Source organism: Triturus cristatus, chromosome 3_1, assembly GCF_964204655.1.
Source record: "Triturus cristatus chromosome 3_1, aTriCri1.1, whole genome shotgun sequence".
NCBI lineage: Eukaryota > Metazoa > Chordata > Amphibia > Caudata > Salamandridae > Triturus > Triturus cristatus.
The window spans coordinates 37752205-37896383 of NC_140583.1; positions in this window are offsets into that span (position 1 = coordinate 37752205).

Genomic DNA, 144179 nt, shown 5'->3' on the forward strand with positions numbered 1-144179 from the left:
TCACGCCAAGGTGCCAGGTCTAACACATATTATCAAGAAACGGCGTTAAAATTATCGCCGCTTTAGCAGCAGAAAACTGCCGCTAAAGCGGCGATAATGGGCTTGATAAAATGCCGCAGAGAATTCCCATAGAAGCCCATGTTCTGGTGTCAACATGGGCTTCTATTGGAAATCTCTGCGTCATATTATCAAGCCCATTATCGCCGCTCTAGCGGCAGTTTTCTGCCGCTAAAGCGGCGTTAATTATAACGCCGTGCTTGATAATATGCCCGTAAGTGATTTAGCCAGAATCACAGGATATAGAGCTGATGCCCCGACTCGAACCTGGGTCCCCACCTCCAAACTGCGCACTCATTGCATTCCTCCATTCCGTCGTATGTCCGAGTTTACTACCCCCCACCCTGTCTCTCCCCCGCCCCGCCTCACTGCCCTGCTGCACGCCCTATGCGAGCCGCCGCTGCCTGAAGGTAGCCCTGCCTCAGTCACCCTCATGTCAGTGACTGGGTCTCTACCCTCCAGCACCAAAAATGCAGACAATACATAATCGACAATGCAGACAATACAGACAATGCAGACAATACACAATACTAAATCGACAATGCAGACAACTCACCACTATCTGGGGCACTAGCCCCGCCTGATGTCTTGTGCAATGCTACACCAGGGGAATCCAAGTTGGATCCCACTGGCTTCAGTGCTTAGACATATACACACAGACACCCACACAACACACACCCACACTACTGCTATACAAACGTCTCACACTCACTTGACATGCACACAGGATGTCAGTGTCAGGTTCTTTGTTTCACAAAACAGCAGAAGTTTACTCAAGAAGGGTCGATAAACTGCATTCTTTTGGACACCGGAGTCTGATATTTAACGAGAGTGGCTAGAAGTAGTCTAGGAGTGCCCGGGCCACTTCTGAGTGTCTGTAGAGCCTACACATGCACATAACGCCATTCCTCTCTACGGTTTTGCATCCTGACATTGCAAACTATCTCAAAAGGCCTCTTCTATATTCCTAAACTCCAGCATGAAAAAATGACTCACACTTAAAATCGTCTGTGACTGTTGCCTCTTCCTGTTTTCTTTCAAATCCCCTCTCTTTACGCTCCATCCTCTGTATTCCTCCTTTCTTGGAGTGCACCCGACTCTATGTTGAATGCATGTTTTCCTTAATCTCTAAATTATATTTTCCAAAACACCCACGCCTCACTTCATAGTTCACAACCTCTTCTTTAAATCAAACCCCTGCAATCTAACAACAATAACTAATCTTCTCTAAACTGTCTGTTAATCCCACCAATCACCTGCATGAATTCACATAACCTTAATAATCACATTTCACCCCATCACTTTAACCTGCCACAAAGCAACGGGAGCAAATGCATGCAAAGCTTTTCTTGGGTTCTCAAGACGAATCCTAATCCTAATCACCATCAACATCCATCACTCATCCTGGGTTCTGGGGCTAAGTGGGGCCTGGTGTAAGGCACGTCAGCGCCTAGTCGGGGCAGCCACGGTGAGCCAGAGATACATCAAACTATTCCCTGGGCAAGGGCAGCTGTAAATGCTATGGTTCTGAAGTACATAGGGCAGGGAGAAGACAGGCCTCCACCTGGGTTATCTACTTTATATCTGAAAGTCCTACAAGATACCAGCTACATCTGGCATCTCTTCAGCCATTGGCTAACTGTCCCCTTGATGCACCAAGGGATTGTTGAAGTGGATTCTGGGAGTCCTATGGCACCTCTGGTGTACAAACATAATAGCCAGCTGGGCAGGAGGTTTGTAGTCACTCAGCTTTTACTGCTCACAGTCAGCATTGGGAGAGTCCATTTGTGGTTCTTCTTGTTCCATTTGGCAGCAGGGCCATCAAGTCTGCCCAGTGGTTAATTTGTAAAAAAAAAAATAAGTACTGGGCCTCTCGTCAGTAGGCAGCTTGCACCAGCCGATTTTTCCTGTTAGCACCGCCTAAAACAGAACCAACTAATAGCCATGGAAGTGGGGAGAGGATGTGGCGTAATGGCCAGAGCTATGATAATTAAAGCCAGTGTGAGCAAGCACTTGTAACCTGGCCGCACAGCTTAAAGATCTTTCAACAAAATTAACAAATTTATGATGGGCGAAGTGATGGGGAGAGGAGGGAGAAGGGGGAGGAAACTTCAAAGTGGAACGCAGACACCCTACTATGTTCGCGGCAAATGTACAGATTGAAATATGGTTCAATACAGTGATTTCCTTACCACCGCTGCCCGGCCTCAGGGATGTGGGCTCACCAGCTGTGTACGACTGCCTAAATAGCCACGTATGATATGGCACTGGCAATAGCGGTGCAAGAATGTTATGGCTGTACACTGCTTATTACATTACATTGTTCTGCAATAAAAACGGTTTAAAAAAAAAAAAAAATAACAAATTTATACTACAATGTACATTCAATAAAAGTGTATTCAATACAATTACATTATTGTTTTTACTGTGGATCACTCCCCACTTATTTTGTATCCATTTCACATAGAACTATGTTCAGTAAATCACACTCTAAGAAGAATGACTACACAGTAATTCTTCTGAAAGTAACAATTCTAATTTTTTGTTTAACAAACTTGACATTCCTTCAAGTACATTCTTGTGAATGCCCAATGCATTTCGGGATGGAGAACCCTTCTTCAGGGGCCTTCGAAAGAAACTGAGTGATAACAACTGTTGAAAAAGGTCTTCACAGATGTGAGAACATGTCCTTAAGCTCTTGTTCCGCTGTGGGAAACCAATATGTGCCGAAGCGGCTAAAGCCGCATAAGTTACTGTTCGCCGTATCCGAAGAGTAATGATGAGCACCTAAACGGGAAGCGTCCCAGGAGAAGTAACGGCCAAAGCTGCCAACTACAAAGATGGGGAACCAGGTTTGAGTCTCAGCGCTGGATCGGCAACCAGTGATTCTGGATAAATCACCTAATCTCCCTGTGCCTACCAGAAATGATGCATCCTTAACTGATGCTCGTGAAAAGCGCCAGTGTTGATGATTAAGTGCTGGTGCTGAGCATCGGAAACCACCGGCTCAAATTAAGCCCTGAGACTTCCCTGATTACACCCGGCCATAGACGAGTCTTTTTGTTGTGTTCTTGTGACTTTTGAGCACTCTTAAGCACTGTTTTAAATTCTGACCATGAATGGTGTTCAGTATTTCAGGTTTCCCAATCTTTCTGGAGTTCCATCTCAGGAGTTGCCAGGATTTGACTTCCTTCCTGAGTTTTAGATGGTCTGGTGTATTTTGTGTCTTGGCTAGGGTGAAGGTTGGAGGTTTTGGTGCCATTACAGAGGCTACTGTTCCACCGATGGTCTTTTTCCTTTTAGGTCGGGATGTTGAGTCAAGGTGCTATGCACGGCTGTGCTCTATGAGTATTCGTTGAATGTTACTTGTCATTGTATGATGTCAATGAATTGGGTAATAGGCAATATCTCTGTAAGAATGTATTTCTTGGAAGTACAGAATCTGAATCTGCAAAGACTTGTAGGTACCGCAGGCCTTCCTCTTGGATGGCTCTAAGGTCATGCTGAGTGCCTCATAGGCACAGTGTCTGGCTGCTAGCAGTCAGAGTCACACTTGTAGCACCGGTGTCATGTCTTCCCTTGAGTGCAGGTGTGGTGTAGTCTGGCTGCAGTGCTTTGCATCCATTGTAGTTTTCCATCTGAAGATCTGACTCCGATATTTCAGCTCTGCTGGCTTCCAGTAGAGAAGCAAATCCTGTTTAGGACACTTTGCACAGTACATCAACCCCTCACAGCAGCGTTCTACCCAGCAGTTGATGCTACAGTGCCTGCTGAAGAGGCAGGGGCGGAGCTTGGCCAGCAAGATTTGGGTTACTGTGAGCTTCAGATCTTCCAACTATATATTATTAAAATACATTATGCCACAAGCAGGGCTCATGAGAGGGGCTTAATGGGAAGTGAAAAAGGAGAGGATTGTGGATGGCTAGGGTCGCTAAGTGATCGGAACAAATATCTCAATATTTTGTAAAATAACCAACACTTTTGAAGACTTTCAAAACAGAGAGATGGAGAGAGTGTGTACTCAACTATTTATTAGACAAGTGCATTTATTAGGGGTGTACACCACCCCAAACCCCTCCCCCCAGCTACGCCCATGTGAAGAAGTCTCTTCTGGAATGTAGAACCTTCTCGTACTCTGCTGTCCAGCATTGGAATGCTCTCCCCGTTGATTAAAGATATCACCCCTCACGCTCAACTTCACAAGGGGCAGAAAAGCCATAATAATGTATATAAAGTGCCTGGTTACTTTGAACCAAAGTGTCCCCGCGCTAAGATCTCACTCTCAGGCACAGCACTTATTAAGCACACTCCAGAAATAGCTTTTAAGTCTATCAAAATAGCCAGGTTTTTAGTTTCTTTCGTAAGCCAATTCATTGCTTCCCAGTCTAAGTGCCAGAGGCAGGGCATTCCACTTTTTGAGACAAACAAACCATCACTTCACCTAATGTGCCTAGTCACCTCGAATTCTGCCCACTTCCTTGTAAGCGCCAGGACGTCGCTTGGGGGTAACAGATGCACTCTACAAAGCTGTTGATGATAATGATACTTGTGGATCTATATATGTATCACTTTTGTCTAATTTTGCATTTCCAATGCACCACCCTATTTTCACCCTATACCTCTCTCAATATATCTTCTAGCCCAACTTTCTGACTCATCTCAAACTTCTTTCTACTACCCTTTCCAATGCACTACCCTATCTCTCACCCTATACACCTATCAATATATCCTTTACATCCACTCTCTTATTTATCCCAAACCCCATACCACTACTATGATCGCCAAAATAACCCTTGCTAGACTCTCCACTACTCTACCCCACTTTGCATCATCTGGTACCTCTTTTACTATACCGATCCCCCAAAACAAACCCTTCTAAACTCTCCCCTCTGACTCTTCCCCTCCAAACCCCTTTTTTACTCATCCAAAAGCCTCCTCCTACTGCAATGACCTAACAAAAAAATCAAAAAATTATCCAAATCCTTCAGTCTTCTATTCCTTCACTATCCTTTTCAATCAAAGTAACAGACTAACATGTTCACTTCCCAAATTTCATATTGCAGTAAACTAATTCACCACTACTCCTTTATGGGTTCCAGAGTAGCGTGCTACTCCCCAATAAAGCGTTTCAACACCCCATCAGGGTTACAGGCGCTATATAAATGCACACATTTTTCACTTTCTACCCCTCCCCAATCCTCCTCAATCCAAATAACTGACTAACATATCCACCACTCAAATTATTTTCATGTTTCACCATGCTAATTCAACACTAATCCTTCTGGGTTCCAGAGTAGTGTGCTACTTGGAAAAAAAGAGTTTCAAAACCCCATCGGGGTAGCAAGCGCTATATGAATACAAACCTCTTTCCCTCTTCTATCCCGCTGTCTACCCTTCTCTATTCAAATAACTGAATAACATATCCACCACTTAAACTACTTCATATTTCACTATACTAATTTTCAACACTAATCCTTTATGGGTTCCGGAGTAGCGTGCTGCTCGCCAGAAAAGCGCTTCGACACCCATTAGGGGTAACAGGTGCTATATGATGGAAAACTTTCTTCCCCCTTCTATCTCTCCGCTATCCTTCTCACTCCAAATAACTGACTAATATCCACCAATGAAATTACTTTCATATTTCACCATACTAATTCACCACTAATCCTCTATGGGTTTGCGGAGCAGCATGCTACTCGCCAAAAAAAGTGCTTCAAGACCCCATCTGGGGTAACAAGCGCTATATAAATGCAAACCTTTTTTCCTCCTATATCCTTCTGCTATCCATCCGAAACCAAATAACTGACTAACCTGTCCACCACTTAAAATTACTTTCATATTTCATTATACTAATTCAACACTAATCCTTTATGGGTCCCGGAGTAGCGTGCTACTCGCCGAAAAAGCTCTTCAAAGCCTCGTCAGGGGTTGTAAGCTCTATATAAATGCAATTACAATACAATACAATACAATATTATGTTGACATGTATTTTCTAATTTTACATCAGTAAGGGAACATGTGCCTTAGCATCTGCACAGTGTAGAAGGTACTCCTTGGGATTTCAATAATAGGTGAGGTCAAGAAAGGTCCATGATCGCTCCAAAGCTTCTTACCTCCTCTGACCTCGCTGGTGGTGCCTGCGGGGCATTGGGCCATATCGTCGAGGGTGTCGTTCCTCCATTGTTCATAGTGCATGATCTCAGTTTTTGTGAAGTTAAGGTAAGGTGGTTGGTCATTATCAAGCCATCAACAGCTCACAGGCACTGGTTACATTTAGTTGTTTCTTTGTCCTTGGGGCTTATCAGTTTTAGGACAACCTGTGTGCCATCTGTACAGATGTAGTATGCGTATGATATGATTCGGTGCAGTAAGGGGGTGACGTAGAGGTGCAACAGGATTAATCTTTGAGGGGTGTCTCATGATCTGTGGAGCAGAGTTGAATAGTGGCATAGTAACCAGGGATTTCCCATCATTCTCTGCATCCCCTGATCAGCTATCTAGTGCAAGACCAGGTCCCTATTTCTGCTGCCTAAACCAAATATAAATTATTCTCTGCCAGCGTCTCCAACAAGCTCACTATTCCAACTCACATCATGTTACCAAGACCACACGATGCACCAGTCACTGATTGAACGTGGCTACAGAGCCTTAGCTCTTGAGCCTCAATCCATACACTGTTCCAGGTGGGCTACCCGTTGCCACAACCATCCGCAGCCGTGCATGTAAGAGCGGTGGGGCCGCAGGGCTGGGTAGGGGGGATATCGACAGACGACGATGAGGGAAAATTAAATATTTATTTAATTTTCCCACGTGGTCGTTTGTCGAATCTCACCCCCCCAACCCGGCCCCAACGCCACATCACTCTTACCTGCATGGGCCGCTACTGGCCACAACCACACCGTAGTCTACTGCTAGTTCTTGCTTGTCACATGTTTGAACATTTCTTGGTCAGTGCATCAATTCCTTCATGATTTGCTGACTAGGATCAGACGCAGTCTGTGAGTAAATGCATATTTTATAAACACGTTTATCAAGTGCAAAATAGGATTTTGTCATACTTTTAATTATAGGAATTAGGAAGTCTATTTAAGCCAAGTGCAAAAACAAGTCGTTCAAGCGGAAACATGGTGGTGGCTAATGCATAGTTTGTGCAAAATCTGCATAAAAATATGGACAAAGCAAAAACAAGCATTAATGATGCCAATACATTTCGCTTTTTTCTGAATATGCAATAGCAAAGGTAATAGATCTGTTTTTTAGGGGAGGTGTTTCATATAATTTGGCGGAGACTGTGTGTGTTGTTCCTAACTACATAGGAATCACTGAACTCCTCCTGAAGAAACTACAGACAATACAAAACTCAGCAGCAAGACTCATCCTGAACCTTCCCATACAATGCCCTGCACAACGGACCACAATACATCAACAAATGCATGACCTTCCACCAACCGACCAGACACCAATTATCCCCCACCCTCTTCCTTGCAGACACCACACGTATCTGCTGTACCAACAGCGGAGGACGCTTTTTCTCACACCAGGCAACCATAATTTGGAACTACCTTCCCCTGCACGTAAGGACCGCCTCATCGCTCTGGCAGGAAAGGACTCGAGACCTGGCTGTTCGAATGAATAGATCACCAGGCAGCAGCTAGCAACTGCAGCGCCTTGAGTCTAGGCCTGTGGACAGCTCACTGAGTTCTGCTACATGGAATTCAGCGGAGCACCCCAAAAACACCACGAAACTCCGTGGAATTCCACGAGTGGGCAGAGCTGCTCAACACGCCTGCTTGTGCTACGTTTTTGACACTCTGCAACGCAACACATGTGACCTCTAGCTTCACTAGCGTTTGGCAAGTCTCGTGAGCGCTCATGGCCGGTTGGCAAGTCTAGCTGGTTCTTATGCGAGACTGGCATATCTCACCAGTACTCGCGAGTGGTTATCAAGAATTGTCGCGCTTGCCAGAGCACGCCAAACCCAGCTTGCGCGCGCCAACTGAAAATAAGTTCCGTAACGAGGCGGAATGCGGAGTTTATCGGGAATCCTGTGTTCTCAGTGAAACGAGGAGTTCCCGAATTGCACATATTCTGCTAGCAGAGCGGAATTGTATCCCCATGCCTACTTGAGACCCTCACAGGTGATTTTCCAAACTTTATAAATGAATGATTGACTGAGTGATTGAAATAGATGGATGGCCATTTTGTAATAGTTTCAAAAGGCATTTACACGATGAATTCATGTTGAAGTGCCCCTGTGGGATGAAGCACACTGGAAGCAGCAGTGAGGGCTTGGTACCAGTGCCTGGGAAACAGACAAGCCATAGCAAAGTTAAAAAAAACTATAAAACAAAAACAATAATTAGAAAAAACAGGGGTTTGGGAGCAGATGAAGAAGGAGTTTCTGTTGTGTGATCCTGGGACTGCTGAAAAGTCATTGGTTGGGTGATAGGGGCAGGCAGGGCTGTCAGAGGTGGGGAGTCAAGGGAGTAAGGGGTAGTCCTCTTTGTAGGCTAGCTGACACATCAGTCGCCTTAGGAGGCAATAATCAGCAGGGGGGTTTGGCGCTCCAGGCAGAAAAGACTTCCTGAAGCCTGGCAGGTTTCGGTGCGAAGGAGGGGGCACCCAGTGAGGAGATCTCTGGAGGGGGAGGCAGTGGCCTCCTCCACCTCTCGAAGTAAGTTGAGGTGCAAGGTGGCCAGGGCAGGAGGAATAGGTGTGGGGAAATTGGGAGAGAGACCTGAGGACGTGGGGGAATATTCCTGAAGGAACATAGCGAGGGGATACTGCATGGTGGGAAGATTTGGAAAAGGCTTGGGAAGACCTGGTAAAGACCTGGGCAGCTGAGGTGAAGAGGGGGGTGGAGGAGGGACTGAAATACTCAGGGTAGAAGGACAGGAAGTAAGTCAGTGAGGGTTTGGAAGCAAGGAACGGTAGCTTATGGGCTAGTGGGTAGCGGTGCTCAGAGGGGGCCGGGAGGAGGTAGGGATGCAGTCCCAGCAGAGGATGCATGTGGGACCTGTAGAGTCCAGTATGGCTCAGGTGCACTGGCAGGAAGGAAGGGCAGGGCTCCATGGCTGGTCCAGAGGCTGTGTTAGATCAGACAGAGGGCAATAAGGGAAGGTTTTATGCTGCCTCTATGAGAAGCGCAGTTTGGTGATGGTGGCGTGGGACATGGGGAATTACCGGTACCAGTGGTTTTCAATGAGTGGGTAGCCGGGGATGGAGGGCGTCGACAAGCTGGATTATAAGGACTGCGAGGATGAAGTGGAGGAAGGCGAGATTGTGGAGGAGCGCTTGCAGGAGTCTGCAGAAAAGGACGATTGCCATTGGCGGTCAGATGATTGGAGGGCCTGGGGGGCGGGGTTACAACTAACAAGGAGGGAGCTGGTGTCCTGCAGGACAAGAGAATGGAGCTCCCTGTTTCACCTAAGAAGACAGAGTTGGCGAGTAGGAAGCCCTCGCCGCTGGTCCCCAGGCTCAGGTGCGGACCTGGATTCTACCTGCTGGTAATTCTGATATGAAGTTGGTTCTGTCAGTGGGCAGTGGGGGCAGTGAGGGCAGTGGGGGCAAGGGTGTTCAGGATGCTGAAGGAGCTCAGGTGTGGAAAGGCAAACATGTCATTGATCAGGTGATGGGAATGGCGGCAGAGGTTAGTCAAAGGACAAGGTGATGCACAAGGGGATTTCAACAAAGGGCACAGATGGGGAAGGGGAGGTCAAAGAGAGTGAGGTGATTAAACATTAGAAGTTGCCTTACCTGGGTATTATGAAACCTCCTAGGTGCACTCAATGAGCGCTACTAGAGATAGGATGTGGAAGGGAGCACACGCGCACGCGTGTTTAAACGGTTGCATAAGAGGTGTGAGGCAAAGAGGGTTCAAGGGATGAGGTATACGAGCTGTCCTACAGGCCGGGGTGCTAGTAACGATTGAAAACCGAGCAGAGGCTTTCCTAATTCACGCTAGTGTGTATTGTGAAAAGTTCCCGAAACGCTCAGTGGCCTTCCATAACTATATGGAGGTTATTCGCGTGGCCAGGTATTAATTGGGGGTTCAGACTGGCTATGGGGGGGGAGTGTGGGGCATGTTTGATGGAGGATGCAGAAGGTAAGTGGGGAACTAGGTAATGAGCTATGGCTTTGGGTAACGCTTTACTCGTAGCCTGCATCTACCACCTTCATGGAGAGAGGGTTACCCCTTTTCTATAAGCCCTTTCGAGGAAAGCCCACCCAAGGAGGGGGTGGGGGCTGCAGGTAGAGGACAGGCAGTTCCGATGGGGTCCATGTTTGTAATTTCACAGATACCTTTTCCCTTAAGAGTACTGCCATTTTCAGCATCACTGCTCACAAAGCAGTAGAAAACACCTCCCTTCCCCAATGCATGGACAGAGTGGAGGAGGACAGAGTGGTCAGAATAGCTCATGGCTAGGTCAGGGAACGGGGGGGGGCCAAGGACCAAGATTGGACCGGCCATACCGGGTATGTACATTTCCCCTGGATGTCTGGAAGGCTGGGGTGCGATTTTGTTACTGGAGGCCGTTCTTTTAGCACTGCAGCCATTTTGAAAGCACCTGCTGCAGAGTTCCTTGTGTACCCAGTAGTATCCAGGCCACTGTAAAAGTGCCAGGGTAACTCTGGTGATTAATGCACCTGCTGGAAAGAGATGTGAGTTCTGTCTAGTGACAGTTTTGACTCATCTAAGGTAGCGCAGAGGGTTAATATGCCTGCTGCAAAGGACATGTACCATGCAGATCACAGAGCAGTATTTTATGTGCATAGCTCAGTGGGTTACTTCTTTTGCCACAGAGACACTTTGTTACGCTGGAGTTCATGAGTTACAATCGTAATCTGGAACAGCGAGCTATGAAGTGTCATCAAAAAGCTGCATACAAACTACATGGTACAGGTTAGAAAATTGTGTTTTTTTTGTGAGTGTTTCATCATTCTTTTTTGTGTGTGTTTGAAAAGCTTTATTAGCAAACAATGACATATGTAATATACCAGCAGTACCAATTCAAAAACAGGAATGAAAACATCAGGATGGGCTGGTATCTAAATGAGAAGAATAAAAGCGATTTTGGGATTTTATATAAAGGGGGAGGGAGGAGGGGAGGAGAGGGAGCAGAGGAAGGAGGGGTAAGGAAAGAAGGAGGAGTAACAACATTATGATATAAAGAGATAAGAACAGGAAGAAGGCATATTATGTTGCATCATTACAGAGAAGTAAATATGATATATCCAATGTATACGTATATATATTAAGTGAACAGGGTAAGAACAAAAAGAACAGAGATAAGTTTATTCAAGGAGGTTTAAAATGTTCCGCAGTTCGATACGAGATATTATGTAAAACAATATGATCCAAATAGGTGGTGAGGGGTAACCAGAAGAGATCTCTATTTAAAAATGGTTTACAAGAGGAGGCGAAAGCAACATCAAGTCTATGAAAGTGACAAAGGGCATTCCACCAGTGTTATATGGAAAGCTTTGTGAGAGTTTTCCAGTTGAAGGGGATGTGCTGAAAGGCTAGAGCAAGCATAAGATCAAAAAGACCATGCTCTTGAGAGGGAAGATCTAAAGAATCAGAGAGGCTACCAGCAAAGAGGAGGGGACTAGAATAAGGAATGGAAATTGTGAATAGTCGAGAGATGTATGACCAAACCTTACCCCAAAAGTCTGAAAAAGTAGGGCAAAGAAAGAGAAGGTGAAAAAGGCCAGCATTAGAGGAGCCACAAGTCCAACAGTTAGAGTCAGCAGAGGAAGAAAAATGAGCTAAAGATGAAGGGAAAAGATAAAGTCTGTGATAAAGGAAAAACATAGACAGAGTAAGAGAGGCAGAATGAGAATTTTTAGGGATCTAGACCAGAGTTTATCCCAGAAGATGGTGGACCATTCACAGTTCAGATCCAACTCCAAGAAAGCTCCAATTTAGATTTAGCACGATCAGGATTGGGGGCTAAAAAAATGTATATATAAGAGAGGCCTTGGGTAGATTGAGAAGTATATTTAGAAGGGGTTTTTTTTATTATCGGATGAGGATTGAGAGGGAAGACGCAAGGATAATAGACATAAGAGTAGTAAACTTCTGCAAAACTGAGCGAGGACAATGAAATATGGATTGAAATTGAGGAAAGGAACAGGGTGAAACTCCATTAAAAAGATGTTTAACCCAAATGATACCCTTTAATCTCCACGTTTTCCCAAAAATGGGTCTATTCTTGAAGAGGATAAGTGAATTATGCCAACTAGGGGAATCTAAAAAAGATTCCCGAGAAGTAGTAGGAGGGTGGATCAGAGTTTTCAAGAGGGAGCAAGTGTGTCTAAATAAGGGAAGAGAAGTATGAGAAGAATTGGCAGAAAAGCACATAACTTCCTTGAAAGAGAAGGGAAATAACAAAATGTGTTCAATGGAGAGCCAAAGGGGAGTAAAGGGAGAGGGGTCTGCTATGAACCATTTGGAGGCCAGGCAAAGGGAGATGGATTTATGATGAAGGCGAAAATCCGGGAAGTTTACCCCACCATTTGATTTTGGCTTGCGAAGAGAAGATAAAGCAATTCTGGCTTTTTTATTCTTCCAAATAAATCGAGAGAGACATGAATCAATACGCTTGAAATAGACAGCAGGAATGTGAACGGGAAGCATAGAGAGAATATAAATTAAGATTGGTGCAGTCATCATCTTAACCGAATCCAACCGACCCCACCAAGAAAGAAAAAGAGGGTTCCAAGAAGAAAGTATTTTCTCAATATGAGATAAGGCTGCAGACATATTTAATTTGATTGAAGAGACAATTAGAGTTGGAAAACCAAATGCCGAGGTATTTGATTTTTGAACCATTCCAAGCAAATCCAGTGGAAGAGAAGGAGTGAGGACAACAGAATTTGGTAAGGGGGAGAATTTCAGTCTTGTCTGAATTATTTTGTAGCTGGATACTTGCGAAAAGGATTCAAATTCACGTAATAAAGGAGGAATAGAAGTTTCAGGAGCAGAAATAAATAAAAGATTATCGTCTGCATATGCCGAAAGTTTCAGCTGACACTCACCATAAGAAAAACTGGAAATTGAATTGTTATTACGGATAGAAGATAAAAAGGGCTCAAGAGCTAGAACGAAAAGAAGAGGGGATAAGGGACAGCCTTGATGAACACCACGTTGGAGAGGAAAATAAGGAGAGACACGACTATTGACTAAGACCGAGGCTTTAGGAGCAGAGTATAGTAAGGAAATAAGAGATATGAATTTAGAACCAAAACCATGCCATTGTAGCGATGCAAACAAAAAGGACCAATCTACTCTGTCAAAAGCTTTTTCTGCGTCGACAGAGATAGCGGCCAGAGATGTAGATAAGGAGGGAACTTTATTTAAAACATTGAGAAAGAGACGAGAGTTATCGGAAGTGTGAGACCGGCCTCGTGGCGTGGGCCCTCCCGACCAGCAAGTTACCCTACAACCACGCCGAACCTCGTGGACACGGCCTTCCAGCTCCCGTGGGCCAACATCCTGAGGGCCGACCAGATCCCCAACACGCATGCCCGGCTGAGGGAGAACGAAACCCCCACCCCAAACCAGACCGAGAGGCGCCGAGCCTGTCACACCTCTGGTCTCTCTCCCGAGGGAGGTTTCGATCGACCACCAGGCCCCCGGTGAGCAGGCGCCTCGCCTGCTGGTTGTCTGGAGTCCCTCCCAGACCCACCTGAACAGATCAAAGGGCCGAGCGACAGGAAACCCCGACACACCGCCCCCCAGGCACCAGACCCCTCTCCGCGAGGACTCCGGACTTCAAAGAGGAGGGGGAGTATAACAAGGGGTGCGGAAAGGACAGGGGCAGAGAAGACCTGGACTGATGAGAGCCTGCTGACCTGGTCGCGGCTTGATCGCTCACCGAACAGAAGAACGCTACCCGAACTCTGAACCACCTGAGCCCTGCTGACGCTGTCGCGGCTCCCCGAACTCTGAACCATCTGAGCCCTGCTGACGCCGTCGCGGCTCCCCGAATTCTGAACCATCTGAGCCCTGCTGACGCCGTCGCGGCTCCCCGAATTCTGAACCATCTGAGCCTTGCTGACGCCGTCGCGGCTCCCTGAACTACGACCCTCCGGTGCCTGCTGAGTGACTCGCGGCCCGCTCCTCCAAGAGAATCGGCAGAGATTGCCGAGAGAAGCAACATCCCCTCAGCTCGAGGATTGAGAGCTGTGCGCCGGATACCTCGCAGAGACACTAGTTCAAAGACTGTCCCGCTACCCCTTTCCGTCCTCACGAGATCGCTGCCGCTTGTGGCATTAATTCTGCACCTGCCTGCCGGATCATAAAGATCCCTGACAACTACCGATAAAAGTATATTGTCTTATAACGACTTACTGTGTGGTGTCCCTCTATCCGAAGAGAGAGTAAGCGCAGCGTGTGCGATCCTAGGTGCGAGACCCTTCCAGGAAGGGCCTCCCTGCTCTTGCTCGGCCTAACTCTGGGTAAGGTGGGCCTCCGGGTGGTCGGGAACACATTCTGCAGCCTCCCCGGGGAACGCCTTCCAACATTTGGTGGCAGCGGTGGGATACGAGCCAACACCTAGAGATCGCGCAGTAGACGGCTTACGCACTACCAAGAAGAAATGGAAGGAGAAACTTCCCTAGGTGCCGCAGGCACCAACCCGAGCACGGCATTTCAAAAGGACCAGTTAGAATCTTATACGCACCGAGAACTGAAACAATTTTGCAAAGACTTTGGAATCGCTACCACCGGACTAAGCACAAAAGAGGACTTCCAGGGGGCATTAAAAACCTGGATCAAGGCGGGAACTCCCCGGACACAAACAGAAGGAGAGCCTCCCAACGAACCACGAAGCACCCCGGGGAGGAACGGCGCCCCCGAGGGGGGCCTATCCCCAGAGGAACTAGCGGACCGAGAAAGAGGTCGCAACCACGAACTGGAACTAGCGAAATTAAAAATCGAAGGAGAGATAAAACTAGCTGAAAAAAAACTGGCGGTGGAACAGTTGCGCCTACAAGGAGAACTAGAGGAAAAGAAACGACAGAGAGAACACGAAGAAAAGAAACTCCAACTAGAGCACGAACGTAGCCTAAAAGAAATCGAGCTCAAGGCTAAGAGGGCGGAGGCCCGACCCTCGGAAACCCAACCCATCTCCTCCACCGTGGAACCAAAGGTCCACATCCCCAAAGATGTGGTGAAAGAATACTATAAGAACGACGACATTCAGCAATGGTTCAAGGCCCACGAAGTTGTCATGACCTCCCACCGAGTCCCGCAGAAAGACTGGGGGGCTGGGCTGTGGGGCCGGTTCCTGAGCGAGGGGAGAGATACCCTGCTGGACCTGCCCTCCACGGTGATGAACTCCTACAGTCACATGAAAGAGGCCCTGGTAGCCAGATATGGGCTCACCCCTGAAATGTACCGGCAACGGTTTAGAGACTGCAAAAAGATACCCGGTACCACCTGGGTGGAGTACGTGAACTTGTCCGCTAATTGCTTCGTAGAGCTGCGCCAGCACCTCCTGGACAGCAAACTCACAGACCCTCGAAAACTGGCCGTCGAGGCTGACCGGTGGGTGAACACCTGGGCCTCCCGGGGCCCCGTGGGAGACTACGGTCGCCACAGTCAGGGACCCCCCCGCCAGAGGGGCGGAGGGAATCAAGGCCGGCAAAGGGAGCTCCCGGGGGGATCCCCGCTCAGCCCTCCCAGAGGACAATCTCCGCCCTTTCCAGCTCCACCTCCGGCCAGCACCGGGCCACCAGGGAGGCCGGGGCCCCGAGTGAGGATCACCTGTTTCCGCTGCCAACAGACTGGACACTATGCCAGTGACCCTCAATGTCCCCTGTACCAGCGGACCGCCACAACAACCCCGCCGGCTCGACAGATGGCCTCCGTAGCCCTGGGGGAAGAGATGGAAGACTCCGAAGAGTGGGAACCAGCCGCCATGGCCTTGGTCTCCCTAGGGGACCGGGAGATGGTCCCCGGAACGTCCCTGCCCGCCAACACGAAGAAGTACCGACAGCAGGTAATGGTCAACGGTCACCGCATCGAGGGCCTCCGGGACACGGGGGCGAGTGTCACGGCGGTTCATTGTCTCCTGATTTCCGAAGATCAGATCCTGCCTGACGCCTTTTGCCCCGTCATATCCTCAGACAATTCCGAGAGCCTCTACCGGATGGCCCTAGTCCCCTTTGAATGGGGGGGAGTCACCGGCAAGTTAAAGGTAGCGGTCCGAACCTCCCAGCCCGTGGACTGCCTCCTGGGCAACGACCTTGAGAACTCCCCGTGGGGACAAGTGGAATGAAGGGCCCACCTCGAGATGATGGGCCTACCCGAGTGGGTATGCGCCACCACGCGCTCGATGACTCTCAGGGCGCCTTCCTCCGAGGGGGGAGAGGCCATGCCGCTGAGCACCGCCACCATCCCCGAGATCCAGAATACACCACCAGAGGCCAACGACCCCCTTCTGGACGAACCAACCGCTCCCGACGAAGGATCGGTGCCTTCCGACCCAAAAACCCTGACCAAACTCGGGGACTTGCCAGAACTGGCCCCGTGGCCCTGCGAAGGGGGCCCCTCCCGTGAAGAGTTCTGCCAAGAACAATCCACCTGCCCGTCCCTCATTGGACCCCGACAACAGGCCAAGGCCCAAGCAGCAGGTGACCGGACTGGCACCCACTGGGTATACTGGGAGAACGGACTGCTGTACAGCGAACAGAAGTCGGCCGAGTTGGGATCGGCCCGAGTACTAGTGGTACCCCTACGCTTCCGAAGTCTTCTCCTGGGCCTGGCCCATGATGTACCCCTGGCCGGACACTTAGGCCAAGATAAGACCTACCAACGACTCGTCACCCACTTCTATTGGCCCAAGATGCGAGTAAATGTGGAGGCCCACTGCAAGTCCTGCCCCACGTGCCTGGCCTGCGGAAAGAGTGGGGGCAAGCGCAAGGCTCCGCTACAACCCTTCCCCGTCGTCAGTACCCCTTTTGAGCGGGTAGGAATCGACATTGTAGGACCGCTGGACCCCAAGACCGCCCAGGGCCACCGGTTCATCCTCGTCCTGGTGGATCATGCCACCCGTTACCCCGAAACCATCCCTCTCCGCACCGTGACAGCCCCCGTGGTGGGCCGGGCCCTGATGGGGATCTTCTCCCGCATGGGGTTCCCCCGCGAAGTCGTGAGTGACCGGGGTACGAACTTTATCTCCCGATATATGAAGTCCCTCTGGCAGCAGTGCGGAGTATCGTACAAATTCACCACCCCGTACCACCCCCAAGGAAACGGCCTAGTCGAGCGCTTTAACAAAACCCTGAAAGGGTTGATCATGGGCCTCGAGGAACCTCTACGCCGGAGGTGGGACGTCCTCCTCCCCTGCCTCCTGTTCGCCTACCGGGAGGTTCCCCAAAAATCCCTGGGATTCAGCCCATTTGAACTACTATATGAACACCCCGTCCGGGGACCCCTGAGCCTGGTCAAGGAGGGGTGGGAAACAACCCCCCGGGGGACCCCTCCGGATGTGTTCCGATACATCTTGGCGCTCCGCAACCAGACCCGGAAATTCAGAGCACTCGCAGAAGCGAACCTCGAGGCTAGTCAGGAAGAAATGAAGCGCTGGTATGACCAGAATGCTACGCTGGTCGAGTTTCAGCCGGGCCAGCAAGTCTGGGTCATGGCCCCGGTGAAACCCTGCGCCCTCCAAGACAAATGGACTGGACCCTTCAAGGTGGTCGAGCGGAAAAGCCAAGTCACCTATCTCGTCGATGTACAGTCCCCGCGGAACCCCCTCCGGGTCCTCCACGTGAACCGCCTCAAACCTCACTTTGTACGGACAGAATTGAGCTTACTCCTGGCCACCGACGATGGGGCCGAAGAAGACACCGAGCCCCTTCCAGACCCCCTGGGCGCGAAAGAGACCGATGGGTCCGTGGGGGGAGTGAAACTGTCAACCGCCCTCACAGCCCAACAGTCCGATGACTGCCGCCAGCTACTAGGGCAGTTCGCGGACCTCTTCTCCCTGACCCCTGGGGTCACCAACTGGTGTGTCCACGACGTGAACACCGGCGACAGCCCGCCAGTGAGACATCGGGCCTACCGGGTCCCTGATCGGGTCCGAACCTGCATCCAGACCGAGGTGGCGAAGATGCTAGCCCTCGGGTGATTGAACCCTCCGACAGCCCCTGGGCCAGCCCGGTAGTCCTGGTTCCGAAAGCAACTACCCCGGGTGTTGCCCCAGAGCTGAGGTTTTGCGTGGACTACCGAGGACTCAATGCGGTCACCCGAGCGGACGCTCACCCTATCCCCCGTGCCGACGAGCTCATTGACCGCCTTGGGGCCGCTCGCTACCTCAGCACCTTCGACCTGACTAGTGGATACTGGCAGATTGCCCTCACCGAGGGAGCCAAGGAGCGCTCCGCCTTCTCCACCCCGGATGGGCACTACCGCTTTAGAGTGATGCCGTTTGGAATGAAGAATGCCCCGGCCACCTTCCAGCGGCTGGTGAACAGGGTCCTGTCCGGACTAGAGGGGTTCAGCACAGCATACCTCGACGACATAGCAGTCTTCAGCTCCCAATGGACCGAGCACCTCCAGCACCTCCGTCAAGTCCTGCTTGCTCTGCGCCGGGCCGGCCTCACCATCAAAGCAAGCAAATGTCAAATTGGGCACGGCTCCGTAACCTATCTGGGGCACCAGGTGGGAAGTGGGCAGGTCGCCCCCCTCCAGCCGAAGATCGACGCCATCCTGTCCTGGGAACCCCCCACAACCCAAACGGAAGTCCGGGCCTTCCTGGGCCTCACCGGCTACTACCGAAGGTTTATTAAGAACTATGGCAGCATCGCAGGCCCCCTCACAGAACTAACCTCCAAAAAACACCCCAAGAAAGTACACTGGACTCCCTCCTGCCAGAAGGCGTTCGACACCCTCAAGGCCGCCATGTGCACAGCTCCAGTGCTCAAAGCACCCGACTACGCCCAGGAGTTTGTGGTCCAGACGGACGCCTCGGAACACGGCATCGGGGCAGTCCTCTCCCAGTTCGACGACAAGGGCATAGATCGGCCCATAGCCTTCATCAGCCGAAGGTTGCTGCCCCGGGAACAACGGTGGAGCACCATTGAGAGAGAGACCTTCGCAGTAGTCTGGGCCCTCAAAAAGCTACGACCCTACCTGTTCGGAACCCACTTCCGAGTACAAACAGATCACCGGCCCTTGCGGTGGCTGTTGCAGATGCGAGGGGAAAACCCCAAGTTGCTACGCTGGTCCATCTCCCTCCAAGGGATGGATTTCACGGTGGAACATCGCCCCGGGACGGACCACGCCAACGCGGACGGTCTGTCCCGATTCTTCCGCTTCAGCGAGGAGAACCCCCAAGTGGATGGGTAGTTCTCCCCGCCTTTCAGCTGGGGGGGGCACGTGTGAGACCGGCCTCGTGGCGTGGGCCCTCCCGACCAGCAAGTTACCCTACAACCACGCCGAACCTCGTGGACACGGCCTTCCGGCTCCCATGGGCCAACATCCCGAGGGCCGACCAGATCCCCAACACGCATGCCCAGCCGAGGGAGAACGAAACCCCCACTCCAAACCAGACCGAGAGGCGCCGACCCTGTCACACCTCTGGTCTCTCTCCCGAGGGAGGTTTCGATCGACCACCAGGCCCCCGGTGAGCAGGCGCCTCGCCTGCTGGTTGTCTGGAGTCCCTCCCAGACCCACCTGAACAGATCAAAGGGCCGAGCGACAGGAAACCCCGACACACCGCCCCCCAGGCACCAGACCCCTCTCCGCGAGGACTCCGGACTTCAAAGAGGAGGGGGAGTATAACAAGGGGTGCGGAAAGGACAGGGGCAGAGAAGACCTGGACTGACGAGAGCCTGCTGACCTGGTCGCGGCTCGATCACTCACCGAACAGAAGAACGCTACCCGAACTCTGAACCACCTGAGCCCTGCTGACGCTGTCGCGGCTCCCCGAACTCTGAACCATCTGAGCCCTGCTGATGCCGTCGCGGCTCCCCGAATTCTGAACCATCTGAGCCTTGCTGACGCCGTCGCGGCTCCCTGAACTACGACCCTCCGGTGCCTGCTGAGTGACTCGTGGCCCGCTCCTCCAAGAGAATCGGCAGAGATTGCCGAGAGAAGCAACATCCCCTCAGCTCGAGGATTGAGAGCTGTGCGCCGGATACCTCGCAGAGACACTAGTTCAAAGACTGTCCCGCTACCCCTTTCCCTCCTCACGAGATCGCTGCCGCTTGTGGCATTAATTCTGCACCTGCCTGCCGGATCATAAAGATCCCTGACAACTACCGATAAAAGTATATTGTCTTATAACGACTTACTGTGTGGTGTCCCTCTATCCGAAGAGAGAGTAAGCGCAACGTGTGCGATCCTAGGTGCGAGACCCTTCCAGGAAGGGCCTCCCTGCTCTTGCTCGGCCTAACTCTGAGTAAGGTGGGCCTCCGGGTGGTCGGGAACACATTCCGCAGCCTCCCCGGGGAACGCCTTCCAACAGGAAGTTAGTCTTTCTTTCACAAAACCACATTGCTCTTTACCGATAAGCTGAGGCATGAGGGGATCTAAACGTAAAGCTAGCAACTTAGCAAACAATTTATAATCAACATTGACAAGAGAGATTGGCCGATAATTTTTACAAAATTTTGGATCACGACCTTCTTTAGGAATGAGGCAAATAGTGGCCTCCCGGAAGGTGCCCTCTGTCTTACCAGCTAGATAAAATGAGTGAAAAAGCGTTAAAAGTTTTGGGAGTAGTAAATCAGAAAAATGCAAATAAAATTCAACAGAAAAACCATCTGGACCAGGCGTTTTCCCCTTAGTGAGAGTATTCAAAGCGGTGGAGAGTTCATGAAGGGAAAGATCATTATCAAGACCAAGAAGGTTAAGATGGGAAGTAGCGGGAGAGGGAATTTTATCAAGATAAGACTGGATGAGAGAAGGGGAGGGAGGAGATTCTGGTGTAAAGAGATATTGATCAAAAAAGTCTAAAGTCATTGAGAATCTCCTGATCTTTATGCAGAAGGGAATTATTTGAAGAGTAAACGGAATCTATAAGAGTACGTTCTTTACGTGTTTTGAGGTAATTTGCTAAAAGTTTTCCTGCTTTATTACGACCACCATATTAACGGGCGCTACTCCCCAGGAGCATAGATGAAGCATTGTCTGTAGTGGTTTTGTTATAAGCAAACTTCGCTCGAATCAGTTCTGGTGATATGGAATTTTTAGATGAGGTATAGAATTCATGTTCCAAAAGTTTGATATGTGCTAGGGTAGTCGTCCGCTGTTGAAGAAAGCGTTTCTTTTTCTTTGAAACAAAGTCTATAATGTGACCTCTAGCTGTGGCTTTAAAAGAGTCACAGATTACATGGGGGGAGGAGCTGGGGTTACAATTAATTTAAAAGAATTCATTAGCAAAAGAGCGAAAGGAGGAAGAGAAGAGAGGGTCGGTAAGAACGGAATTATTAAAACGCCATCAAGAGGATTTCAGGTTTGGAGGGAGCAAGTCAAGATCTGTTACAATTGGGGTATGATCGGAGATAACTATGGGCTCAATAGAGGAAGACACAAGATTTTGAGACAAAGACTGAGAGAGAGAAAGATAGTCTAAACGAGAAAGAGATGCATGAGGAGGAGAAAAAAAAGAGTAACCAAGAGTGTCAGGGTGAGAAAGTCTCCAAGAGTCAATGAGATGTGCCTGAGAGATAGTGTCAAGAAATTGTTTGTGAGACTTATGGGAAATGAAACGGACTGTGGACTTGCGATCTAGAAATGGATCTACAATTTGGTTGCAATCGCCACCTAATATAAATAAATCATCACAAAACTGAATACATTTTTGAGTAATCATCGGCCAAAAGGAAAAACCAGGCAGAGTGGTACCATAAACATTAAAAACAGTTAAATGAACAGAATTAATTGATAATTTGGCAAGTATCCATCTACCTTCTGCGTCATTTCCTTGTGATATAACTTTACATTTCAATTTCTTATGACAGAGGATAGCAACACCATTTTTTTTATTAGTAGATGGAGAGAATAAAACCGTACCTACCCAGCCTCTTTTCAACTTAAGTGAGTCAATGTCTGTGAGATGTGTCTCTTGTAAAAAGACTATGTCTGGGTTATAAGAGGCAAGGTGGGAAAGGATTCTCTGTCTTTTAATAGGATTGTTAAAACCCTTTACATTCCATGAGATAACTCTGAAAGTAAAAGCAGGAAAAAATTTATAGAAACAAAATGCACAATGATAGGAGGATGAGAGAGGATGCCAATGAATAAAGGGAAAAAGGGATGAAGAGGGGGGGAGAGGGAAAAAGTGAAGTAGGAGCATGTGAGGAAATAGAGTAAAAACTTATACAATACCAAATATATAATGGATAAGAGGAGAGAAAAGAAAATGCAGAATCTAGGGAAGTAGTGAGGAGGGGGAATAGGAAAGGATGAAATAAAAGGAGAACAACAAGAAGAGACAGTACAAATCCAAAGGACGACTGAAGAAACATACCTGAGGGGCATGAAGACAACATAAGAAGGATGGGGCAGTGGCGACGAACGGAAGACGATACGCCTGAACCAGGAAGCCCGGTAGCACCAGAACAACATATAAGAAAATACACAAACGGTCCAATCAACTGTAAGGATGACAGGCGAAACCTGCATAAATATAAGAGGGAAATGAGAAAGCAAAAAATGTCAAAAAATTGGTAAAGAGTGAAAAGAGGATATAAGTCAAACACAACTTTTAGAATTAAGAATGAGATAAGAAGATGGTAAATAAAAAAGATAATGAAGAGAAAGAGAGTTAGGCAAAGAGGAGGTGATAAAGAAAAGAGGAAGAGCGCAGATAATATATTATGAGACAAACGTAAGAGATGAAGAAGAACAGCAATATTGAAAGGAAAGAGAGAAAAAACAAATGATTTGATACATACATGCACCAATAAAGACATGAGAAGCCGAATACTTATAAAATATGAGAAATTCATACATTAATAAGAAGGCAACAATGAGAATCGACAAACTCTACATTTAACAAATCAGCAGTTAAAAAGTCAACCCGTAGAAGGAGAAGCAGTGTCCATATTTGTTGAAGTGTGAGAATGGATAAACTTCTGAAGTTCTGCAGGATCTTCAAAGGACAAAGTACGATTTTGGAAGGTAACCTTGAAAATGCAGGGGTGAAAGAGGCCATATCGAGCTCCCATTATACGAAGAGGTGGACGAAGGTTAAGAAATTCTTTCTGTCTGCTTGCTGTAACATTAGAGACATCTTGAGAGAGATAGACTCTTTGACCTAGCCAAGAGATTTGACGTTCAGCTCTGGCGGCAGAGAGAACAGAAAGCAAATTGGTATATTTGAGAAAAAGAATGATAACTCCCCGGGGTCTGACCGGAGATGAAGAGAGTGAAGGACGCGGACCAAGTCTGTGAGCTCTTTGGATATTGAGTGAAGTAGATGGAGGCATGTCCAAAAATTTCGGCAAAAAAGATAAGAAAAAAATGACGGGATTCTCTCCTTCCAAAGATTCGGGTAATCCGTAAATGCGTAGATTGTTCCGTCTATTACGATTTTCCAAATCTTCTGTGTGCTGTTGAATTTTTTGAACCTCTTTCTCTAGTGAGGAAAGTCTGTGGGAGTCATTTTGAACCGTTGAAAGTTGCTGTTCCATTGCAGAGACTCTATTCTCCATTGACGAACATTTATCCTCTAGAAATTGCATTTTGTTACTTGTTTCCTCCACAAATGGGCGTAAAGCGCGAATTTCTTCCAGCAACAGTTCCATGGAGATAACAGGTGATGGTTGGACAGGAGGTGGAGGGTCTTGCTTCAGACGTTTAGGAGTGGATGGAGGCGGAGAAGTTTTATTTGGTGTAGAATGCGACAATTGAGCACGAGCAGAAGGAACACTAGCCAGGTCTGCAGAGGAAGAGAGAGTAGTCGCTGGAGAAGGCAAGGAAGGTGCAGGCAGCGTCGAGGAGGAAGCTTTGGGGACAAAGACAAATTGTGGTTTGCGTAGCCTGCCCATAAACCAGTCACAATCTAGTACCATAAAAAAAATGCTGAGGCGACTGAAAATGCCACAGAAGAAATGACTATTCCAATGTAAACTTGGATAGAAACACCACTCCAAAATAAGACACCACTCCAGAATAAAATAAAACAGGCGCATTAAATTCACAAAAGTAGTGCAGACAGTAGATAGAGGCTCATAGTTGAAGTCAGCGGTATTCAGTCAGAAGGGCAGTATTGAAGAACATTCCAGAAGGAGATATGTAACATCCAGAAAAAGGAACATTCCATACCTAACGCCATTTTGTAGGGAAGCATTTTTTTCCAATATAAGTGTGCAGCGGTATGTGTTCCATTCCATAGCGATGCCAACAATGCAAACTGGTGCTCTGTAATAAATATGCTGAGCAGACTTGCTGTGGAGAGTGCACACTTGAAGGTAAAGCTAAGCACGCTATATTTCAGGAACTCGCAACAGATGAATACGGTTTCAGCCACAAGTAGACCAGTACCTTAATAAAAGATAAAGAGTCCTTCTTGTTTGATTAATTCCTGTGGAGAAACCCGATGCGACGCTGCGGCATTGAAAATGGCAGCCGCGCTACTGAGGAGAGCCTGCTGGTGACGGAAACGGCATAAAGCGCTGAGAATATTAAAGCTCAAATTCCATTATTGTATTCTCTGTGTCCTCCGGTTGCGGTAGCAGCTAAAACCGCATTGGAAAAGTGCCAAATAACACACTTGCGGTCCGTGAATAGCTCTGGTACGTCGGAGATAGAGACTCAGGCGGCCATCCTGGACCGGCGCCGAAACCATGCCCCAGTGTTTCATCATTCTAATGTCACTAAAAAGGTTTTTTTCTCGATAGAAATACATTTCTATTAGTGAATCCAAACCTAAGCACAGTGTTAAGTTCTGAATCCTAGGTTTGAGCATCTCTAGACCAAGCACTCTAATAAAATGCCTACCAGTACTGATGACGTGAATCAAACACCTTGTAGTCCCCTTTGTCTTATGTAACTTTTTCTATACACTGATTTACACACGTATGATTCATTGCCTCTGTTTTTGTGTGTGATGTAAAAATGCTCCAACACCCTACACTTGTATGGGGGCATTATAAAACAAAAGAAATACATGTCAGAGATGGGCTATGGAGAGATGCGGGGCACCGTTGGAGGGTGCTAGTGAGTGACTCGTTGAAGAGCCCCAAGAAAGATTGTTGAGTCCTGGAGCACTGTAAGGCCATCATTTACTGCTTTAAAAGCTACTACAATTGAATATATCAAGTAAATGTATTGCAGAATGTGCCATTTTTGCCCAGATTTTCTTAGGGATAATCCCCCCAAACCCTCCTTGAAGTGTCCAGGCTCACTTGCTGCACTCACTATACACCGTACGGCAAAGACATTTGGTAAGAGCCTCTTACGCCAATCAAACATGATCGATAACATTAGTGGCCACAATTTTATGACAATCAGGAAGAGTCTTACTTACTGACAAGCGGTTTTGATTTGGTTGTAGACTAAACTCCGAAGGCCCCTGGGTAAGTAGGTGGGCTAAAAGCTGTGTTTGGTTAATCATCACAAAGAGATGGTGCAGGGCAGGATGATGAATAAGGTCAAAGGGGAGATTGGCGGGCCTTTCTCAAAATTGCCATTGGCTCCTTTGAACAAATTACGCAATTTGGGATGTGCCTAAAAAATGAGCCAGGTGAGTTTTGCTTGATATAGCATCTGTCATGGCCCGAAGGGAGCTCAGCGAGTGACTTAACAGCAGATGAGGCGTCATCGGGTAAGGACTCAACAATGGATGAGGCCATACAGTTAGTGAGGTTATTGGGGCCCAGTGCATTGACGGACAAAGGCAACATCAATTGTGCGTGTCGCTTACTTCCGGTGGACCCGCATGATGTTGAACTGCTTGGAATACAGTTTAACTGGTATTTGTTGACAAAGCGCTGCCCATGGGATGCTCAATGCCGTGTTCATTACTTGAAACATTCTGCTCCTGTTCGCATCCGCTGGTAATATGTGCGAGTCGTGTGGACTCAGTCCTTCACCATTCAGATGACTTCTGTTTTTGTCGGGCTCTGGGGCTATAACAAGTGCCAAGTGGAGTTTGATCTTTTCTACCAACTAATGAGAGACGTTGACGCCCCTTCGTCTGCAGAGAAGACCATTGGCCCAGCCTCAGTTCTGACTTTCTTAGGAATGGACATTTAGTTTGTTGCTTTGCCAGCATGGTTGCCAGAGGAGAAGAGCAAAGTGATGGATTTGCATTTGGAGATGTCGGAGCAGAGGAAAGTGAGGGTGAGGGAAGTGCAGAATTGGCGTGGGCATTCAGATTCTGCATGGAGAGGGGTGAGCGCAGGGCAGACTGTTTGTGGGCACCTGAGCCTAGCACTGGCAGGATTGTCATGTCGTGTCATAGAATTCACCAGTTGGCATGGATACGGGCTGATGTGAGGATGTGGACTGCATTTCTGCAGAGGTTCGACGGTGTTTCCCACGCTGAGCCTCGGATATGAGTGGTCTGTGCACATTTTTCAGACGCTGCTGGCAGTGGTGGCCTCGGTTTGTACTGGCACGGGAGGTGGTGCGTGGAGCAGTGTCCCACAAGTTGGAAGGCCGATGGAAGTGTAGCATTTCTTGAGTTTTTTCCCTTTGTGGTGGCCTTGGTATTTTGGGGTGGTTGCTTCAGTAACAAAAAGGTTGCATTCAACAGTTGAACAACATGGCTGTTAATAAAGCTGTCAAGAGGCAATCAGCAAGAAGTGCTGCGACTGTTGAGGATGTTTGTGTTCCTTAAACTATAATATAGTTTTTCGGGCTTGGCTTGTCCTGGTACAGCCAAAGACATTATGGATGCGTTGTCTTGTTCACTGTGGCAGAGGTTCCGTGGACTTGCACCAGAAGCAGAGAGGAGGAAGGCTGATGCCGGAGGAATTGTGGAAGCCAGGAGCGTTTGCTGACTTTACTAGATGGTTCCTTGGTGAGTCTACTAGCAAGGAAAAGGTTAGAGGGTGAAAGGGTAGGGGTGATGAGTCAGGAGGATGTGCTGAACTTTATCATGACGTCAAATGTTTGTCCCCAGAAGAAATTTCACGCAAGTTGGTGGGAGTGGTGTTTTTTGTCAAATTTGGGGGGGGGGGGTTGTGAGCCCACGCTGGGAGAGTTGAGTTCAAGAATTCATGATGGATTGGCCCAGGCAAAGGGGAAGGAGACAAGGCTTAAGGAGGCCCATGACATTGCCTTTGCTGAAGAGGATAGGGCGTAAGTTGAGAGAAGTTTGCGTGAGCGACAAGGAAGCAGGTTTGGTGTTTTTTGGATCATTATAGGTTTCAGAAATGGTTGGGATTGGCAGGACAGAGGGGTTTGTGGAGATAAGATGTCAAAGAGGTGGGTTTGGGGACTGAGATGTATTTGAGGAAATCAAAGACACATCAAGGCGGTGTAGTGAGAGAGAATGAGGTGTGGCCAATGCAGTGATGGACGGAATCTGTGAGAGGGGATTGGAGGGGAAGGAGTGGGTCTGCATGCATGAAGTGGGCAGTGTGTGCTGAGCTCGCAGTCTTTGTTCATGTGGTGCAGAATGTTGTGTGAATTGACTCCACAACTAAGGATTATTGGACACACTCTTTCCGAATAGTGGCTGCCACGGAAGTGAGTTGGGTGGGAGTTGTGAGGAAAGCGTCAAAGCTTCAACTTTGAGGAGGTAGCGAACTAACACGCACAGGAAGTGTGGACGTCTGGACCTGGCTTGCTGCAGCATGCTTTACTAACCTGTGGTTGTTACTGGTTTGTTACAGGCTGTGCTCCTGACCCAGCCCCCCACCCCCACAATATTTGGTTAAGATTTTAGGGGCATATCTACAACGCGGCAATAGAAAATTATAGTCGCTTTTGCGGCCATTTTCGGCCGAAAAGCGGCAATAATGTTATCTCCTAATTAGCAAGGTCATGCTAACGTGTGAAACCTTGCATTGCGCACAAATTCCTAACGTCCAGCTTTGCATCTCTAATGATATGCAAAAGTGCGCGTTCCTGACCTGACATGACAGGAGAAATGTCGCTAAGCGACATTTCACCTATCATCAAGCCCCACGCTATGAAGCATAGCGGCAAGAAAAGTAGCGATAACCCCTGTTATCGCTACTTTCCTTATGCCTGCTTCCGGACTGATTTAGCCATGATATCCTATGGAAGGTGGATACCATGGCTAAGCTTGTGAGGCCCTATCAACAAGCTAACGCCACATTTCGTGAGATTATCGCTGGGTTTCCAGCGATAATCTCACGTTAGGCAGTTAGTGCTAGGATTTTTATCGCTTTTGAAATAAGCGTTGCTAATAGCACGCTATCTCAGCGATAAAAATCCACGCTAGCCGGCGATAATTATCCTAGCGCTAAGTGCGCTTAGCGATAATTATCGCCAGTTGTTGCTGATATGCCCCTTATTTCTAAGGGGGGAGGCCCGCCAATCAGGACAGAGGGCTTCTGGTGGACTGATGGGACCTGATGGTGTCAAGGGTCAAAATACGCGCTGGGGCGATAGGAGGATGGGGCGGGTAGAGCTGCGACCGCACTTGGTCATCTTCCTGGAGGGCAGGAGATGTCCTGATCTCTCCCTGATTCACCCTAGTGGAAACGGTTCAGTGCAAGTGAAGGGCTTCCGCTGATGAAGATCACGAAGCGAGATTTAAAAGAAATGAAGAGAGTGCAATGTGGCACAGTGTTGGTTTGAAGGGCTGTTCTTACCAGCAGGGACCGGAGAAGGGCCAGGGACCCAGCGGCTCTAGGCAGAGCTGCAGAAAGGTGAACGAGAGGTGCCAATCTGTTGTACCAGGAGGAATGTGAGTGTGGATTTCCGTTTGAGGATCATCTTGGGGTGGCAGAGTTCATCTTTCTTTCATGGGGATGGAGCTGTATTTGTTGCAGATAAGACACACCTTGGAACAGACTCTGGGTGTCCAGTGAGAGTGAGTCTGGATGTTGGGGGGCAGAAAAACACCCTTTATAAAGGGCTCTTCTGAGCGGCAGGTCTGGGATTGTTTACAGACCCCGAGGAGGTTTGGGGAGCTGCTGGGCTGGAGATCGGCTCTGGGAGTTTAGGGGTGAGGGGTTGGGAGTTTGTCATAAATTGAGGTGCACGCGGAATGCAGGTTGTTGGAGTGACGGGGGGGAGATTTGAAGACAAAGGTTTGAGTGAGACCTGTTGGGGAGCTGTTCGAACTGTTCACGGGTGGTCTTTAGAGGAGGGGGTGCATTGTTTGGGATGAAATCTGTTTGCTGGGGGGTGATGCCAGTCTGTAAAGCCATGGCTGGGTAGTATTATCTGTCTCCTGTGGAGCACATCTGCCTCATTAAAGCACCTTTCCCATACACACCAGTGTAGGGCATTTCTTGGGGTGCGCGCAGTGGTCGAAGTGGGGGGGGGAACGGAAGGGCACGACGTGCCCCTACTTTTAAAATTTATTACAGTCCGTTCCCCTACTTCTTTTTATTAAGAACGCGTCCCAGGACTGCAGGAATGGTCCATACTAAAATGAAAGCTTAATCATTTAGCCATGTCCCCTGTGTGGTGCATATCGAAGAAGGCCTCTGCAGTGCCCACGACCTCCCACCCTTCCCCTCTGTATCTGGGGACAGGGGCCTGTAGAACTACACTGAAAGGGCCGTCAGTGGCAAAACTGCTCCCTCTGATGGCTCTAATTGCAGTGATTTACAGCTCATTTACTGCCGATGCTACCTGCCTGCCCCCACTGTGACCGATACAATGGTCACATCAAGAAGGTTTGGTGCCCCGCCCCTGACCTCGTGTGCCCTTTATTTTCGGGCTCACCCAGCTTGACGGACACCTTACTGAAAAGAAGTAAGGGGGATTCAGTGAGGAATCCCTGGCTGGCTGCGAATCTGCTCTCCAACCAGCCAGAACTCGAAAATAGGAGGAAGGCGGTTGCTGTGGAAGAGGCCCCCAGCTGATCCAGCCCCACCAGCCTCTCCTGGAAATTGTTCTACGTGCCTGCCCCAGAGGTCCCCAGCCCCTCCTTTACAGACCTGCTCTTTTCTGCGCACTGGGGCCTGGAAGAGGAGCCTGGACTGCCTCAACTCCACGCTTGCTCGTATATAAAAATCAAGTAAGTTGGGAAATTTTATAGAATACCTTGATGCATTTTTTTTTTACAAACGTTTAATGTCTTAGTCAGCTGTTTTTCTTATATTATTTTATTTAATGTGTCTTATGTTATTTTATTTAATGTGTGAATGGCTGCTCTGTATCTGTTAAGAGATGTGGCGTTTTAAAAACATACTGTTCACCTTTAAAAAAAAATAATATTGCATTTAAGCGGCACAAGTTCTGTGAAAATGTACTTCTTTTGAAAAGCATTTACAATTGTAATTTCTTTCATGTTTACACAAGATCACACAGTGCTTTCGTGTTTTAATACATCACAAAGTTACCAACTCAAGGTGAGAAGACGGAAACAAAACTCTGTTACAAGAATGTAGCAGCCAGGCTGCTTGGCGCTTTAATCTCAAATATGTTATTTTGTGCAATAAAGAATTCTGAAGTCGACAAAGTTAATAGACCCTAAGCACTGTAAACTGCCCCAGATCACCATATGTGAAAGTGAATCCAAGACTCAAATGGTTGTTTTGTACATTGAAATCGCCGCGGTCTGTGAAAAGAAAAAAAAAAAGAATTCTTATCGAACTGAATTTGTACAAAGCTGTTCTAATGTACTCCAAGTTAAATATGAAGTCGTGCTTGCACAGCTACACACAATTTCTCAAAAAGAGTGTAAGTAATTGAAGTTTACAACAGTATACACTCCATAATAAGAGTTATTTTTTAAGTTCATAAACAAAAATCAAACGACTTTGAAACCATTTTATGCTCACGTGTTTTTGTTACAAAGAAATATGCCCTTAAATAAAGTAACTGGTGACCATGTAACGCGCTCTAAAGCCCTCTGGTTGTGTGTCTGCCACTGTGAGCAGGTCATTGCCATGTGTAAACAGGGCGCAAACTCTTTAATGCAAGCATTTGTAATGCAATAGGTCTTGCATTTACGCGAGACCTTTTGCATTACAAATGGGAGGCATCACGGACAGCGGGAGGGGGAGGAGTGAGGGGGGGCATTACGGACAACGGAAGGGGGGAGGCATCACGGCCAACAGGGGGGCAAGTGGTATTGAAGAGCACAGACAACAGGAGGGGGGTGGGTTGTGGAGTGAAAGGCACGGACAATGGGAGGGAGGGCTTGGGAGTGAAAGACACAGACAACAGGAGGGAGGGCGGGGGATAGTAAAATACAAGGACAACGCACGGACAATGAGAGGAAGGGGGAGTGAAAGGTACGGACAACGGGAGGGGGGTGAAAAGGACGGACAATGGGAGGGAAGGTGGGGCAGGGCAGGGCAGGGGAAAGAATGCAGCAAAGCACGTCCTGCATGCAGTAGGAGAACCTCATTAGCGAAAATAGTGCTCACAGTCTAAAATAACACCTACCGTGTAATACTCAAAGTAAAGGGGACAGTCGCCATGAAAGGTGACAAATGGAGAGGAGGAGGTACTAAGGAGGGACTAACAAGCCTATCGACAAATCTGAAGCCAGCACTTAGGACGGACAATGACACAAGCCAATGGCAAATATGGGCAGAGAGTGGGCGGAGCTTGTACTCCGGAGCTTCTACTCCATACTCTTCTACAATAAGCCTCGCAGAGCAGTGCATGCGCTCTGGTTCTAGGCTCCACCTAACCAGCAGAACTGTGCAGCAAAAAGACTATATCTAAAAAACACATAACTCACTGCAGAGTTCCGTGTAAACCCAGTAGTTTTTCTGCAACTATTAAAGTGTTAAGACTGTTATCTCTGATTGTTTATCTTCTTGCTGGAGATAGATTAGAGATTTGTTTGTTGGCAGTTTTGAGGTTTGACTCATCTAATGTAACGCACAGGGGTAATATGCCTGCTGCAAAGAAGCTGCACCATACAGATGGCAGAAATGTATTTAATGTTCCAAAGTTCTAATTAATTAATGGGAAAGCTGGATCGGTAGTTTGTGGCTGTCATTAATTCATTGATGATTAAACCCATATTTTATAGGGACCTCTAAAAATAGTTAGTTTCTGTGAAAAACACAAAACATTTAGAAAATATTATTTCATGCATAAAGTTAAATTAACCATTGCCGATACTTCTCAGTTTTTGCTACAAAAATGTCAAGCGCCAACCAGAATCGGAATCAATAGCTGAACTGCAGGTTAGTTTGGTGAACAATTGGTCCCTTTGCATATGAGAGATGACTGGTAGAAATTGGGATAGTATTATGGCTTCTCTGCCAAAAAGATTTTGCATAGTGAAGCATAGGCAGGAAATGTACAGGAAGGTCAAAAAGGTAAGTGGTCCTGTGTGAGGGTCCTGAGGAATAACATTAATGTGCTTACCTCAGAGGTCTACCCAGAGGCCTTCTTTTGGGTATAAGTCGTGCAGGAAGCTTTGTACCAAACTGCTCATGTGTATCATTCATGCAGGAACCCAATTCAAAGGATATTCAGAAAGAATCTGTGTCTTACACTAACAGTGATACGTGACGTTTATATCAAATAAGCATACATATCTACAATAGTGCATTGAAAAAGGCTTTACAGTAACTGGGCCGGACTGGCCGGACTGGGCATCAGACGTTTCCCAGGGCATCCGGAAGGGTAGGGGGTCGGTTTAGTTAGTGGGGGCTGGTTTTGTAGCAGTGCAGGAGATTTAAAAACACAGCAAAGTTCCTTGTATATTCAGCAGGTTCCGGGCAACAATAAAAGTGCCAAGATAACTCTGGTGATCAATGTACCTGAAGAGAGAGATGGGATGGAGTTTTGTCTAATGGCTGTTTTGACGCATCTAAGATAGTGCAGAAGATTAATACGCCTGATGAAGAGAACATGTACCATGCATATCAAAAACAATAATTTATGTGCACAGCTCAGTGGGTTACTGCTTTTTATTCACTGCCTGAATGAAAATATAATTTTGCCTTTTACTGTCAATATCTCTTTCAAGTTTTTTGTGAGTAGAAGAATTAGCCAAGCCGGACAGTTCAAAAGGTATCCTTTACAGGACACTTGAATACATAACGCCTACGTTTGAGCAGCTAGCTGGCTGACATGAATGGGGAGGAGTCCTGGTGGGTTTCCGTGAGTCAGATCAGATTCTCCTGAATAGCCCATTTCTCTTCTGAGGCCTGCTTAACCCCTTCCTTGCTGTCCAGGAATGCAAAAAAGGCACACCTGTGTACGGGAGGAGCCTTGTATTCATGTCCTCAAAGTTTGAGACAAAAAATACTCATTGATTTCTGAACAATGAGTGTAAAAGAGTTAAGGTAACATGTCGTTCCTGCTTATATTTTGCATGCTTTTTCCAGGGTGTTATTTTTTTCCGGCAGTGCATAATTTGAATTGGGTCCCATCCAGGTGTTTGTAATGGGGCAGAATTGGGTTGTAGCTGAAGACAGTGCAAGTTTCTTGCAGTGGGGCAGAAGGGTGTTCGGGGGGATAGGATGAGGCACTATGGCAAGTGCTACCGAATTTGGAACTGGGAAACCTGGTTCATCCTTCATGACTAGTCCACTAGATCACTCTCCTGAGGGAGCAGATTTCCCTACTAGACCTTAGAAGGCCCAGCTAGACCTTAGAAGCCCTGGTATCTTAGCACCTTGAAGGACTATCCACCACATGCCATACTGAATTTCACCTCCAGTCTTGCAGGCAGGCCTATAAAGCAGCACACCCTCGAGCAGCAGTGAATTTGTCACTGAGGTCATAGGACCCTTGAGGCTAGACCACCTCATTCATTGGTGCCTCCATTGGCTTTGTTCCAGCAGTACTAATGCAACTCACCAGGGATTGGCATGCACAACGCAAAGCTCTAAGTCATATTTTAAAATCCACGCAAAGCCACTGTGCATGTCTTCAATGGCTTCATAAATATGAAGTAATACAACGCAGCGCAAAGTGCTGCGTTGCCTTACTGTGAGCAAAGGAGGTGTTGCGGTGGGTGTTGGGTGGGAGTCTGGTTTTGTAACTGGGGACTGGTTTTGCAACAATGCTGCAAAATCAGCCCCTAGTAACAAAACCAGCAGAACGGCGCAGCCTAATGACTCACTCTTAAAAACACATAATACACTGGAGAGTTCCTTGTAAACCCAGTAGTTTTCCTGCAACAATAAAAGTTTCCACGCAACTCCCATGGTTTCTGATGTATTCACAGATTTACAAGGACTTCTAAACTTGGGATTGCGTCAAAATCTTGCACCTCCTGAGAGGAAGCATAACGAGAAGAAATATCGTTATTTCTCCTTCTTTTTTCAGCACACATAGAAAGAGGAAAGAGCCTCTTAGGATTGTTTTTGTACAGGAAGGTGCATGCAACAGAGGCATCCTTGCACCATGGTGCGAGTGTGTCTACGTTGGCGCTAGGCTGCCAAAATGGCATCAGCACAGGAGAAAAGGAAAGGAATGCACCATATTGGATAAATACGGTGCATTCCTGCCCTTTCCCTGTGATGCAGGGCAGCGCAGCAAAGTAACTTGCTGTGCTGCCCTACGCCACCATTCCCATAAATATTCCCCTAAATTTGCAAAATTTGCAAACTTCACGGTCTCTCTGCTTCATGCACAAGCACTTTTAGCATGTGTTGCCTGCTTTGATGCCACTGCATTTATGCAGCAATGGAAGACAAAATTATGTTGCAGTGTTGACTAAATCCTGCAGCAAAAAATGCTGGCCGCTGCAGCATAATGTTGTACATTTTCTGATCCTTTATAACTTTTGACATTTTTACACATACTAACAGTCTCTGCAAAGCAGTTTAACAAACAAGTGCAGCACTGAGAACGTGATCGGTCAACCTTTGTAAAGGGCCCTCCACTTCACAGCAACACAAGTCACGTTGTTAATTAATTTGAGCTACAATTTTTTTTTCGTTAAAACCATCAGATTATGCAGCAGATGGTGCAAACACGAGAGAGCTATAATTATGTGGAAAACATTTGCAAACTAGGATATTTTGCCATCCATGTTTGAAGTTCTCTCGTGCAGTCTCTGGTGGGTGGTATTCCTATACACCTACAGTGCTCGTGGAGAGATGAAGGACGAAGGTGCCTAATAGTGATTGCAGCGGATAGTAGTCTGGAGGGGAGGAAATAAGTAATTGAGATAATCCAAGGACCACTACCTATTTCTGACTCTACCACTGTTTGAGTCTCATAATATCAGAATTAATGCATTTGCAATTCTCATTGCTAACTAACTCGAGTAGTAATTACACATACTACTAATAAAAAAGTTGTATTTCATTCGTCTGATACTACTAAAAGCATCTGCAAAACCACCAGGTCTGGGTTGTTTGAGTGCGCTATGTTTAGATACAATAACTGGAAACTAAGAGGTATCTAATGCTGGCTTCATGACGTTGCGTGAATCACGTAAAAACGTAGGAATATAACTTTGCATGGAGGGGGGGGGGCACAGAATGATGTAATCAACAGTGCTCCAAAACTCGTGGGGCCTTCTGTCATAGAATCTAAAGCCAAATTGTATGTTCAGAAATGGTTAGAAAAAGGAAGGAAAAGTGCTGATGAAAGAAACTACATGGCTTGGACACACATGGCTTATGATTCCACTTATATGCGTATTTGGGACATTCTGTGATTGAAAACATATCCCACATTGTAAATGTATTTTAATGTCAATAACTTGTATTAAACCTCAAATAAACGTGTTACTATTGGTAGCATTAAAAAACACTTATAAGCTGTAACTGGTCAGTGAAATGCCAATAAAAATTAGGATGTTTTGCTCTTTCTAGCCACACCTCTGACTCCGCCCACTGACCCAATTCTCGGAATATTCCCGCCCCCTGATGCCCCGCCCACAGTTCCCCTACTTTTTTTTCCCCACTTCGACCACTGGGCGCGGGTATCGCTCGAGGACACATTGCCTCAACTTTCATTGGCAGAACCAAGGGGCATATTATCTAGTAATGGCGATAAAGATCGCCTGCGCAAGGTATCGTCATTTTTTGTATCGCATACTTTCCCGGAAACATATCGCATTGCTATCGACGTATTATCAACACGTCGGTAACATGCGATAGTGGTCGGGAAAGAACGCTATAACTCCCGTGAACATGCTGTACACATTACTGCGGTAGCTTGGGAAAAGCGCGTTAGCGGCGATATCATTTCAGCTAACGGCAATCTGACCCATGGAGTGTCTGCAAATCCCACAGTTAACATGGCCACTCTGCAGAGGGAACACCGGGGGCACTGGGAGAATGACATTGTGAGCCCCTGTGATGTTATGGGGTGTCGTGTTTCTCGGAGTGCAATGTACCCCCTTACAACACAACACAACGGCACCTTAGCAGAAATACGCTGTAGCTGGTTTACACGCACCTACATGCTAAGGGACTAATAATGCCGCATAACCTGTACGTTTTTAGGGGCATATTAACAAGCCAGGCGATAAAATTATCGCCGCTTTCGAGGCAGAAAAACTGCCGCTAAAGCGGCGATAATTTTATCGCCTGGCTTGTTAATATGCCCCTTAGTCCCTGTGGATCCTCAGATGGAGATCAGGGCTAGTCTCCCTTATGTACCTCCATGTAACACCATTGTTAGTAAGGTTTTTATTAGGTGTTAAAATCCTGGCGACTTTTTTTTATCGCGGCACAACTTTGATAATACAGCGATGTAGTCTTAGCGACTTTTAACGTATAATTCTGGTTAGGAACGCCTACCTTGCATGTCATTAGCGATAAATATCGCTGACATGCAAGGAGATAGAAAAAGCGAAAGCTAACGCCTGAAAGCTTGCGCTAACGCATGTTAGCGCAGGCTTGCTAATAGGGCGATGAAAATATCGCCGCTTTATCGGCAAAAAGTGCCGGAAAAGCGGCGATATGGCCCTTGATAATATGCCCCCAATTACTCTTAAGGCTGACTTTTGAAGCTGACGGCTGAAGTAGGCAGACGCATTGCCCCTTGCTATGTGCTGTTGTGGGTGAAAACTAAATGTCCCTGTGTGTAAATGGGTATCAAGGCACATGTATGTATTTTTATGATTTTTGGGAAAGCCAAAGGGTCTTGGATAACTCTCAATCTAAGCACAGGCCTGTTAGAGCTACTTACATCGGACGCTGGACACCTGCAGATGCTGGCACGGATGAATTCTGATACTATTTATGTAAATGAAGCGGTGCCCTCCGGCACAGAATCACCCCTCAATCTTTCCCCACAGCTGCCACCTGCACCCACCTTAGAAGGAGGACACTGCTTTCTGTGCTGCCAGGTTTGTGCCAGGCATTAAGCAGCGGGTGGAGAGGGGGTAGGGGGGTCTCAGCAGGCGGAGGGGGGTCTCAGCAGGAGGAGGGTTCTCAGGAGGGGGAGGGGTCTCCGGTGGGAGGGGGCATCAGGGTGAGCAGAAAACGACTGATATTTGTTGTAGTCTTCACAGAATACATGGGAGAAGCCATTAGTATTTCAAGCAGAAATAAAGCTGCGTTTGGCAGAGGTAAAAGGGCTTTGATGTGCTTGAACAATCAGGAACTTCAGAGAGACGGTGTTACCTGGGCTCCTTGCGATGCAAAACACACACCAAAACTCCCACATATACACCCCCTACATGCACAGCAGGCTCAGACCGAGTACAAGGTATGGGGAAAGTTATACCCCTTTCCACCACAGAGAGGAGTGCACCTGTACACAAGGAGCATGATGTACAGGGCACAAGGGGTACACACACACACCAAAACCCCCCCATATACTACCCCTAAAGGCACAGAGGGCTCAGCCAGAGTACAAGGAATGGGGCAAGTAAAATCATTTCACAGAGAGGACAGCACAGTGCACAAGGAGCATTAGGTGCGTCGCATAAGGGGTAGGCGCAAACACACACATTCCCACACACACACTTACACCCCCCAAAACTCCCCCATATACACCCCTACAGGCACAGAAGGCTCAACCTGAGTACAAGGAATGGTGAAAGTAAAATCACTTCACAGAGAGGACAGCAGAGTGCGCAAGGAGCATGAGGTACAGGGCATAAGAGGTAGGCGCGCGCGCACACACACACACACACACACCAAAACTCCCCCATATACACCCCCTGCAAGAACAGCAGGCTCAGCCTGAGAACAAATGATGTGGAAAGCGTCATGCCTCCCCGTCACAGAGAGGCCAACACTGGTACACATGAGCTACAGGGCACATGGGTGTGTGCACAGATATAATGTGCATACAGACACGCACACACACAGACACACACACATTATCTCGCTCCCTCTCTTTCCCCCTCCCTATTTTTTTTTACAGTGTATGTATGTGGGTAGGTTTGTTCAGGGGCAGTGTGTGGACAGCAGTGACAGTAAAGGTCCGCACTAGAAATACCATAGACACCCTGTACACACACAGTCGTGCCTCACGGTACGTATGTGGGCCCAGGTCAGGGCACTGTGCATTGTTCATGTCTGGTCTCTGAGGACGGAGCGATGAATAATCTGAAACAGTGTTGAAAACTAAAACAGCGATATGATTAAGCATTCACTAAAGACAATAAGTCTCCTGCCTTAGAAAATGTCTGTTGTCTTATGTTGACTAATGTCTGGACTCCATTTTGTATTATCATGTCTCCATGTGCTGTGCACGAGAAGAGTCCTTCCTTCTCGCTAGTTGCTCTTGTAATCTGCCTAGTAACAGTCTATAAATAGCTCCTTTGTCCGTCTGGCGCATGCCCAGACTTGACCACATCTGTTATCAGTTAGTCCTTGCTTGACCATGTTTTCGCGGGCTCAGGAAATTGGTTACTCCGCCCACATATTGGTTCTGTATCGAAAATGTCCTTAAAAGGTAAAGAACTTTGCCTCATGATGTATCCACCCACTTGTGAGCCCCTCTGTTGTGTATAAAAGGGGACCGTGTACGCAAGTTCTTTGTGCTACTCTATGCAATACTGAAGAGTGTTGTATAGGTTGTAGGACCACCCTTAAGGGTTAATAAACTTTGTCTTTGTATTTGCAGCTTCCGTGCCAACTTCCTTCTAACCTTTGTTACAGGAGAGCGAACCCTTGTATTCTGCGGGCCTAGCTGGGGCTTGTATTCTTCAATTGGCGCCCGTCACGTGGGGCTCATCGGCGACTCGGATGCTCGAAGGATTGGTTGTGGTGAAGGTGAGGAATTTGACCGGGGATGTGATCACTGCCAGCGGCGTCTTTTAGCCCTGGCATCCCGAGGTTTTTCTTCCTCCCCTTCTGAACTGACCTTCTGGGTGGCGCCAGTCCTCGACTGAGACCTCTTCTGTCGGTTTGCTGTGATAGCCGTTTGGGTGAATTTTGGAACTTGGCAGTTGGAATCTGGACACTCTTGATTGGTAAGAACCGTTGTACGGTACTTGCTCCGAGTTTTGAAGCCTGAGTTGGCTATTTGAGTTTGATTTGTGATGACCGGTCATATTTTGTATTGATTACTGTGAGAATATATGCGTTGCAACACATATAGGCAGGTAATGAGGATCGTTTGATATGCGCAAGATTGAGTATGTGGAACAGTGTATGTGTAAACGGCGTGCTCGGCAAGACATGTTTGAATGTGTACGGTTATGGGTGAAGGAAGTGCGTGAACGAGAGAAACGTGAGAAAGCGCTGTTTGACAAAGAACAACGGAAAAATGATCATGTGAGAGTACAGGAAGCGAAGCGTCGGGAGGAAAGGGAACTGGCGGAGAGACAAGAGAAAGAGCGTAGGTTGCAAGTCTCGGGTCAATATGCTGTCCGCCAGCCACTTTATCCTGTCCTTACTAATCTTGAAGATGATTTTTATTTATTAGATCGTTCTCCGCCTCCTTATGCTGGCGCGTCCACCCCGAGATCGCAGGATTCTGGAGTGGTTTCGGATAAGGTAGACACGCGGTCCATGTTATCAATTGAGCGTATGGGTGAGCTTCGGAAAATTTCTCTTCGTGCATTTAAGGGCAAGGTATCCCTTGCTGAGTTATTGACTTCTTTGGAACAGTGGCAGGACAGGGAGAAGTTGTATTTTTTGGGTGCCTTTTCTGATGAAGTGATTTCTGCCTTTCGGAAACATTCAGCAGTTTTTTAGCCTGATGATGTAGTATTAGATGCTAAAGCATTGCGTAACGGTGTTTTTTCTCCCTCTAAGGCACCTGAGGCGGTTCGACGGCTGTTTGCATTACGGGACGCGGTGAATGACCTTAAAGAGAGAGCGCGCCTAGAGGCAGGGGAACAGGAGCAGTCGAATCCACGTGTCGGCGATGACCAGTCATCTACCTCCCACTCAGATAAGAGCGAAATAGTGCATGCTAAACCGATGCGAGAGGCAGCAGCTTTGTATGTTCCTCCTAAAGGAGCGGGAACTCGTTCGGATATTACTTCTGCCGATGCTAAGGGATATTTTGTGTATAATTGGGTCTATACTCCCTGGCATAGGGCTGATGTTATGGCATTAAAGAATGCATTGCCTGACCCCCGCAAGAACCCAGCGGCCTTCTATAAAGAGGTCGAAGGGGCCTTGAATTCTTGTACTATGACTTTAGCAGATATAGATTTGTTCTTTGGACTCATATTACCACCTGATATGTGGCGATCTGTGCGAAAGGTGGATGATGTTCCCACTTTTAAGGCTAGGTGGTCTGAGATTGAGGATGAGGATAGGGAAAAAAAACCCGCGCAAAAACCACCGCGGATTATTTTAGATCTTCCTGCTGCTATCTTGACTAAGTTGAAAACGATTATTCCCCCTAAAAAGATTGACTGGAATATGTTAGCGTTTTATAAACAGAAGGTGGATGAATCAGTCTCAGACTTCTTTACGCGCTTTGAGGAGACGTTTCATGATTTCAGTGGTCAGTCACTTACCGATGATACGGGTCGCCATCTTTTTGTGGATAAATATGTGGCAAATTTATTACCGGGAATAGCAGCTCGTTTAAAGGCGAGTGAAAGTGCTTGGTCCACCTCGTCTCCGGCATCCCTCCTGACTATGGCTCAGTATTATGAGCGTCAGGAACAAGAAGCGAAGGGGCAGGAGGAGAAGAAATCGAAAGATTTGAAAACAAAGGTGATGTTAGCACATGTGTATGGTCCGCCTCATCGGGGTGTCGACAGAGGTAGGGGAGGATTTTATGGTCCCCCTTCGGGTCGGTCAGATGTAAATAGGAATCAATGTGCGTATTGTAAACAGTCGGGCCATTGGGCCAGAGATTGTCCGGCGTTGTATGCATCTCGTCAGGGGCGTGGTCAGGGACCACCGAGAGGTAGAGGGGGCTTTTCGAACTTCAGGGGGCATTCCAGTGATCGTGCTCGATTTGAGCGTAGCGTGCAGCAACGGGATAGACCTAACGTATTTGATCGACAAAATCAGTATCAGATGACTGGGAATGACCGCCCGGGGTACTATGATTCACAGCATGCATAGGATTGCGTTGGGTGGGGGTTGGAATCAGTTGAAGTACCGGTTGATCAGCAGGGTCCTTATGTTTCAGCAAGTGTTTTGGGGTCTACTGATCGGTTCCTAGTTGATACCGGAGCTACTCGTAGTGCACTATCTAAACAATTGGTTCCGAGGGCTCCCCCATCTGGCTTAATGGTTACATCGGTAGGGTTTGATGGCACACTCTCTCGAAGCCCTCTTTCTCGACCCCTTCCCTTCCATGTTGATCACTTTTCTGCACCCTGTCCGTTTTTGCTCGCCCCGAACACACCTGATAACATTATGGGTCTCGATATGCTTAAGCACTTCAGAGCTACGATCCGCTGCTCCCCTACTGGAGTACGTGTGATCTTGAACGATAATCACCCCCTGACAGACCGGATGTGTGTGGTTGTGGAGGACACTGCTTTAGCCTCCCTTCCCCATTCTTTGTGGGCCGTTTCAGATACTGATGTGGGACGGATGGTGATCCCGCCTGTCCACGTCCGTGTCCAGGAGGGTGCGGTATTACCGCGCCTTCCTCAGTATCGTATTTCCCAAGAGGGGGAGGAGGCACTGATACAGATTGTGCAGGATTTGATTAAGGTGGGAGTAGTGGAAGAAGTTCCCTATAATGTCTGCAATAGTCCTATTTTGCCCATTTTGAAGAAAGATACTGACCCCAGGGTTTATCGTTTCATCATTGATTTAAGAGAGGTGAATAAGATAGTGATACCTCAGTATCCAGTGGTTTCTGATATCACGACGTTACTCACTTTGGTCCCGCCAACGGCGACTGTGTTTTCAGTCATTGATTTGAAAAATGCCTTCTTTTCGATCCCTATTCACCCTGATAGCCGATATCTCTTCGGTTTCACTTTGAATAATAGGTCTTATAGGTTTTGCAGAGTCCCCCAGGGCTACACAGAAAGCCCTAGCATTTACAGTCAAGCATTGAAAAGGCAATTGGATTCCTTTGTTCTGCCCGAGGGTGTCGCCCTCATACAATATGTCGATGACATCTTGTTGGCGGCTGACACTTCTGAGCTGTGTGAGCAGACTACGTTATCCTTGCTTTCCTTTTTGGCATCTCACAATCACAAAGTGTCGAGGAAGAAATTGCAATTCTGTAGACCAAAGGTGACTTATTTGGGTCACCTTTTGTCTAAGGAGGGGCGTGCACTTACACCAGATCGTATTCAAGCAATTTTGGACACACCAGCACCTTCCACACAGAAGGATGTGCGTGCATTTTTGGGTTTGGCCTCTTTCTGTAGGCAATGGATATTGGGGTTCTCACACACAGCTAAGCCATTGTTAGCACTTTTGACAAAAGACACTCCGATTCCTCTTCCCTGGTCGAATGAGTGTGAAATTGCCTTTCAGCAATTACGGCAAGCCCTTTGTTCAGCACCAGTGTTAGGTACCCCTGATTATACGAAGCCTTTTTCACTGTATGTGCATGAGAAAGATGGATGTGCATTATCAGTTCTAGTACAGATGCACGGCGACAAGCAGCGCCCGTGTGCGTATTTTTCGGCTGTACTTGATCCTGTTGCCCGAGCATTACCTGGGTGTTTTCGCTCGGTTGCGGCGGCAGCTGTGTCAATACGCCAAAGCGAGGGAATTGTGTTATCTCACAAGCTGCTGGTATTAGTTCCCCATGCTGTGGATGCCCTGCTTAATCAGACAAAGACGCAGCATCTGACCAGTGCCCGTTTAACGGGATATGAGTTGACGCTTTTGGCTCCTCATATTACGTTAAAGAGGTGTGTAACGTTAAACCCAGCCACATTGTTGCCATTTCCGGAAACTCAGCCTGAAGCACGAGAAACACATGACTGTATCCTTGTGACTGAGGAACAGACAAAGGGTCGTATTGATCTCCAGGATACGCCCTTTACAGATGTAGATGGAGAACTGTGGGTGGACGGATCATGCCTGAAGCTACCAGATGGTACGACTTCAGCAGCGTATGCAATTACCACATTACAAACAATAGTGGAGACAGCACGCATACCGCAGAAATCAGCTCAAGCAGCGGAACTGATAGCATAAACACGAGCGTGTGAGCTCAGTGCAGGATTGCGTGTGAATGTTTATACAGATAGCCGCTATGCCTTCGGAGTAGCGCACGATTTCGGCTTACTCTGGAAGGAGAGAGGGTTTCTAACGTCACATGGAACCCAGATAATGTATGGGGAGTTAGTTCACAACCTCTTGACTGCACTAACATATCCAAAGAAGATTGCTATAGTTAAATGCAGTGCCCACAAGAAGGTGGTTGATAAAGTTGGAGAAGGGAATGCTTTAGCAGACCGGGTGGCGCGAGAGACTGCAATGCAGCCTGGTGCTACTGCAATGTATGTTGTGAAGTCACAGACAGAAAGATGGCAAGATGCCAGGAGAGAAGTGCTGGAGATACAGAGGACCGCTTCCGATAAAGAACGGGAACAATGGTCCAATGATGGAGAATTAGATGATGAAGGGTGTTGGAGAAGTAAGCAGATGGATAAATGGAAGTTACCCACTGCTTTCGTCCAACCTATGGTCCAGATGGCACATGGACTAGCGCATGTCGGAGCTTCCGCAATTGTCAAATTACTCACACGAGTTTGGGAGCATCCGGAGACCGCTAGTACGGCAAAAAGGGTAGTGCAGACCTGTATGATTTGCCTGAGGTATAACCCAGGAAAGGGTACACGAACTCCAGCAGGAGGGTTTGCAACACCCACTGCACCCTTTGAGGTTCTGCAGATGGATTACATTCAGCTTGAACGCTGTAACAATCTGAAGTATGATCTAGTAGTGGTTTGTGCCTTCAGTAAATGGGTGGAGGCCTACCCTACGAAAGACAATACTGCAATGACTACAGCAAAGATGCTATTGAAGGAGTTTTTCCCTCGATATGGGGTTTGCAGACTGCTGTGGAGTGATAACGGGCCCCATTTTGTAGCAGATGTCATTAAGTATGTCCTGAAAGGACTAGGCATAACGCAGAAGTTCCATGCGGTGTTTCATCCGCAGTCTGCGGGACTGGTTGAGAAATATAACGGTACACTGAAGCTAAAAATTGCTAAGATTCAAGCTTCAACTTCTTTGACTTGGCCAGATGCTTTACCGCTGGCATTATTGTCAATTAGATCGATACCGCATTCTCGGACCGGTCTCACGCCCTATGAGACTGTGTTTGGGCGCCCAATGAATATTTGGGGCCCACCAAAACCACAGTCAATGTATGATGTACCTTGTGTAATGATGAGTGATTACCTGGCACAGTTGACGGATAATTTGGTTTCTATTCATCAATAGGTTCGAGAAGCGCTCCCTGATCGGTCCACAGGTGAAGGACATAACCTCCGACCCGGTGACCTGGTGATGGTGAAAGCTTTCCAAAGGACGAACAGTCTGGAGCCAAGATGGGTCGGCCTTGAGCAAGTTCTGCTCGCAACAAGGACAGCTGTGCGAGTTTCCAATCGGAAGAACTGGATCCACTCCTTGCACTGTCGTAAAGTGCCGTCTGGATTGGTGGATCCTGCTGTGTTGACCGACCATCGAGAAATCCTGACTGCGGAGAAAGGCCGTGCCGTGGAACCAAACGACACTGAGGAGCTCTTCCCGGACCACGTGATCCCCGGAGGAGGGAGATATCATCTTCGACCGAGGAAGTGATTTTTCTTTTCTGTATCCAGATACGTTGTCACAACGGCCCTTAGGTTAGTGAAACGGAGAGCCAATGAGGCAAGGGGGGGGGATCAGCCCTGCATTAGTGTAGCGACACCCGTCTTGGCCCGCTGGTGAAGAAATCATCCGCTGCCTAAGGGGAAGAGTTCTGACAACCTTTTAGTTTCAGGAAGATATTGACTTTTTACTCTAAGATGGAAAAGAAGAAGATTCTTTGCGCAACAGGCTTTATTATTACAGTAGCTATTGTTGGTATAGCTACATGGTTTGTTGAGGATGTGACTCCTGCCCGGGAGTTGCTTGTTTTGACTACTCCAGTGCCTGAGGAGCACTACTTTTATACACTTCCGTATCAAGAACTGAAGCATCGTCAGTCTTATTTGAATAACACTTTCATTCAGATGTTGCATCATACCCACGTTGCCACGAATGCTACGAACTGTTGGATATGTGGTATGATGCCAGCTCATCAGAAGAAAGGAGGAACGCCATTCATACCTCTCCCTTTTTCTCATAATGGCTCCTGTAGAGCATGGTACACTTTGCTTTTTGCCACACGGAAACCTACAGTGGGACGATTACGTTTCAGACTTAATAGGGAATGTCATCAAGATAGGGATGGCTATCCACAAGCGAATGGGACAATATGGGAATGGGAAGAATATCGACCGGACAATGAATCGATTCCCTACATCTTCACGAACACCAGAGACACTACAGGACAAGAGCGCTTTGTGATTCAAGTAGCGCAAGCTCAAGCGGACCTGTGTGTCCAGAGTGTGGGTCATATTCCTGTTGGTGTTAGTGACTGTATCATCATCCTGAATATTGATGGATTGAATAACAGTACTTTCTTGGCATCCCATAACACATACTTTGTATGTGGGAATAAAGGTTATTATCGCTTACCGGCCGGTTGGTCCGGAGTATGTTATGTAGCGTTTTTATTACCTCCTGTATTCTTAGCACCTGCATCTTATCATAAGGATTTAAAGCTGATGAACAATGTAACTGTAAATAGGTATAAACGCACTCTATCTATTGATGATGTTGATCAAACTGATACGAGTTTGCAACAGTATATTGATTTTAACTTAGGATTGTTTTTCTTTGTTGGAGCTGCCCTAAATAGTAGGAAGGTTTGAAGATTGTCAAGAGTCGTAGAGGCTGTGACGAATCAGACCGCTGCTGCTCTTGGGAATCTTACGGAAGAATTGCAAATTACTAGAATTGTCGCATTACAGAATCGCATGGTATTAGATGTTATGTTAGCTGATAGAGGTGGAGCATGTAAAATTATCGGAAGTAGTTGTTGTGTGTTTATTCCTGATCATACGCCATCAGTTTATAGCGCTATTAATAAACTACATAAAATCGCGGCTGAGATCCATACAGAAAATGGCACTTGGTCCTTTTCCGGATGGTTTTGGGCATTGATTACTACATGGGGATGGAAGGTTTTAACTGGTCTCTGTATTATTGTAGCAGTTCTGTTTTCCTGTTGCATCTGTGTCCAATGTGGTCCTTTACTCTGTTCTTAATGTGTGTCATTTTGTATTCCTGATAAGAAAACTATCGCCAATGTCACCCATCAGAAACTTTTAACCAAAGAGGTGGAAGAGATGATGAAAATTGACATATTTGATGATTATCCTAATAGGCCGAATGTCTTCAGTAAATGCTGAAAGGGTCGTCTGTTGAAAACTAAAACAGCGATATGATTAAGCATTCACTAAAGACATTAACTCTCCTGCCTTAGAAAATGTCTGTTGTCTTATGTTGACTAATGTCTGGACTCCATTTTGTATTATCATGTCTCCACGTGCTGTGCACGAGAAGAGTCCTTCCTTCTCGCTAGTTGCTCTTGTAATCTGCCTAGTAACAGTCTATAAATAGCTCCTTTGTCCGTCTGGCGCATGCCCAGACTTGACCACATCTGTTATCAGTTAGTCCTTGCTTGACCATGTTTTCGCGGGCTCAGGAAATTGGTTACTCCGCCCACATATTGGTTCTGTATCGAAAATGTCCTTAAAAGGTAAAGAACTTTGCCTCATGATGTATCCACCCACTTGTGAGCCCCTCTGTTGTGTATAAAAGGGGACCGTGTACGCAAGTTCTTTGTGCTACTCTATGCAATACTGAAGAGTGTTGTATAGGTTGTAGGACCACCCTTAAGGGTTAATAAACTTTGTCTTTGTATTTGCAGCTTCCGTGCCAACTTCCTTCTAACCTTTGTTACAGGAGAGCGAACCCTTGTATTCTGCGGGCCTAGCTGGGGCTTGTATTCTTCAACAGGATTAATATTAATGCTGACAATAATAGTCTGTTTACTTATCTGTATTATATAGCAGCACTTACTGCCCATATTGCACTCAATCCTGTTCTTTTGCACAGACACAGCGCCTTGACTTCAGGAGTCTATAGCGCTTCAAGTGTAGAAATGCACTCAAGTTTTCTTAGGGATGGAAGCACTCTCTGCGGTCTCCTCTTTGACTTGCAGCCCAGGGGCGACTTGTAGGATATAGCACTGCGAATCCTCGCTTTGGAAACGGGTAATCACCCCTGGACCAGGAATGAACTGACCGAGGATGTGGGGTTTGAGAGATAACATAATGCATCTCTTACCTGCCCTCAAACTGGGCTCTAGCTGTTCTTCTCTCTCTGCTGCACCCAGTGACGTCATGGACACAGCCACGCGCTCAAGCATCCCTTCACCCTGCGAACCTGAGGCCCGATTTACAAAAACAGTTCTCGGAATACGTCAAGCCCTTACATCTGTGCTTGGATGTATGTTAACACTTTATTTATTCTAAATTGTTTTCAGGCGTGCACTTCAAAAGCGATACCAGTCAAAGGGTCTGATGTTAAGCTGAACGCCACTCCATTGGTGAGAGTAGTGGAGAACACTGCTGTTTTTAAAAAATTGCTAAAAACCCATCTTTTTGTTTAAAGTCAGGTTATGATTTGTTTTCTCTATGCTCGCGCCAGGACAATCCTAGGAGTAGCTGTGCGCGTTAGAAATTCAAATAACATAACATAACATTACCTGTACTATCCTGATAGAGAAATGTCCATGAACTATAGAAGTGAGCACGGGCCAGCGGTCATCTCTGTACTTCGAAGGGAACCGCCATCACGACGGAGGTATGACAAGTCTGGTGGACCCTGGACACCATCGCGATTGCAGCGGAGCAAGCACCCTGTCCGTCAAACTCTAAATCAGTCCGATCATTTTTAGGGATTCTCCTTTGAAAGTCCTGTGGCTTTTCCAGAGGTCGGTATCTTGCGATGCTGGACAATGCGCCAGCATATGTGAGAGGCGCCACGCGAGTCATATTTCACAAGTTACAAACTGTAAATATGACAAGGATTCTCCAAAATGGAATTTTGCACTTTGGGAACCTTTCCTGGAGTTCCATGGCAGCCGGGGTTACGGACCTCAGACTGTAACACTTAGAGCCCTTTACTACTGATGTACCTTACTACTGAGCCTCAAACTGAGCGCTGTGTACACCCCTTCGGCACTTGAGCCCCTTACTACTGATGTACCTTACTACTGAGCCCCAAACTGAGCGCTGCGTACACCCCTTCGGCACTTGAGCCCTTCACTACTGATGTACCTTACTACTGAGCCCCAAACTGAGCGCTGCGTACACCCCTTCAGCACTTGAGCCCCTTACTATTGATGTACCTTACTACTGAGCCCCAAACTGAGCGCTGCGTACACCCCTTCGGCACTTGAGCCCTTCACTACTGATGTACCTTACAACTGAGCCCCAAACTGAGCGCTGCGTACACCCCTTCGGCACTTGAGCCCTTTACTACTGATGTACCTTACTAAGCCCCAAACTGAGCACTGCGTACACCCCTTCAGCACTTGAGCCCTTTACTACCGATGTATCTTACTACTGAGCCCCAAACTGAGCGCTGCGTACACCCCTTCGGCACTTGAGCCCCTTACTACTGATGTACCTTACTACTGAGCCCCAAACTGAGTGCTGCGTACACCCCTTCGGCACTTGAGCCCTTGACTACTGATGTACCTTACTACTGAGCCCCAAACTGAGCGCTGCGTACACCCCTTCAGCACTTGAGCTCCTTACTACTGATGTACCTTACTACTGAGCCCCAAACTGAGCGCTGCGTACACCCCTTCAGCACTTGAGCCCTTCACTACTGATGTACCTTACTACTGAGCCCCAAACTGAGCGCTGCGTACACCCCTTCAGCACTTGAGCCCTTCCCTACCGATGTACCTTACTACTGAGCCCCAAACTGAGCGCTGCGTACACCCCTTCAGCACTTGAGCCCCGTACTACTGATGTACCTTACTACTGAGCCCCAAACTGAGTGCTGCGTATACCCCTTCGGCACTTGAGCCCTTTACTACTGATGTACCTTACTGAGCCCCAAACTGAGCGCTGCATACACCCCTTCAGCACTTGAGCCCTTTACTACTGATGTACCTTACTACTGAGCCCCAAACTGAGCACTGGGTACACCCCTTCGGCACTTGAGCCCCTTACTACTGATGTACCTTACTACTGAGCCACAAACTGAGCGCTGCGTACACCCCTTCGGCACTTGAGCCCTTTACTACTGATGTACCTTACTGAGCCCCAAACTGAGCGCTGCATACACCCCTTCAGCACTTGAGCCCTTTACTACTGATGTACCTTACTACTGAGCCCCAAACTGAGCACTGGGTACACCCCTTCGGCACTTGAGCCCCTTACTACTGATGTACCTTACTACTGAGCCCCAAACTGAGCGCTGCGTACACCCCTTCAGCACTTGAGCCCCTTACTACTGATGTACCTTACTGAGCCCCAAACTGAGCGCTGCGTACACCCCTTCAGCACTTGAGCCCTTTACTACTGATGTACCTTACTACTGAGCCCCAAACTGAGCACTGGGTACACCCCTTCAACACTTGAGCCCTTTACTACCGATGTACCTTACTACTGAGCCCCAAACTGAGCGCTGCGTACACCCCTTCGGCACTTGAGCCCTTTACTACTGATGTACCTTACTGAGCCCCAAACTGAGCGCTGCGTATTCCCCTTCAGCACTTGAGCCCTTTACTACTGATGTACCTTACTACTGAGCCCCAAACTGAGCGCTGCGTACACCCCTTCAGCACTTGAGCCCTTTACTACTGATGTACCTTACTACTGAGCCCCAAACTGAGCACTGGGTACACCCCTTCGGCACTTGAGCCCCTTACTACTGATGTACCTTACTATTGAGCCCCAAATTGAGCGCTGCGTACACCCCTTCGGCACTTGAGCCCTTTACTAGTGATGTTCCTTACTACTGAGCACCAAATTGAGCGCTGCGTACACCCCTTCGGCACTTGAGCCCCTTACTACTGATGTACCTTACTACTGTTTCCCAAACTGAGCGCTGCACACACCCCTTCGGCACTTGAGCCCTTTACTAGTGATGTACCTTACTACTGAGCACCAAACTGAGCGCTGCGTACACCCCTTCGGCACTTGAGCCCCTTACTACTGATGAACGTTACTACTGAGCCCCAAACTGAGCGCTGCGTACACCCCTTCGGCACTTGAGCCCCGTACTACTGATGTACCTTACTACTGAGCCCCAAACTGAGCGCTGCGTACACCCCTTCGGCACTTGAGCCCTTCCCTACCGATGTACCTTACTACTGAGCCCCAAACTGAGCGCTGCGTACACCCCTTTGGCAGTTGAGCCCTTTACTACTGATGTACCTTACTACTGAGCCCCAAACTGAGCGCTGCGTACACCCCTTCGGCACTTGAGCCCTTTACTACTGATGTACCTTACTAAGCCCCAAACTGAGCGCTGCGTACACCCCTTCAGCACTTGAGCCCTTTACTACCGATGTATCTTACTACTGAGCCCCAAACTGAGCGCTGCGTACATCCCTTCGGCACTTGAGCCCCTTACTACTGATGTACCTTACTATTGAGCCCCAAACTGAGCGCTGCGTGCACCACTTCAGCGCTTGAGCCCTTTACTACTGATGTACCTTACTGAGCCCCAAACTGAGCGCTGCGTACACCCCTTCAGCACTTGAGCCCTTTACTACTGATGTACCTTACTACTGAGCCCCAAACTGAGCGCTGCGTACACCCCTTCGGCACTTGAGCCCTTCACTACTGATGTACCTTACTACTGAGCCCCAAACTGAGCGCTGCGTACACCCCTTCGGCACTTGAGCCCTTTACTACTGATGTACCTTACTAAGCCCCAAACTGAGCGCTGCGTACACCCCTTCAGCACTTGAGCCCTTTACTACCGATGTGTCTTACTACTGAGCCCCAAACTGAGCGCTGCGTACACCCCTTCGGCACTTGAGCCCCTTACTACTGATGTACCTTACTACTGAGCCCCAAACTGAGCGCTGCGTACACCCCTTCGGCACTTGAGCCCTTCACTACTGATGTACCTTACTACTGAGCCCCAAACTGAGCGCTGCGTACACCCCTTCAGCACTTGAGCCCCGTACTACTGATGTACCTTACTACTGAGCCCCAAACTGAGCGCTGCGTACACCCCTTCGGCACTTGAGCCCTTCCCTACCGATGTACCTTACTACTGAGCCCCAAACTGAGCGCTGCGTACACCCCTTCAGCACTTGAGCCCCGTACTACTGATGTACCTTACTACTGAGCCCCAAACTGAGTGCTGCGTACACCCCTTCGGCACTTGAGCCCTTTACTACTGATGTACCTTACTGAGCCCCAAACTGAGCGCTGCGTACACCCCTTCAGCACTTGAGCCCTTTACTACTGATGTACCTTACTACTGAGCCTCAAACTGAGCACTGGGTACACCCCTTCGGCACTTGAGCCCCTTACTACTGATGTACCTTACTACTGAGCCCCAAACTGAGCGCTGCGTACACCCCTTCAGCACTTGAGCCCTTTACTACTGATGTACCTTACTGAGCCCCAAACTGAGCGCTGCGTACACCCCTTCAGCACTTGAGCCCTTTACTACTGATGTACCTTACTACTGAGCCCCAAACTGAGCACTGGGTACACCCCTTCGGCACTTGAGCCCCTTACTACTGATGTACCTTACTACTGAGCCCCAAACTGAGCGCTGCGTACACCCCTTCAGCACTCGAGCCCCTTACTACTGATGTACCTTACTGAGCCCCAAACTGAGCGCTGCGTACACCCCTTCAGCACTTGAGCCCTTTACTACTGATGTACCTTACTACTGAGCCCCAAACTGAGCACTGGGTACACCCCTTCAACACTTGAGCCCTTTACTACCGATGTACCTTACTACTGAGCCCCAAACTGAGCGCTGCGTACACCCCTTCGGCACTTGAGCCCTTTACTACTGATGTACCTTACTGAGCCCCAAACTGAGCGCTGCGTACACCCCTTCAGCACTTGAGCCCTTTACTACTGATGTACCCTACTACTGAGCCCCAAACTGAGCGCTGCGTACACCCCTTCAGCACTTGAGCCCTTTACTACTGATGTACCTTACTACTGAGCCCCAAACTGAGCACTGGGTACACCCCTTCGGCACTTGAGCCTCTTACTACTGATGTACCTTACTATTGAGCCCCAAATTGAGCGCTGCGTACACCCCTTCGGCACTTGAGCCCTTTACTAGTGATGTACCTTACTACTGAGCACCAAATTGAGCGCTGCGTACACCCCTTCGGCACTTGAGAGCCTTACTACTGATGTACCTTACTACTGATCCCCAAACTGAGCGCTGCACACATCCCTTGGGCACTTGAGCCCTTTACTAGTGATGTACCTTACTACTGAGCACCAAACTGAGCACTGCGTACACCCCTTCGGCACTTAAGCCCCTTACTACTGATGTACGTTACTACTGAGCACCAAACTGAGCGCTGCGTACACCCCTTCGGCACTTGAGCCCCTTACTACTGATGTACCTTACTATTGAGCCCCAAACTGAGCGCTGCATGCACCACTTCAGCGCTTGAGCCCTTTACTACTGATGTACCTTACTGAGCCCCAAACTGAGCGCTGCGTACACCCCTTCAGCACTTGAGCCCTTTACTACTGATGTACCTTACTACTGAGCCCCAAACTGAGCACTGCGTACACCCCTTCGGCACTTGAGCCCTTTACTACTGATGTACCTTACTGAGCGCCAAACTGAGCGCTGCGTACACCCCTTCAGCACTTGAGCCCTTTACTACTGATGTACCTTACTACTGAGCCCCAAACTGAGCGCTGTGTACACCCCTTCGGCACTTGAGGCCTTTACTAGTGATGTACCTTACTACTGAGCCCCAAACTGAGCGCTGCGTGCACCCCTTCAGCGCTTGAGCCCTTTACTACTGATGCACCTTACTGAGCCCCAAACTGAGTGCTGCGTACACCCCTTCAGCACTTGAGCCATTTAGTACTGATTTACCTAACTACTGAGCCCCAAACTAAGCGCTGCGTACACCCCTGCGGCACTTGAGCCCTTTACTACTGATGTACCTTACTAAGCCCCAAACTGAGCGCTGCGTACACCCCTTCAGCACTTGAGCACTTTACTACTGATGTACCTTACTACTCAGCGCCAAACTGAGCGCTGCGTACACCCCTTCAGCACTTGAGCCCTTTACTACTGATGTACCTTACTACTGAGCCCCAAACTGAGCACTGGGTACACCCCTTCAACACTTGAGCCCCGTACTACTGATTAGGCCTGGGCAAAAATTTCGTTCCGTTCGCGGAAATTGCGATAATTTGACATTTTTGCGTTCCGCGGAGAGCGCGAAAATGTCAAAAATTCCGGTTTCCGCAGCTTGGCGATAATTTGTTTCTTGCTCGCGCTGTAAAATGATACATTCTCGCGCGTGCGCGATCGCCTTACCTGAATCCCTGCGTTCGCCGACAAGTTTTCTTGATCCGGTCGCGTTCTCCATGAGATGTTGTATTGTTTTTAGCCATTTGCGCTGTCTCGCGACAGTTCGCGCCCGCAGTGACGTCATGCGTCGCGCGATCACGTCTTTCTTCTCGCGATCATGCACCGCGAGAACAACTCAAAACAAGATGGCCGCGCCCGCAAGCAGCCACATGGGTAAGTTGGCGACCCGCAACCATGCAGAAAATCGCGCCAACATGCCGGAAAAAAACTTCCGCATCTTCGCGATATTTCTGCTTGTTTGCGATAATTTTAAACATTCTCGCGATAATTTGCGAAGGTTAATTCCGCAAATTCCGCCCACCCCTACTACTGATGTACCTTACTACTGAGCCCCAAACTGAGCGCTGCGAACACCCCTTCGGCACTTGAGCCCTTTACTACTGATGTACCTTACTGAGCCCCAAACTGAGCGCTGCGTACGCCCCTTCAGCACTTGAGCCCTTTACTACTGATGCACCTTACTACTGAGCCCCAAACCGAGCACTGGGTACACCCCTTCAACACTTGAGCCCTTTACTACCGATGTACCTTACTACTGAGCCCCAAACTGAGCGCTGCGTACACCCCTTCGGCACTTGAGCCCTTTACTACTGATGTACCTTACTGAGCCCCAAACTGAGCGCTGCGTATACCCCTTCAGCACTTGAGCCCTTTACTACTGATGTACCTTACTACTGAGCCCCAAACTGAGCGCTGCGTACACCCCTTCGGCACTTGAGCCCTTTACTACTGATGTACCTTACTGAGCCCCAAACTGAGCGCTGCGTACACCCCTTCAGCACTTGAGCCCTTTACTACTGATGTACCTTACTACTGAGCCCCAAACTGAGCGCTGTGTACACCCCTTCGGCTCTTGAGGCCTTTACTAGTGATGTACCTTACTACTGAGCCCCAAACTGAGCGCTGCGTGCACCCCTTCAGCGCTTGAGCCCTTTACTACTGATGCACCTTACTGAGCCCCAAACTGAGTGCTGTGTACACCCCTTCAGCACTTGAGCCATTTACTACTGATGTACCTAACTACTGAGCCCCAAACTGAGCGCTGCGTACACCCCTTCGGCACTTGAGCCCTTTACTACTGATGTACCTTACTAAGCCCCAAACTGAGCGCTGCGTACACCCCTTCAGCACTTGAGCACTTTACTACTGATGTACCTTACTACTCAGCCCCAAACTGAGCGCTGCATACACCCCTTCGGCACTTGAGCCCCTTACTACTGATGTACCTTACTACTGAGCCCCAAACTGAGCGCTGCATACACCCCTTCGGCACTTGAGCCCCTTACTACTGATGTACGTTACTACTGAGCACCAAACTGAGCGCTGCGTACACCCCTTCGGCACTTGAGCCCCTTACTACTGATGTACCTTACTACTGAGCCCCAAACTGAGCGCTGCGTACACCCCTTCGGCACTTGAGCCCCTTACTACTGATGTACCAAACTACTCAGCCTCAAACTGAACGCTGCGTACACCCCTTCAGCACTTGAGCCCTTTACTACTGATGTACATTACTGAGCTCCAAACTGAGCGCTGCCAACACCCCTTCAGCACTTGAGCCCTTTACTACTGATGTACCTTACTACTGAGCCCCAAACTGAGCGATGCGTACACCCCTTCAGCACTTGAGCCCCGTACTACTGATGTACCTTACTACTGAGCCCCAAACTCACCGCTGCGTACACCCCTTCGGCACTTGAGCCCCTTACTACTGATGTACCTTACTACTGAGCCCCAAACTGAGCGCTGCGTACACCCCTTCGGCACTTGAGCCCCTTACTACTGATGTACCTTACTACTGAGCCCCAAACTGAGCGCTGCGTATACCCCTTCGGCACTTGAGCCCCTTACTACTGATGTACCTTACTACTGAGCCACAAACTGAGCGCTGCGTGCACCCCTTTGGCACTTGAGCCCTTTACTACTGATGTACCTTACTACTGAGCCCCAAACTGAGCGCTGCGTACACCCCTTCGACACTTGAGCCCTTTACTACTGATGTACCTTACTACTGAGCCCCAAACTGAGCGCTGCGTATATCCCTTCGGCACTTGAGCCCTTTACTACTGATGTACCTTACTACTGAGCCACAAACTGAGCGCTGCGTACACCCCTTCGGCACTTGAGCCATTTACTACAGATGTACCTTACTACTGAGCCCCAAACTGAGCGCTGCGTACATCCCTTCGGCACTTGAGCCCTTTACTAGTGATGTACCTTACTATTGAGCCCCAAACTGAGCGCTGCGTGCACCCCTTCGGCACTGTCTGCCAAGATTGTAATCCAGCCCTTAGTCTGCTAGTGCTAACTGGGGCAGGGGCTGCCCTGCTAGCAGTGAGACTGGGAGAACTCGCTACCACCTGGCCCGGCTGGCACTGAGGCAGTCTCTGGTCTGTGTCAGTTGTGCACATGGGCATCAATGGTTCACAAAGATGGGGCTGCAGTTCTGGTTGATGAAGGCAGGGCAGCTGGAGCACCGGGGAAGGAGGAAGTCACATTCAACCGGCTCTCATTGTGGTCAGGTGGAACTTTTCTGGGGGATCTGCCTCTGGCCCAACACAAACCCATCACCCAAGCAAAGTGGAGAACAGACCACGGGTCGCTACAGTGATGCAAACCCATCACCTGAGCAAAGTGAAGAGCTCACCTTGGGTCGCTGCAGTGATGCAAACCCATCACCTAAGCAAAGTGGAGAGCTCACCACGGGTCGCTGCAGTGATGCAAACCCATCACTTAAGCAAAGTAGAGAGCTCACCACAGGTCACTGCAGTGATGCAAACCCATCACCTAAGCAAAGTGGAGAGCTCAACACGGGTCGCTGCAATGATGCAAACCCATCACCTAAGCAAAGTGGAGAGCTCACCACGGGTCGCTGCAGTGATGCAAACCCATCACCTAAGCAATGTGAAGAGTTCACCTTGGGTCGCTGCAGTGATGCAAACCCATTACCTAAGCAAAGTGGAGAGCTCACCACGGGTCGCTGCAGTGATGCAAATCCATCACCTAAGCAAAGTGGAGAGCTCACCTTGGGTCGCTGCAGTGATGGAAATCCATCACCCAAGAAAAGTGGAGAGGTCACCACGGGTCGCTGCAGTGATGCAAACCCATCACCTAAGCAAAGTGGAGATCTCACCACTGGTCGCTGCAGTGATGCAAACCCATCACCTAAGCAAAGTGGAGACCTCACCACGGGTCTCTGCACTGATGCAAACATATCACCTAAGCAAAGTGGAGAGCTCACCACGGGTCGCTGCAGTGATGCAAACCCATCACCTAAGCAAAGTGAAGAGCCCACCCTGGGTCGCTGCAGTGATGCAAACCCATCACCTAAGCAGAGTGCAGAGCTCACCTTGGGTCGCTGCAGTGATGCAAACCCATCACCCAAGCAAAGTGGAGAGCTCACCACGGGTCGCTGCAGTGATGCAAACCCATCACCTAAGCAAAGTGCAGAGCTCACCACGGGTCGCTGCAGTGATGCAAACCCATCACCTAAGCAAAGTGGAGAGCTCACCACGGGTCGCTGCAGGTATGCAAACCCATCACCTAAGCAAAGTGGAGAGCTCACCACAGGTCGTTGCAGTGATGCAAACCCATCACAAAGCAAAGTGAAGAGCTCATCACGGGTCGCTGCAGTGATACAAACCCATCACCTAAGCAAAGTGGAGAGCTCACCACGGGTTGCTGCAGTGATGCAAACCCATCACCTAAGCAAAGTGAAGAGCTAACCTTGGGTCGCTGCAGTGATGCAAACCCATCACCTAAGCAAAGTGGAGAGCTCACCTTGGGTCGCTTTAGTGATGCAAACCCATCACCCAAGCAAAGTTGAGAGCTCACCACGGGTCGCTGCAGTGATGCAAACCCATCACCTAAGCAAAGTGAAGAGCTCACCTTGGGTCGCTGCAGTGATGCAAACCCATCACCTAAGCAAAGTGGAGAGCTCACCACGGGTCGCTGCAGTGATGCAAACCCATCACCTAAGCAAAGTGGAGAGCTCACCTTGGGTCGCTGCAGTGATGTAAACCCATCACCTAAGCAAAGTGGAGAGCTCACCACGGGTCGCTGCAGTGATGCAAACCCATCACCTAAGCAAAGTGGAGAGCTCACCACAGGTCGCTGCAGTGATGCAAACCCATCAACTAAGCAAAGTGGAGAGCTCACCTTGGGGCGCTGCAGTGATGCAAATCCATCACCTAAGCAAAGTGCAGAGCTCACCACGGGTCGCTGCAGTGATGCAAACCCATCACCTAAGCAAAGTGGAGAGCTCACCTTGGGTCGCTGCAGTGATGCAAACCCATCACCCAAGCAAAGTGGAGAGCTCACCACGGGTCGCTGCAGTGATGCAAACCCATCACCTAAGCAAAGTGAAGAGCTCACCACGGGTCGCTGCAGGTATGCAAACCCATCACCTAATCAAAGTGGAGAGCTCACCACAGGCCGCTGCAGTGATGCAAACCCATCACAAAGCAAAGTGAAGAGCTCACCACGGGTCGCTGCAGTGATACAAACCCATCACCTAAGCAAAGTGGAGAGCTCACCACGGGTTGCTGCAGTGATGCAAACCCATCACCTAAGCAAAGTGAAGAGCTAACCTTGGGTCGCTGCAGTGATGCAAACCCATCACCTAAGCAAAGTGGAGAGCTCACCTTGGGTCGCTTTAGTGATGCAAACCCATCACCCAAGCAAAGTAGAGAGCTCACCACGGGTCGCTGCAGTGATGCAAACCCATCATCTAAGCAAAGTGAAGAGCTCACCTTGGGTCGCTGCAGTGATGCAAACCCATCACCTAAGCAAAGTGGAGAGCTCACCACGGGTCGCTGCAGTGATGCAAACCCATCACCTAAGCAAAGTGGAGAGCTCACCTTGGGTCGCTGCAGTGATGTAAACCCATCACCTGAGCAAAGTGGAGAGCTCACCACGGGTCACTGCAGTGATGCAAACCCATCACCTAAGCAAAGTGAAGAGCTTACCTTGGGTGGCTGCAATGATGCAAACCCATCACCTAAGCAAAGTGGAGAGCTCACAACGGGTCGTTGCAGTGATGCAAACCCACCACCTAAGCAAAGTGGAGAGCTCACCTTGGGTCACTGCAGTGATGCAAGCAGAGTTTGAAGTATCCACTGGTTGCAGTGAGCGATCTGGGCCTAGTGCCAAGCTTCTCAAGGTAATTTTGTTTCTCATGAGAAGGCCACCGAAGGAGTTGGAATTTTCCTCGTCCCACACAAGCACTTCATTTTCTTTGAGGGGAAAACCATGGGATGTTGGAAGGTACCACTATCCAATGATCACAAGAGCCAGGCAATCTTTGTTTGTAAAGTTTACTTTAAGCCTTGTACAACACAACCAGCAGGGCAGCCCGAAAGAAACAACTGCCCACATTCAAAGGTATAAATTTCACCCCCGCATTTCAAATTGCGTCCAACCTTCTGCATTCCACCCACGAGCCACCATCCAGTCCCAACAAATGCGTTTAGAGCTTTTATAAGTGGCTAGCTGTGATAGGTGTTCCATTTCTAGGCACATGGCAATAGCCCCTGAGGTCTCAAGTCCTTACCACATGACCTAGGCATGTAGGGTCTGTCCCCAGGTGAAAGCTGGCTAAGGCAGATCAGTTATTCTTGGCTCAGAAGCTCCCTGACCTAATGTTCTAGCTGCCTCTCTCCCTTGTACAAGGTCACTTCCAGCCCGGGGCCGGTGCTAGGCATGGGCAGTGTGGGCAGCTGCCCAGGGCTTCGCACTCAACCCACCAGAATGGTGCCCGCATCAGTTCAACACACCATCAGCCCTCTTGTACTCCTGCCGATTCAAGTGAAAGAAATACATCTCTTTGCAATTGGGCCCATGATAGGGAGGGTCCCTCCCTTTGCCTCTTAGGGAAGGTGTCTCAGTTGCAAGGAGATGCATTTTGCAGGTTTGTCCTGCAATTAGGCCTCCTGCCTGGCTGTCAATTCAGAGACACTGCGGGACGCCCATTGTCAGCACTTTAGCGCCCCCACAGGTTTAACTCTCAGCCCCCAAGCAATTCTGTAAAAGAAGTGCTTGTAGGTGGCTGAGAGGAGCAGCTGCGGCCCTCTAGAAGTCTCTACAAAGCAGCTTCTGGAGCCTGAATATGTCACGTATGCAAATTAGAGGGGCCTCACACATTCCCTTTCGGCCTACGACCCCAAAAATCCTAGAACCGACCCTGCTTCCAGCGCCCCTTCACTTCAAAAGTGAGTCAGCTCTTTCACTAAGAGCAGGCTCATGCCAGCTTTTCTTTGGGCATGCTTCAGAACTTGTTCCCAAATCTGGCAAAGGGGAGTTGGCAGTCAGCAGCCCCAACCCTAGAGCACTGAAGAGTTTCTTGATCTGCTGTGCTTTGGGACCCCAGATTCTGGTTTTTGATATCTTGGCACAATAACTAATGGGTCTGCCCCATATTTCTACTCAGTTTTCAGACAGAGTTTATGGATTCCACGTGCCAAGCTCTGGGACTGGTTTCAGGCAGATCCTCCCAGGCTGGTCAAGCCACAGTCATTGTTTTCTAGTGTCAGCAGAAGGTTACGGTGGGTTCCATGACACGGGAGAGCTAAAACAAAACCACGCAGGAGCGAGAGGCGTCTCTGATTACATACCTCTCTACCTTTAATAGGTCCCATTCTGTTGCAGAGTGGAGCAAGAAGGGGGCAAGTGTTCTCCTTACACTTCAAAGGGACCCAGTGTCTCCTACAGGGTCGGCTCATCAATTTGGGTGGAAGAACGTCTCCCCACTGCTCTCTCCCAGTGCAAGAAGCAGAAACATGAAAATTATATTTTAAATACCATTTTATATTTCTGCTTCTCGCACTGCGAGAAAGCAGAAGAAGGGTTTGGTTGGGGGCGGGTGGGTAGGCGGGTCTGCTAGGGTCCACAGGAGGAGTGCCTAGCCCAGTGATGTGGGCGCTGACTGTTTGTTCGGCCCCAGGGCTGACCAAACCAGTCATGCACCTTCTCCCTTTTCTCCATTTTGGCTGCATTGAGAAAATGGCCTCCCCATAGACGCCTGTGTGGTTGGTGTCCCAGCCAACTCCAACGCTGCCATTGCGGCATTGTGATTGGCTTAGGGGAGAGAGACTGCCTGCAGCTGATGCGACGCGGGACCAGACTGCCAAAGGTACGTTAAAAAAAATATATAAACAAAATACCCCCCAGTGCGACAACTGGGGCCCCCCCACCCGTGGTTCATGTCGGCCACGACTGGTCTCCTATCCCCACTATAAATCCTGTTGTAATTTTCATTTTTTTTGTGTAATATGGCATAATTTTTCAGATTTTGCTTTGGGAAAATTATGTCTAATGCCAGAGATCACATAAACAAGATGTTCGTTCTGGGAAAAATCACAGGAGATCAGGCAGAACGGGATTTAATACAAAGGAACAAGCAATTGGTCTAAATGTGAGCAACAGTTTTTTAAAGTGGGCACTTAATCACTTAACTCAAAAATTCATTTTGAGGTAGCTTTATACCCGAGAGTTCAGGTAGTTTCTGAGCATGAAATACATATTTTCTCTATTTTTTATGTTATTGTTTTTTTTTAGTCTACAGAGGAAGTGTCATAGGATAACTACGTGTTACAACAAACAATTGATGGACGTAATGCTGACAATGCATACATTCTCCCCCAGTCAAGAGATCTGGGTTAAATCCATCGTTCTTTTGCCCACTACACCACCCCAGTTTAGACATGGCCATATGCAAATCAGTCTTGACCCTGTGCCTCATGGGAACAGTCCAGCCCGAACTGCCAAGCCATGTCTTCCCTGGACCGGAATCAAGCATCCTAGGACCGGTTTCTGGCTATCAGCCGTCATCAGCCAGGATAGCTTGACTCCAGTGGCGTAGTGAGCACGGGTCCCACGTCTGGGAATACCCATCCCACTTAGGGCGAAAAGCGTTACAACAAACAATTGATGGACGGAATGCTGACAATGCATACATTCTCCCCCAGTCAAGAGATCTGGGTTAAATCCATCGTTCTTTTGCCCACTACACCACCCCAGTTTAGACATTGCCATATGCAAATCAGTCTTGACCCTGTGCCTCATGGGAACAGTCCAGCCCGAACTGCCAAGCCATGTCTTCCCTGGACCGGAATCAAGCATCCTAGGACCGGTTTCTGGCTATCAGCCGTCATCAGCCAGGATAGCTTGACTCCAGTGGCGTAGTGAGCACGGGTCCCACGTCTGGGAATACCCATCCCACTTAGGGCGAAAAGCGTTACAACAAACAATTGATGGACGGAATGCTGACAATGCATACATTCTCCCCCAGTCAAGAGATCTGGGTTAAATCCATCGTTCTTTTGCCCACTACACCACCCCAGTTTAGACATGGCCATATGCAAATCAGTCTTGACCCTGTGCCTCATGGGAACAGTCCAGCCCGAACTGCCAAGCCATGTCTTCCCTGGACCGGAATCAAGCATCCTAGGACCGGTTTCTGGCTATCAGCCGTCATCAGCCAGGATAGCTTGACTCCAGTGGCGTAGTGAGCACGGGTCCCACGTCTGGGAATACCCATCCCACTTAGGGCGAAAAGCGTTACAACAAACAATTGATGGACGGAATGCTGACAATGCATACATTCTCCCCCAGTCAAGAGATCTGGGTTAAATCCATCGTTCTTTTGCCCACTACACCACCCCAGTTTAGACATGGCCATATGCAAATCAGTCTTGACCCTGTGCCTCATGGGAATAGTCCAGCCCGAACTGCCAAGCCATGTCTTCCCTGGACCGGAATCAAGCATCCTAGGACCGGTTTCTGGCTATCAGCCGTCATCAGCCAGGATAGCTTGACTCCAGTGGCGTAGTGAGCACGGGTCCCACGTCTGGGAATACCCATCCCACTTAGGGCGAAAAGCGTTACAACAAACAATTGATGGACGGAATGCTGACAATGCATACATTCTCCCCCAGTCAAGAGATCTGGGTTAAATCCATCGTTCTTTTGCCCACTACACCACCCCAGTTTAGACATGGCCATATGCAAATCAGTCTTGACCCTGTGCCTCATGGGAACAGTCCAGCCCGAACTGCCAAGCCATGTCTTCCCTGGACCGGAATCAAGCATCCTAGGACCGGTTTCTGGCTATCAGCCGTCATCAGCCAGGATAGCTTGACTCCAGTGGCGTAGTGAGCACGGGTCCCACGTCTGGGAATACCCATCCCACTTAGGGCGAAAAGCGTTACAACAAACAATTGATGGACGGAATGCTGACAATGCATACATTCTCCCCCAGTCAAGAGATCTGGGTTAAATCCATCGTTCTTTTGCCCACTACACCACCCCAGTTTAGACATGGCCATATGCAAATCAGTCTTGACTAAGGGTGGGCGTAGTGGGCGTAGTGGGGCTACGTGAAGCAGCACGTAGTGTGCCCAAATCTACGCACACTACGCGCTTCGCGTAGCCCCACTACGTGCCACCCACCTCCCTCCCGCCCTTCTTTTAAATAATATAAGCAATGAAAAATAAATTAAAGTAAGTCGACTTACCCGTAAGCGCGGCGTCTCCGGGGCTCCCTCTTTCTGTTTCTTATTTCTTCTGGCAAATGCGCATGCGCGGACGCCCGCGCATGCGCATTTCTCGCGAGAAATGCGCATGCGCGGGTGTCCGCGCATGCGCATTTGCCAGAAGAAATTAGAAACAGAAAGAGGGAGCCCCGGAGACGCCGCGCTTACGGGTAAGTCGACTTACTTTAATTTATTTTTCATTGCTTATATTATTAAAAGGAGGGCAGGTGGGAGGTGGGTGGCGGGTGGCAAGCAGCTACGCTTCGCCCTCGGCGTGTGCGTAGCGCTGCCCTGCTTCGCCTACTTCGGAAAGTGCGAAGCAGGCAGCGCTACGTACACTACGTGGGCGAAGCGTAGTGCTACGCCCGGGGTTAGTCTTGACCCTGTGCCTCATGGGAACAGTCCAGCCCGAACTGCCAAGCCATGTCTTCCCTGGACCGGAATCAAGCATCCTAGGACCGGTTTCTGGCTATCAGCCGTCATCAGCCAGGATAGCATGACTCCAGTGGCGTAGTGAGCACGGGTCCCACGTCTGGGAATACCCATCCCACTTAGGGCGAAAAGCGTTACAACAAACAATTGATGGACGGAATGCTGACAATGCATACATTCTCCCCCAGTCAAGAGATCTGGGTTAAATCCATCGTTCTTTTGCCCACTACACCACCCCAGTTTAGACATGGCCATATGCAAATCAGTCTTGACCCTGTGCCTCATGGGAACAGTCCAGCCCGAACTGCCAAGCCATGTCTTCCCTGGACCGGAATCAAGCATCCTAGGACCGGTTTCTGGCTATCAGCCGTCATCAGCCAGGATAGCTTGACTCCAGTGGTGTAGTGAGCACGGGTCCCACGTCTGGGAATACCCATCCCACTTAGGGCGAAAAGCGTTACAACAAACAATTGATGGACGGAATGCTGACAATGCATACATTCTCCCCCAGTCAAGAGATCTGGGTTAAATCCATCGTTCTTTTGCCCACTACACCACCCCAGTTTAGACATGGCCATATGCAAATCAGTCTTGACCCTGTGCCTCATGGGAACAGTCCAGCCCGAACTGCCAAGCCATGTCTTCCCTGGACCGGAATCAAGCATCCTAGGACCGGTTTCTGGCTATCAGCCGTCATCAGCCAGGATAGCTTGACTCCAGTGGCGTAGTGAGCACGGGTCCCACGTCTGGGAATACCCATCCCACTTAGGGCGAAAAGCGTTACAACAAACAATTGATGGACGGAATGCTGACAATGCATACATTCTCCCCCAGTCAAGAGATCTGGGTTAAATCCATCGTTCTTTTGCCCACTACACCACCCCAGTTTAGACATGGCCATATGCAAATCAGTCTTGACCCTGTGCCTCATGGGAACAGTCCAGCCCAAACTGCCAAGCCATGTCTTCCCTGGACCGGAATCAAGCATCCTAGGACCGGTTTCTGGCTATCAGCCGTCATCAGCCAGGATAGCTTGACTCCAGTGGCGTAGTGAGCACGGGTCCCACGTCTGGGAATACCCATCCCACTTAGGGCGAAAAGCGTTACAACAAACAATTGATGGACGGAATGCTGACAATGCATACATTCTCCCCCAGTCAAGAGATCTGGGTTAAATCCATCGTTCTTTTGCCCACTACACCACCCCAGTTTAGACATGGCCATATGCAAATCAGTCTTGACCCTGTGCCTCATGGGAACAGTCCAGCCCGAACTGCCAAGCCATGTCTTCCCTGGACCGGAATCAAGCATCCTAGGACCGGTTTCTGGCTATCAGCCGTCATCAGCCAGGATAGCTTGACTCCAGTGGCGTAGTGAGCACGGGTCCCACGTCTGGGAATACCCATCCCACTTAGGGCGAAAAGCGTTACAACAAACAATTGATGGACGGAATGCTGACAATGCATACATTCTCCCCCAGTCAAGAGATCTGGGTTAAATCCATCGTTCTTTTGCCCACTACACCACCCCAGTTTAGACATGGCCATATGCAAATCAGTCTTGACCCTGTGCCTCATGGGAACAGTCCAGCCCGAACTGCCAAGCCATGTCTTCCCTGGACCGGAATCAAGCATCCTAGGACCGGTTTCTGGCTATCAGCCGTCATCAGCCAGGATAGCTTGACTCCAGTGGCGTAGTGAGCACGGGTCCCACGTCTGGGAATACCCATCCCACTTAGGGCGAAAAGCGTTACAACAAACAATTGATGGACGGAATGCTGACAATGCATACATTCTCCCCCAGTCAAGAGATCTGGGTTAAATCCATCGTTCTTTTGCCCACTACACCACCCCAGTTTAGACATGGCCATATGCAAATCAGTCTTGACCCTGTGCCTCATGGGAACAGTCCAGCCCGAACTGCCAAGCCATGTCTTCCCTGGACCGGAATCAAGCATCCTAGGACCGGTTTCTGGCTATCAGCCGTCATCAGCCAGGATAGCTTGACTCCAGTGGCGTAGTGAGCACGGGTCCCACGTCTGGGAATACCCATCCCACTTAGGGCGAAAAGCGTTACAACAAACAATTGATGGACGGAATGCTGACAATGCATACATTCTCCCCCAGTCAAGAGATCTGGGTTAAATCCATCGTTCTTTTGCCCACTACACCACCCCAGTTTAGACATGGCCATATGCAAATCAGTCTTGACCCTGTGCCTCATGGGAACAGTCCAGCCCGAACTGCCAAGCCATGTCTTCCCTGGACTGGAATCAAGCATCCTAGGACCGGTTTCTGGCTATCAGCCGTCATCAGCCAGGATAGCTTGACTCCAGTGGCGTAGTGAGCACGGGTCCCACGTCTGGGAATACCCATCCCACTTAGGGCGAAAAGCGTTACAACAAACAATTGATGGACGGAATGCTGACAATGCATACATTCTCCCCCAGTCAAGAGATCTGGGTTAAATCCATCGTTCTTTTGCCCACTACACCACCCCAGTTTAGACATGGCCATATGCAAATCAGTCTTGACCCTGTGCCTCATGGGAACAGTCCAGCCCGAACTGCCAAGCCATGTCTTCCCTGGACCGGAATCAAGCATCCTAGGACCGGTTTCTGGCTATCAGCCGTCATCAGCCAGGATAGCTTGACTCCAGTGGCGTAGTGAGCACGGGTGGCACGTCTGGGAATACCCATCCCACTTAGGGCGAAAAGCGTTACAACAAACAATTGATGGACGGAATGCTGACAATGCATACATTCTCCCCCAGTCAAGAGATCTGGGTTAAATCCATCGTTCTTTTGCCCACTACACCACCCCAGTTTAGACATGGCCATATGCAAATCAGTCTTGACCCTGTGCCTCATGGGAACAGTCCAGCCCGAACTGCCAAGCCATGTCTTCCCTGGACCGGAATCAAGCATCCTAGGACCGGTTTCTGGCTATCAGCCGTCATCAGCCAGGATAGCTTGACTCCAGTGGCGTAGTGAGCACGGGTCCCACGTCTGGGAATACCCATCCCACTTAGGGCGAAAAGCGTTACAACAAACAATTGATGGACGGAATGCTGACAATGCATACATTCTCCCCCAGTCAAGAGATCTGGGTTAAATCCATCGTTCTTTTGCCCACTACACCACCCCAGTTTAGACATGGCCATATGCAAATCAGTCTTGACCCTGTGCCTCATGGGAACAGTCCAGCCCGAACTGCCAAGCCATGTCTTCCCTGGACCGGAATCAAGCATCCTAGGACCGGTTTCTGGCTATCAGCCGTCATCAGCCAGGATAGCTTGACTCCAGTGGCGTAGTGAGCACGGGTCCCACGTCTGGGAATACCCATCCCACTTAGGGCGAAAAGCGTTACAACAAACAATTGATGGACGGAATGCTGACAATGCATACATTCTCCCCCAGTCAAGAGATCTGGGTTAAATCCATCGTTCTTTTGCCCACTACACCACCCCAGTTTAGACATGGCCATATGCAAATCAGTCTTGACCCTGTGCCTCATGGGAACAGTCCAGCCCAAACTGCCAAGCCATGTCTTCCCTGGACCGGAATCAAGCATCCTAGGACCGGTTTCTGGCTATCAGCCGTCATCAGCCAGGATAGCTTGACTCCAGTGGCGTAGTGAGCACGGGTCCCACGTCTGGGAATACCCATCCCACTTAGGGCGAAAAGCGTTACAACAAACAATTGATGGACGGAATGCTGACAATGCATACATTCTCCCCCAGTCAAGAGATCTGGGTTAAATCCATCGTTCTTTTGCCCACTACACCACCCCAGTTTAGACATGGCCATATGCAAATCAGTCTTGACTAAGGGTGGGCGTAGTGGGCGTAGTGGGGCTACGTGAAGCAGCACGTAGTGTGCCCAAATCTACGCACACTACGCGCTTCGCGTAGCCCTACTACGTGCCACCCACCTCCCTCCCGCCCTTCTTTTAAATAATATAAGCAATGAAAAATAAATTAAAGTAAGTCGACTTACCCGTAAGCGCGGCGTCTCCGGGGCTCCCTCTTTCTGTTTCTTATTTCTTCTGGCAAATGCGCATGCGCGGACGCCCGCGCATGCGCATTTCTCGCGAGAAATGCGCATGCGCGGGTGTCCGCGCATGCGCATTTGCCAGAAGAAATTAGAAACAGAAAGAGGGAGCCCCGGAGACGCCGCGCTTACGGGTAAGTCGACTTACTTTAATTTATTTTTCATTGCTTATATTATTAAAAGGAGGGCAGGCGGGAGGTGGGTGGCGGGTGGCAAGCAGCTACGCTTCGCCCTCGGCGTGTGCGTAGCGCTGCCCTGCTTCGCCTACTTCGGAAAGTGCGAAGCAGGCAGCGCTACGTACACTACGTGGGCGAAGCGTAGTGCTACGCCCGGGGTTAGTCTTGACCCTGTGCCTCATGGGAACAGTCCAGCCCGAACTGCCAAGCCATGTCTTCCCTGGACCGGAATCAAGCATCCTAGGACCGGTTTCTGGCTATCAGCCGTCATCAGCCAGGATAGCTTGACTCCAGTGGCGTAGTGAGCACGGGTCCCACGTCTGGGAATACCCATCCCACTTAGGGCGAAAAGCGTTACAACAAACAATTGATGGACGGAATGCTGACAATGCATACATTCTCCCCCAGTCAAGAGATCTGGGTTAAATCCATCGTTCTTTTGCCCACTACACCACCCCAGTTTAGACATGGCCATATGCAAATCAGTCTTGACCCTGTGCCTCATGGGAACAGTCCAGCCCGAACTGCCAAGCCATGTCTTCCCTGGACCGGAATCAAGCATCCTAGGACCGGTTTCTGGCTATCAGCCGTCATCAGCCAGGATAGCTTGACTCCAGTGGTGTAGTGAGCACGGGTCCCACGTCTGGGAATACCCATCCCACTTAGGGCGAAAAGCGTTACAACAAACAATTGATGGACGGAATGCTGACAATGCATACATTCTCCCCCAGTCAAGAGATCTGGGTTAAATCCATCGTTCTTTTGCCCACTACACCACCCCAGTTTAGACATGGCCATATGCAAATCAGTCTTGACCCTGTGCCTCATAGGAACAGTCCAGCCCGAACTGCCAAGCCATGTCTTCCCTGGACCGGAATCAAGCATCCTAGGACCGGTTTCTGGCTATCAGCCGTCATCAGCCAGGATAGCTTGACTCCAGTGGCGTAGTGAGCACGGGTCCCACGTCTGGGAATACCCATCCCACTTAGGGCGAAAAGCGTTACAACAAACAATTGATGGACGGAATGCTGACAATGCATACATTCTCCCCCAGTCAAGAGATCTGGGTTAAATCCATCGTTCTTTTGCCCACTACACCACCCCAGTTTAGACATGGCCATATGCAAATCAGTCTTGACCCTGTGCCTCATGGGAACAGTCCAGCCCGAACTGCCAAGCCATTTCTTCCCTGGACCGGAATCAAGCATCCTAGGACCGGTTTCTGGCTATCAGCCGTCATCAGCCAGGATAGCTTGACTCCAGTGGCGTAGTGAGCACGGGTCCCACGTCTGGGAATACCCATCCCACTTAGGGCGAAAAGCGTTACAACAAACAATTGATGGACGGAATGCTGACAATGCATACATTCTCCCCCAGTCAAGAGATCTGGGTTAAATCCATCGTTCTTTTGCCCACTACACCACCCCAGTTTAGACATGGCCATATGCAAATCAGTCTTGACCCTGTGCCTCATGGGAACAGTCCAGCCCGAACTGCCAAGCCATGTCTTCCCTGGACCGGAATCAAGCATCCTAGGACCGGTTTCTGGCTATCAGCCGTCATCAGCCAGGATAACTTGACTCCAGTGGCGTAGTGAGCACGGGTCCCACGTCTGGGAATACCCATCCCACTTAGGGCGAAAAGCGTTACAACAAACAATTGATGGACGGAATGCTGACAATGCATACATTCTCCCCCAGTCAAGAGATCTGGGTTAAATCCATCGTTCTTTTGCCCACTACACCACCCCAGTTTAGACATGGCCATATGCAAATCAGTCTTGACCCTGTGCCTCATGGGAACAGTCCAGCCCGAACTGCCAAGCCATGTCTTCCCTGGACCGGAATCAAGCATCCTAGGACCGGTTTCTGGCTATCAGCCGTCATCAGCCAGGATAGCTTGACTCCAGTGGCGTAGTGAGCACGGGTCCCACGTCTGGGAATACCCATCCCACTTAGGGCGAAAAGCGTTACAACAAACAATTGATGGACGGAATGCTGACAATGCATACATTCTCCCCCAGTCAAGAGATCTGGGTTAAATCCATCGTTCTTTTGCCCACTACACCACCCCAGTTTAGACATGGCCATATGCAAATCAGTCTTGACCCTGTGCCTCATGGGAACAGTCCAGCCCGAACTGCCAAGCCATGTCTTCCCTGGACCGGAAGGAAGCATCCTAGGACCGGTTTCTGGCTATCAGCCGTCATCAGCCAGGATAGCTTGACTCCAGTGGCGTAGTGAGCACGGGTCCCACGTCTGGGAATACCCATCCCACTTAGGGCGAAAAGCGTTACAACAAACAATTGATGGACGGAATGCTGACAATGCATACATTCTCCCCCAGTCAAGAGATCTGGGTTAAATCCATCGTTCTTTTGCCCACTACACCACCCCAGTTTAGACATGGCCATATGCAAATCAGTCTTGTCCCTGTGCCTCATGGGAACAGTCCAGCCCGAACTGCCAAGCCATGTCTTCCCTGGACCGGAATCAAGCATCCTAGGACCGGTTTCTGGCTATCAGCCGTCATCAGCCAGGATAGCTTGACTCCAGTGGCGTAGTGAGCTATCCTGGCTGATGACGGCTGATAGCCAGAAACCGGTCCTAGGAAACTACAAACTGGGGTGGTGTAGTGGGCAAAAGAACGATGGATTTAACCCAGATCTCTTGACTGGGGGAGAATATCTGCATTGTCAGCATTCCGTCCATCATTTGTTTGTTGTAACGCTTTTCGCCCTAAGTGGGATGGGTATGCCCAGACGTGGGTCCCGTGCTCACTACGCCACTGGAGTCAAGCTATCCTGGCTGATGACGGCTGATAGCCAGAAACCGGTCCTAGGATGCTTGATTCCGGTCCAGGGAAGACATGGCTTGGCAGTTCGGGCTGGACTGTTCCCATGAGGAACAGGGTCAAGACTGATTTGCATATGGCCATGTCTGAACTGGGGTGGTGTAGTGGGCAAAAGAACGATGGATTTAACCCAGATCTCTTGACTGGGGGAGAATGTCTGCATTGTCAGCATTCCGTCCATCATTTGTTTGTTGTAACGCGATAGGATAACTACAGCATCAACTTCCGCTTCCTATCCAGAAGACTCCATTTTGTGCCTTCCAGAACAAAATAACTATCACAGTTCTCTAAATACGTTGATCCTGATCAACATAACGACATTTCATTCAATATAATTGTGTCCATTCAACTGTGCCAAATAACACAGAAAGCTTCAAACAATGGTCCAATGCACGTCGAGATGTCAATAGTTAATCTTTATTCCAAATACATGCCTAGACTGATGGCGACTGGAATTGTTATTACGCACTTCAAAGTTTACATTTGAATCCCTGAGATAGAATTTCAACGAAGAATGACAATTTTTGCAAGAGATTTACTGATCACATGAAAGAAATGTTCATCTTGGAGCCTTGAGGTAGCCCTGTCGGGCGAAACGCGCATCGGCTGGTATGTGAATATGGAATAACGTTTAACTATTGACATCTCTACGTGGAATTGGACCATTGTTTGAAGCTTTCTGTGTTATTTGGCTCAGTTGAATGGACACAATTATATTGAATGAAATGTCGTTATATTGATCAGGATCAATGTATTTAGAGAACTGTGATAGTGACTTTGTTCTGGTGTGCTACAGTGCCCATGATGTTGATTTAACTTTGGGACAACATTGTAGTCTCAAAAGGTGTAATACTTCAGGTGGGTAAGTATTTAGCATTGTATTAGCACCCAATATTGAATGGTTAGAAAGTGACATATTAGATTCTCTATGACATATGTAAATATGATGATGTGCAGATCAATATAGCATATCCACCCATTCGCTCTATGTAAATCCATTTTGTGCCTTGTCCAAATCTTGCGTAGGGTCCTTCCCTGCCTGGGTACCCTCTAATGACTACGCCACACATGGAGCTTAGTATAACACGTCTTTATTCTTCTGTGTGTAACCGCAAATCCAACATTCTAAACCTGCATTTGTTCTTATGTCGCAGTTCCACATAGTCCATCAGGCATCACAAGGGTTGCATCATTGCTAACTCACACTGAGGTAAATCAGTTTTCGTATTTAGCCACCATTTTGTGTCTTTCCACCATTTTGTGTTGCCCTCACTCAGGCAGCACAGTGAACGAGGTGTTGTTTTCCCTCACCCTACTGCAACGTGTCGAATAACCTCCTGCCTCTGTTTACAGCTGGAGTCAGGGTCTGGCCGACTCCACTAATCCTCGTCTGGTTTGACTGATCCCTGTTTCTACTATCGGTTAGTTCGCACCATTCTTTCCTGACTTTATCTTATCCTCTGGCCTTCGCTATTCTCTGCTCGTATTCTCTCCTTTTACAACTGTCTTGCGGGGCATACAAATGTGTTCTGTCACCTGCAAGTCGACTTATAAACACTACCACTGATTAACTTGTGGGGAAGGGTGGCAAACACAGTTGGAAGGGAGGCTTATTTGAGTTACTTAATATCTTATTTTCACATTCTTCTCATTGGTCAACCCTGTATGCATTGGGGGTGTTCTTTGTAAATATGCGTGTTATAAAAGATTGTGCGCCACGGAGTAAAGTGGCAGTCTCCTAAGAACATACAGTGTGTACTTCTGGGACAACTGTACTTAGCTGCAGCTAATAAACCTGATCTCCTACGCCTAACGGGTAGTCCCGTGTCTCTGTTCAACAAAGCAGGTGAACTCAGGAGATTAAGGCGTACCCTGCGCCTCCAGGCCCATAAGGCCTAGGTTCTTCAATTTGGCGCCCGAACGTGGGCCAGTTTCAGAGGTAGCAGTTCTGCCCGAGGATCGTGAGGAGCCCCGCAGGAAAATTCTGGAGGAATCGCGAACCACATCAAGCGACCCCTGTATGTCGAAGTGGTCCGAAGGTCTTTTGCAGCGCGGTTTCTCCTTTCTGACGGCTGCTGACGACTGCTGCCCTGACTGCCGCCCTGCTTTGGTCCCTTTGATGATGTTTGGTATCGCGAGACATTAGACGGGCCTCTGTTGGCGTAAGAAGACACTTAGTTAAGTATTGGTGGGTAGCTCCCACTATTTTGTTTTTATTTGGGTCTTTGATTCGGCTATTGCAAAAGCCGAAGCCAAGGGGTGACTACGTTTGTGCTGCATTGTTTGATTTAACCCCTTGATGTTTGTGAACAGTCCAGTGAAATAGCGATGCCTGGTCTGAGTAAGTTTAGGAAGTTCTGTTGCCTTGGTTGTAATAGGGATTCCCGGCTGGAGGACTCTTGTTCGATTCCTCCGGTTGGAACTCCCACCTATGAGCTTTATTCAAAACATGGTGTCGGCCCCATTGCCTTTAATAAGGCATGGATCCGATACACAAAGAACGATGGCGTTCTACAGTGGCCACTTAATGGTAGTTTTGAGCCTGACATATTAGACAATTTGGAAGCGATATTGTTCAAAAGAAAAGCCCATCCGGCAATGTTTGACTCTTTCCACCCCTGGCGTAAGGAAGCCAAACAGAAAGAAATTAAGCAGGCAAAACGAGATAAGAAAGCACAAAATATGACGATTATACAGGCTGCCCAGCAGTTTAAAGATAATGAGATTGATAATGCAATGGAAATTTCAGAGAGACAGCATCGTATGGCAATAGATAGATGCTATCCGGTGTTGACGAATTCCCTTCTGATAAAAGTAAGGATCTGGAAGAAGACCCTTTGATGTCCCACCTATTAAGATTGCCTCCACCCTATGTACAAGGTGCTAACGCACCCCCGTTGTTACAACCTGTTCAGTTGCCTGTCGTTCCCCCACCTGTTCCGGTTCTTCCACATTTGCCCCTTCCGGCATTGCCACTCCCACCTCCTGTGTCACCGATTCCTTTGTCTCCATCTCCTGGACATCAATCTTCTTTGCCTTCGGCTCCCCTTATAACTGCCAGTTCCTCTCCTGTATCGCCTAATACCTTGTCCCCTGTCCTTATGTCCAATTGTCCTACTGTGCGCAAACGAATAACAGATACTGTCTCTGGCTTTTTGTCCCCTTTGTTTGGGACTCTGAATATGTCTCCGGCTTTCTCTCGAAGACAGTCTCGTAGTCAACTTCCCGGTTCTGACGAACGAGTGGTGTTGGACTCTCTCGCTCGTAAATGGATCGAGAAGGGTCCCCAGTATAGTGTGAAAGATATCATGACCACCTTTCATCAGTGGGATGCGCCCACGCAGAGATATGTATTTAATATTATGTGTGACACTCTTGCTAAAGGATGGGAGGATATGGATTTGGGCTTACTTCCCCAGGGTCTGTTGGATGTTCAGGTTAATTTCGATAAAGGACTCATTGTGGGCCCTAAGGTTGAGGACGCCCTAAGGACACTTGTTACTTTTAGGTCGTTATTTTCTTCACAAACTTTTCTTGATTCTGATCCTGCTGTTCGGCAGACATTGAAACATTACCCGATGAGAGAGGTTCCTCCGATATGGAGGGAAGAGGTTGCGCAAGCAGGTAATAATCCAGCTATTCCTGCTCACTTCCAGCGTATATGGGTACATGTCCCCTGGAAGAGATCTGATGTTTTGGCTCTTAAACAATCTTTACCGGATCCCGTAAAAACCCTGCCGGTTATTATAAAGAACTGTCCCAGACTGTTGATGGCTGTATTATGAATTTAGCCGATATTGACATGTTGATGGGAAATGTACTCCCACAAGCGTTATGGGCTCGGATTCGTAGAGAGGATCACGCCCAGGAATTGGGTGGTACATGGAATGCTATAACTGCCTCGGATAGAGCACAAGTGGGTGGTGCTAAGCCTGATGTTTTGATCACAGAACTCCCTGGTCGGATTATTACTTTAATGAAAACAATGATGCCCGCCTTACGAGTTAATTGGGATAAATTAGCTGCGTGTAAGCAGAAGAAAGATGAGAGTGTCTCCGATTTCTTCACTCGTTTTGAGGAGACGTTTATTGATCACAGTGGTCAGGATATGACTGCGGAGGGTGGACAGCGATTATTTGTAGATAAATTCGTATTTAATTTGCTCCCCGAGTTGTCACATAAATTAAAAGACTCTGAAATTTCATGGGCTGTTTCTTCTCCTGATCAGATATTGGCTACTGCTCAATATTACGAAAACAGGGACAAAGAGGAAAAAGACAAGCAAGAGAAAAAGACTAAAGAACTAAAAACGAAAGTTCTTCTGCAACAAGCTTATCCTCCTCGTTCTGCCAGTTTCAACAGCCTCCCCAGTTTCAGAGGGTGTTTCAAAAGCCTGAGCCCTACATTCCGCGCCCTTTGTTAGGTCCTAACCAATGTGCCTATTGTAGGGAGGAAGGTCATTTTAAGAATGGCTGCCCTGTTTTATTACAGCGTAATGGAGGACTATCTAATCCACGAGGTCGTGGTGGTTCCCAGTTAGCGCCCAGGGGTAGAGGTCGAGGTATGTCGCCCCAGACACAGCGTTCCCCTCCACCTCCACATTCTACGAACTACTTTGCACAGCAAAATACTCAGTCTACACAGTATTACAATTACAATAATGATTACTATGTTGAAGGTGAGAATGACGGTCTTCACGTTAACTAGGACAGCCATCAACAAAGTGAGGGAGTTGTATCGATTCCAGTAGATCAGAATGGGCCTTATGTTAATGTCACTACAATGGGTGTTTCAGAGCCATTTCTTTTAGATACTGGTACGATGAGAAGTTCTATCATTCACTCCAAACTCCTTGGGGCACCTTTGTCTGGCTTAACACACGTATCCGTAGGATTTTCTGGCGCCCCAGTTCATAGCCCGGTCTCTTGTCCTCTGCCTATTTCAATTGGTTCCTATAATTTGGAAGCTCCGCTTCTTTTAACGACTGGTTGCGGTGAAAATCTGTCGGGTTTGGATTTATTGAAAAGATTGTGAAAGTCCCTCCATCTATAGTCAAGCTTTAAAATGCCAGCTTGATGCTTTCCTTTGCCGCCAGGTGCTACCCTTATTCAGTATGTGGATGATTTATTGATTGCTGCTGATTCAGAGGATATTTGCAAGAACGTGACTGTTGCACTATTGCGTCACTTGTCTGACCTTCACCATAAGGTTTCACCTTCTAAATTACAATATGCCCGCCAAGAGGTTACCTATTTAGGTCATCTCTTGTCAAAGGAGGGAAGGCGATTGACCCCAGAACGTATTCAAGCAATTGCACACATGTCTGTGCCATCCACACAAAGAGAAGTGCGTGCCTTTCTGGGCATTACCTCTTATTGTAGACAGTGGATTCCAAATTTTTCTTTGTTGGCTAAACCTTTGTTGGCACTCACTTTGAAAGACACACCCCAACCCCTTCCTTGGACTGACAATTGTCAGAAGAGTTTTTCTGATTTACGTGCTGCTCTGTGCTCTGCTCCTGTGTTGGGTACTCCGGATTACAGTAAGCCCTTCACGCTCTATGTCCATGAAAGAGACGGTTGTGCGTTGTCAGTCTTAACACAACGATTTGGAGACAAGCAGCGGCCATGTGCCTATTTTTCGGCTACGTTAGACCCAGTAGCCAAGGCATTGCCTAGTTGTCTTAAAACTACAGCAGCAGCAGCAATTTCTATTTGTCAGTCTGCTGGAGTGGTGCTAGATAACACTCTCATTGTTATGGTACCACATGCAGTGGGTACCTTGCTAAATAGGACGAAAACGCAGCATCTTACAAGTGCTCGCTTGTCTGGGTATGAGCTGACGCTTTTGGCTAGTCATATACACATCAAACGATGTAACACTTTAAATCCAGCCACATTGCTACCTCTTCCAGAAGAGAAAGGTATTCAGGAACAACATAATTGTTTTCTCCGTACTGAGGAGGAGACAAAAGGTAGGATTGATTTGAAAGATACACCACTAATGGACCCGGATGGGATCCTATGGGTGGATGGTTCTTGTTTTAAACTCCCTAATGGTGAAACAACTTCAGCTTATGCTGTTACCACTTTGCATACAATCGTGGAGACAGCACGCATCAGACATAATTCAGCTCAGGCAGCTGTATTGATAGCTTTGACCAGAGCGTGTGTGTTATCTAAGGGGAAGAGAGTGAATGTGTATACCGACAGCCAGTATGCGTTTGGCGTAGCACATAGTTTTGGTCATCTGTGGAAGGAAAGAGGATTCTTTACCTCCCACGGGACCAAAATACAGCATGGTCAGTTGGTAACTGATCTTCTTGAGTCACTTGCTTTGCCTACCCAGATAGCAATCATAAAGTGTAGTGCGCATAAGAGGATTACGGATGATGTTGGTCGCGGGAATGCCTTTGCGGATGAGGTAGCGAAAAAAACAGCCAGGGATGCTATAAGCCGCATGTATGTTACGGGCCCTGCAAATTGGGTCCAGGAAAAAGGAATGTGTGAGGATACACTAGAAAGTGTGAGATCGATTCAAGGAGAGGATACAGAGAAGGAGTTTAGTAAGTGGAAAGAGAGCACAGGAATGTTAGACGCAATGGGATGTTGGATAGAATTGTCAGAACATCATCGTTGGCTGCTACCAGATGCCTATGTACTGCCTGTAGTTGCTATGGCACATGGTCTAGCCCACATCAGTGCGAAAGGAATATGTAAGCTTCTGGCTCCAGTATGGTTGAACGAAGGGATTCCAAAATGTGCAGATAATTTAGTGAAGCACTGTATCGTTTGCTTGATGCATAATCCAGGAAAGGGAACCCCAACTCCAGCACGTCATTTTGCTCCCCCAACATATCCTTTTGAGGTGTTGCAAATTGATTATATTCACATGGAGCGATGTAACAATCTCAAATATGTTTTGGTGGTGGTGTGTACCTTCTCCAGATGGATAGAGGCCTACCCCCTGAAAGACAACACTGCTTTGTCGACTGCCAAAGTTCTTCTGAAAGAGTTCTTCCCTAGGTTTGGTTTGCCGCGCATTGTCTGGAGTGACAATGGAAGTGAATTTGTGGGCCAAATTATGTGCGGGTCTTGGTATCGTCCAGAAATTCCATGCGGCGAACCATCCCCAATCAGCGGGATTGGTAGAGTGCTATAACGGCACTCTCAAACTTAAGCTTGCAAAGGTACAGGTGAGCACGGGACTTGCCTGGCCCGATGCTTTACCCTTGGCTCTCCTATCCACTAGAACAGCAGTGCATTCTCGTTTGGGACTCAGCCCATACGAGGTTGTTTTTGGGCGCCCGGCTAATGTTTGTGGAGTCCCTCGCCCTAAAAAGTATTCTGACATACAGTATCCAATGCTGATTGACTACTTACATGACCTCACCACTAAATTACGTGTTCTCCACCAACAGGTTCAAAACGCTCTACCAGAGGCCTCCACAGACCCAGGTCATTCTATCCAACCGGGAGGCTGGGTCTGTGTGAAATTTTTTTAGAGGACAAGGAATTTGGAACCTCGTTGGAGTACACCTCGACAGGTCCTTCTGGTGACCCGTACAGCAGTGAAAGTCGAAGGGAAAAAGAACTGGATCCATGGCGTACACTGCAAAAAGGTGCCCTTGCCCTTGCCTTTTGACCAGTGGGTCCGTAAGGGTGTAGGTGATTTTGAAGGCGAGAGGGTTCCCCGGTTTGTACCTTTCAGTAGTGCACACCTAGATGGAACTCGGTCAGAGAAAGAAGATGACGACATTTTACAGGAAGCAGTACCGCCAAATCTCCGATTGAACACTACTGATCCACAGACACTATTTCAGGATCAAACTGTACTGAACAGAACTCGATATAATTTAAGGCCTAGATTGGTCAAGGACACCTGAGATTCTCATCTCTCTCGTGACATATATCATCTGTCCAGGTTGCAGGGTCACGGTAGGAGTTTTGGTTTGTGACCTGTATAGTGGCTAGGCCCCCAGGACTTGCAGTGTCATAGGACAGCTAATAATCACAACCAAGTGAGTAAGGAAGATTGCCGTGAGCAACAATTTTAGAGGATGGATGTCAAATTGAGAAAGAATAATAAGGAAGAGATGAGAAAGAAATATTGTAAATTAATGTACAGTCAATGTGGCATAACATTGTGTGTTCTTATGTTTTCTAGTATCTTATTGGCTTGTATAGGTTGGATTGTTTATGCTATGCAGCACAAATCTGTCCCTACTTCTATTTCCTTGCCTCTTTAATCTACTGTCTCCCCACAACAATTACATACGCTTCCCCAACATGAACTAATCAGGAGAACAGAATATTTTAACAAATCATTTGTCCAGTTGATACATCAACACCAATTGGTAGTCAACACAACCGACTGTTGGGCGTGTGGACTTATGCCTCATACCACAGACAGAGGGATGCCATATTTAGCCCTTCCATTTTCTTATGAAGGTTCCGCTTGGGCCTATTTTGTGATGTTTTCAAATGCATATCAGAACCGATTTAGACGTCCAGTTGGCTCATATGGGAGTGGACCAGATTTTAGTCATAGTTCTCTGATAAAAGGAATAGTGGCTATGGCTAAGATATTGGAGAATAGTAAGGCCCCTGTTGATGAGAAACGGGCATACGATGTTTGGAACGTGACTCGTTACGCTACTAGCCTTACAGATAGGGTTAAACAAGGAAAATCTCCACCAATTTGGACTGTGCCTCATCAAGGTAACTTTTGTTTACAAATGAATGGCCAGACTACTGACACTGGACAAGGAAAGAGTGTTTATTCCCATACATACACTCACACATCTCAGAATTCACCACCGTTAGTGCCATCCCAGGGCACGTATTTTGTCTGCCACGAAAGAGCCTACACGTGGCTACCGACAGATTTTTCAGGAACATGCTATATAGCCTTTCTTCTCCCTCCTAGCTACACTGCTCCTTCGGGACATCACAGAAACAGATATGGCAGAGGAATTACTGATTCTAAAGACACAGCAGGACAAGAGGGAGGTGATTTCCCTAAAGGATTTCTTCCTTTTTGGGGCCCAATGGTCAACAGTAGAAACATGAGACAATTGGTTCGTGTTGTTGAGACTACTATAGATGTCACTGTGGGAGAATTGAGTAATCTCACAGCTGAACTTCAAGCGGATCGTCTCATGACATTGCAGAACCGGATTGCTCTGGATGTTATTCTTGCAGATCGTGGTGGAGTTTGTAAATTGATCAGATCTAGCTGTTGCATTTATATACCTGACGACGCCCCTACGGTATACCAAGCCATCTCCAAATTACATGTGATCTCCGAGTCGATTTATCAGGACGAAGGAGATTGGTCTTTATTGGAATGGTTTTGGGGATTACTGTCCAAATGGGGATGGAAGGTATTAACATTCCTTGGAGTGGTTTTGGCCATCATTTTTTCCTGTTGTCTCTGTATGCAGTGTGGCCCCGCCATCTGTGGTCTTTGTGCCACTATGTGTGTCCCAAGGCCTGTGCCACGGAAGACGGAAAGCATTAAAATGATGTTGCAGCAACAGCTTGATGACCTCACGGCCATTGACGTCGACTCAGATTAAAATGAGTCTGTGTGTCTTGCCTGAGTAATGGCAAAAGGAGGGTCTGAGGTAATTCAGTTTTCGTATTTAGCCACCATTTTGTGTCTTTCCACCATTTTGTGTTGCCCTCACTCAGGCAGCACAGTGCACGAGGTGTTGTTTTCCCTCACCCTACTGCAACGTGTCGAATAACCTCCTGCCTCTGTTTACAGCTGGAGTCAGGGTCTGACCGACTCCACTAATCCTCGTCTGGTTTGACTGATCCCTGTTTCTACTATTGGTTAGTTCGCACCATTCTTTCCTGACTTTATCTTATCCTCTGGCCTTCGCTATTCTCTCCTCGTATTCTCTCCTTTTACAACTGTCTTGCGGGGCATACAAATGTGTCCTGTCACCTGCAAGTCGACTTATAAACACTACCACTGATTAACTTGTGGGGAAGGGTGGCAAACACAGTTGGAAGGGAGGCTTATTTGAGTTACTTAATATCTTATTTTCACATTCTTCTCATTGGTCAACCCTGTATGCATTGGGGGTGTTCTTTGTAAATATGCGTGTTATAAAAGATTGTGCGCCACGGAGTAAAGTGGCAGTCTCCTAAGAACATACCGTGTGTACTTCTGGGACAACTGTACTTAGCTGCAGCTAATAAACCTGATCTCCTATGCCTAACAGAGTGTCCCGTGTCTCTGTTCAACAAAGCAGGTGAACTCAGGAGATTAAGGCGTACCCTGCGCCGCCAGGCCCATAAGGCCTAGGTTCTTCAACACAACACTACATCTTGGACATTTTGGGGCAGATTTACAAGCCCTGTGCGCCACTTTTGCGCCGCCGTTGCGTCACTTTTGTGACGCAGCGGCGGCGCAAAGCTAGCGCCATGCTGCGACAGATTTACAACGTGACGCTTCTAGGGAGATGCGTCACGTTGTAAAGCCCTGCGCCACATTAAACCTGCGTCAGGTTTAATGTATGCAGGGTGGGCGTTACATCGGAAAAAGCCTCGGAAAAGTGACGCAGTGAAATCTACGAGATTTCACGCAGTCACTTTTCCGACGCTGGTGTGTCAAATCCTTACGCCTGCTTCAAGCAGGCGTAAGGCGTGACGCACCATGTTAGGGATAGGGCAGGTTGGAACAGTGCTGGAGTTGCGTCGCGCTTGCGACACAACTTCAGCACTGGGCCAACCTTACGCCAGCAGATGCGTCACGCATCTGCTTGTCCTTGCGCCACGATGCACCGCATTGTAAATGCGGCGCATTTGCAGTGGCGCAAGGGCAAACTTGCGTGACACCTCTTCCCTGGCGCATCCCTGCTGATTTGCAGGGATGCGCCAGGGAGCGTAAATCTGCCCCTTTGGATTTAAGATTTTGGATGCAAAGGATCTCTCTTCCTGTGTTGGCAATCTATGCTACATCTTCCACCCTTGAGATCTCTACTTAAGTTACCACTATTTATGTTCCTTTTGTGCCTTTATTTTTTTTTCTTTTTCATTTTATTTGTTTGTTGCTGAAGGTTTGGAGTTTGGAGTAGGTGTGGTACAGAGAGGCCCATGTGCGATTAAGGGATAATGGACATTTTTGGATGGTGGAGACCTGGGGTCAAAAATATTTCCGCCTTTTCCTTCTGTTTTTCTGAATTTTGTTCAGATTTGGCTTCATAGTGTAGTGTCTCGTACGTTTTGGGTACGGTCTGCTGTAGGCCTTGGATGGATTTTTTATGTATTATTCACAAACTCAATGCTGCTGTACTAGAGATGTTTTTTATTATTCAACAGGTTTGTGAACGGCCTTGTATTCTTGCCAATACTAATGATATTTTTTGCATCGGCCTGTAGGAGGTTAGGGTCAAGGTGTTACCAAGAGTCCAGTTCAATGTGGCCAGACATTTTTCTTTGTTCTTCTCCATATGATTGCCCTCTATTTTATGTGTGTTTGTGTGAGATGTTTAATTAATTGTTTTTTTTACTTTTAAAAGTATTTCCCATATAAGTATTTGCTTATTGCTTTTATGGTTTAGGGCATTTTTAAAATGTATTTAAACCTTTTCTCACTGTTTCCATTTCACTGTGCTGGTATTATATTGTTCATCTTGGTTGCATTGTATTTTGCATTACTGTACCTGCTTTACTGGAGTTGCACACAAGGCTCACAAATAGTCCCAGTCACATTCTGGGACTATATTTGTGAGAAGTTGGGCTGGTATATGCTGTCCACTAATTATAGTGGGCACCCTATACCAGTCCAAACAACCCCTTATTGGTTATAGGTTAAAGACGACCTTTATTGAAAGCTATCTAGTGGTAGCTATGGAGAGCAGCCTTCAGGCTAAGTCTTGAAGGACTGTAAAGCAGCTTGTTTTACCAGTCTATAACCTCTTGAGTGCCTAAATGAAAGACAACCACACCAGGTATATGCATAAAATATATGTATTTATGTCTAAACACACCCTCCTAGTCTCTTTATGAGATTAGAGGTCAAAACACATGTTACACTTCATATATCACAGTAATAAGCACAAATAAACGTCAGGCCCTGGGGCGAACCAAACCATGTACTAAAATAGTGGTATAAGAACCACAACTTAACTAGACACAAGGTCTAGAGCCTGTAGAATCGCTGGAATCCCAAGAAACCACACAAGGTAGTGACCCAGGGGACCCACAGGGGCCGTGTGCAGTGTGAGAACACAGCCGCAAGCACCCGTTAGCTTCTAAGGGCAAAGTCGCAGTTAGATTTTTAAAGATTAGGGACACTTAGAAATGAGTCAGGACCAAACCCTTTGGGACTTAGGAAGTTCCAGGCCCATACCCATGGAAGCACTGGAGCACTCGAGTTACCTCACCCAGAGAAGCCAGGTGCATAGGTGTCAAATGGTGTTGGGTCGCGTCGTCGATTTCAATGGGAGTTGGCAAAGAAGTGCTGCTGCCAGGAAGATGCGAAGTGTCCAAAGAGATCCAGGCCTGGATCAAAGTTGAGAAGAACCTGAAAGCAGAAGGGACAGAGTTGGGGTCACTTGCCAGTGACCAGGAAGGCGATAGGCGGATGCCCACCGATGTCGGGTGATTTCAGGTGAAGAAGGTGAAGTTTGACTCTTCAACCACGAGGACCAGGAGGCAACCAAGAGTTGGATTCGAGCTGTCCCACAAAGGATGTCAAGTGATGCAGCATCGGTGCCCGGATTGGACACAACAAGCCTTGGCAACAGCAACCCATGCAGAAAGGAGAAAGATGTTTCGGTGCAGACCAGCAAGGCCTGAGGGACTCACAACTTGGTTGGGAGTCAGGGCATGTCTGGAGCAACCAGGAAAGCCCAAGGAAAATCAACGGACCACGGATCGCAAAGGCACCACGAGAGGAAACACAAAATGGTGGCCCACGGGTCACTCGGGGAGACTAGGCTGACAATCTTCGGTGGATCTTCTGCTCGAGGTGGGGGCTACAAGTAACCCCAAGCACAACTTCAAGAGATGTCGAGAAGTCAATGCACATGCAAAAGTGCTCAGTGACCAGGAGTTCCGGTTCCACGCTACCCACAAGGGCTGAGGGTCTCAGCTTTGCTGGGGACTCGGGTCAACCTCTGAGATGTCTGGAAATCATCTTCCTGGGCTGCAAATACTTCAGAGTCCAGCAGGAGCTTCGGAGATGCAGACTGGAAAAATGCTTCGTTGGTGCCTGCCAAGCAGGGGAGTCACTCCTTGACCCCAAGGGAGATTTCTTCAGTCCTCTCGTCTTTAGTAGAGCGTCAAACTTCCAGGATTCAGCTTCAGAGTTTCGTCCAGGGATATCTAAAGTTCTGGTTAAAGAGGTTCCTTACTTATAACTAAGGAATGGGTTGGACTAGCTCTGGGGACCCATCTATGGGTCCCCAGACCCACAGGTGTGTCTTTCTATTGGAACGAGGGGTGGCTACACCCATTTCCTTTGTCCAGTTTCGTGCCAGAGCAGGGGCTGGAAGCCCCTGAACCGGTTTGAGCTGGACTATGCACAGGGACACCAAATATGCCCCCAGTGCAGGTCTTCAAAGCACTCAGAGAGTGCTCCCACCCAGCCCCAATACACATAAGCCTGTCTGAGAGGTGGTTATTTATTTATTTATTTATTTTGTACATTTATAGAGCGCTCTTATACCCGGAGGTGTCCTGGCGCTAGAAAGATAGACTGGTGTGTTGAAGCGTGCTTACTGAGTGAAGAGCCATGTTTTTAGACCTTTTCTAAAGGCCATCAGATTCTGGATTTGTCTAAGCGCAAGTGGAAGTTTATTCCAGGCCTCTGCGGCCCCAAGAGAAAAACTCCTGCCTCCCCAGCGAGCTCTTTTAATTCTGGGGACCGTGACCAGTGCCAGTTGTCCTGACCTCAGGGTTCTTGCTGGTTTATGCCAGCGGAAAAGAGATTTCAAGTGCCTAGGTCCCGAATCGTGGAGGGCCTTAAAGACCATGCAGACTGCCTTGAAAATGATTCTTTTACGGACCGGCAGCCAATGCAGCTTGACCAGCTCCTGAGATACCGAGGCAAATTTGGGTGTGTCAGTGATTAGGCGAGCAGCTGCATTTTGCAGAAGCTGGAGTTTACTTAATACGCTCTGCTGGGCGTTTAACATCAGGCTGTTACAGTAGTCTAGGCGTGAGAGCACTAGACCCGTAACTATTGTTTTCCTGTGTTTCTTCTCAAGATAAGGTAATATTTTCCTGATGGTTTTGAGTATGAAATGGAGGGAGGAGGAAAGAGCACTCACCTGGGCTTTAAAGGTCAGGGAGGTATCCACCAGAATACCGAGATTTTTCACTTTGTCCACCGGATCTGGGAGAGGTCCCATTTCGACTGGCCACCATCTCGGGGACCAAAAGTTGTCTCTGTCACCAAAGAGCAGAACCTCGGTTTTTGAGGAGTTCAGCTTAAGGCAGCTTTGTGCCATCCAGCGGCCAACTTCAAGCATACAGTTTCTGAATCTATCGGCGGTGTTTTCTGTGTTACCGGGAAGGAGGGACACCACAATCTGTGTGTCGTCGGCGTAAGCCGTGAGTTGAAAGCCGAAGGATTGAATCACCGGGGCAAGGGTGGACACATATGCATTAAAAAGGGTTGGGCTTAGCGAAGACCCCTGGGGAACTCCGCAAGGAAGCACAAAGGAGTGAGATTCGTGGCCGCCCAGCGCCACTGTCTGGGATCTGTCAGACAGGAATGCGTGTAAGATTTTTAAAGCCTTTCCCTGAATTCCACAGGCCCTCAACCGGTCCACCAGAAGCTTATGGTGGACCGTATCGAAGGCTGCCGAGAGGTCTAATAGGATCAGAGCTGCTCTGCCCCCTGTATCCATCACCTGCCTGATATCTTCCATAGATTTGATCAGGGCGGATTCCGTGCTGTGCCCCTCTCGGAAGCCGTGTTGGGAAGAGTCCAGTACATCCGCCGATTTGAGGAAGGCACTAAGATGTGCGTTCAAGTAACCTTCTATTATTTTGGCCGGGAGTGGGAGTCTGGCAATCGGGCGATAATTATTCATCTCCGTGATGTCAAGATTGGTTTTTTTTAGCAGGGGTAAGATGGAGGCTTGCTTCCAGCTAGAGGGATATTCCCCTTTCTCCAGCATCTGATTGAAGAGGGGAGTGAGACCCCTGGCAATTGCGTCTGGTGCAAGTTTAGATATTGTTGTGGGGCAGGGATCATGAGGGGAGCCTGATTTAGTTTTTAATAGGCGACTTCTCACTTCTTTTTCCGTGATGGGCGGGAAATATAGAAGCGTGGGTTCAGGTCTGGCGGGATCAAGGGCCTCCATCGGTAAAGAGGTCATCACTATACTATCTAAGGGGAGAAAGATGTTTTCCACCTTTTCACGAAAGAAGGTCGCCAAACTTTCGCAGAGTGAGAGGCTTGCTGGGATTTCAATAGGTTTGGGGTTTGCTAAGGAAGCGACCGTGAGGAAGAGTTCTTTAGGGGTGTTGGTTGCATCTTCTATCTGTCTCGTGAGAAAGGCTTTTTTCGCTTGACGGATGGATTCCTTGTAACGCCTTTGTTCCGAATTAAGCGTTTTTTTGTCAGCTTCTCTATAGTGCATGCGCCAGATTTTTTCAAGTTTTTTGCACCTTATTTTATGTTCCCTTATTTGATCTGTGACCCATGGGGCGGCAGGCTTGGCCCGAGTGGTGTGGATGGTTTTAGGGGGGGCTAAGAATAAACAAGCCCGGTCCAGCCAGGTAGTATAGGTCTTAGCTGCTTCCTCCACATTGTTCGGAAGGGGGGGTAATGTAGTGTTTAATGTGTTATCTAGCGAGTCCCCAGTGATGTATTTCCATTTTCTCGCTAGTTTTGGGGTGTTTCTCTTGTTGACTGGTTTTTCATAAGTGGTGAGAGGAATAGAGAAGTGGATTGCTGAATGGTCAGACCAGAACACTGGTAGGACCGAGGAGACTTTCAAATTGAGCTGATTAGAGAAGATCCCATCTAGGGTGTGTCCTGCTCTGTGAGTAGGATCCATTACTAACTGTGGCATGTCGATCCCCGTCAAAAGATCGATAAGTTCCTGGGTGTCGGGAGATGTTTTGCTTTCCAGATGGAAATTAAAATCACCCAGAAGAGTGAATCTTTGGGAGCAGGCTGCAGCTTCTAGTAATTTACTCAGGGCTGCTAGGAATCTAGTTTTCTCGCCCGGGGGCTTATAAACAAGGCATCCTATGAAAGACTGGTGATTAGAGAGGGTAAAGTTAAATAGCAGAGATTCATCTAGGTCAGAGGGACCGGGTTGAAAGGAGCCTCTGATGTCTTTATGATATATAATGGCTAGGCCGCCCCCTCTCCTTTTGTCCCTATTTTGGGTGTAGCAGATAAAGTCCTGTGGGGTGGCTTTAACTATATCTGGACCTGATGCTGCGTCGGTCCAGGCTTCCGTGATGAAAGCAATTTTTATGCCTGTCTCCTGAATGTACTCGGCGACTTCTGAGCTATGCTTAACTAGAGACCTTGTATTAAGGAGGAGGCATTTAGTCAGGGGGTGGTTAGTTATTGGACAGGTGGGCTGGTCTCTTAGTTGCGTAATTGGTAGCCAAAGAGGTTTGAGCAAATGTGACGAGCACTTGGGGCAGTGGGAAAGTGTGGGAGGGTGATTGGTCCCAGGTTCCCAAATGTTGCAGTCCTTATGGGGAGCTACGATGTTAAGTGCTAGAAGCTTGTCTGTATTGTAAACACGCCTGGGTAAGGGGTGAGGCGTGGGGGCAGCAGGGGGGCTGGCCCTGGGCGCGGGTCCGACGCGGACGGGCGCAGACGGGCTCGCCTTTGGCGAGCCTTCGGCGCGCCGTCGGCGCGCCCGCTGCGCTCGTCCGCTGCGCTTCCTCGTGAGGGGGGCCATATAAAGGAGGAAGGGCGGGAGGGGCGGAGCACTGCACTGCTCGGCCGGCTCCCAACCCAAAATGGCGGTACCCTCGGGAGCGGAACGCCTCCAGACGGGGGTTCGAATGCCCAGAACAGAAAGTGCGGAATTTAAGAAGTTAAAAGCAAACACGAGTGAGCATTGCTAAAATAACAAGTGAAATTAAAACAATTTATTTTCCAACAAAGCTAATCTGTTCTAAATGTCCCGGCAGTTACACCTCCCTGTGGCAGGAAACCTATTGTCCAGGCCTCCCCTGCCGGAGTTTTGGTCAGCAGCAGGAGGCCAGACCCGTGTCTGTGGCTGCAGCATCCATTTTGTGATGCCAGGGCTCTATTAGATTTCAACTGGGTATACCAGTACTGCCATATCTCTCCCTCTAGAAGGGTGGGATCATATCCTCACATCAAGGACTGATGTGGGGGTCTGATTCCAAGGTCTTTGAGACCAAACATGACATGTTTCTGTGCAGTCTGTCCAAAGTTAGCATTAACTGTTTAAGAAATAATGTACTTAAGAGTATATGGTCAGGCTGCACCACTGACAACCCCGGAGAAGAGATTCCGAAGGCTGCAGAGGGGCTCAGCTCATGCCTGGGCACCCTCTCACATATAACCAAGCACCCTGCCTTCAGGATTGATAAGGCCTGCCATAGAGATGACTGATAGGTTACTATGCGCAGTGATAGATGAGGTATAGTGAACCTATACCTCAGTAAGGGGTGTATGCACCACCTTACCCAGGCTGCAGTAGAAGACCTGTGGTGTCATTTTGGAGGGCTTTCCATGGGTGGCACAATACATGCTTCAGCCCCTGGTAGGCCTCTGGGGTACCTATGCCCTGGGTACATAGTATACTATATACTAGGGACTCACAAGGGTACTTCAGGATCCAATCTGTTGTGTACCTTAAGTACATGCAATCAATTTAGAGGAAGCAGCTAGGCTGGGGCCCTTAATAGCAGGGTCCCAGCCAGACTAAAGTCGAAAAACAGTGAAACCCCAGTAAAAAGTGGGGGTAAACATGTGAAGCAGATCCTACTCTCCTACAATATTTGTGCAACACTTTCTCTGCAATCCTATACCGTTTTTGTTGGTGGGGTTGAGGGGTTCCATCCAGGGAAGGCCAACCATGCCTTCTTCTATGCTTGCATTGTGGGCGAATATCATTTTGTAGAATTAGAGAGAGAGAGACTGTGTGTGTGCGTGTGTGTGCCTGTGTGTGTGTTTGTAGTATGGGTGGCCATGACGTGTTTGTCCTCCATGCCGCCTTCTTTGGTAATCATGTGGTGAGCGACCACAAATCAGTGTGTTTCTGATTCTTAATCATTTTATTATACATTTAAAAAACTATTTCTAGGAGTGTTGATTTTAGAAGATGTGAATGTTATTTTTGTTCATTTATTGTTTTTTCCTAATATATTTTTCCTGATATATTAATTTGCTCCAATCTGCTTGTGGCAGATTGTAGTATTCTGTTCTACAATTGTTGTTTTTAATTAATTTATTCGATTTTGCCTGTCTTTCCCTATCTTCCACAGGAGCCCATTGGACCCTGGAGGTACACCAGCTATTTACTTTGTTAGAATATTGCCTACCTCCTCCTGCCTCTCATCGGAGCTCCATTGGCCCCTGGAGGAACAATAGTTATTTGTTTATTAATATATTCAAATTTGCCTGCTTCCCACTTTATCTATTAGGGACCCATCTGCCCTGGAGGGATTCCACATATTTATTTAATAATGTATTCATTTTTTTCCCTGCATCCCATAGAAGCTTCATATGCCCTAGAGGGACTATGTATTTGCTTTAATGTAATCAGTTTATATAGTATTATTATCATGATGGTGATGCTGACTTCCATACACTGACAAGAAGGCCAAGTCTCACTCTCAGCCTATTTCTTTATGATTGCTTGCAGGTGCACAAGAGGATACAGACAGAGCAAAGTCTGTGAAGTAGCTGACCCCAGATGTCATCAGTGATGTCATTTGAGATGTCATCAGTGATGTCATCAGTGATGTCACTGACCATGTCATGAGTGATGTAACATGTGACGTCATCAGCAGTGCATTGCGGGGGCGCGAGTTATAGTTAGCTGAACTAACTATAACAGGGGAATTTCTAGGGTTTTGTACGAGGGAAATGTCCAGCTAACTATAACACCCCTGAAACCTATGGTTTTTTCAGTGAATTTCTAAGGTTTTTTAAATGCCAATTCCTAACTATAACGCCCCTAAACCTTTGGTTTTTTCCAGTGAATTTCAAAGGTTTTTTAAATGCCAATTCCTAACTATAACGTGCATGAAACCTATGGTTTCTTCAGTGAATTTCAAAGGTTTTTTAAATGCTAATTCCTATCTATAACTTATCTCTGAAGATATCATGAAAAGCATTCTTTTTTAAAAGTAGGGTGCACATTAGTTTTGTGGAAAAGCATCTTTGTGATTGGTTAAGAAAAAGACGTTTCAACGTGGAGTACATATCATAGGATAAAATTTGCTCAACTCAACCACGCCTTCTACTTGCATTTGGAAGGCACTGTTCGAACTTAAAACAATCGTCAACTTTTAACCTGCATGTGTCGTTAAATGTTCAAGAAAATGTTACAAAGACATATCATAAAGTTTTAAAAAATTGATGAACTTTTAACCTGCACGTATTGTAGAATGTTCTAGAAAGTGTGTTGATAGAATATGTTGCACTTCTAACTTCTATGTGTTGTTGAATATTTAAAAAAATGGTTCATATGGAAAATTAAAAAGAAACCAATAGAGAAGTTTTGAAACCTAAAAGAATCAAGGAACTATTCTAATTTATTCTTTACATGTATTCATGTGTGCAGCAACAAAATTATATACACAACAGCACTAGGAAGAGGAAGAAGCAGGGAGTGGGGGGAGGGGGGGAGATGGGAAGAATGGCACACATGCACAATTAAGTACAACACACATATAGACTAACAATGGCCAAAATGAAACACACCAACAAGGAGCACAAGTCACACAACCTGCCAACATCACACCACTGAACGAGCATAGAAGTGAAAACCACGCTGCATTCATACAGGATGTGTACAAAGGCCAGTCGTTGGTGATGTGGGATGTCTGCGACCGTGGTCATCATGGATGAGATGCCCAGCATGTGGCACATGGTCGAGTGCACTGTGTGTTATGTTGCCAAACGGCTGCTTCTCCCTCCCACGAGCCTCCACACTTTTGTACGGTGAGCTGTGCGGCACGCCATTGTAATGCCTATTTGCGCATGTCCTGTTACAATCCAACAACAACATCACAGTGCTGTTTGGAGGTGGTGCATGCCACTTTACAACATCGACTGCTGCGGCTCTTGTAACAGGCCACACCAGAACACAGAGACACACTTACAGCACTTCCTGTACACGGACATGTTCGAGACACCCCGTTCCCCTTGCCGGATAGACACACCCCTGCACTGACCTGTGAACCCCAGACCAGCACACGCCAGTTGTGCATGCAGGAGAATGTGTACGTAGCTACACATCCAGGCTCACTGCCAACGCTGAGGTGACAGCACACTATGATGTTGCAGGGCACGTGCCTATCATGCTAAGACAATGACCACAGGGACACACTTACTAAGATGTGGGTTTGGGGGCATTGGCGGTCCTGGAGTTGTTGAGATGAGTCTTCTGGCCCTCATGGGTATCCTTGTATCATGCTCATTGACTCTATGGCACCTGTGGGTGTTCTGGTGTGGCTCTTGGCTGTGTTCCCTTTCATGGTGCAGGTAGTTGTCCTGCTTAACACCAGCAGAAAGCAGGTGTAAAATCCCTGGTGCTAACGTGTCTTATCGCCGGAATTTATTTCACATTGCAATTGGTGTGAAAGTTGTGATGTGATTTTTTTTGTGTGCACAACAATATACGAACTGAGCAGTGTATCTCTTCAAGATCCACCACCTGACGCACTATTCCCAATCAATATAAATACAATGAGATTTCTTAAAAGATTTTGTGTGTACACTGTAAGTGTAGCCAAAACCTCAGTGCAATACAATACAGGATTTTAGTATTTAGAATAAATCGCGAAGGTGAACCTCATGTCTTTTTGCACGGGAACGGCTACTCTCCATTTCATTATCAGCACTTTAATGGAAGTAAAGTTGAGATAAATCTAACACACTATTCAGAAGTTGGTGCAAACTGCAGATATCACTAGTATTCCAGCGATAAGTGCCCCAAAATTTAACACCATGGTGGACTCCATCAAATAACAGTGATAAGAACAAGAAAGAGTCACACAGCAGTTAAGAGAACAACCAAAAACATTAATCATTTTTTTTTCAAACTTTTTTTTATAATAATAAATATATAAACGATGAACTATTTTCAAACTTTATTTTTTTATTAACATAAATATAAACAATAAACTAATAAACAAAATGTAACAACAATAATACAAAACAACAAAGCGGAACACTCCTGTGGGAACCACGGATGTCGACGACAGACCTGGAAAATCAAAAAGATTGTTAAAAAAACCCAACATGGTATTCTCAACAAAATACCACAAGAAACAAATCACAGATATATAAAATGTACACAGCTAACAACATTTTATAAGTTTAACTTACAAAAACTGTAAATGTTGCCGCTTTTAAATATTTACCGAATCTGAGGAATTTTTTTTGCAGAAGGCACCACGCCCACAAAGTTTTTCTTCAGTGGTGAAGAAATGTTTAACTTTTTCCAAGGGGCAAACAAAGACCAATGCCACCTTCTTCATTCGCAAGATTTGCCAAAGAGTTCTGTTACGAGGGGATCGTAACAAAAAATACTCGTGCGGCACAGCAAGTATGATGAAACACCTAAGGACCCTTCATCCAAACAATCTTGCACGAGAAGAGTGCAAACAGATGAGAAACACTCCTGTTCTGTATCTGTAAAAAAGAATCACAAATAAATGTATATAATAACTTTCAAATTTATACTATTCCATTACTGTACAAACACATTTTATATAAAAACTGACTAAGAAACTATAGCCCTGAACCACAAGTGTGACAATCGTTAAAACACTACATGCATAGTGCATACTACTTTGAAGCAGTTCATGCCCTAAAGCCTACCTCACTAAAAGACTACATGCTAACTGACTAAATGATTACAGTACTATAAGGAGATACACTGGGTGAGTGACAGGGTGTTTGCTAGAAGAGTATGAATACTAACTAGGGAATTGAAGGTGTGAAGCACAACTGTGTAGGTGATTAGAGGACTGCATCCATACTGCATAGGCATTTAAAGCAGTCCATGTGCTAAGGCCTGGCTCACTGCATGACTACTTGGGTACTGACTGAATGATTAGAGTACAGCAAGGAGAGTGCCTGGGTGAATTTATAAGTGCTAGGCTTTTCGCACAGGGAATAGATTAGTACTTGGTACTGAATGAGTCACTAGAGGAGTGCAAAGGCAGTCACAAGTGCTGGACTGTGTGGATACTGACTAGGAAATTGAAAGTGTGAAAGACAAGTGTCTAGGTGGTTAGAAGACTGCATGCATAGTGCTTAGGGGTTTGAAGCAGACCATGTGCTAAGGCCTGGCTCAGTGTATGAATACTTAGGCACTGACTGAATGATTAGAGTACTGCAAAGATAGTATCTTGGTGAATTTATAAGTGTTTGGGATTTAGCACAGTGAATGGATTAGTACATGGTGCTGAATGGGTCACTAGAGGACTGCAAAGGGAGTGACAGGATATTTCCTGGAAGTGTATGGATACTGACTAGGGAATTGAAGGTGAGAAAGACAATTGTGTAGGTGGTTAGAGGACTGCATGCATAGTGGATAAGGGTTTGAAGCAGTCCATATACTAAGGCCTGGGTCACTGGATGAGTACTTGGGTACAGACTGAATGATTAGAGTACTGCAAGGAGAGTGCCTGGGTGAATTTATTAGGGTTTGGCGCAGTGAATGGATTAGTACATGATGCTGAATGGGTCACTAGAGGAGTGCAAATGGAGTGACAGTTTGTTTGCTGGAAGTGAACGGATACTGAATGGGGAATTGAAGGTGTGAAAGACAAGTGTGTAGGTGCTTAGAGGACTGCATGCATAGTGGATAGGGGTTTGAAGAAGTCCATATGCTAAGACCTGGCTCTGTGCATGAATACTTAGGCAGTGACTGAATCATTAGAGTACTGGAAAGAGAGTGTCTTGGTGAATTTATAAGTGTTTGGGTTTTGGCACAGTGAATGGATTAGTACATGCTGTTGAATGGGTCTCTAGAGGACTGCAAAGGAAGTAACAGGATATTTCCTGAAAGTGTATGGATACTGACTAGGGAATTGAAGGTGTAAAAGACAAGTGTATAGTATGTTAGAACACTACATGCATACTGTATATACATTTGAAGCAGTCTATTTGGTACTTACAAACTGACTAAATAATCAGACTACTTCTAGGACAGTGCTTAGGTAAAACTTTTAAATTTTCAGTTCTGCCACAGTGAACAGAATAATACATGGTACTGCACATTAGTGTCAAACCCTGACTCATTTTATCAATGCATAAGCAAAGACTAGCTTCTAATGCTACTAAAACTTGACAACATGAGAGGTTTTAAATTAGTTATCTGTCAGCAAATACACGATGTTACCAAATGCTTCTCTCACAGTGGTTCTCAAATGCACACAGACTCACAGTGTGATTCTAGACAACAACCACTATACCTAGGAGTTTACCAAAAATCATTCACTACTGTGGAAGTGGTAAGCGAACTGCACACAATCTTCATATTTCAGGACTGCACTTTTATGTCAAAGCCTGACTCATATAATGAAAGCATAAGCAAAGGCTGGCCTCTAATGCTACTAAAACTTCACAACATGACCGGTTTTAAAACAGGTATATGTCAGCAAATACACAATTTTACCAAATGCTTCTCTCACAATCCTTACCCAAATGCACACAGACTCACAGTGTGATTCTAGACAAGCACCTCTATCCCTATGAGTTTACCAAAACTCATTCACTACAGTGCAAGTGGTAAGGGAACTGCACACAATCTACATATTTCACAACTGCAATTTACTGTCAATGCCTGACTCATATAATGAAAGCATAAACCATAACTGTCTTCTAATGCTACTAAAACTTGACAACATGACATGTTTTACAACACTTATCTGTCAGCAAATACACGATGTTACCAAACACTTCTCTCATAGTGGTTCTCAAATGCACACAGACTCACAGTGTGATTCTAGACAAACAACACTATCCCTAGGAGTTTACCAAAACTCATTCACTACAGTGGAAGTGGTAAAGGAACTGCACACAATCTACATATATTTCACGACTACACTTTAATGTCAATGCCTGACTAATTTAATCAACGCATAAGCAAAGACTGGCTTCTAATGCTACTAAAACTTGACAACATGACAGGTTTTAAAACAGTTATCTGTCAGTAAATACACGATGTTACCAAATGCTTTTCTCACAATCCTTACCCAAATGCACACAGACTCACAGTGTGATTTTAGACAATCAACACTATCCTAGGACTTTACCAAAACTCATTCACTACTGTGGAAGGGGTAAGGGGACTGCACACAATCTACATATTTAAGTACAGCACATCAGTGTCAAGGCATGACTCATTTGATCAACATATAAGCAAAGACTGGATTCTAATGCTACTAAAACTTCACAACATGACAGAGTTTAAAACAGTTATCTGTCAGCAAATACATGATGTTACCAAATGATTCTCTCACACTGATCCCAAATAAACACTAACTTACAGTGTGATTCTAGACAAGCACCACTATCCCTATGAGTTTACCAAAACTCATTCACTACTCTGGAAGAGTTAATGGTACTGCACACAATCTACATATTTAAGTACACCACATCAGTGTCAATGCATGACTCATTTAATCAACGCATAAGCAAAGACTGGATTCTAATCCTACTAAAACTTCACAACATGACAGGTTTTAAAACAGTTATCTATCAGCAAATACATGATGTTACCAAATGCTTCTCTCACAGTGATCCCAAATACACACTAACTCACAGTGTGATTCTAGACAAGCACCACTGTCCCTATGAGTTTACCAAAACTCATTCACTACACTGCAAGTGGTAAGGGAACTGCATACAATCTACATATTTCACAACTGCAATTTACTGTCAATGCCTGACTCATATAATGAAAGCATAAGCCATAACTGTCTTCTAATGCTACTAAAACTTGACAACATGACATGTTTTACAACACTTATCTGTCAGCAAATACACAATGTTACCAAACACTTCTCTCACAGTGGTTCCCAAATGCACACAGACTCACAGTGTGATTCTAGACAAACAACACTATCCCTAGGAGTTTACCAAATCTCATTCACTACAGTGGAAGTGGTAAATGAACTGCACACAATCTACATATTTCACGACTACACTTTAATGTCAATGCCTGACTAATTTAATCAACGCATAAGCAAAGACTGGTTTCTAATGCTACTAAAACTTGACAACATGACAGGTTTTAAAACAGTTATCTGTCAGTAAATACACAATGTTACCAAATGCTTCTCTCACAATCCTTACCCAAATGCACACAGACTCACAGTGTGATTTTAGACAATCAACACTATCCTAGGACTTTACCAAAACTTATTCACTACTGTGGACGGGGTAAGGGAACTGCACACAATCTACATATTTAAGTACAGCACATCAGTGTCAAGGCATGACTCATTTAATCAACATCTAAGCAAAGACTGGATTCTAATGCTACTAAAACTTCACAACATGACAGATTTTAAAACCGTTATCTGTCAGCAAATACAAGATGTTACCAAATGATTCTCTCACACTGATCCCAAATACACACTAACTCACAGTGTTATTCTAGACAAGCACCACTATCCCTATGAGTTTACCAACACTCATTCACTACAGTGCAACTGGTAAGGGAACTGCACACAATCTACATATTTCAGGACTGCACTTTTCTGTCAAAGCCTGACTCATTTAATCAAATCATAAGCCATAACTGTCTTCTAATGCTACTAAAACTTCACAACATGACAAGTTAAAACAGTTATCTGTCAGCAAATACACAATGTTACCAAATGCTTCTCTCACAGTGGTTCCCAAATGCACACAGACTCACTGTGTGATTCTAGACAAACAATGCTATCCCTTGCACTATACCAAAACACATTTCTTCATCTAGAAGTAGTACTACATTTTAGTATAGAAACATAACATAACTCATTTCACAAATTCATAAACAATGACTGGTTTCTAATTCTACCAAAATATAAAAACTGCACAGTTATCTGTTTACAAACACATGAAAAACACAAATGCTTATCACAGAATGGTTTTTACATGCACACACATTGTAGAGAAAAAATGTACTCCCTACACTTTAGCAGGAAAAATACATTAGTCTGATTAAAATCAAAATAGTCTACATACATCCCCTCACAATTAAATAACTCATCTTTCAAGTTCTTTTGTAGATTAAAAAGTATATCAATCACTCACCATATTTTCTTTTACAGAATCTCTGCACTGTGCACCTCTCAGCAAAAGCAAAGAATGAAAAAGTTTCCCTTTCATTTTCCACACATATACATGTAAACATCAAATCACAATCCTTCGCACAAAAACTCAAAAGTAAACACACATTTCTATTGGTTAAACATTTCAACCCTTTCCAACTGAAATACATTTCAACCCTTTCCCCAATCTGCCTTCTGCCTGTTACCATAGAAACAGGTCATGGAACACTGCACTGAGCTCACAGGTCACAAGTTCAGCACATAATTTTGCTAATCAAGACAGGAAGTGTGCATGACTTTTCAACATATCAGCTTATCATATATAATGTTCCTTACAATCTGTTTTTGTTAACCAATAAGAATCATACCTTTAAAAATATACACCCTACCTTTCAGTGTAGAAAGTAGTCATACAACAAATGATTTCTTGTCTTTTTTCAAAAAACATTGCCGTGGATCCGCGCACCCACCGCGGCGGATCCGCGCACCCATCGCGATAGGATGCGTGCACCATGCGCGCATTTCGCCGTGTTTTTTTTTTTTTAAAAGGGGGGCCCCAGGGAGTCCTTCTGGGACCCCCTAAGCACCTCTAGAGGGTCAGAGTATTTCCACTCTGCCCCCTTTATATCTTTTACACACTTATTCCCCTTGCTTCTTCAGCCTTGCTTCTACCGAGGCAGAAAATGGCCGCCAACAGTTCCTGATTTCGAATGTAGAGAGACGCTCGACAGCCAATTAGCATTCAGCGCGCGATCGGGAAGGTGTGCGCTCGGTTCGGGGAGGGTGTGCTTACGGTGCGGGTAGGGTCCGCGGATCCTCCGCGGCCATAGATATCACTAACTTTTTTACCCTAATTTTCTCAGGAACTACTGAACAGATTCACACCATATAGGCAAAAGGCACGAGTCCGAACGGAGGACTACCTCTTTGCCAAATTTGGTGTCATTCCATTCAGCGGTTCGGGCTGTAGCTGCGACAACAGATCCTATGGGAAATTGCATGGGGAAAATGCGTTTTGGGACCCCCCTTTTTTCTCGGCCCCCGCTTGACGAATCACCACGAAACTTTCAGGGTAGGAGCGGAGCTGGCCAAAAGTTTGGAGAATTTCGCGAAGATTCATCAATCGGCGCCAAAGATATTCTCAATAGAATGTTGCGGATTTCCTATGGAAAATAGGTCCTAACTATAACGATCTACTGGCGACTGCCAGTAGATAATATATATACCTATATATATATATATATATATATATATATATATATATATATATATATATATATCCTGCTCCACTGCACCTTGGAAGCGCGGCACACTGAAGGCGGGTGCTTTGAATGCGGAGGTGCCCCGCATTTACTATCGACGCTCCATGACTCCTTCAAGTTCCCAGAAAAGAATCAAGCACTCACGGGTAAGCAGTACGGCAGCCTCGTTTATTTCAAAGGAGTAACAACAGACGCGTTTCGGAGCTAGTCCTTCCTCAGTGTTGTTGCTAAACTCATTGCAAGCTACATCTTATATACATCACTCAAAATTAGACATAGAGGAGGTCAGAGGGAACCGCGGTCCGAGATGTTTGGGCGCCATCTTTGAGGGGTCAAAAGATAATAGTTCAGATACAAACATAAATGAGTATATAATTGTCGATTTGAGCTGTGAAATTTTAAACAATGAATGTTTTTCGAAGTATATTAAAACATTTCATCAATGCAAGTGCAATAAATTTATCACATTGGATATGTTTCACAGTACAATCTTTTAGTTATAAAGCCGTGGATCGGCAATCCGCCTGTATCAGGCGATTTGTGACCCCATGATAAGTGTCGGACAAAAGCTATTCATTGGACCATAATTATACATTTTGCCGTGTATCGGCATGGCTGGTCAAATGAAAAAACCAATTTTAAGAAAGGAGGAAAGGTGCGAGGAAAGAGAAAAAGAAAAGAAAAAGAAAAAGAAAAAGGTGAGGGAAACACAAGAACAGAAGACCTATTAATCATCAATTATAATCTTGAATATGACTCAATGTGTGTTAGTTGAATATGCTGTCTAGCACTGACTGATGAAAAGTGTGTCACATTTGCTTTCTTCTGTTCTTGTGTTTCCCTCACCTTTTTCTTTTTCTGTTTAAAATTTCACAGCTCAAATCGACAATTATATACTCATTTATGTTTGTATCTGAACTATTATCTTTTGACCCCTCAAAGATGGCGCCCAAACATCTCGGACCGCGGTTCCCTCTGACCTCCTCTATGTCTAATTTTGAGTGATGTATATAAGATGTAGCTTACAATGAATTTAGCAACAACACTGAGGAAGGACTAGCTCCGAAACGCGTCTGTTGTTACTCCTTTGAAATAAACGAGGCTGCCGTACTGCTTACCCGTGAGTGCTTGATTCTTTTCTGGGAACTTGAAGGAGTCATGGAGCGTCGATATATATATATATATATATATATATACTCAATTCTACATGCCAGCAGCTCCCACCCCAAGCACCTCATTCAAAGCATTCCTTATGGGGAACTATACGAACTACTACGAATCAAACGTATTTGTAGTGATAATGGATCCCTGAAAATAGCCCATCAGGAATGCATTGACCGTTTTAAGGTACAAGGTTACAGCAACAAATGCTTACAAAAAGCCTTAGCCAAATGCAATCAGGTTGACAGAAGGACTCTGATTAGTCAAATCCCAAAACACGATGCCCCTCGCGACGGGTCAACCAATAACTTCAGGTTTATTTTTTAATATAACCGCCTGGAGGGAGCAGTAAGGAAGATTATCAATAAAAATTGGTACCTTATAAGACAGGACCCCATAATCGGTAAAATGATCCCCAAACGCCCAGCGATCACATATAGAAGAGGAGTATCTATGAAGGATATGTTGGTGGATAATGACCATTGTGGGGTGGAAACCAAGGGATCTTGGCTGTCACAAAGACGGGGATTCTTCAAATGTAAGGTGTGTAAGGCCTGCCAATATGGGGTCTCTACAACAAACTACACTACACCATTTGGGAGCCCCAATAATGAAATTACCAAATCGTTGAGCTGTAAGGCGGATCATGTGATATATGTGTTGGAGTGCCTATGTAAATTAAGGTATATTGGGAGTACCATCCTACCAGGGCACAAAAGAATACTCCAACACATTCGTGCAATCAAAAACCATGACCAGGCGTATCCTGTGGCGCGTCATTTCCAGGCGAAACATGAGGGTAACCCAAAAGATTTAAGTTACTTCCTCATTGACTCTGTCCCTAAAAACAAAAGAGGGGGGGACAGAGAAAAAACACTCAGAATATTGGAAATGTACTATATTTTGAATCTAGATAGTATGCACCCAAATGGACTAAATAGCTCGGAGGAGCTTCACGCCAGTCTGTAACGGTCACGCTAATGCAAAGGTATCAAATCATAACATATACATACATGTATATAAATAGAAAAAATCTTTTCCTTGCTGTAAACCTGTTCCAATCTTTGACATGGAGCCAGATAAATAATAATTATTTGCTTGTACGAATTTTAAGCTCCAGCAGTATTTTACTATTTATATAGCGGCCGATATTATAGTAACTACTGGACTACTATGACATCTAGACTTGCTTCCTTTTTTTATACATATATATATATATATTTTTTTATATAGATATATTCTCTCTTTTTTTACCAGCACTTATCACTTTTTTATCTAGTAGTTTTAAATTGAAGCACATTTTTGCACATCTATATATCTAGATCTATATAGATATTAATAAACACAAAAATTAATAAAAATTAAATAAACTATAAAAATGCTTTGGGCGAGGTCTGCCTGGAATCATCTTCCAGTAGGCAACCTGATTTGTCTTTTCACTGTTTTTCCTTTCAAGATACGGAACCTCAGTGAACCATTGTTCCAAGTATGCTAACTCCAACTAATTACCGGAAGTAACTTCAGTTCCAACCACATAGTTATTAGGTAATGAACCAACTGTTTAGGAGCAAACATCAAAACAGAGTATGATTATCTCAATACACACATAAAATAAATCCATAATAATAAATCATTGCGCAATACCCTAGTAAGGATTTATCCTATTATTCCCTGTAGGGAGCAGTTGGGAGGGCGACCTTGGATTTTACTATTACATACAAAACGATGATTTTATTACATTTAAGTATTGAGGACTGTTTTTATGGTTATATTTATGAAAATTGTGTATTATTACTAAACTTTTACACAGAATTTTATATATATGTGGTTTCTTTTATGTATTTATATATTTATATATTTATACATGGTTTTATCTTGGGCATTCAGATGCCAGGTATGTATTTATAAATTTATGGATTAATCTATGTATTTATATATTTATTTTTGATTGGTGAAATACAATCTGTTTATTTGAACCTGGCTCCATATACATAAGCACAATCACTTATGAGACAATATACAAGAATGATTGTATTGCTTCAGTTTGAGGTTCTGTATAGATATTTATATCTGATTAAATGAGGCATAAGGATGTCTAAATTGATAGGAAAAATATACAACGAAAAGACAATCTGTAAAGAAAAAAACATGTTGTTATCAAAGGTTTAAAAAAAAGCTGTTGAACAAACAGTGCCCAACCCCTTTAAAAGTGTAACACTATTGGTGGTTCAGCGTCATGTGATCAAGTCCCCATGCAGGGATGAATCACGTAATGGCTGCTGTGTTGTCGATGTAACCTACAGGACAATAAAACCTATCGGTACTTGAAGAATCGTGATCCGTGCTCTTTTTCCGAGGCTGGTGGAAGAATCGCGGAGTGGAAGAGTGCTTGACAATATATATATATATATATATATATCAAAATACACCGTCCCTCTGCAGCTTCGCGCCAAAGACGGAGACGGACCACAGTTGAGTGCCAGATTGCGTGATTTATTTAGCTTGTTCGGTCTGACGCGTTTCGGTTCGAAAATGAACCTTGATCACATGACAGGGGTACAGCGTAACCTTACAGTATTTAAAGTGACAGTGCAATGAGGTAAGCATAGACAAGGTAAAAAGACTTATGTGCGCCTTAGAGCTGATTAGCGACATATATATATATATAAAAGACACAAGTTAGAATGCTAAAATCTTAGAATGAAACAATATATCAAGACATATGCATATCATGTCAATAGTAAGTTAGCAAATGATTCGTGCCCTAAGTCAACATAATGCTACTCTATAACGAGATTTGGACCTAAATGGTATGCTCCCTCACTTCGGTGCTAAAAATAAAATTAAAAATGTAAAGAAATGTGCAGATACATTATACATTAAAAATTGCAATGCAAGTGTTAAAAACTGAGTGATACTTCAAGGTCAGATGTGAAAACCAACGATTCACCCCAAAAGGATATATGTCTAAATTCATGATTTGTCAAATCGTTGAGATGTATGTGTAAAATACATAAATACGGAGATTTTTGCAAGTACTGAACAAGGGCGATATTAAGATGCAGTGTTTACCCTGTTGTCATGGAATTGCACAGTGTTAATTGTGTTTAGAGGAATGTAGACCTACATAAAGTGCAATATTTGTACAATGACAATAAATAGCAATAAATATTAATAAATTATTAAATTATTAAATACCATGGTATACAGGTTAATATTTAAAACCTAAAAAGTTATTTATAATAAATAATCCTAAAATCCCAATGTTATATACTTAGCTATCATAATGAATAATCAATGTATACTTTATATGTATTGCTATATTCCTCCATAGAATTGAACTTCCACATGTGCCAAAATTGTATTTTGTCATGCATCATTGCTAAGGCATATGTTGTCTATACTCGTATCAAGGGATGGATCACTTGTTCTAACAATACTGGTTTATGCTGACTTTGTGTATTATGCCATAAGTTGTCTATGTATTAGTAAAAGGCTTAGGTACACTCATTGTTTTTTTATAGACAGGTGTACAGGTCCTCCGTAATGTTCAAGCCATTGGGTTGTTTGGTGTCTAGTTCGAGGATTTACTGTGTTTCCAAACGCCTAAGGGCAATCTCTCTGTTGCCGCCACGTCTGCTAGGTGGTATGGCATCGATCAAAAAGTATTTAAGTTCTTTGTTGTTTGATGAATGGTGTTCTTTAAAGTGGCGTGCAACAGGATACGTGTTGTCTTGGTTGTTAATTGCCCTGAGATGTTGTAGTATGCGTTTATGTGCAGGGAGCTTGCCCACATATGATAAATTGCAGGGGCACATAAGAACATAAACTGCATGGTCAGTTTTGCATGTAAGCAGTTTACGTATAACACGTTTTTTGTCACTGAAAGGGGTTTTGTATTCAGTCATGTTAATGCCTTGTTGGCATGCCTTGCACGTTTTGCAGCGAAAGAAACCCTTATGTTGAGAAAGCCAACTGGAATTCTCAATTGTTTCAGGATTTGTAGAGACTAAACGGTCTCTCATGGATGGCCCTCTGCTGTAAGTTACCAACACTCTAGACGGTAATTCAGGTCCAATAATTGGATCATTTACCACCAATGGCCAATTCTTCTGTAGAATTGTTTTGATTTCTTTGTGCTGTCTGCTGTATTGTAGAACTACTCTCAATGTGTTAGGTTCTGTAGTGGTGTTCTCAGTGTCTGATGTAGTGAGATTCTCGCATGTATGGTTACCTTTAACCTTAAGTAATTCAGCTCGTGATTGAAGCATAGATTTTTTAATTGCGGCTTCAATGTTATTGTGTGTATAACCCCTCGCTAAAAACCTCACTCTACTGTCTTCTTGGGCTTGTTTGAGATCCTTGTCATTGCTGTGGAGCCTCCTCATCCGCAACATCTCACCATATGGATACTATGGATGAGGTGCTACGGATGTGCGCTCCCTGCATGGAGAGTAGAGTTCCCTGAGGTGGGCTTTCGGAAGAGTTTGGTCTCTATCTTGTTATGCTCGACGTAAATCTCAGTGTCTAGAAAAGTCACTGATTGCTCACTAATAGTGGCAGTAAATTGTAAGTTGAGATCATTGATGTTGATATCTGATACAAACTGTATTGCTGACTCTTTGGTTCCCCTCCATATGACGAACAAATCGTCTATGTATCTAAGCCATGTTATCACTCCCAAATTGTTTTGTAGTAGTTTGTTGAGGACCAGCTCCTCCCATCTACCCATATGGAGACAGGCGTAGCTTGGGGAAAAGCTGGCCCCCATGGCTACACCTCTTGTCTGCCGATACAATACATTATTAAACATGAAGATGTTATTCTCAAGACAGAAGCGTATCATTTCTATTAGCATTGTTTGATGTTTTACACAGTGGTCTTGTTCTTTGTTCAAATAATGTACGATTGCTGTAATACCATCCTCGTGTCTTATACTGGTGTATAAGGAAGACACGTCCAGCGCCATCATGATGTATGTTTGGTCCCATACAATATCTTGTAGTTTGTTAAGGAAGTCGCTGGTGTCTCGTATATAGGAAGGTAGTGATTTTAAATGCGGCTGGAGGAAGTGATCAACACATTGTGATGTGTGTTCAAGCAAACTGTTACGTGCTGAAATGATGGGGCGTCCGGGCGGTTTCAAAGGATCCTTGTGAGTTTTGGGAATAAAGTAAATCGTTGGTGTCACTGGATGTTCATTCCTTAGAAATTTGTATTCCTGAGTCGTTATAAGATCCTGTTTGTGCCATGAACGTAGCATCTGATGATATTGTTCATAAATCATTTTTAAATTGGTGCTGCTGATTCTAGTATAGCATTCCCTATCATTTAATTGGGTGTACGCCTCTTTGTTGTATTCAGTTTTTCTCCAAATCACGATGTTGCCTCCTTTGTCAGAATTGCGTATGATTATGGCTTTATTCTCTTTAAAAGTTTAATCATGAGCTCATTGTATTTTTGATCTTGCCACCGATACTTCCTTTGTTGACCTTGAATTCTGTAGTTAAGTTTTTTGATTTGTTCAGTTACTAGTTCATGGAAGACATCGATGGAATCTCTAAGCATAACAGGATTAAAAGTGGATTTCGGTCTGAAATTCGTTCTGTGTTTTGTTGGTCTGTTGGAAGAAATAGCTGTCTCCTCACTCACGGTGGATATTTGTGTTGCCACTGTTTCAGACATGTGCTGTGGTTGAATCCAAAGTTCTTCCAGAATCTCCTCTAGGGGACCGTCACTCTGTGTTATCTCCTTCAGTGTTTCTCCAAGGGGTGGTATTTTAGTTTTAGACAGTGGCTGTCTTGTGAAATTTTCTTAATTTGAGCTTCCTCACTGTTTTGTAGATGTCTGTGTGAGTTCTTGCATAATTGAAGTTATTCTTTGGGCAGTAAGATAAACCCAAACCCAAGATCTTTTTTTCTTCATCATTCAGGTTAATGTTGGACAGATTGATGATGGTCTTGTCAACAGTATTAGTGACATTATTTACCAGCGGCGTCCTCTTTGTTGCCTGGTTCTTGGCCCTTTGCCTGCTCGCTTGTCTTCTTTGTCTCCTCCTGTAGTTCTTGATTCTTCTTCGTTGCTCCGCTGTTTCCTGGGGCGCAGAGTTTGCCTCCGATCTTGGTATAAAAAAGACAGCTCTTGTACCAGGGTGTTGGGTTTAGCAGTATTGCTTCCTGTAATACCTGAAATTTCGTTGTCTGAGCCACTTTCAGCAGGGGAACTGAGGTCTGAGATTGTTGAATTGGAGCCTGTAGTGCCACTTGCAGTTATTCCAATTTTAGGTGGTATTATAGTTTTGTCTTTTGATGTGCGCAATGCTTCATATCTTTTGGCGAACGTAAAAATTTGACCTCGTTCATAGTCATTTTTGTCGCGGTTGAATTTATATTTTTTACGTTCCTTTATCAGCTCCTCCTCTTTGATTAACCTTGATGTCATTTCTTTGCGTAGTTTGTTGCGTTCTTCAATAGTGCCCATTTCCTCTATTTCCTCATTCAGTTTATTGATTTCCTCGAGTAAAGCGGCTCTGTCAATATCTGCATACTTGATAAGTATCAAAATAAGACGTTTTGAGGATTCAAGGTTGCATTCTGCCCATTCTCGCATCATTTCTACATTAGGGTTTTCATAACTTGGTGCCAAAAAAATCCTTAATCCACGCGGAACTCTCCCTACATCGATGTAACGTTGAAGTGATCGGGATTCCCACCATTTGCTTTGCTCAGCCTTGCTCTTTTTTTCTAAAATTTTAAATTTATCCTTCAAAGTATTGGAAAAGTTGGTCTTTGATCTGACTGTCGTGTCTTGACATTCGGCGGCTGGTGTTGAATCGCTGAAGATGTCAATTGCCGCCGCTTCTCTGCTCCTTACCGTGTCATCCGACATGGCTAAAAGTTTAAATCGTCGTAGAGTGAGGGGGAAGACAGCGCTGTTTGCAAGCGTCCTCACCAAACACAGTAAGTTTGATAAAACCCCTCTGTATATATATATATATATATTATCTACTGGCGGTCGCCAGTAGATAGTTATAGTTAGGACCGAGTTTCCATAGGAAATCTCAAAATTCTATTTTGAATAACTTTGGCGCCGGTTGACTAATCTTCACGAAATTTTCAAAACTAATTGGGCGCTCCGTTCAGCTCCTACCCTGAAAGTCTCGGGGTGATTTGTCAAGCAGGGGCCGAGAAAAAGGGGGGGTCCCAAAACGCGTTTTCCCCATGCATTTTTCCATAGGACCTTTAGTCGAAGGTACAGCCCGAACGGCTGAACAGAATTACATGAAATTTGGCAGAGAGGTAGCCATAAGGTCAAGGAAGTGCCTTTTGAAGGTCTCGTGTAAATCTGTTCAGTATTTCCTGAGAAAATAGCATTTAAAACCATATCAATATCTATACGCGCGCACCGTGCGCGCACTGTGCGCGCACCCTGCCGTGCGCGAGCACAATTCTGATTGGTTGTTAGATGTCAGTAAACATTCGAATCGGTCGAAATCAGGAAGTGTCGGCTGCCATTTTGTCTCTCGCAGTCTGAGGCAGTGAAAAACAAAGGTGGAGAACGTGAAAAGGGGGCAGGGTAGGGAGTTCCTGACCCCCTAGCCTTTGTCAGGGGGTCACTGAAGGACCCCCAAGGGTGAAAAAAACAATTTTTTTTTTCGCACGGCACGAACAACGCATCGTGGGCGCTCGGTGCGCGAAGCACACCGAGTGCCAACAGTGCGCGCACGGTGTGCGAAGTGCACGGTGCGCGCACGGTGAAAAACCTGGAAAAAAAATATTAATAAATACATAACTTAGCATTTAAAAAACCGTACAAATTCACTTAAAAAACCATAGGTTTCACACACGTTATAGTTAGGAATTAGCATTTAAAAAACATTGCAAATTCACTTAAAAAACCATAGGTTTCACACATGTTATAGTTAGCTGGACATTTCCCTCGTAAAAAACCAATTAAATTCCCCCGTTATAGTTAGTGCAGGCAACTGTAACTCACGCAACCGCAATCCTCTGCTGATGACGTCAGATATTACATCACTGATTACATATGTGTCCTTCTGAAAAATAAATATTTGTAATATATGTATAGCTAAAGATTAATGGAAGAAGACATGGGTAAATAGGTGTCTAAATACAGTGATGTAATATCTGACGTCATCAGCAGAGGATTGCGGTCGCGTGAGTTGTAGTTGCCTGCACTAGCTATAACGGGGGAATTTCATTGGTTTTTTACCAGGGAAATGTCCAGCTAACTATAACAAGTGTGAAACCTATGGTTTTTTAAGTGAATTTGCAAGGTTTTTTAAATGCTAATTCCTAACTATGACGTGTGTGAAACCTATGGTTTTTTAAGTGAATATATATATATATATATATTCACTGAAAAAACCATAGGTTTCACACATGTTATAGTTAGCGGAAATTTTACTGATAAAAAACCAATGAAATTGCCCCGTTATAGTTAGTGCTGGCAACTATAACTCACGCGACCGCAATCTTCTGCTGATGACATATGTGTCTTTATAAAAAAAAATATTTGTAATATATGTATAGCTAAAAATGAATGGAAGAAGACATGGGCAAATAAGTGTCTAAATACAGTATTAGCATCAGCAGAGGATTGCGGTCGCGTGAGTTATAGTTGCCAGCACTAACTATAACGGGGCAATTTCATTGGTTTTTTATCAGTAAAATATCCGCTAACTATAACATGTGTGAAACCTATGGTTTTTTCAGTGAATATATATATATATATATATATATATATATATATATATATATATTCACTGAAAAAACCATGGGTTTCACACACGTTATAGTTAGGAATTAGCATTTAAAAAACCTTAGAAATTCAGTGAAAAAACCATAGGTTTCACACATGTTATAGTTAGCTGGACATTTTACTCGTAAAAAACCATTGAAATTGCCACGTTATAGTTAGTTCAGCTAACTATAACTCGCGCGCCCGCAATGCACTGCTGATGACGTCACATATTACATCACTCATGACATGGTCAGTGACATCACTCATGACATCACTGATGACATCTCAAATGACATCACTGATGACATCATCCAGTGAATGTGTGTTTTCCTGAAAATTAAATATGTTTTATATATGTATATCTCAAGGTCGATGGAAGAATAAATGGGTATATAAGTGTCTAAATGGATGATTTGTTTTTGAAAAATTGATTGTGTAGCTGACTGATTAAGTGTATCATAGTGAATACATGGCTTAGTGAGTAATGTTTAAATAAGGAAATATCTGTATCAGTCTCTCACTTTGTGTATATGTGGCTGCATGGGTTGGTGAGTAGCTACATGGGTGTCTATATGGGTTATTAGTTGGTTTTTTGAGTATCAGTCTGAGTGTCTTCATGGTTCGGTGGCGGGTATTACGTAGTGCATAGGTGCATGAATGAGTGGCTCACTCTTTGTATATGTTGAAGACAGCATGTGTGCAGGACTGTATGGGTGGATGAGTGTGTGTATGGGTGTGTTAGTGAGTGAATGACTGTCTCAATAGTGTCTTTATGAGTAACTACATATGTTTTAAACTAGTATATGTGACTATTGGTGTAAATAAGTGAGTATATGTGAGAGTGAGACATTGGAAGAGTTCATGTGTGAATAAGTATGTGTTTCTATAAGTGATTGTTTAAAAGACTAAGTATGTGTAAGTTTCCGTAGAAGTAAGTGTGGTGGTGTGTGAATAACTGTATATGCAAGTAAATGTATGTTTTATTCTTTATTAGCATGGGTGGCTATGTGTGTGAGTAGCTCTATGGATAAGTGGCATTGTGTAACAGGATGTATAGATGTATGAGTACATATGATAAGTGAGTACATGTATGAGTGACTGTATTGAACTGTTGGTGAATAAATGGATGTGTATGTGGATCTTAGAATTACTGAAGAGGTTGTTGTAACTGTTATTGGTATGTCCATTCTTTTGTAAATTTTAGTCTCTTTTTTTGTATGTGTGTATCAAAGGTTATATTAGGGTGAGAGGAGGTCTACCACTCTATCACAAGGATGATGTCATCAGTGATGTCATTTGAGATGTCATCAGTGATGTCATGAGTGATGTCACTGACCATGTCATGAGTGATGTAATATGTGACGTCATCAGCAGTGCATTGCGGGCGCGCGAGTTATAGTTAGCTGAACTAACTATAACGTGGCAATTTCAATGGTTTTTTACGAGTAAAATGTCCAGCTAACTATAACATGTGTGAAACCTATGGTTTTTTCACTGAATTTCTAAGGTTTTTTAAATGCTAATTCCTAACTATAACGTGTGTGAAACCCATGGTTTTTTCAGTGAATTTCTAAGGGTTTTTAAATGCTAAGTCCTAACTATAACGTGTGTGAAACCCATGGTTTTTTCAGTCTATTTGCAAGGTTTTTTAAAAGCTAATTTTTTTTTTCTTCTATTTTTTTAAACATATTTTTATTTTAATTGTCTTACCTTTTATAAAGACTATGATAAAATTTTTAAAATTCTTTAATATGTTTTTTTAATATATTTTTTAAAATAAACATGTAAAATTTATTTGCAGAACTTTTTTTCTATTTTTTTTATTATTTTTTTAGTACGCGTACCGTAAGCTTACGGTAAGCGTACGGTTTACGCTACGTCCGTAATTTATCTACGCTGCTTGCGTATAGTTACGCAATTTGCGTAGCCGCGCGTACTCCGCGTGGGACGCGTACGCGTGTACGCTACACGCGCACGTTACGCGGAAGTGACGGGGAGTGACTGTTATGCGCATGCGCGCAAGCGCGTGTCTTTTTTACGCGCATGCGCACTTTTGCCGTAAGCGTACCGTAAGCGTACCGTAAGCGTACGGTAGGTCATGTGATCATGAAACACAACTTTTGATTGGTTGAAACTACTTTCAGTTCTAGAACTCTCCTACACCACACCCATTCCCCTCATTTCTGCTTGTGATCCCTTAGGAGAAGGAGCTGGGTTGTCTTTGGGATACGATGGCAGAACAGCAGAGCTCTTCTGAGAGTGAGGCTAGCACTAGCAGCACTGTCTTGAGGCAGAGAGCGAGGAAACAAAAGCCCTCTTATGTATGGGATTATTTTACTTTTCCTGAAGGCCAGCAAAAGGTGAATGCACCCTTAGTAACTTGCAGGCTGTGTCAGCGTGTACTTTCTAGAGGTAATCCTGACAAGAAGTATTCCTTTGGGAATCACACCATGAAGAGACACCTCAAGGATGTACACAGAAGGACACATGGTCATCTTTTTGGAGGTAACTCTTCAGAAAGACAAGCAAGTACATCCACAGCAGCTCAGCCTGGACCATCATCTGCAGAGCTGACTCCTTCTTCTGCAGGTCAGGTGAGCCCTTCATCTGTGGGGGGAGAATCCCCTTTTGCTGGCCCTCTGGAAATGAACCCTCGATTTAGCAGGGTTGATATTCGATGCGCCTTTTGTCAAGATCTAATTTGCCATAGGGAGACCAGTGTTTCCCTAGTGGACAACAAAATAGATCAGCACATTTGTCGCTTTGAATAATTTTCCCATGCTTTCTTTCCTCTGTTCCTGCATGAACACAACGGTTCTTTTAAGAGCCAACCTTATCTTTCATCTTTTTTTGACATATGTTTTTAAAAACTTTTTTTTTTTTTTTACCGTACGCGTACGGTGCGCGTACTTTTTTTTTATTTTTAAAAAAAAACACTAAAAATCAATTATCACATTACAAGGTCCTTGAGAGACTACAATTATTATTATTGACTTACCATACTCACTCAAAAAAATATTTATTCATTTGTTTTTTTAAAAAATAGCTTTAAAAATGGTTCTAGTTTTCGAAAATTTTCTATATGAATCTGAAAAAAAAGTATTAATATTTTTAAAACATTTTATAATACAGTACACATATTGCACACAGAGTCATGTTTTCACATTAGTCACAAAACGAAATTTCTTTGCCAATTTAAAAGCACACTTACTGCTCTTTTTTTTTTGGCAAGTGAAAATCACTTTTACAGACTGACACATTATTAAACCACTTTTTTGATTTTCTTAAATGCACATGTCCAAACTTCTTTTTCAGACCACCACCATGTGTAACCTGGGTGGCTGCCTACACTCCAGCAAGGGCAACCAGCCTTAGTGATGCTGAATGTATTTGCATTACAGACTGAAACCTGAAAACCCCACTCGCTTGTAAATACTGTGCATGATTATACATGGCAAGCACATGGGTGTGTGCTAAGAGTCTGCTTCTTCCCCCAAAAAATCGCTTCCCCTTTTTCCTACTAATGCAACTGTGAAATCACCAGAAAAAAACGCAATAAATCTCTGCCTATAATTCCTCTTTGCACACAGAGTCATGTTTTCACATTAGTCACAAAACGAAATTTCTTTGCCAATTTGAAAGCACACTTACTGCTCTTTTTTTTTGGGCAAGTGAAAATCACTTTTACAGACTGACACATTATGAAACCACTTTTTTGATTTTCAAAAATGCACATGTCCAAACTTCTTTTTCAGACCACCACCATGTGTAACCTGGGTGGCTGCCTACACTCCAGCAAGAGCAACCAGCCTTAGTGATGCTGAATGTATTTGCATTACAGACTGAAACCTGAAAACCCCACTGGCTTGTAAATACTGTGCATGATTATACATGGCAAGCAGATGGGTGTGTGCTAAGAGTCTGCTTCTTCCCCCAAAAAATCGCTCCCCCTTTTTCCTACTAATGCAACTGTGAAATCAACAGAAAAAAACGCAATAAATCTCTGCCTATAATTCCTCTTTGCACACAGAGTCATGTTTTCACATTAGTCACAAAACGAAATTTCTTTGCCAATTTGAAAGCACACTTACTGCTCTTTTTTTTTGGCAAGTGAAAATCACTTTTACAGACTGACACATTATGAAACCACTTTTTTGATTTTCTTAAATGCACATGTCCAAACTGCTTTTTCAGACCACCACCATGTGTTACCTGGGTGGCTGCCTACATTCCAGCAAGGGCAACCAGCCTTAGTGATGCTGAATGTATTTGCATTACTGAGTCCAACCTCAAACCCTTAAACTATTCTTTTTTTTTCCAGTACACCTTAATTTATTTTGAAAACATAGTCCATATTATTTTACATGTTCCTCACATTTAAATTTCTCCCAAAACAGAAAATGATAAACGCAACTTCAACAAAAAGAATTTCCATTTCTATTATTCATTTCTTAAGTTACCACATACATCCCCTCTCAAACTCATAACTCACCTTTAAAATTAGTTAGTTGTGAAAGAAATGTGGCACTCAAACAGCAGATTATCAGAGCCAGGATCTCTGTTGTGTTCACCTCTCTCCTCTCAGCAGAACCAGATAATGGCAAACTTTCCCTCTATTTTTCCACACATATACATGTAAGTTTCAAATCTCAGTGCTTCCCCCTTTTTTTCAAATGTAATCACACATTTCTATTGGTTGAAAACCAACCCTTTTCCAAAAGTACCCTTCCCCCAACTTGACTTCTGCCTAGTACCCTTCCCCCAACTTGACTTCTGCCTGCTACCATAGCAACAGCTCATGGAACACTGCTGTGTGGAGTTAGGTCAGAAGTTCGCCAAACAATGTTTCAATTCCACAGAGCAAGAGTGCTTGACTTTTCAAACCTAACAGCAAATCCATAGTACTGTTCTTTGGTAACACATTTTTCTGTACCAATACAAAACATGCTTCTATTAATTTACACATACAGCCTAGTTTTTAGTGTAGAATGGTATGAAACAGCCAATCAGTTCTTTTAGTTTTGAAAAAAATATGTATGCCTCCATTTCCAAACTGTCTTTCTTTTCATATTGCCATTCTACTGAAAGACACCTCCTGAGTGCATCCAGTTCTCCTTTGAAGATGTTCACAGTGTGGATTGTAGGGCACAGCTATGTCTTCTGGAGTGAAAAGTTTGCAGAGAAAACAGATATGGTGAGAGACCTTGCTTTGCCAAATGTAGACATTAAATGGATTGGTCAGAGAGGGTTAAAGTGGCACCAGTTGATGCCATTGGTGAAATCCTTCATGCAAATCCAACACCCTGACCTCATAATAGTGCACTGTGGTGGCAATGACCTAGGCACTTTGACTGGGGTAGGTCTGGAAATGCTTATGAAGGACACCTTTGCACAACTGTTTTCTCTTTTCCCTAAAACTGCCTTTGTGTTTTCCAACATATGCCAAAGGCAAAAATGGAACTGGTCCAATCATTTCTGTCCGCAGATTGACAAAGCAAGAAAGCACGTCAACAAATCTGTTTCTGCTTTCCTCCGTGACTATGGTATGGGTGCCATTTACCACAACAACTTGCGTTATGACATGCAAGACATTTATAGAGGAGATGGTGTGCACTTCAATGATGAAGGGAACAGAGTCTTCCTTTTGAACCTTAGACTCTGCATCGGTACTTACTTGTAAGTACCACTTAAAAAATGACTTCATAAACACAACAGCTCTTTTTAGAGCTCCCTAATATCTAAACTCTTAATTCTGCATTTCATTTATTTATTTATTTTTTTTTTTTACCGTACGCTTACCGTACGCGTACCCCGTGATTTTTAAAAAAAACAATAAATGTTTTTTTTGTACTTTACAGTCCTTCTTTGACCCCCTCACAAATGTAAGGAGATCTGTTACTCTCCTCTTTGCCCCCTTTTCTTGTTTTCACTCTTTTTTTCAGAGTGAAATACACAAAATGGCGGCCGCCGCTTCCTGGTTTCGGCCGATTCGAATGTTTACTAAGATCTAAGAGCCAATCAGAATCGCGCTCGCGCACGCCACCGTACGCTTACCGTAAGCGTACGGTAAGCGTACCGTAAGCGGGCTCAGATATATATATTGATTTAAAGGCTATTTTCTCAGAATCTACTGAACAGATTTACACCAAACCTACAAAAGGCACTTCCTTGACCTAGGGACTACCTCTCTGCCAAATTTCGAGTAATTCTGTTCAGCCGTTCGGGCTGTAGCTCGTTCTAAAGGTCCTATGGAAAAATGCATGCGGAAAACACGTTTTGGGACCCCTCTTTTATCTCAGCCCCCGCTTGACGAATCCCCCCGAGACTTTCAGGGTAGGAGCGTAGCGTAGCGCCCCACCTATTTTGAGAAATTCGCGAGGATTCGTCAACCGGCGCCAAAGTTATTCAAAATAGAATGTTGCGGTTTTCCTATGGAAAAGGGGTCCTAACTATAACTACCTACTGGCGACCGCCAGTAGGTAATATATATATATATATATATATATATATATATATATATATATATATATATATATATATTTATTATTGTTAGGCTCAGGTTTCACTCATACAAAACCAGTGATAGTCAGCAGTATAGTTACCTGAGATAATTATAATTTACGCTCCCACAGTGCACTGCTTATGACCTCACAACATATTAAATCACTCATGACATGGTCAGTGACATCACTGATGACATCTTAAATAACAACGCTAATGACATCATCCACTGATTGTGAGTGTTAAACCTATATACTAAGGTACTTCAAAGTTAAATTACTATACTTTGTGCACTACTCATGAGTAGTCATATTTCTAACATATATTATGTGAGTGGCTGTGTGACTGGGTGTATCCATGTGTGAGTGGATGTCTTATTGGCTGGATAGGTGTGTGAATGGGTGCAAGGGACTATTTTGGTGAATAAGTGAGTGTGTGAGTATCTGTATGGGAGAATAAGTGTCTGTGTGACTAACTGTATGGGTATGGGTGTGGCTGCATGAGTAGCTGCATTAGTGAGTGAGTGGGTATGAGTGCTATATGGGTTGAGTAAGTGGCTGTATGAGTAGCTGTATTTGTGAGTAAGTGGGTATGTGAGTGGATCTATGGATGAATGAGTGGGTGTGTGAGTGTATATATTGGTGAGTGAGTGCATGAGTGGCTGCATTAGTGCATGAGTGGCTGTGTGAGTGGAAGTATGGCTCTGTGAGTGGATATGTAAACAGCTGTATTGGTGATTAATTAGCTGTGTGACTGACTGTAAGGGCGAGTGACTGTGTGTGTCAGTGGCGGAATGGGTGACTGAGTGGCTGCTCGAGTGAGTGTTTCATTAACGGATTGGTTGTCTGAGCGGTTGCATTGGAGAGTGAGTGTCTATGTGAGTGGCTATATGGGTGTGATAGACTCTCTTAAGAGGATATATGGGTGAGTGAGGGAGGGTGAGTAGTTGTATAGTTGTATGGGTGAATTGGGTGTGTGAGTAGCTGTATGGGTGAGTGAGTGGCTGTGTGAGTAGGTGCATGGGAAGTGAGGGGCTGTGTGAGTGGCTGTATGGATGAGTGATTGGGTATGTGAGTGGCCCGATGGATCAGTGAGTGGGTGTGTGAGTTGTTGTATGGGTGTTTGAGTGAGTATATGAGTTGTGTGCTTTATTTCAGTGGTCAAATTATAGCGGGTAATGAGAAACTAAAGAGAGCTCCCATCGGATCTGGTAAGATCGCTCTGCCTAACCAATTACTTATTTCAGCAAAAATCCCTATCCAAAAGTGATTCAATTTAGGGCAGATAAATATCACATGGAGCCCATCACAAACGGAGATCTGCATCTAAAACATACGGGATCTGCAGCATGGTACATTTTATTTATTTTTCCGGGGGTGTAGTAGAGCATCCATTACCTCCAGGTCCCTTATGTCCTCGTCCCATTCATTACTAATTGGAGATAACCATCTCCCGACAGAAAAAAAGATCAGAAGAATGCTGGGACACTAACCCGGCCTCTCCCACTGGGAGTACATAAGGGGCACTTACCCAGCATTCCTCCTGTTCTTTTTTCTGTCTGTTGACAGTCTTGATGTGGATGCTGGTGCTGCTCCTGCTGGGCTTGAGTGGCTTCTGTTCCTGTTTTACCCCGTCCGGCTGCCTAGCTGTGCGGTTGGGGTATCTGGTTCCTTGCCTTCCGGCCTGCTGGGCTTGCTGGGAGGCTTGGTTTCTCGGCCAGCTCTTTGATTCCCCTGTGTGTGGTTTCTGACGGCCCTTTGCGGCTGGTGAGCCGGCCTCCCGGGTCCTTCCGGGTTACTGGAGGCTCGTCTTCCTGGGGCTTGGCCGGGTGGATTTCAAGCTGGTTTCCTGGTTCCCCTGGTTCCTGACGACGCTCTGCTGCCTTTGAGGTCTGGCGGCGACTTCCTGGATCCCGGACGGTGTAGGGGGGGCCTTGTAGCTGTTTGCGGCCCCCCCGGGTGAGGCCCGCTTTGCGGTGTTGCTTTTCAGTTTATTGGCGGCAGGCTTGTCTTCTGAAAATAATCAAGTGACGCAGCGGAGACTCCTGGACCTGCTGGGGATTGAACCCAGGGCCTCATACATGCGAAGCATGTGCTCTGCCACTGGAATTTCTCCTGATGGGCGATTGGAGTCGGGGCCTTGTTTCTGGGGTTGGCCCCCACTAGGGATGAGTGCTGCTTGCAGGTTTCTAGTTTCCCTGCCCGTTTCACTTCTGTTCCCCACCTCCTGTGCGCTGCGGTGCTTCTGCTCTGTTGGTGTGTTTGACTGCGGCTAGCGGGGGGGCCTTGATGTTTGGTGGCCCCCGCTTCTCCTTGATGTTGTAGGCAGCATGGGGTGATGCTCGTGGCTTGTGGATGGGCTTCGGCCTGCCTGCGCTGCTCGTTTTCCTTTTATCCTGGCTCCTGCGGGGCCTTTTTGTGTTCGAAGGGGCGGGCTGCCGATGTCCTGGCTGGTGGCGGATGGCTCTGTGGGTTGCTCGGCTCCTGTGCTCTGCTTTCCCGAGTCTGTGCCCTGGCGGGGTCTACTCCCTAGCATGTCTGGGTTTCTGTTCCTTTAGGTGCTGCCTCCTTCTGTGGTGGGTCCTGTCGGCCAGCATTGTTTCGTGCAGCGTGCAGTTTCGCTTTTTCCCCCCTCCCACACCTACCCCCCTCGACCTCTGGCAGTGTTGCTGCCTCTCTCTGGGTTGTGTGTGTCTTAGGCTTTGCTGGTTGGGGGTGTGCTGCTGCCGGCTTCTTCACAGTCTGCGTAGCTGTTTGTGGCCGTTGCTGTTTGCGGCTGCTGCGTTCCAGACTGGGTCCTTGGGCACTGCTTTGCCCGGCTTGGCATTGGTTGCTGGCATGCCGTTCTGGCACAGTTTCTGTTTGCTGTTCTTTCGTACTGGTGTTGCTGCAGGTCTCGGCTGTCATTGGGGTTAGTCTGGGTGCCCCGCTGATGCCGGGCGTGTTGTACTGTACTGTTGCGCTCCCCCAGCGGCTCTGCTGTTGTGCTGCCTGCCGCTGACCCAGTTCCCCTGTTGTTGGTGGGTGTTCGTGGTCCTCCTCCCCCGGCAGGGGGTGCCTGTTCCCTGGTGGTCCAGTGGGGGACCCTTGTTCTTCTGCTGACTGTTTTCACGCATCTTTGGTTGCCCATGGTGCTGGGTTTCCTTTTGGCATGTTCCCTTGGGTCTTCGTGTCCCTGCGCTCATTCTCGGCTGTCGTTCCTGGGTACGGGGTGCTTTGGGATGTGTTGTGCTCTGTCCGGGCCTGGTTGCTCCGGTGAGCCCTTGCCAGGGCTTGGTTCCTTGTCCCTGTTTTCATCTTCTGCCGGTCTGTGGGGCTCCCTCAGTTCGGCGTCAGGTCTGGTTCCGTTGCTGTGGTGTGTTTCCTTAGTGGAGGCCTCGCCTGTCCCACGCATACTTTGTTCTTCTTCTGTGTGGGGGCTGGGGTTTCGCTCCTGCTGGCTTTTTTTCAGGCACGCTGGGGTGTGCCTCCTGTTCTCCTGCTCTTGGGCAGGTTGGGGCGGTTGCATTCCGTCTTCTGGGCCCTGGGTCGGGGTTGTTTGTCTCCCTGGCCGACTGCTTTTTGGTTGGTATGTTGAGGCTTGTTCCTTGCTCACACTGCGGGATCGTATCTCACTGGGCTGCCTTGCATGGTTGTTCCGGTGGGTGTTTTCCATTGCGGGGGGAGGGGTGATAGTTTTTGAGTGCCTCTCCTCCTGTTTCCCGCGGTTCTCCTCCCCTGTGGCCCTGTTCTTTTTGGCAGCTGTCCGTTTGTTGGCAGACAGTTTTCGTGCTGTGGCCGGGTTGTCTTTCTTGGCCAGTGTCCGGTGTTTTTTCCTCTGGCCTCCCGGTGTTGCCGGTCTGTGGGAGCCAGGTCTCTTCTGCTCTCGGACCTGGCCTGGCCTTGGCGTTCCCTGTGTCTCTGTGGTGGTGCTCTGGGCCCCAGTTCCTCTGGTTGGCTTTGGTGGGTCTCTGCCCATTGCTTCTCCTGGAGGTTGTGCCTGTGTGGCTGTGGTGCTGGTTGTTGTCTCTGTCATCCTGCTGCTGTCCTGGCTCTCGCGGTTCTGTTCCATGTCGCTTTGCCTGCGCTTCAGCCTTTCCTTCCTGCTTCCTCTGGTCTCGTCTGGTGTCAGTGGTGCTTCTGGGTGGGCTTTGTTTGTTGCCTGATTGGCTTCCTGGGTTCTGTTGGCCTTCGCTGGGTCTCTTCTGGCCTGCGGTGTTTTCCTCTGGCTTGGTTCACTGTGGAGGGGGGGTGCTTGTCCCTGCCCTTTCTGGTGCTTCTTTTTGGCCGGGGTTGTGCCTCTGCTTTTCCCTGTGCTTGTGTTGTTCCAGGGGCCGTGTTTCGGTCTCTCCTGGTCTGCTGGCTTGCAGCTGCTTTTGCTTGGCCTTCGGCGGTGGCTCCTTGTGGTTGCCTGACCCTTAGGCCTTCCTCCCTGTTGGCTCTGGTTCTTGGCTGGTTTGCGGGTTTCCGTTTATTTGGACCTGCTCGGCGTTGCCTGGGTGCGCTCTTGCTGCGGTCCTGGGCTGCTTGCTGCGGCTGTGTTGGGGGTTCTTTGTTTGGCCTGCCACTTCTTTGCTGGTGTCTTTTCTGCCTGTGGGGTGGCTGGTCCCTCTGCTGTTGGGTTCTGATCCTGGCGGGTGTTGTGTGCTCCTGCCCTTGTGGCCTCTTGGCTCTGGATGGGCCTGTTTGGGTCTGTCCTCAGCTTCTGTTTTCCCCTACTCTGGGGATTTCGTTTGTGCGACGCCGGGGCTGTTTACTCTCTGGCCTGTGCTCTGCTGGGACCTTCCCTTCTTTGTGCCTTCCCCCAGTTCTAGGTTGGGCCTTTGGGTCCTTCTGGTCGGTTGGGTTGCTCAGTTTTGGCTTCCCGGCTGCGGTGTCCTCTGTGGCCGTTTTCTGCCCCGGGAGTTTTTCCCCTGCTCGGGCCCTGCTTTTGACTGTGTTGTTTGGGCCTGTCCCGCTCCTTTGGGGCCTTTCTGTGTTGTTGGCCCTCAGCTCTGCCTGGCCTGTCTCTGGTAGGGCTTGTCTGCTGTTGGTGTTGGCTCCCTTGGGGTTCCCTTGCTGTGGTCTTGGGTTCTCTGGGTCGTTTGCCTGTTCCGTTGCTCTCCTTCTCTGTGGTTTGGGGTGTGCCTTCTTTGGGCTGTGGCTTCCTGCTCCGGTTTCGCCGGTTTCCCGGTTGGGGTTTCTGCTGGGGCTGTGTTCTTGGGTTCATGTGTTCCTCTGGTTCCCTTTTCTTCTTTGTCTTCCCGGGTTCCTTGTTTCCTGGTCAGTTTTCATCCTCTGGGGTTCTGGTCCCTGCTGGGTCTGCTCCCTTCTCGCTCTTGGGGCCTGGTCGGTTGGCTTTTGGGGGTTTGTTCCTCTTTGGGTGGCCAACTCGCTGTTTTGTTCTTTCTTGCCTCGGTTGGCTTGTGGGTCCATGCTCTCCCCTTCTGTAGTTGGCGGTGGAGTGTTCCTGATGTGGGCTGGTTGGCCTCTGTGGGTTGTCGGCCTGGTCTTCCGGCTGTTCTTCCGTTGTTTTGTTGGGTGCGTCTCGGCTTTGGGGGGGCTCCCTCTTGTCTGGGTGCTCTGCCTGGGGTTTTCCAGCGGTTCTGCCTTTGCTTCCTGCGGTGGCTGCCTTGGTTTGGTTTCCTGGCTTGGCTTCTGTTTTGTTTGGGAAGGCCGGCTTTTTTGCTTTGGTATTCTCCAATTAGTAATGAATGGGACGAGGACATAAGGGACCTGGAGGTAATGCTCTATTACTTACCGGTAATCTTCATTACTCCGGGTCCCGTTCTTCTCGTCCCATTCATACACCCCGCCCTCCCTCCCGGACGGCCGGCCTTCCTTTTGGGCTTGGTTGTTCAGGAGGAATGCTGGGTAAGTGCCCCTTATGTACTCCCAGTGGGAGGGGCGGGGTTAGTGTCCCAGCATTCTTCTGATCTTTTTTTCTGTCAGGAGATGGTTATCTCCAATTAGTAATGAATGGGACGAGGACAACGGGACCAGGAGTGATGAAGATTACCGGTAAGTAATAGAGCATTTACAGTAAAAGCTCATACACTTAAAATTGGCAGCTCTAATAGCTTTTTTACATAAACCATTATAACAATCCCAATATGGCTTAGTAATGCGACAGCCCACAATATTGCTCATGCTATTAGTGTGTTTTGATATTGCTTGGAATCCTGAGCGTTGATATAGCAATCTGTAACAATTCCCGATTCCTCTATGCCGTACAATAAAAAAGGTATGCCCTATTTTCTCAGTCATAGGATTCTGCTGAACCAAATTAGATGAACAAACATGCTTAGTTTGAGCAAAGCTAAAAAAAAGTGTTGGAGTAAATGATCTATGGTCAGAAGTTAGTTTTTGCCAGGTAACAAAGCCATTATTATGAAAAAAGTTGCCTATTGTGCAAAATCCAATATTTGCCCAGCATGTGAGTATGGAGCAGCCCAAGCTCAAACCTAAACCAGCACAGGCCTCAAGCTTCATCAGAGGATGGTAATATGGAATCCGATATTCTCGCCACATATAGTTGGCACGATCTAGAACTATCTGAGGCGTCTTATAGCGTTTGCGTTTCAGTAGCCTTGGGATAACAAAAAAAGAAGTCAGGTCAAATTTTATAATTAAACTGAATTATCTGTAGTGGCTATCTGTAGTGGCTATATCTAGAGTCAGCCAACTCATAAGAATGGCTTGAATGTAAGTTCTTTGCGAGGGAAGAGCTAGTATACCATCCTCCTGAGGCAAATAAAGTATTAACAGCTTGGCCCTAGGTCACTTCAACTTCCACATAAAAGACTAAAATTCACCCTTCAAGGCCCCAAAAAAAGCCTTTGTAAGCGTAATCGGGTCATTTGAAAAAACAAACAGAAATAACGGTAATAAATTAAATTTTATAAGTGATGTACGGCCAATAATTGTAAAAAAAAGTTTTTTCCAATGATTCAATGATGTGAAAACTTTAATTAACAAAGGGCTATAATTTAGCACATATAAATCATGTCATGAGTGATTTAACATGTGAGGTCATAAGCAGTGCGTAGCGGGGGCGTAAGTTATAGATATCTCTGGTAACTATAACTGCTGAATTTCATTGCTTTTGTATAAGTAACATCTGAGCCTAACTATAGTGTACCTGTAATCTTTGTTTTTTTTAGTGAATTTCTGTGTATAAAAAATATATATATTCCCTAACTATAACGTCCCTGTAACCTTTGTTATTTTTGTGAATTCCAAAGGTTTTTTAAATGTTTTTTCCTACCTGTACATCCAACCTTTCAGCATGGTTCTGTTAGAGGTTGTATAGGTCGGTGAGTGGGTTTGTGAGTGGCTGTATAGGTCTGTGACTGGGTGTGAGTGGTTATGTGGGTGTCTGAGTGGCTGTGTGAGTAGCTGTGTGGGTGAGTGGGTTTATGAGTGGCTGTATGGGTTTGTGAGAGGGTATGTGAGTGGCTGTATGAGTCTGTAAGTGGGTGTGTGAGTAGGTTTGTGAGTGGCTTTAAGGGTCTCTGATTGAGCATATAAGTGGCTGTAAGGGTCTGTACAGTGGGTGTGTGAGTAGCTGTGTGGATGTGTGAGTGTCGTAAATTGGCTGCGATTAAATTAGCGTTAGCGGAATCCATCTGGTATTTAGAGGCTATCCTGTACATTTTATGGAATCCATTTTGTATTTCTGGCAGCCATTTTGTTTACCCTTGTGCTCTGTTTAAAGGACTGGCTATACTTAGACTCTGCTACCCTGCACATGCGCAGGAATATCTAACTGTCCATACATCTGTTTTTAGTCTGTAACTATCAGGTTGTTTCTACCAGAGTCAGCAACTGCTAGCTCCTCCTTCACTGTCGACTGTGCATTTCTGTATGACCATCTATGTATGTAACTCTTCTCATGTATGCTTGTACTGCCCTCTTTCTGAGCCCCTGTGTGGGTATAAAAGACCGATGGTTCTTCTACTCTGTGTGCTACCTTCATTAAGCACCACAGGGTGCTGGGTGAATGTGGTTCCACTTCATGAAGGTTTATTAAACTTTGTATTTTCTATTCCAGTTTCTGTGCCAACTTCTTCCCAATAGTCTGAGGACTCTGTGCAGAGAAGGGCGAACCCCTTGCACTGGTAGGCCTAGCTGAGGTCTCTTTCAACATGAGTGGGTTTGTTAGTGGCTCTAAGGGTCTCTGATTGAGTATATAAGTGGCTGTATGGGTCCGTACAGTGGGTGGATAAAGGGGGCAGGGTCTCCAATGAGCTCTTAGCAATCCAACTGTGTGGGACCTAATGGTGGTAACATGAGGGGTTCTTGGCCCCAACAAATCTCAGCATCCAAGGGGACTTCATCCCCCAACCAGTAGTGCACCAGGATGCACCTTGACATAGTGGTGGATAAAGGGGGTGGGGCCTCAGATGAGCTCTCAACAATCCCGCTGTTTGGGACTTACTGGCGGTAACAGGAGGGTCCTCAAGGACCCCTCAGCATCCAAGGGAACTTCATCCCCCAACCAGTACTGTGCTAAGAGGCATGTTTGTAGAGTGGTGGAAAAAAGGGTGGCGCCTCGGATGAGCTCACAGCAATCCCACAGTGTGAAAATAACTGGAGGTAACAAGAGGGGTCCTTGGCCCCCAAGGACCATCAGCATCAAAGGGGACTTCATCCTGTTAGACCTGTCAGCCCTTTGGGTGGTCCCTCCTCATCATTATTTATTTTGTCCCACTTTTGCCTCAAACCCTGTTATAATTTTTCCTTTTTGGGAACCACCAGACTTTTTAGTGTTGATGCAGGGTCACGGAGCCATTTTCCCTACCCCTGGAACTTCTGTCTGAGGGCCTGAGACACAAAATGGTGGCCACCTATTGTCACCTGTGACATCATCAGAATACACTAGAGGTTTCTAGAACCTTCTGCAACATTCTAGAACCCTGGGATAGAGGGAGGCAGTTTAGAATGTTGGGAAGCCATCTCAGGGAGGCAGTTGGCAGTTGGCCGTTGGCACTTGACTAGAGAGGAGAGAGGACAGAGATTCAGAAGGAGGAAGGAGTGAGGCAGCAGGGGTGGAAACCAGTGCTTGGAGTGGGGTCCAGAAACCCACCCTTGATGCTAGTCCCTACTGACCAAGCCCAGCCTAGAGCCCTGTGTGGGACCAAGACCAGAAAAACCATCTTAAGGACCTAAATATTGTGAACAGGCCTTACAAAGGAAGAACAGCAAGTTCCTGACCTGTACAGCAGTGTCCTCCTGGAGTCCTGACGTCGAGAAGCCTGGAGACCTGGAGCCCGAGGTGGAGAAGCCGGAAGCAGAGGTGGAGCCGACGGAGGTCGGGAGTGGAGGTCGCACTCCGGAGACACCCGGAAGCGGGGAGACCGTGACACTGTGACACCGGAACACGACATCGAGCCAAGGCCGCCCAGCGACATCGATCCGGAGCCGCCTCACGGCATCGACCCGGCGTCAGGTAAAGCAGATCGACGCGACATCGAACCGAGGCCGCCCAGCGACATCGAACCGGAACCGCCAGACGGCATCGACACGGCGTCAAGTGGAACAGATCGACGCGACATCGAACCGGAGCCGTCCAGCGACGTCGACCCGGCGCCGAGCGGAGCCGTTCATCGTGAAAAGGGCAGTAAGTGGTAGAGGGGGCGTCTGAGGCCCTGTGGAGCCCTAAAAGACCATTCTAGGGGCTAGAGGGGTGTTAGAACCAGCCTGGGAGTGCCATGGGTGAACTGAGACTGGTGCAGTGACCTCTGTGAGGGGTTGTGTATTTTGGGAGAGCCAGTTCCTTAGGTTACCCTTATTCTACCTCAGTTCAGGTCCAGCCTTGACCAATCTAGGTGGGACACCCCCCATGTCATCTAAATGACCACAAGCTGTACTTGGGCATAGTAAAACCAAACTACCTCATAAATGTGATCTGATTTGCAATTGTTATTGATTGCTTATATTATTTATTGAAGGCGTTTTATTTATTGTCTGACTGTATTTATTCCTGCATTGTATTTATTGTCTGACAGTATTTATTTGCCCTCTGTATTTATTGCACCCTTATTTATTCCTTGCTTATTTATGACCTGATCCTATTTATTGAAACCCCACTGTGGTATTATTTATTTGACCTGCTATTTTCAGGAAAAGTCTTATGGTATTGTACGTATGTTTTGAAACCTGCAACTAAGAGAAAATAAGATAAAGACAAACTACTTTCTTTCATAATTTTTACGGTGTAGTGTCGTTTTTGGAACGGATGAACGCATGGTTAATGTGAGGGTGTGACGTACGCTTAGCACGGTGCCTGTCTTCCTTACCGCTCAAGCCAAACTACCATTGTGCTGGGAACCTGGTGACTGCTAACCCGGTTGCCCGGTTTCCAACATAAAATTGGTGTTCAGTGGTGGGATAGAGCTGTGCTTGCATCCACTCGACAATAACTGTGGGTAGTCCATAGGCCTACACCGGGAGTTTTCTCCAAGCGGACTTCCTAATTTTGAGTTTTGTTTTTTCCAAATTTACTTCTGGTGGTGGGAGGAGGTATTACAAAAGGTACCCCCCTGCATAGCTTCTGTAAGCAACTGTCTTCTATCCTGAGTGGGCAAAATGGAGTTTGTACTAGAGGATGTGGAAACTTATACTGTGGCCCAACTCAGAGAGTTTTGTGAGCGAGAGGGGGTGTTTTGTCCCCAAGGTGCAAAGAAGGGTGAACTCCAGACCAGCTTGAGGGCTTGGGGGGAGGCACGGCGAGAAAGTAAGGTTGAGAAGGAGGACAGGGATGGAGAGCCTGACATCGAGGGGGCTGGTTTGTGCCAACCTGAGGTGGGGGACCTAGTAGAGGGGACCAGAACACCTTCAAGGAAGGGCAGCAGTGTCTCTAGCCACGGCTTATTAGAAGCAGAATTCACTGACCGGAGGGAGAAAAGACAGCTCACATGGGATTTGGCGAAGCTGGAGAATGAAAAAGAGGAACGGAGGATGGCTCACGAGTTGAGGCTCAGGGAGATAGATCTCCAGATCCTACGGGTCGGGGCACACACTGTTCCTAGTGGTGGCAGCGAAGAAAGAGAAGTCACCAGGGAATCCAAACCCTATTTGCCAAAAGACATAGTAGCTAGTTATAGTGCGGGGGATGATATCGCCAAGTGGCTAGCGGCCTATGAGATCTCATTAAGAGTCCATGGGGTTCCAGAGAAGTATTGGGGAGGGGGATTGTATAAATACATGCCTCCAGCTGGTAGGGATACATTATTGGCCCTGGAGCAGGATGAGCAGACCCACTACCCCACCATGAAAGTGGCGCTCGTGAGGAAGTTTGGACTAACACCCGAGAAGTACAGACAGAAGTTCCGGGGTAGCCACAAACTGGGCACACAGAATTGGGTGGATTTCCTGGACTATGCAAAGAAGGCATTAGAGGGTTGGATACAGGGCAGTGAGGTGAGGAACTACGAGGGGTTGTTTGATTTAATGTTGAAGGAACACCTGCTCGAAAAATGTTTCCCTGAACTGCGTCAACACCTTGTGGATAGCAAGCTGACCAATCCCCGGAAGCTTGCTGAGGAGGCGGACATTTGGGCTAGTACCCGGGTGTCCACAAGGGGGACCGGAGGGGACTCTCAAAAGACCGGACAGGGCGCCCCCCAGAAGAAAGAGGGAGGGGAAAAGAAAACGGAGTTCTCTAAAGGCCCCCAAAATAGTTCCCAAGGGAAGGGAACAGGATTCACCCCTAGGGCTAACCCACCCAGAATCCCTAATCCTGGCCAGAGTCAGCAGCCAAGGGTTGTCCATTGCTACGAGTGCGGTGGTGTAGGACACTATAAGGGAGATGTGAAGTGCCCGAAAAGACCACCCCCTCCCATCGGAGGAAAGACCCCCGGAGTAGCTAGTGTAGTGCTCGGGGAGGAGATGCCCTTAGATAAGGGAAGGGAGTGGGTGGGCGTCACTTTAGTGTCCCTGGGAGAACGGGAGATGGTTCCTAAGATCCAGGTGCCCGCAAATACCACAAAGTATGGGCAGTGGGTCACCATCAACGGCCAAAGAGGGGAGGCTCTGAGAGACACAGGAGCCAGTATGACGATGGTACGTAGTCAACTGGTATCTTGTAACGCCCTGAACGTCTCAGGATCGTTTAACAGACACGACAATGAGGACGCAACCACTTGTGAAGGGTTAGTTCTTTTAATGAAGGCAAATAAAATACAAAGAACAAACAAAAGTTATAGTCACTGGAATCCTCCAGGCTAAGTACGTTACCAGCCCACAGCACGGATGGTCCTAACCGTCCTCTGCATATACGCCGATCCCGGCGTATGCCAACAGAGGGCAGAAATGAAATGGCCGACAATGCCAATCGGTAGGCTGTGAGGGGCACGAAGAGTGTTGGGGAGAATCGAGGAGTCAGGGAAACACCCAGCCGGGGTCTCTACCTGAAGGGAGCAGCCGCTCAACCTCTTCCTCAGACTGCACCGGGACGCGGAGTCACCTCCTGGTGATGCGTCACCGATACCCCAATCACAAGCAAGAAGACTGAACCGAGAGCAGCCGCTCGATCGATCCTGTGGACTTCCGAGTCTGTAACGCGGCAAACACCTCCTGGTGTGCGTTACAGCTGGCAGTCCCTGTGTCTCTGGTCAGGCTGGGAGTTACGACTCCAACCAGCAAAAGCGCCACTGCGCTTGGACTCAGCCGAGTCAAAAAGCGAAGCTCAATGGTTGACCGGTAGAGCTTCCGGGTCCTTCACAGGTGACGATGGGGCAAGACACGGCCCAGGGAGTAACGACTCGACCTACCTCCGTTCTTGCCTTACTGGAGCACCACTCCGGAACACTGCTCTTCACGAAGCAGGTACATCGGTGTAAACACAATATCCGACAGCCTTGTACCTCCCGGTTCCTCCCTTTATAGGGCGTGTTTTCCTTGAGTTATGTAACAGCTCTCCTGTTTACATAAGGGCGTGTTTCCCTTGAGTTATGTAACAGCTCTCCTGTTTACATAAGGGCGTGTTTCCCTTGAGTTATGTAACAGCTCTCCTGTTTACATAAGGGCGTGTTTCCCTTGTATGACAGGAATTCTTGACAGTACATCCTCCCTCTCAGCGGCTCCCCACGGGTCCAGCGCTGGCAGAAAAACGCCGATGGAACAAGGAGACCAAGCGCGGAGCATGAACCCCTTCAGCCGGTTCCCATGAATGCTCCTCCGGGCCATAGCCTTTCCACGCAACCAGGTACCACAGCTTCCCCCTGCGCCATTTGGACGCCCGTATGCCCGACACTTCATACTCCACCTCCGACTCCACGCATACCGGCCTAGGTGTCCCAGACGGCTTGGAGGGTGCTGGTTTGAGCAATGATACATGAAAGACAGGGTGTATCCGCAATGACTGGGGCAAGCACACCTTCACGTTCACGGGACCCATACACTTGGTAATTCGATAGGGGCCCATGTACTTGGGATGGAACACACTGTTCTTTCGAAACCTCATGTTTCTTGTGGATATCCAGACGTAGTCTCCAGTGCGGTACAGTGGCCCGGGCCTTCTCTTCCTATCTGCCGCAGCCTTGTATCTTCTCTTGGCCTCTATTAGGACAGCCCTTGAGCGCATCAACGTGTCTTTTATGTGTGCCACCCTGTCCGCTGTGGCGGGAATCCTGTCCTCTCTGAACGGATGTAGAAATGGCAAGAACCTGGGATGTTGGCCATAGTTGCTATAGAACGGAGATGACTGTGTGGAGCTGTGAGTGGCGTTGTTATAGGCTATCTCTGCAACCCATAGCAAGTCGACCCATTCTTCCCTGCCCTGGTCCACAAAACATCGCAGATACTGTTTGAGCGTTTGGTTCAGGCGCTCGGTTTGGCCGTCCGTTTGAGGGTGGTAGCTGGTGGACAGGGCGGTCTTAACATGCAGCGCAGTGCACCAAGTCTTCCAGAATTGCGCAGTAAACTGCGACCCCCGGTCCGACACGATCACCCCAGGTAATCCATGCAGTCGTACCACATTCTTTAGGAGTAGTGACGCCAATTCCCCGGCCGTAGGGACTCTCTTGCAGGGGATGAAGTGCCCCATTTTCGTCAAGTAATCCACCACCACCAGTATTGCCGTCATCCCCTGGTCTACTGGTAGGCCCACCACGAAGTCCAGTGATATGCTATCCCATGGTCTATCCGGGGTCGGAAGTGGATGTAAGAGCCCTTGGGTTCGGCCATGGTCGGCCTTCATGGTAGCACACGTAGGACACTCCTGTCCCCACCTCCTGACATCCACTCTCATGGTTGGCCACCAGAAATGCCGTCCCATGCTAGCCACCGTTTTTTCAAAGCCCAAATGACCTGCGCATGGAGAGTCATGGCACCAGATGAATGCTTGTTTCCTTAGCCTAGGCGTGGGTATCAATAGGCACCTGCCCTTCAGGGGTATCCCGTCCTTCAGCTGCCATTCTCTGTGACTGAGGAGCCACCTCTGCCATGCGAATGACCTGATCCCTCTCTTTATTCCCCTCAGGAAAGTATCCGGTTGGATAACCCCCAATACCATCCTCGGGGAAATGATGGAACGCTCGGTTGCAGGCAATGGTTCCTTAACTGCAGATTGACGGGACAGGGCGTCCGCCTTCCGGTTTTCCGTCCCCGGCCGATATGTGATGCGGAAGTTGAACCCCGCAAAGAAGATCATCCACCGCAGCTGCCTGGGAGAAAGGTGTCTAGTGGCCGTCATGAACTGTAGGTTCCGATGGTCCGTGTACACCGATACCACATGTCTTGCCCCCATCAACCAATGCCTCCATTCGGTGAAGGCGTCCTTGATTGCGAGAAGCTCCTTCTCCGCAATATGGTAGTTGCGTTCGGCGTCGTTGAGTTTGCGGGACATGTACGCAACGGGATGAAGCACCCCTGTGTCGTGGTTGCGTTGGGACAAGATAGCCCCCAGCGCCACATCCGACGCGTCCGCTTCCACCACGTAGGGGAGATCCGGATCGGGGTGAGCCAACACCGGCGCCTTACCAAAGGCGCTTTTCAGGGCCTCAAAGGCTTTGTTCGCTTCAGGGGACCAGACAAACTCCTTGGACTTCCTCAGTAGCTGTGTGATTGGGGCCACCACTCCTGAAAATCCATCTATAAACCGCCTGTAAAAGTTGGCGAAGCCAATGAAACTTTGGACGTCCTTCACGCTTTGGGGCACCGGCCATTCTTTCACCGCCTTGATCTTTCGTTCTGCCATCTCCTGTCCCTCTGGACTCAGCATCACTCCGAGGAATTCCACGGATGTGACGTGGAAGTCGCACTTGCTGAGTTTACAAAACAGCATGTTTTCCCTCAGCTTTTGGAGCACAGCTTTGACGTGGTGTACGTGCTCCTCCACACTGGACGAATAGATGAGGATGTCGTCGATATATACGACCACGTAGATATCCAACTCCTCTCTGAATACCTCATTCAAAAAGTACTGAAAGGCTGCCGGGGCGTTGCACAGACCGAACGGCATGACGAGGTACTCAAAAAGGCCGAACCTGGTCTTAAAGGCGGTCTTCCACTCGTCTCCGTCCCTCATGCGCACCAGATGGTATGCCCCTTTCAAATCCAACTTGGTGTAGATACGAGCTTTCTTGACCTGTTCCAGAAGTACACTGATGAGAGGCAAGGGGTACCGATTTTTTATGGTTATCGCATTCAATGCCCTAAAGTCCACACAGGCTCTCAGCTCCCCATTAGCCTTCGGGATGAAGAAGAGTGGCGAGGCGGCCGGAGACTTGGACGGGCGGATGAATCCTAGCTTGAGGAGTTTATCCAGGTACCCCCGGAGATGCACGTTTTCAGGCTCCGTCAGGGCATACAGCCTGCCGCTGGGAACGCTGGCCCCTGGCACCAGGTCGATCTGGCAGTCAAACTGTCTATGTGGTGGTAGCACTTCCGCCTTCACCTCATCAAATACATCCTCAAAACTGTGATAAGCCTGGGGGAGAGCCACATCTTTTTCTGCCGCTGTAGCCACCGTCTGACTCCCGCTCTCATCTGCGTCAAGGGATTCCGTTCTTATTCCACAATGCAGGATGCAATACGGTGACGTCATTTCGATGCGATGTGTTGGCCAATCCACAAAGGGGTTGTGTTTCTGTAGCCACGGCAATCCCAATATGACGCCATATTGGGGCGCTCGGATGATGTTAAAATCGATTTGTTCCAAATGGTTCCTCCCATTTCTCATCGGAAGGACCCCCGTGTGCTGTCCGATGGGCCCCGTCACCAATCGCCTTCCGTCTACCGCATAGACGTCTTCGGGTACTGCTTTGGGAAGAAGCACTAGCCCTAGCCTGCATGCCTCGTTGTGGTCCATAAACATGCCAGTGGCCCCTGAATCCACCATGGCCACAACGGGTATCCACTGGTCATGCACTCCCACGTGCACCGTGATAAACAGGTGTCGTTGTCCCTTAGTGACCGAGTTGGAAAGTGAAGGGATGGATGAGTGACTCCGAGATGCCCCTTCTCTGGTCTTGGAGTCCTCTAGTTTTCCGCCGGTATGTCCACCACGGCTGTTACCGACCGGTTGGCCCGATAACGTGACGTCTTCGGTTTGGCAGGGCATTCACGTACGTAGTGGCCTTTTTTGCCACAATATAGGCACAATCCTTGTTTACGGCGTGACTCTTTCTCCGTGGCTGTGAGGCTCGCTCGTATTGCGCTGATGTCCATGGGTTCTCCCTTGGATGCGGTGGAAGTTTCAGGACTTCCCACCGTCACATAGGATGGAAGGGATTTTCCTTTTCTCCCATGATCCCCCTTTCTTTCACTTAGCCTATGTTCCAGCCGTAATACCAGGTTGATAAGGCCCTCACATGTCTTGGGTTGAGGGTCAATATGAGCCACAGCGTCCTTGAGCTCATCGCACAGCCCTTGATGGAAGAGCGCCGTCTGTTTAGCAACAGGCCACTTGGTTTCCGCAACCAGCCTTCGGAACGCGTTGAGATACTGCACCAGGTCGTTGGATCCCTGTCTCAACTCAAGCATTTCACGGTCCGCCGTGTACGAGTCAGCCCTTCTGTCGAATACCTTCAGGAATTCCTCGCGAAAAGCACCCCAATCACATAAGAGGGGGTCGTCCCTGCTCACCAGAGGTACGGCCCATTGTGCCGCGTTTCCAGCCAAATAGGATATAAGGAAAGCCACACGAGCCTGACTCGTGGGGAACGCCTTTGGTTTGCACGATAAATGTAGCGCCACTTGTGTGAGGAATACCTGCACTGTGTTAGGATCCCCACTGTACCTCTCTGGTGTTGCCAAGGGGATGGCTACCGGCATTTCCACTACTACCGCAGGGGTCTGGTTCGTGAGGGAGGTGCTGGGCGTGAGCGGGTCCAATTGGATAGCTTCCAGTCTGGCTTTTACATCGGCTGTTTCTTGCCTAGAGGCAGCCACTTCAACTTGCATGGCCGCTAAAGCAGCCAGCACATCATCAAGTGTTGCCATGTCTGTTATCGACCGGGAGACCGTTAGTGTTATTAAGGTCGGATATTTTGTAACGCCCTGAACGTCTCAGGATCGTTTAACAGACACGACAATGAGGACGCAACCACTTGTGAAGGGTTAGTTCTTTTAATGAAGGCAAATAAAATACAAAGAACAAACAAAAGTTATAGTCACTGGAATCCTCCAGGCTAAGTACGTTACCAGCCCACAGCACGGATGGTCCTAACCGTCCTCTGCATATACGCCGATCCCGGCGTATGCCAACAGAGGGCAGAAATGAAATGGCCGACAATGCCAATCGGTAGGCTGTGAGGGGCACGAAAAGTGTTGGGGAGAATCGAGGAGTCAGGGAAACACCCAGCCGGGGTCTCTACCTGAAGGGAGCAGCCGCTCAACCTCTTCCTCAGACTGCACCGGGACGCGGAGTCACCTCCTGGTGATGCGTCACCGATACCCCAATCACAAGCAAGAAGACTGAACCGAGAGCAGCCGCTCGATCGATCCTGTGGACTTCCGAGTCTGTAACGCGGCAAACACCTCCTGGTGTGCGTTACAGCTGGCAGTCCCTGTGTCTCTGGTCGGGCTGGGAGTTACGACTCCAACCAGCAAAAGCGCCACTGCGCTTGGACTCAGCCGAGTCAAAAAGCGAAGCTCAATGGTTGACCGGTAGAGCTTCCGGGTCCTTCACAGGTGACGATGGGGCAAGACACGGCCCAGGGAGTAACGACTCGACCTACCTCCGTTCTTGCCTTACTGGAGCACCACTCTGGAACACTGCTCTTCACGAAGCAGGTACATCGGTGTAAACACAATATCCGACAGCCTTGTACCTCCCGGTTCCTCCCTTTATAGGGCGTGTTTTCCTTGAGTTATGTAACAGCTCTCCTGTTTACATAAGGGCGTGTTTCCCTTGAGTTATGTAACAGCTCTCCTGTTTACATAAGGGCGTGTTTCCCTTGAGTTATGTAACAGCTCTCCTGTTTACATAAGGGCGTGTTTCCCTTGTATGACAGGAATTCTTGACATATCTCCAGAGCAGGTGATTCCCCATGTACTCCACCCTGCCGCGATGGCTGACGGCAGAATGGGCCACTATCCGTTGGCCGAGGTTCCATTTGAATGGGAAGGGGTTGCAGGGTTACTTCGAGTTGCCGTAAGCCCTGCCGTGCCAGTCGATTGTCTGCTGGGGAATGACATGGAGCATAATGCTTGGAAGGAGGTGGAATACCGGACTCATGCTGAGATGCTGGGTACACCTGACTGGGCCTGTGTCAGCACAAGGTCTGCGACTACCCGGAGGGGGAGTTCGTTTAGGCGGGAGCCTGGAACAAAGGCACCGCCGGCTGCCAATCAAGGGAAGAACCGAGGACAGGAGGAGCCTGCCTCGGCATCCGCGCCCCGTGTGACGGATAGGCCACCGGAGGAGGTGGACCAGGAGTCCGCGGAGGGGGATGTTACCAAACTGGAGAACCTAACCATCCCGGCCGAGTGGCACGTGGAGGGAGGGCCGACCAGGGAGGAATTCTGCAAGGGCCAGAAGGAGTGTCCTACCCTTGAGGGACTGAGGCGACAGGCCGAAGCCCAGGCAGCAGGGAACGTTGAGGGGAACTATAATATTTACTGGGAGGATGGCCTCCTCTACAGTGAACCCAAGGCGCCCATGCATGGATCGTCACGGGCCTTGGTTGTCCCTCAACGTTACCGAGCCTTCCTTCTGGAATTGGCTCATGAAATCCCCTTGGCAGGACACCTGGGGCAAGACAAGACCTTTGCCCGTCTTGTCCCACACTTTTATTGGCCTCAGATGAAAGTGTCGTCCGACACCTACTGCCGGACGTGTGTGTCTTGTCAAGCCAGTGGGAAAACAGGGGTGAAGCTGAAAGCTCCCCTGGAACCACTTCCTGTCGTTAGCACCCCCTTTGAAAGGGTGGGCATCGACATTGTGGGTCCGTTGGATCCGCCTACTACAGTTGGTCACAGGTTTATCCTGCTTCTGGTGGATCATGCCACACGGTACCCAGAGGCTATACCTCTGAGGACCATTACTGCACCTGTTGTGGCTAGGGCCCTGATGGGAATCTTTACCCGAGTGGGTTTTCCCAAGGAAGTTGTGTCCGACAGGGGGACCAACTTCATGTCAGCATACATGCGGGCGATGTGGAAGGAGTGTGGAGTGACCTACCGGTTCACCACTCCTTACCACCCCCAGACCAATGGTCTGGTGGAGAGGTTCAATAAAACCTTGAAAGGCATGATCAGAAGTCTGCCTGAAAGCCTGCGGAGGAAATGGGACGTCCTCCTACCCTGTCTATTGTTTTCCTACAGGGAAGTGCCACAGAAGGGAGTGGGATTCAGCCCCTTCGAGCTTTTGTATGGGCACCCTGTGCGTGGACCTCTCAGCCTGGTGAGAGACGGATGGGAAAGAACTCCCAGAAAGCTTCCCCAGGACGTGGTGAGCTACATGCTGGCCTTCCGGAGCCAAATGGCTAAGTTGTGGAAGCAAGCTTCTGACAACTTGGAAGCCAGTCAAGCAGTAATGAAGGCGTGGTATGACCACAATGCTCACCCGGTGGAGTTGGAGCCTGGCCAGAAGGTGTGGGTGATCGAACCAGGAGAGCTTAGCGCCCTCCAGGATCGCTGGTCAGGACCCTTTGAGGTGTTGGAGAAGAAGGGTAAGGCTACTTACTTGGTGGACCTGAAGACCCCTCGTCAGCCCCTACGGGTGCTGCATGCCAACCGCCTCAAACCCCACCATGAGAGGCCCGAAGTCATATTGCTGATGGTGACTGACGGAGCAGAGGACGTGGAAAGCGAGCCTCTCCCCGACTTATTTGCATCTCAAGAAAAGGATGGGTTGGTAGAGGGAGTGATTCTCTCCCCATCCCTAACTCCTGAACAGCAGGAGGACTGCCGCCAGGTCCTGGGGCAGTACTCTTCGTTGTTCTCCCTTGTTCCGGGTAGGACTAACCTGTGCGTCCATGACGTGGACACAGGAGACAGCCCACCTGTGAAGTCAAAGATCTACCGGATGACAGACAAGGTGAAGGCCAGCATTCACAGTGAAGTCACTAAGATGCTGGAGCTAGGAGTAATTGAACCTTCCAGCAGCCCCTGGTCCAGTCCGGTGGTACTAGTACCAAAAGCTGCACCACCGGGGGCCCAACCGGAACTGAGGTTCTGTGTAGACTACCGGGGACTGAACTCAGTGACCAAGACTGATGCTCATCCGATCCCGAGGGCAGATGAACTGATTGACCGGCTGGGAGCTGCCCAATATCTGAGTACCTTTGACCTTACTTCCGGGTACTGGCAGATCTCTCTGACTGATGGAGCTAAGGAAAGGTCAGCCTTCTCCATGCCCAAGGGCCACTACCAGTTCTGCGTGATGCCCTTTGGGCTCAAGAACGCACCTGCCACGTTTCAGCGTCTGGTGAACTAGATCCTCACTGGAATGGAGAGTTTCTCTGCTGCTTATCTGGACGACATTGCCGTCTTCAGTAACAGCTGGGAGGATCACTTGCGTCATCTGCAAGCTGTTCTCCAGGCCCTGAAACACGCTGGTTTAACGATCAAGGCCAGTAAATGCCAGATCGGGCAGGGGTCGGTAGTGTACCTTGGACACTTGGTGGGTAGGGGAGCGGTGCAACCCCTCCAGGCGAAAATCGAGGCAATCATGGCCTGGGAACCCCCCAAGACTCAGACTGAGGTCCAAGCTTTTCTGGGCCTCACCGGATATTACCGCCGCTTCGTGAAGGGGTACGGTACCATTGTGGCCCCCCTCACGGAGCTTACGTCCAAGAAACAACCTCGACGGGTAGTCTGGACGGAGGCTTGCCAGCAGGCCTTTGTGAAACTGAAGCAAGCCATGTGCAAGGCCCCGGTCTTAAGGGCCCCAGATTTTTCCAAGGAGTTCATTGTCTAGACAGATGCATCGGAACATGGCATTGGGGCAGTGTTATCGCAACTCAATGAAGAGGGTCTGGATCAACCCGTGGTCTTCCTATCCCGGAGACTACTTCCCAGGGAACAGAAGTGGAGTGCAATAGAGCGTGAAGCCTTTGCAGTGGTATGGGCTCTGAAGAAGTTGCGGCCATACCTGTTTGGCTCGCACTTCCTGGTTCAGACCGACCACAGACCCCTTCGTTGGCTGATGCAGATGAAGGGGGAGAATCCCAAGTTGCTAAGGTGGTCTATCTCCCTACAGGGAATGGACTTTCAGGTGGAACATCGGCCTGGAGTGGACCACGCCAATGCAGACGGTCTCTCAAGGTATTTCCGCCTTAGTGATGAGAACTCCCAAGGGGTTGGGTAGCTCTCCCCACTTTCAGCTGGGGGGGACGCGTGTTAGACCTGTCAGCCCTTTGGGTGGTCCCTCCTCATCATTATTTATTTTGTCCCACTTTTGCCTCAAACCCTGTTATAATTTTTCCTTTTTGGGAACCACCAGACTTTTTAGTGTTGATGCAGGGTCAGGGAGCCGTTTTCCCTACCCCTGGAACTTCTGTCTGAGGGCCTGAGACACAAAATGGTGGCCACCTATTGTCACCTGTGACATCATCAGAATACACTAGAGGTTTCTAGAACCTTCTGCAACATTCTAGAACCCTGGGATAGAGGGAGGCAGTTTAGAATGTTGGGAAGCCATCTCAGGGAGGCAGTTGGCAGTTGGCAGTTGGCACTTGACTAGAGAGGAGAGAGGACAGAGATTCAGAAGGAGGAAGGAGTGAGGCAGCAGGGGTGGAAACCAGTGCTTGGAGTGGGGTCCAGAAACCCACCCTTGATGCTAGTCCCTACTGACCAAGCCCAGCCTAGAGCCCTGTGTGGGACCAAGACCAGAAAAACCATCTTAAGGACCTAAATATTGTGAACAGGCCTTACAAAGGAAGAACAGCAAGTTCCTGACCTGTACAGCAGTGTCCTCCTGGAGTCCTGACGTCGAGAAGCCTGGAGACCTGGAGCCCGAGGTGTAGAAGCGGCGCTGACAGAAAGCAGACGTCGTACCCAGAGCCGCCAGAGGTCGAGAGAGGGCGCCGACGGAGGTCGGGGAGAGTCACCGGAGGTCGAGTAGGAAGTCACCTGAGGTCGAGGTGAGGCGTCGACGGGGGAGTGAAGTCCGCCCTCCGGAGTCGCCGGAAACCAAGGTGAAGCGCGCAGGAGGTCGGGAGTGGAGGTCACACTCCGGAGTCGCCTGAGGTCGAGGTGAAGCGTGCAGGAGGTCGGGAGTGGAGATCACACTCCGGAGTCGCCGGAACCCGAGGTGGAGCCGACGGAGGTCGGGAGTGGAGATCGCACTCCGGAGTCGCCGGAACCCGAGGTGGAGCCGACGGAGGTCGGGAGTGGAGGTCGCACTCCGGAGACACCCGGAAGCCGGGAGACCGTGACCCTGTGACGCCGGAACACGACATCGAGCCAAGGCTGCCCAGCGACATCGATCCGGAGCCGCCTCACGGCATCGACCCAGCATCAGGTAAAGCAGATCGACGCGACATCGAACCGAGGCCGCCCAGCGACATCGAACCGGAACCGCCAGACGGCATCGACACGGCGTCAAGTGGAACAGATCGACGCGACATCGAACCGGAGCCGTCCAGCGACGTCGACCCGGCGCCGAGCGGAGCCGTTCATCGTGAAAAGGGCAGTAAGTGGTAGAGGGGGCGTCTGAGGCCCTGTGGAGCCCTAAAAGACCATTCTAGGGGCTAGAGGGGAGTTAGAACCAGCCTGGGAGTGCCAGGGGTGAACTGAGACTGGTGCAGTGACCTCTGTGAGGGGTTGTGTATTTTGGGAGAGCCAGTTCCTTAGGTTACCCTTATTCTACCTCAGTTCAGGTCCAGCCTTGACCAATCTAGGTGGGACACCCCCCATGTCATCTAAATGACCACAAGCTGTACTTGGGCATAGTAAAACCAAACTACCTCATAAATGTGATCTGATTTGTAATTGTTATTGATTGCTTATATTATTTATTGAAGGCGTTTTATTTATTGTCTGACTGTATTTATTCCTGCATTGTATTTATTGTCTGACAGTATTTTTTTGCCCTCTGTATTTATTGCACCCTTATTAATTCCTTGCTTATTTATGACCTGATCCTATTTATTGAAACCCCACTGTGGTATTATTTATTTGACCTGCTATTTTCAGGAAAAGTCTTATGGTATTGTACGTATGTTTTGAAACCTGCAACTAAGAGAAAATAAGATAAAGACAAATTACTTTCTTTCATAATTTTTACGGTGTAGTGTCGTTTTTGGAACGGATGAACGCATGGTTAATGTGAGGGTGTGACGTACGCTTAGCACGGTGCCTGTCTTCCTTACCGCTCGAGCCAAGCTACCATTGTGCTGGGAACCTGGTGACTGCTAACCCGGTTGCCCGGTTTCCAACAATCCCTCAACCAGTAGTGCACCAGGAGGTGCATTTGCAGAGTGGTGGAGAAAGGGGGCAGGCCTCACTTCAGCTCTCAGCAATCCCACTGTGTGGGGCTTACTGTATGTAACAGGAGAAGTTCTTGGCCTTAGCATCCAAGGGGACTTAATCGCCCAACAAGTAGTGCATCAGGAGGCGCGTGTGCATAGTGGTGGTGAAAGGGGGTGGGCTTCCGATGACCTCTCAGCAATCCTGCTGTATGGGACTTACTGGAGGTAACAGGAGAGGTTCTTGGTCCCCAAGGACCCTCCGCATACAAAGGGACTTCACCTCTCAATCTCTAGTGCATCTAGAGGTGTGTTTTCAGAGTGGTGAAGAAAGGGGGCAGCCTCTGATGACCTCTCAGCAATCCCGCTGTGTGGGACTTACTGGAGGTAACTGCATATGTTCTTGGGCCCCAAGGACCCTCAACATACAAGGGGACTTCACCCCTCAGCCAGTAGTGCTCCAGGAGGTACATTTGCAGAGTGTCGGAGAAAGGGGCAGGGCTTCTCACCAGCTCCAGCAATCCGACTGTGTGAGACTTACTAAAGGAAACAGGAGGGGTTATTTGCCCCCAAGGACTTTCAGCTTCAAAGGGGACTTCATCCTCCAAAACGTAGTGCACCAGGAGATGCATCTGCAGAGTGGTAGAGAAAGGGGATTGGCTTCTGATGATCTGTCAGCAATCCTGGTGTGTGGGACTTGCTGGAGGTAAAACAAGAGGTTCTTGGCCCACAAGGACCCTCAGCATAGAAGGGGACTTTATCCATTAACCAGTAGTGTGCCAGAAGACCCATTTGCAGAGTGGTGGAGAAAGGGGGTGGGGCCTCCGGTGACTTCTCAGCAATCCCGCCGGGAACGAGTTTCTAGACTAGTTTTCACCTCCCATGGCCCACTGCCTGCCTCTTCCATAATTGAGAGATAGGCTGGAGATGACAAATCTAAAGTAAAGCCAGGGTAAAACATTACAAGCATAGGGGCAGGAAAACTAAACAAAATATGAAAATAATGTTTGAAAAGAGGTGGTTAGGAAAGGATAGGATGGAGTTGGATAGCCAAGGGAACAGCCAGATAGGAGCGAGCTGGAGTGAAAGTGGCAATTCATTTTCCAAATGGCCGCATGCCTGAATCACCCCTCATGCCGTTTCGTGTTAATTTTTAATCACAAAATGCATATTTGAACAGTATTTGTGCCCTATATTTTAAGAAATTTCAAATAATTTGGTGTGATATTTGACAAATTTCATGCAATTATGCTATTGGCGATTAAGAAGATCTCACACATCCCTAATCCACAGCCTAAAGTCTGCCCCCTACAAAATACCTAAGGAAAGTTTAGGAATACCCTGCAATTCACATTACTGTCTGGCAAGCTCTCTCCACCTTCCATCTTACGCACCAATCGTGTTCAATGAATGTAATGGATTCCACACTGCATGCACATCCCACCACATATACTTAAGGTACTCATACATGTATTATCCATGTCCTACATAGATGTTGTGAAGGACCAGGTGGCACCGGACTGGCTGACTAGTTTGGGTGGACAGTAGGCAGCTCAACCTGGTAGGTGACTGGTAAAGAAGGTCTGTCCTGCCACTGCAATCTGTCGCTGCTTCCATTGTCACATTTCCACAGCAAGTTGAGTGAGGGTAGTCACGCTAGGAGAAGAGGGTGCATATGGTGTGCCCCCAACATCTTAGAGCCCTGCTTTGAGTCACTCTAAGTCAATCAATCAGTAGATTTTTAGAGCGTTACTTGGCACCCGTGAGGTTATCCAGGGACTCCTTGTACTAATCGTATTCCCGCACACACATGCAGGAGCGGCTGCTTCCGGATGGGAGTGGTGGGCGAAGGGGACAGAGGAATCTAATTTTTGAAAAAAGAACCTACCTTTAACGGCCGGCCGCTGCCTCTCCCCTGTCCTCTGTCCTCCTCATCTTCCTGTCCCAGCCAGCAGCAGGAAGCACCTGGGCACATAGGCTTCCCTCAGCAGTGTTTTGATTGGTTTGAGCGCAGTGGATCGGCGCTCAGACTGGAACAGAGAGCCCGTGCATGTTCCTCACCAGGCTGCGTAATGCAGCCTGGTGGGGAACATGCAAAGTGCACATGACTGTTTTGCCGGCCCAAAAGGGCCGGCCAAACAGTCATGCGCTCTTAGGGAGTGCATATCACTCCTCCCCTGCTCTGAACAGCCCCACCAAACCCCACCTCTGACTGCAAGGGGAAAAATGAAATGATAATAAGGATACGTTATTCTCATTTGATTTTTCCTTTTGAGCAGTGGGACGACGCTCCTCCGCCACTCCATGCATGAGTGTTGTTTGTGTTGAGGCCAATAACCATGAAAGACGTGTTGCAATAATACATACAAGGAAGTGACGCACATTAAAGTCAGCTTTAATGAGCTAACTTCTAACACTATCACAATCCAGTCAGGTCTGTGCCTTGGCATGTTCGGATGACAGTTGGAGGAAAGGAAGGTACCATTGTGTGAAAAGAGGTGGTGGGGGCTGGCATGCTCAGATGACAGTTGGCGGAAAGGAAGCTACCATTGTGTGAAAAGAGGTGGGGGGGCTAGCATGCTCAGATGACAGTTGGCGGAAAGGAAGGTACCATTGTGCGAAAAGTGTGAGGGGGAGGGATGGTATGTTCGGATTACAATTGGAGGAAAGGAAGGTACCATTGTTTGAAAAGCGGGGGGGAGGGCTGGCATGCTTGGATGACAGTTGGAGGAAAGAAAGGTGCCATTGTGTGAAAAGCGGTTTGGGGCTGCATGCTCTGATGACAGTTGGAGGAAAGGAAGATACCATTGTGTGAAAAGTGTGAGGGGGAGGGATGGCATGTTCGGATTACAGTTGGAAGAAAGGAAGGTAGCGTTGTGTGAAAACCGGGGGTGGGGGCTTGCATGCTGGGATTACAGTTGGAGAAAAGGAAGGTACCATTGTGAGAATAGTGTGAGGGGGAGGGATGGCATGTTCAGATGACTGTTGGAACAAGCATTTGCAATGCAACAGGTCTCGCTTTTACGCGAGTTTGATCTATTGACATTGCAAATGACAATGCCTCTTATTTTTGTTTTCGTTTTTTGAAACATAAATATAAGGCATTGTCATTTACAAAAACCAATAGATTAAACTCGCGTAAATGCGAGACCTATTGCGTTGCAAATGCTTGTTTTTTTTGTGCCAATGTTAGAACTTGCATTATGTAAATATGAGGTCTGATGGCTCTTAACAAAATGTAAACAGACAAGCTTGCGAAGAATGACTGCCCTGGACAATTATAATAATTAGTTGTCCTAAAGTTGTTAAAGAGAAATAAATTACAGTCAGCAAGATCGCACGAGCACGTAGCACAAATGTTAATAGATCTGCAGCTTTTTCAGCATGTTTTTAGGGTGTTACTGGTACCATTGACAGAAGTTTTGTTGCGACAATCTCCAGTGATATATAAAAAAGTATTGGCATGTGACATGACAGAATGGAAGCAGCTGGCAAAGTAACCCAATGAATACAGTAAGGGGTTTGTGTGACTCGCGTGCACAAGCTAAAGTGTTACTAAAGTTAGTACTCCGAATCGCCTCCAGATTATTGCGGTAACTCTGTTAATGTATGCAATTTCCCTTACTTTGTTACCACCGGCATTTTTGCGGGCAGAAACAATCTCGGAGACCCCAGGGCTGTGATGCACAGTCTTGGTTAAGGCGGACTTCTCTGAGAAATGATGAAGTGATGAAAGTTTTATAACAGCCATTCTCCACTTCCGCTCTCTTCCATCCCTGCTTTAATAATAAGGTGCAAAGAAAGAAAACAGAAGCAGAGATTCGAAAATCTGATCCCCGTAAACAAATGTGCGCAGCCAGGGAAAGTTTCGTAAAGGAGAAACAAGGAAATGTAGCCCTGCAAGCTGCCACAATGAAAGTACGTGAAAATTACTTAAAAAGAGTGGCATCTCAGCCTTCACCTACTAATCTCACTGTGGAGCCAAGTTTCCATCAGAAGCGGTAGGTAGTTAAACTAGAAGTCTCCACTAGAAGGTAAAGCTACAGCAGTGCTCACAGTAGGAGTAACAGCAAGAGGAGGACAGGGTGAAGGAGAGGGAAAAACATGCGCAAAAACAACAAGCATTGGCCGCGCAGCCGTAAAAGTAACAGCCGCGCGACTGTGAAAGCGAAAGTAATCGCGATCAAAGCAGAAGTTATAGTGATCGCGAGGACGGGACGCGCTGTGTGGTAAGCACGCGAGTGGTGCGCGCGCAGCTGTGATTGGCGGATGTGCGCCTGCACGCTCGCGTGAACGCAAGTGTTAGGCCAGTGAGGTCTGGAAGCACTTTATAAACTCGTATACTACATGTCTCTCCGGGCAGCGCATGCGCTAGCTCAGGCGAGACCTAAAAAGGAAGATTCCATGGCGTGAAAAGCAGTAGGGAGGAAAGGAGAAGGAAGGAAACATAGGACAAGGGTTACACCACATCTCCCCCTGAAGAAATAGCGAGGATGATGAGAAAATCAACAGGGAATAACAATAAGAAGGCAATAGATAATCAATTAACAAATAGGAATTTACTGCCGTAAGGTTAATACCTAAATATAACAATGTGAATATGCAATTCAACGGCGGGAAAATACCCAGGGTTGCAGGACACACAGGGTAAAGTGATTAAGTGAAAACAATATCTTTATGCCACTGAGGGCAGAGCATATTCTCTGTGCTCTTTGATAATGACATTATGTAAACCCTTTCACAGTCTTTGAACACTGATTACCTTTGTGTCGTACTAGGGGTATGCAGAACAATCTTGTCCATACCCCATGTCTGACCATTTCCCAGTTTTACCACATGTTTTCTAACATGAACTATTCTCATAAGGTAAGAGAACCGAGACCCTTCTATTCTTCTTTGTTTTGGGAAGTCTACACGGACCCAATTCCCAACCTCAAAAGCATGTGCTTTCATCTGGTTTGAGACATCATATTTTTTTTTTACCTGTTTTGGTGTGATATAATTTTTTATGACACTTTAGACTGTCCA